The sequence below is a fragment of the Garra rufa genome, chromosome 20, assembly GCF_049309525.1.
Source record: "Garra rufa chromosome 20, GarRuf1.0, whole genome shotgun sequence".
Classification (NCBI taxonomy): domain Eukaryota; kingdom Metazoa; phylum Chordata; class Actinopteri; order Cypriniformes; family Cyprinidae; genus Garra; species Garra rufa.
Window position 1 is genome coordinate 11164612 of NC_133380.1, and position 144179 is coordinate 11308790.

General features: G+C 36.9%; 1 protein-coding gene across 1 annotated transcript; it reads right to left on the reverse strand.

The window, feature by feature from the left end:
- Positions 1-14288: 14288 nt before the first annotated feature.
- cntnap5l (contactin associated protein family member 5 like) lies at positions 14289-107274 on the reverse strand. The gene is made up of 24 exons (XM_073825334.1): positions 107056-107274; positions 80743-80853; positions 73026-73219; positions 55551-55698; positions 53677-53880; positions 53343-53527; positions 51984-52127; positions 48185-48455; positions 47519-47668; positions 46710-46881; positions 43973-44079; positions 42743-42862; positions 38171-38371; positions 37133-37289; positions 33940-34067; positions 33596-33766; positions 33207-33425; positions 28136-28372; positions 27031-27264; positions 19829-19959; positions 19463-19550; positions 15930-16142; positions 15758-15832; positions 14289-15458 (listed from the first exon to the last, which is right to left on the reverse strand). The coding sequence occupies exons 1-24, from the start codon at positions 107132-107134 to the stop codon at positions 15262-15264; spliced, it is 3936 nt and encodes a 1311-aa protein (XP_073681435.1). The 5' UTR covers positions 107135-107274; the 3' UTR covers positions 14289-15261.
- Between the last annotated feature and the right edge of the window lie 36905 nt (positions 107275-144179).

A 144179-nucleotide genomic window follows, 5' to 3' on the forward strand; every position in this document is an offset into this window, starting at 1 on the left:
TGCTGTGCAATAAAATAACGTTATTAACCGGTATTTTTTCTAGAAAACCGTTCTCGGAACGTATTGTTTAATGAGGAACGCAAGAACAGAAACGTTATAATATCGATTCTGCTCGGAGTGAACCGAATGGATTTTTTTTCCGTTTTTAAGCCCTGCTTCTAGGAAACATGTAATTATCTTCTGTAGCTTCTGAAGGGTAGTACTAAATAAAAAATATCTATAACATTTAGGCAAAAAAAAAAAAAAAAAAAAAAATGTAAGGATGTCCAATTCTGTTCAAACGTTTTCAACCCCCAGCTCCTAATGCATTTTTTTCCCATCTGGAGCATCAGTGAGCCTTTGAACCTTCTGTAATAGTTGCATATTAGTCCCTCAGTTGCCCTCAGTGTGAAAAGATGCATCTCAAAATCATGCAGTCATTGTTGGAAAGGGAAAACCAAAAATGCTGGAAAACCAAAAAAACTGTGGGACCTGAAGGATTTTTCCTGAATAACAGCATGCAGTTTAACTGTTCAGGACAAACAGGTGACTTGTGAACAACTATCACTAAACACACAAACAAATAAAAAAACAGATCATTCAGGTAAGAACACAGTATTAAGAATCAAAGGGATGTAAACTTTTGAACAGGGTAATTTTTTATAAATTCACCTATTGTCCCTTATGGATTATATGTAACCATCTTTTATGTGAAATACCTTTTTCAGGTCAGTAGGCCTACTAAATAAACAATAACATGCATTTTGTATGATCGCTCTTATTTTGGTAAAATAGTTAACATTTTGCAGATTCTGAAAGGGCGATGTAAACTTTTGCCCTCAACTGTATATATTTCTAATTATTAGATGCGGTCACTTTAAGAGCTGCCTGCATATACTGTTACACAAGTTTTCTTTCTCACCTGTTTGCTTTCACTTAAGACCTACTGTGTTTACCAGTATACTTTTTATAACCGTTTAAGGCCTATAAAGCGGCAAAAATAACTTGGTTCAATACTCCTGCGCTCAGAAACAGTCTCTCAGACAGTATGCGCATTAAGTGAAATGAGTTTTCTTTCACTGCTGATTGCATTTCAACGACTTAAAATCACTTGTTTTTAAACTGCAATGCTTAAAAAACACATGCAAATAATGTTTTACATTAGCGTGTAACTGCGACAGAGATGATAGTCCAAAAGCTCTACTGGTTAACAAATTTCTACTGGTTAATCGTGTCTACCGGTATATCACCCATCCCTAGTTTGAAATCTAATGACTGAGTTGATCAACTCTTATTTTGCTACTGTAAATTAAAATTTACAATACCCACAGTACAGCCACAAGACTTAAATATCATACATGTTAACATGGAGTGATACAATAGTTTACTAACCTTGTGTAGATTAAATCCAGTCTTTCAAAGTCATTGTCATGTCGTTGGTAACTTTCACACAGCTGAGAAAAATTGAAGACTGTTGTTTTGAAGCAGCAGAAGAACATATAATTCCCTTCTTTCAAGATCAGTTCATTTAAAGAGGTAAATGAAGTCAGGTGTTTCAATTGACTCTTCAGAGAGAGTTTGATTGACAGGCAATCTGACCAATCATAACGCAGAATCTGCCATTTAGTCCGACAAACAAACCAGACAGGAGAGTAGATTAACACCGGTGGACTTGAACTTGAAAAATAGTGTGTATTGACCTCTTTCTGCACTTGGAAACAAGATACCTTCTGATGTTAATTAATGTTATTTTGTGCTATAACTAGTAAAAAGGAAGAGATGTTTAGTTTACGTGCGGCTTGAAATGAGGTGCTACACTGATCAGTCACGACACATTAAAGAGCCACAAAATGGTATTTATTGTTTGAATTTCTTAAAAAATGACAAAATTGGAAAGCTGAAACTTTGTTTTATACCTGAAGTAACCTGCTCTTTCTTGTCTGTTGATGTGTTGTCAGTTTCCTTTTGCTCCGATGTATTTTATACTGCGTGAGAACATTGTGGCATGATAATGCTATGGCTTGTCAAATGTAGCAACAGTGCTGAAGTGGGCCGGGTCTTTGCGAAGGGTCCATTAATGAAATAAACGTAATTTGCAGTTTGCAAGAAATTTTTTTTTTTTTTAAATAAACTGAGATGGATTTTCAGCAGCCATTACTCCAGTCTTCACGGTTGCATAATCTTTTAGAAATCATTTTAATATGCTGATTTGGTGCTTAAAAAACATTTAATATTATCAGTGTTGAAAACAGTTGAGCAGCTTAATATTTTTGTGGAAACAGTGATAAATGTTTCAAGTAAATCAAAAGCAGAATTTATTTGAAATCTTTAAAAAACTTTATAAATGTCTTTACTGTCACTTTTGATAAATGTAATATGTCCTTGCTGAATAAAACTATTAATCTCTTTCAAAAAAAGAAGAAAAACATGAAAAAATCTTTGTGAACCCAAACGTTTGAACGGCAGTGTAGGTTAGCAGAAGTTTATCATGTTCTAGTCAAAAGAAATTTTGCTTTATACTGGAAGAATGCCAAGGTTCAGTCTGTGAACTACAACTCAACAGAAAGTCTAACACTGAATGTTTAAAGCAGAAGAAATGTAATGTTTGGAACAGCCAAACCAACAGATATGTCGAGGGACAACCTGAAAAGTTCATGTCACCGAGCTGAAGCACTGTTGTGGTCAAAATTCCTCTAAGCCAATGTGCTGTTTCACAGTTACTATAATGTTGGGTTGCATTACATCACTTGCTCACTCATTCGCATTCTCACGGCACCCATTCGCTCCAGAGAATCCACTGGTGAACAAGTGATTTAATGCTAAATTTCTCAAAATCTGTTCTGATGGCCTAAGGGTGAATAGGTCTACATTTTCAGCAAATTATAATTTTTTGGCTGAACTATTCTGTTAAAGAAGAAGTTCTCTTCCAGAATGAAGAATGAATAATTTACTCACCCCTATGTTATCCATGTCATGTTACCTCATGTTCATGTCTTTCTGTCTTCAAACAAAGAGAAATTAATGTTTTTTTTTTAGGAAAACATTCCAGGATTTGTCTCTATATAGTGGAGTTCAATGGTGGCCAACAGGTTGAAGGTCCAAACTGCAGTTTCAAAGGGCTCTATGATCCCAGCCAAGGAATAAGGGTCTTATCTAGTTATCAATTGGTCATTTTCTAAAAAATAAAAATGTATATACTTTTTAACCACTCTGCGATGCTTCAAGCATTACGTAATCATAATGGAAAAGTGGATTTTCTCCTCTAACTTCTCCTCTAACTGTTTTATTTTTTTTGTAAAGGGCGTTTGACTTTCTTCAGCCTGCTTAATTACAGTGAGGCAAATAAGTATCTGATACACTGCGATTTTCCCACTTACCAAGAATGGAGAGATCTGTAGCATTAGACAACTGCACCTGTTTCAACATGTTACCTGTATAAAAGACACCTGTCCACACACTCAATCAATCAGACTCCAACCCCTCCACTATGGGCAAGACCAAAGAGCTGTCTAAGGACACTAGGGACAAAATTGTAGACCTGCACAAGGCTGGGATGGGCTACAGGACAATAGGCAAACAGCTTGGTGAGAAGGCAACAACTGTTGGCGCAATTATTAGAAAATGGAAGAAATTTAAGATGACTGTCAATCTCCCTTGGACTGGGGCTCCATGCAAGATCTCGCCTTGTGGAGTGTCAATGATCCTGAGGAAGGTGAGGGATCAGCCTCAAACTACACAGGAGGACCTGGTCAATGACATGAGAGAGCTGGGACCACAGTCTCAACGGCTATCATTAGTAACACACTACACCGTCATGGATTAAAATCCTGCAGTGCGCGCAAGGTTCCCCTGCTCAAGACAGCACATGTCCAGGCCTAGCTGAAGTTTGGAAAAGACCATCTGGATGATCCAGAGGAGGCATGGGAGAAGGTCATGTTGTCAGATGAGACCAAAATAGAACTTTTTGGTGTAAACTCCACTCGCCATGTTTGGAGAAAGAAGAAGGATGAGTACAATCCCAAGAACACCATCCCAACCGTGAAGCATGGGGGTGGAAACATCATGCTTTGGGGGTGCTTTTCTGCAAAGGGGACAGGATGACTGCACCGTATTGAGGGGAGGATGGATGGGGCCATGTATCGCGAGATCGTGGCTGGATCTTCTAGCATGACAATGACACACACATTTGAAGAACGTCCTGGAGTGGCCTAGCCAGTCTCCAGACATGAACCCAATAGAAAATCTATGGAGGGAGCTGAAACTCTGTGTTGCCCAGCAACAGCCTCAAAACCTGAAAGATCTGGAGGAAACCTGTATGGAGGAGTGGGCCAAAATCCCTGCTGCAGTGTGTGCAAACCTGGTCAAGAACTACAGGAAAAGTCTGGCCTCTGTAATTGTAAACAAAATTTTTTTTGTACCAAATATTAAGTTCTATTTTTCTATTGTATCAAATATTTATCTCATGCAATAATGTAAAAAAATAAGTATTTAAAAATCATACAATGTGATTTTCTGGATTTTTTTTTTTTTTAGAATTTGTCTCTTATAGTTGAGGTGTACCTACAATGAAAATTACAGATCTCTCCATTCTTTGTAAGTGGGAAAACTTGAAAAATCGGCAGTGCAGATACTTATTTGCCCCACTGTATGTAAGAAGAGCATTCGTGGTTAAAAAGTATATAAATTTGTAATTTTCTTAGAAAATTATCAGTTGCTTTACTAGATATGACCTTTGATCCTTTGGCTAGGATTGTGAAGCCTTTAAAGCTGCATTGAAACTGAAATTTAGACCTTCAACCCGTGTCCACCATTGAAGTCCACTACATTGAGAAAAATCCTGGAATGTTTTCCTTAAAAAAAAAACCTTAATTTCTTTTCGAGTGAAGAAGGAAAGACATGGGGTGAGAAAATTATCAGGAATTTTTCATTCTGGAAGTTCTACTTTACAGAAAGTGCTTAAACAAAAATATGAAATGAGATTAGAGATGTTGACATTGACTGTTTACTTCCAATCTTATTAAAGACAAGCTTCCAAGCTTATTAAAAACAAAAGAACTCTTATTTTCTATGCTAATAGAAAATGTGCAACAAGCACTGTCGATTGAGCTTAACTTGAACCCTGAACGTTCCTCCCAATGCTGCTTGGCACAAACAACAGCGAACTCCACATCGAGCAGAATCCATTTGACCTCCCTGATGGTGCATTGCTCTCAGGCAACAGTCTGATATTGTAGATCATGAATATTTACACCCTAAACTCCAAGCTCTAACAAACGTGTATGATAAATATGCTTCCCCGCGCAGCAGAGGCCGGTGAAAACACATCGCGGATGGGTTCATCTGTGTACGCCTGCGGGGCCGATCAGCGGGAATGCCTGATGGGAAAAGATGTTGCCCGGCACATCCAGCCGTTTCAGAGACGTGCTGAGCACAGAGTCTGTAGCTTGTCAGCAACAACATAAAAAAAAAAAAAAAAGACATTCAAGCTCCAGTTACTCAACTGCACAGGCAGAGGCAATTTTGCAGTAAATTTACACAATTATCCTGCTTGAGTAATCAATGACTCTCGTAGCTGGCAGAAACAAGCGATGGCCGCCAGATGTAAAGTGTGTGTATGTGTGAGAACAGGTGTGACTGTACCCCTCCGCGCTACAGTGGAGCCTCATTTCCCATACCCTGCCAAGTTTGCAAATTGAAGTGTGTGGAGGCTCAGGTAATATTGCTGCAATTTGAGATTTACTAGCAGCCTTGAGTATACAAAACAGTGTCTTGTGTTCAGACGTCGGCACATGTGATTGTGTAACATGGGAAAGTGACTCATTGGCACGCATTCAATTCATTAATTGAAACACAAGTGTTTAGTCCCAATACACGTTTTGCTATAAATAAATAAAAATAATAAAATATATATAAATGTATAGGTCAAAATGTCTTTTGCCCATAAAGACTACATCAAAATGGTTTGGAAAAAACATTATTACAATATCAAATAACATTTTCTGATTTATTATGTTTAAAAATTTAATTTATTCCTGTGATGGCAAAGCTGAATTTTCTGAATTATTCCAGTCTTCAGTGTCACATGAACCTACAGAAATCATTCTGCTATGCTGATTTCATGCTTGAGAAACATTTTAAACATCGTAAACAATGTTTTTACTGTCATCTTTGATTTAATGTGAATTAAAAATTTAGCATTAAAAAATATAAAAACAAATGATTAATGAAATCAAATAATCTTACTAACTAAAGTCCAATTTGGCCTATATTACCTTCTTGGGGCTTATTGCTTTTATGAAACGGTTATTCCATATATGTAGTAAGGTTTCACAAAATAAAACTGTAATTATATAAATAAAAACAGTATTCTTCCACCAAACAATGTCGTTCCTCAGAAGCAGTTGTGGTTCCAACAAAATGGTTGCTGAGCAACACACAAACATAAACAAATGTGTAGTGTAATTCAACCAATCAGAATCAAGGACTGGAACTACCCATTTTTTCAACGGACAACATTTTGAACTATATAATAAATATATCATTATAATATATAGTTCAAAATGTTAGGTGTTATAAAGATTTTATTTATTTATTTATTTATTTATTATTATTATTATTTTAAAAAGTTTGTTGTCTACATGATTTTATTCTTTTTTTTTTTTTCAGAAATACAGAAATTAAGGATTAGAATTCTGCATTCCAATCAGCATTTTAAAAATAAATAAATAACTGACAAAAAAAAAAAAAACATTTTTAACTATATAATGAATATATATCATAGTAATATATATTTTAAAATGTTTGGTGTTAGTCATATTTTATTTTTTATTTATTATTATAATTTTTCCCCACCAGAAATTAAGAATTAAAACTCTCTATCCTGTATACTACTCCAATCAGAATAAAAAAAATAAATTAAATCTATTTGACAACAAATATTTTGAACTAGTATATTTTATTTATTTATTTGATACAACAAAATGTTTGTTGTCAGTAGGATTTTATTTATTAAAAATAATAATTTTATTATTATAAATGTCAAAATATTTAGAGTTGTGAACAGAAATTATCTTATAAGTATTTAAAAATAACTAATTAACCCCTTAACTGTCACTTCCATTTCTGAACAGAGACATGAAAATGAAGAATTCAAACCTAATTTTGTATTATTCATGAACAAAAATATTTTGTAATATGAATGTAATGTGCTTTTTCCATGTAAATTCATTGTCTGATTTTAAAATGGCTTTCAAAGGGTGAATTGTGATATTTTAAGTTTTCATCTGACATATCACTTCTTATGATTTCTAAAGTATGATCGAGAAAAAGGCAACAGGGAAGTCTGTTTGTGACAAAGGTCTGAACTCCTGTTATCAAGTAGATTTTCGAGGTGCACTCTTGTCATAAATGAATCTATTATTTTTCCTACATAATTTGTAACACACAAAAAATGTCAAATATCTATTTAGGAGCCTTAGACCTTTCCAACAATATATCGTTTGTCATGATTAGATTAGGATTGATTTGTAAAATGGTGAAGAAACTTAGGCATCCCACAGAGCGGACGGGTGACAGTTAAGGGGTTAACTAAACAAATCTTACTGAACTATATAATGAATATATATCATTATAATACAGTATATAGTTCAAAAATATTTGGAGTTAGTAAGGCTTTATTTATTTATTTAATACAACAAAATGTTTATTGTATATGATTTTATTTTCCCGCCAGAAATTCTGAATTTGAATTCTGTATCCTACTCCAATCAGAATAAATAAATAAATAAATAAATCTAACTGACAACAATCATTTTGAACTATATAATGAATATATATCATTATAATACAGTATATAGTTCAAAATGTTTGGTGTTAGTACGATTTTATTTATTTAATACAACAACATGTTTGTTGTCAGTATTTATTTTTTATCCCCCAGAAATAGAATTAGAATTCTGTATCCTGTATACTACTTCGATCAGTATTTAAAAACAAATAAATAAAAATCTAACCAATAAAAAGATTTCTATTGAATATGTCATTATAATTTATAGTTCAAAATGTTTGGTGTTTAAAGATTTTTTTTTTTTAAATATTATTGGTTTGTAAGATTGTATTAATTTATTTACTTTTTTTAATTTCAGTATTAAAAATTAATTAATTAATTAAACCAATCAATCAATCTTACTGACAGCAAACATTTTGATATTATATATTAGATATTATAGATAGATACTATTATTTTTCTGTCAATTTTCTCTTTATCCAATGTCTGCACTAGAATGTTTTAAACCTAAATGTTAGTGATATTTTCCTGCAACTCCATTAAACCTTCACTTGGACCACTCGTTCAAGCCAACGCAGATGAAGCTGCCAACTCCACCAATTAATCTAGCTAAAAACACACAAGTATGCTTAAACTTCCTGAGCTTCATGACCGCTGGCCAGAACTCACACCAGCCACCCCGAAGTCCACCGGTCCAGCTGACTTTTTCAAAATGCAGCCAGTTCCAAGAAAAATTAATTACGAGATTTATGCCAGCTTTCCCCCACGAGATCATGAGCAGATAACAGACGACACACTGGGTTAGAGTTCCCTCAGATCTCATCCCAAAGTAAATGGCAGGCAAGGTTAATTGGCTTCTCTGGCCTCCCCAGAGGCTGATCGACGGTATCAAAATTGTTTTGCTTTTGTTAAGTGCGGAGGGTGATGGGTTTAATCAAGGCATTAAGTAAAAGAGATTTAGTCACCAGCAGTGATTTAGTCTCTGCTCCTGGCGTTCCACTGTCCACTGTGCATCCAATTAAAATCAATGGGAACTATAATTGTATTTTATAGTAATTGGGTGGCTCAAACATATTCAATCAACAGACTGCCACTTAAATTGCGCTGCCCAAAGCTTTCATCCACCTTACTTATGACCGCAAATGTACTTCTGGCGCGATGCATCCGTGAATGCGTTAAAAATGAATATGACATGCAATTGAACTTTTATTGGTTATTTTTTTCAGCCTTTGTTCAAGCCAAATATCCATGCAGAGAAGAAAGAGCAATTTATTGCTTTTTATCTCCCTTTCACTATCTTTCTCTTCTTGCTTTAAGGGTTCAGGTGTTGATTAAAAACGTATTTGAAAACCCACTTTCAGGTTACTGCGGCTGCATTATTCTGCATGCTGCATTTTAGACTTTTCTCCAGATATCCACTCATATTTGGGGCGAATTGAATTTGGACTCATCGATAATTCAATCTTCACAGGTTTTTTTTCCCCCACACAAACTGTTTTTCTTTTATCTGGCTCAGAGAGAATAGCTGAACAAGTTAGTCTTGTGAAACACTAGCCTGTGTAGAAATGCTTCATCCATACATTTCTCATGGTTTTGTAGTCTTATCTTTTTTGTAATATTTTTTTCTACATATTGATGTCGTAAAAAATATGAAATCACATGGATGGAAGCTATGTGCTGACCACAAATGTTAAACAATAAAAACATTTTAATGTATTTTATGCTCACCAAGGCTACATTTTTTAGAATTTTTTTTTAATTAGTAGTATTTCACTGTATTTTATACCAGTCCGCAGTATCACAAACCTTCAGAAAATGTGTTTAGTTATTATTGGACCTTAATTATTACAACAATGTAGGTGTATTATTATTATCAGTGTTCGCTTAATTGTGTATAATGCATTTTTTTTTAAATAGAAAGATCATCAACAGCATTTATTTAAACAGCAATATTTTTAGTTGATATATATATATATATATATATATATATATATATATATTTATTTTTACATTATACACATTTTAATATATCCTTGTTGATTAAATTATGACCGTTATTTAAAAAAATACTAGAGTAATGATGCTAAAATTTAGCTTTGCATCATAAATAAATGACACTTAAAAGTATATTAAAATAGAAAACTTTTGAGACATTTTTAAAAAAATGTAAATTTAAATAATATCACAATATTACTGTTTGTGTTGTGACTTGCTGACTTGGTGAGAGTGAGACTTTTTTCCAAAATAAATACACAAATAAATAAATAAAATAAATAAACATAAAAATAAAAAAGCTAATAAATAAAAAATAATTTAAAATAAAAAATATTTAAAAACATCAAATATATTTGAATATATCCTTATACACCCTAAAAATATGATTATTATTTTTAAAAAATAATTATTTTTAAAAAGATTGGAGTAATGGTGCTAAAAATTCATAGGAATAAATGACATTTAAATATATATTAAAGTAGAACATTTAAAAAAAGGTTAACATTTTTTAATTTAAATGATATCACAATATTATTGTTTTTACTGTATTTGGTGAGTGTGAGAGTTCTTACCAAAAAAAAAAAAAAATCAATTAAATTACATTTATTTAAACAAACAAACAAACAAATAAATAAATAAATACATTAATAAGATAAGTAAGTAAATAAAAAATAGATTTTAAAACATTATACATATTTTAATACATCCTTGTTGAATGAAAATTATTATTATTATTTTTTTTAAGTGTCTGAAGACTGGAGTAATGACTGCTGAAAATTCAGCTTTGGGTCACAGAAATAAATTACATTTAAAAATATAAAAAAAAACATTAGAAAAATTCTAAAAAATATATAATTTACATAATATCACAATATTACTGTTTTTACTGTATAAATCAAAATAAATACAGCCTTAAAAATAAATAAATAAAATAAATAAATAAAATAAAAAATAAGTAAACAAATGCAAATAATAAAAATAAAATACATTTTAAAACATTATACACTATTAAATAAATTCTTGTTGAATAAAAACTTTTTTTTTTTTTTAAATGTCTGAAGACTGGAGTAATGACAGCTGAAAATTCAGCTTTGCATCACAGAAATAAATTACATTTAAAAATATATATTAAAATCGAAAAAAAAAAAATTATACTTTCTAATTCTAATATCACAATAATAGCTGTTGGGTTAACAGCTGTTTAACCCAGCCTTCTAGGTAGTTTTATTTAACTAACTATTGCTTAAAAAGTACTATATTTATTGCTTAAATAAATTAGCATTTATTAATATGTTTAATAAATGTAATAATTAACAGTTTTTAATGTTATGAATCACCTTTATTCATAATTATTGCTGAAGCCTCTAGTAATTGTGTCTGATTTTTAATTCACAACCTATTTTGGGTTCATTTTAAGTCAGCCATACAGTAATTTTTAAACAATATCTGAGTTTAATAAAACTACCCAGAACTGGCTTAAACCACCCCAAATTACAGGGTTTGTCCATATTTGTTTTAAAAAAAACAACAAAGAAAGAAAACCTTTTAGCCACCCTTTGCCTCGATAACATCCCTGTGTGCTCTTGACCTGCTCAACCAATTTTATGAGGTGCATCATGGGATACTTTTCCAACATTCCTGGTGTTTCAATGTATGTTGGGCTTTGGCTGCTTTTTCTTCACTGTCCTGAATTTTATCCATGAAAAGTACTTCTGTAAAGAAAATGCACAGTTTATATTTATCTAATTTCAAACATCCACACACACACACACACACAGCAATCCAGCAAATTCAATGTTTTTTAAGCACACAAGAAATCCAAACCCAGTAATGTCTGCCCACACTTTGACTTCTAGTCTAAATTCAGTCAAGTGTGTTCACATGTTGTGAAGCCGCCTATAACAGAGGGCTTGTTTTGAAGGTGCGATCATTGTGATTGTCAGACAATCAGGTGCATCCCGCTTTGAGAGGTGTTGTTTGGCTCTGTCTACAGCCTACCTGTTACGGCAGATGGCCAAGAGAAGTTGTTTCATTACCACTGTATCCTAAGGGTTCTCAATCGATTCGCTCTCTCTTCTTTCTTCTCCATCTTGGCTTATATTACTAGCAGTTTATTTGACACACAGGAAATAGAAGGTCAAACAGACTGCATTGTAGAATAGAGTAGCCAGCACAATGTGCTCTGTTGAATACCACACATTTCACCAGGTTGTGTTACATGGATACAGAAAAATAGCATACTAGGTACAGTAAACTGCACTGCAGAAATAACAAGAGAAGTATGGAAATACACTAGGGCTCAATATGGATAGTCTGCTGGCCAGGGGGTATTTACCAGTGCTATAATATGTAATATTTTTTGAACCTGGACTACCATTTAAAGGTTTAGAGTCTATTTTTTAAGAAGCTATTTTTGAAAGAAATTACTACTTTTACATTAAAGTGATCAATATTGACAGTTTCTTGACCATCAAATCAGAGAAATAAAAATTATACTGAAGGATCATGTGACACTGAAGTCCATAGTGGTAGCTGAAAGCTGAAAATCACAAAAATAAAGCACTTTTTAAAACACATTATAATAGAAAATAATTATTATTTGGAGTTTAAGCATGTGAAACCCTATTGTAATTGTTGGAATGGCTAAGGATCATTCTCCAGCTAAAACTGATTTGGCAGATCAGACCATAAGTCCCATAAGAGATAACCATAACCATAAGAGACTCAAAAATTGGAGGGATGGTAGCACTCACACCGTCTACAACGTCACCAAGGCTTGGCCCAATTGGCCTGATGGTGGCGCTACAGCGATCAAAAGTACGAAATCGCTCATAACTCCTAAACCATATTCAGCTCTCAGATTTGATCGACAATTTTCTGGAATTTTTGATTTTTTGACTTTTGTGAGTTAGTCCTAGTTTTTTTTTTCTTTTCTTTTTTTTTTTTTTTTTAACTAATCAGAGCCAAACCAGTGCAGAAAGTTTCTTTGGACAATAAATATTAATAATTATCCCCCCCAAAAAATTCTGACTCACCGTTGCGATGGGATGCCAAAACGTTCATAAAATGCCTATAACTCTTAAATGGAAAGATATATTTCCACCAAACTTGGAACACATTGGACCCTTGGACCCTGGACCACGAAACCTCAAGTAGTCTTAAGTAGCATGTGTATATTTTTAGCAATAGCCCAAAATACATTGTATGGGTCAAAATTTTTTATGCCAAAAATCATTAGGATATTAAGTAAAGATCAAGTTCCATGAAGATATTGTGCAAATTTCCTAATATAAATATATCAAAACTTAATTTTTGATAAGTAATATGCATTGCTAAGAACTTCATTTGGACAACTTTCAAGACAATTTTCTCAGTATTTTGATTTTTTTTTTTTTTGCACCTTCAGATTCCAGATTTTCAAATAGTTTCAAAAAATATCTCAACCAAATATTGTCCTATCCTAACAAACCATACATCAAAGATCTTAATTTTAAAAAATGACTGGTTTTGTGGTCCAGGGTCACATATGTAAGAGCTCAATCTGGGGTTACAGTAAAAAAAAAATAAAATGTATATATAAGTCTGATTGACTTAAAAATTGGTATGCAGTGTCTTTGTCCAAAGTGCCACAAGTGTCTATGAGGACATTGACGTATCTTGAAAAACATGGTCGCCATCGGCCAAGAATTTTGAATAAAAATTTCCCACTAGATGGTGCAAACAAGTTTTACGCTTCACATACAATCACATGGTGTTTCACACATTCACACAATATTCATATCCTTTGATAGATCTCCTCACACTGAGCAAATTTGCCTCAAGAATCACTGCTGCCATTCAAATCGTTGATTAAATATTCTCAATTAGGTAAAAAACCCTAGATTTTTTAGTCCTAGGTTTTTCACTCAAACTCAGTAAAACCACTGAAGTACAATTCTCTAGACTCACTAGATCAAAAATTATCAAAATAATGTTGAACTATACACTTTGGGTAGCTGTAACTGAGTCATTTAGAAAAGGGGCATGGTCAAGTGCATACAAAAGCCAATTTGAAAACTGTGAGCAAAAAACATGATTCCAAACAGGCATGCAAAGTTTTTATATATTTACAGTAGGAAATGTACTAAATATCTTCATGGAACATGATCTTTACTTAATATCCATGATTTTTGGCATAAAAGAAAAATCGATAATTTTGACACATATTTTATACCAGTGATACTTATGAGTGGTTTTGTGGTCCAAGGTCACATATGTAAAATATTTAAAATGTAAACTATGAATTTATTAAATTATATATATATTTTAAATTACAAAAAAAAAAAAAAAAATGTAAAAAATGCAACTTAAAATTCTCAATTTAAATGAATAAAAATGTGAAGTTAGCCAGTTGAGCCAGTAAAAACGGCCCATCTCAGCGGGCAGAAACTATCCTTATGGTTGAGCCATGAGAGCACATTGCCATACACACATTATTTCTGCATAAATATACCAAAATCATTTCAATTGGTCATCTGCACTCATAAGCTCTTAGAAAGCTCCATTTATTAAATATAATTATGAAATGTATGTACATCATTCATTTACAATAGTCATATAGAAAAAAAAAAAACAGCCATAGAATTCATTCTCAATAGAAAGCGTGTTTTTTCTTTTTTTTTTTTTTTGTATTGTTTTTTTTAGTCAGGAGATATAATGCACTTCAATAAGGACGAGATTTGGTTCCCGGGGAACGCTGGGTACGCTCAGTTGCGAGACCGGCTCGATTACGGTGGGAAAGAGAATTAAACTGCCTGAATCTGCCCGGCCCATGGGAATTGGGATACACACAAATGACTCATATTCCATCCCTCAGCCACCACTGATATATTCTTATAGTCCTTTGGTGGTTAATCCCAGCCTTTAACGGCTCCTCGCGCCAGTCAATAGTTTCAACATCAAATGCGGGCTTGTCGGATGCGGACGTCTTTAATCTTTTGTTTTTTTTGGACATGTTGAGCGATGATCGATCCTTTAAAAACAACGTCTGGGAAGGTCCGCCGCCCTGCCACAAAACCATTCTCTCAGAACCCTCTCCGCTGGGGTTTCAGTCCATTAGCTTAAGCCCACTCTATATGCGGGCTCTGAGACAGACAGGTTTGAGCAGGCACACTGGATAAAGACAATTCAGAGTGATGCTTCAGCCCTCCCTGCTGTGCTGTACGCTTGGAAAGTGTGTGTGCTGTGCATATATAACCTATTATTATGCCCGTAAAATAACAATATACAGCTCTGTCATCATCCAAGAGACCGGTGCACACTTACTTTCACGTAAGCTTTACTCTCCTCATAGAAAATAAGCAAACAAACAAAAACATCTCTTGTGCCACAGCCTGTCGAGTCGATGCTGGCCTCTGATTGGCTGCTCAGCTTGCAGTGTAGATAATACAGTGCGGTGGGGTTGCTAGCATGTACACTGGCGACAGGCTGTTCGATTAAAGGCCAGGCACGACACGGCGAGGTCAGATGTAGTATTCTTTGCTGTCGTGGTTGGGTTTGTGCAGGTCCAGCGCGGCCCGGTACGGCGGATGCTCCATGCTGGGTCGGTGCGTCTTCCCGGTGATTCCGGAGGGCGCCGGAGTCCGTCGGTGTCGATAAAGGAAGCGGATGATGACGGCCAGCGCACAGAGGGTGATGAACACCACTGCAGCCACCACTCCTGTTTTTTAGAAATACAAAGAATGCTAAGTAATGAATAATTTCATTGATTCACTACTTGAATATAACGATGTGGCTTTGGCTCTCATAAATGTATCTTGAGAATAAATGGAAGATGTATTAAAATTTTGATCGCTCTATAATGCAGTGCTGCAGCGGTACAAATGAGAACAGCATGAAATAACACTAAAGATGTATGAGGCTGTACGGTTTCATTTCTAAGGATGCTTTATTACTTGTCATTTCTGGGCATTATTTTGAAAAGTTTTTCCCAGAGCACAGTATCATGGGGATCTATACCTCCGATTAGTGCCAAGTCATTTTGATCAGCCTTTTTCAGTGGGTCTTCGCCTCGGCCTGTTTTTGCTGAGTCATCTGCGAGCAGACAACGAGAGCGAGAGGAAGACAAAGAACTGGATTTTGCTATTCCTTACAGAGAGCTGTGTGGAAACTATTAAAAAGGATCATTTACCTGATAGTGTGTGTGTGTTGCTCAGAGTGTTCGAGCTGGATATCGTCCCGCAACTTGATGCTTCCAGACGGCCGATAACAGTAACTAACGGGCTTTGGCTGTTTTGCAGGGCTGCCTTCAGAGGGGTTGCCTGATTAAACTGCATGGAGGACAAGCAGCCAATAAACCCTCTCAATCCAGCTTGAACCAGTTCCTTATCAGTAATGTCACCACCTGAAACATGAAAAAAGAATTGAGCAACTGAACATAAATGCGATTAATGTAATATTTACGTAATCAGACTTTTTTCAAGTAACTACAGTAGTAAAGTAACACATTACTTTTTAATTTAAAGAAATGCAATGGTGTGAAAAAGTGTTGGCCCCCTTAATGATTTTTTATTCTTTTGCATGTTGCACACATTAATGTTTCAGATCATCAAACAAATTCAAATATTAATCAAAGATAACACAAGTAAACATAACATGCAGTTTTTAAATGAAGGAGTTTTTTTATGAAGGGAAAAAAAAATCCAAACCCACGTGGCCTTGTGTGAAAAAGTGTTTAGCCATTTCTAAAGCTTTGGGACTCCAGCAAACCACAGTAAGAGCCATTGTCCACAAATGGCGAAAAACATGGAACAGTGGTGAACCTTCCCAGGAGTGGCCGGCTGACCAAAATTACCCCAAGAGCGCAGCGACGACTCATCCAAGAGGTCACAAAAGACCCCACAACAACATCTAAAGAACTGCAGGCCTCTCTTGCCTCAGTTTAGGTCAGTGTTCATCACTCCACCATAAGAAAAATACTGGGCAAAAATGGCCTGCATGGCAGAGTTCCAAGACGAAAACCTCTGCTGAGCAAAAAGAACATAAAGGCTTGTCTCAGTTTTGCCAGAACACATCTTGATGATCCCCAAGACTTTTGGGAAAATACTCTGTGGACTGACGTGACAACAGTTGAACTTTTTGGAAGGTGTGTGTCCCATTACATCTGGCATAAAAGTAACACAGCATTTCAGAAAAAGAACATCATACCAACAGTAAAATATGGTGGTGGTAGTGTGATGGTCAGGGGCTGTTTTGCTGCTTCTGGATCTGGAAGACTTGCTGTGATAAATGGAACCATGAATTCTGCTGTCTACCAAAAAATCCTGAAGGACAATGTCCGGCCATCTGTTTGTGACCTCAAGCTGAAGCGAACTTGGGTTCATCAGCAGGACAATGATCCAAAAACACACTAGCAAATCCACCTCTGAATGGCTGAAGAAAAACAAAATGAAGACTTTGGAGTGGCCTAGTCAAAGTCCTGACCTGAATCCTATTGAGATGCTGTGGCATGACCTTAAAAAGGTGGTCCATGCTCGAAAACCCTCCAATGTGGCTGAATTACAACAATTCTGCCAAGATGAGTGGGCCAAAATTCCTGCACAGCGCTGTAACAAACTCATTGCAAGTTATTGCAAATACTTTATTGCAGTTGTTGCTGCTAAGGGTGGTCCAACCAGTTATTACGTTTAGGAGGGAAAACACTTTTTCACACAGGGCCATGTGGGTTTGGAAATAATAATTATAATAATAACTTTTAATTTATAAAGCGCCTTTCCGTAGCTCAAGGACGCTTACAATGAACATGAAAAATGTGGGGTAACATCAAACGGTAACGCAAAATGTAGCATCAACAATAATTCATGAAATATTGAGAAAATCAGACATAGAAAAGTAATAAATAAGGCCAACTTAAGAGAAAGTAGCCCTCATGTTGCCATTGTTGCTTGTCGTGTATTGAAGTTGTAATCTGCTTTTGTTGAGTTTCTGTTCATGGTCAAGTCTGTTTCGAGTCAAGTCATTGTTTGGATTATTGTTTGATTGGATTTCACGTTTGTTCCAATAAACTGCACTTGGGTTCTAATTTAAACTTGCCTTCAGTGGACTGATGTTACATGGTTACTGTAGTTCTACACTTAAAGTGACCCTGGACCACAAAACCAGTCTTAAGTAGCATGGGTATATTTGTAGCAATAGCCAAAAATACATTGTATGGGTCAATATTATCGATTTTTCTTTTATTTTATTTTCTTTAGCATGAGGCTGAACTTTTTTGATATTAAAAACAAATAAGCAAGCCCAGCCCAGATTAAAAAGTAACACAAAATTAACGTAATGCATTACCTTTCATAAAAAGTAACTAAGTAACCTAATTAGTTCCTTTTTTGGGGAGTAGTGCAATATTGTAATGCATTACTTTTAAAAGTAACTTTCCCCAACACTGATATTCACCTAACATCACATTTACCTAAAAAAAAACCTTTGGTCACCATAAACTTGTTAGTCAGCTTCAAAAATGAACTTCAATTATATGCACCATATAACATATCCATTATAATTTGTACTGTTCTTCAATATTCTATACACCTTTATTTTCAACTTAACCTTCAATATTATAGTAATGTAGTACCAACTGTACCAAATTTGACATGTACTGTACTTGATATATATCCAAAAAAAAAAAAAAAAAAAAATCAATATCTAATCAAATCGAATCCGAAATTAAATCAAATTCCAAGCTTGTGAATCTGAATCCAGTCAAAATGTGAAATTTGTCAAAACCCAGCTCTAAAAAAAGTAAATGTAATTTAATTGACTTCTGTGTTGGCAAAGTTGAATTTTCAGCAGCCATTAGTCTTCAGTGTCACATGATCCCTCAGAAATGTAATGTTTATTTATTTATTTATTTATTTATTTGATGATTAGAAGTTCAAAAAGTTTATTTGAAATAGAAATCTTTTGTAACATTATACAAGTCTTTACTGCTCAGGTAATTCAGGTTATCTCCTGAAGACTAACCAAAACTCTGTAGGGGACACATGGCAACAAATGGCCTGAGTTCTGAGTAAAATCTGCTATTTGTCTGACTAATGGCAGATGAGGAGAGTAATTTGAAAGTAATTATGCATTTCACCTTTAAATAAATTCAAAGTCACTGTTTAACCACTCCACAGCTTTTATTTTAAAAGGAGCCGACTGCAGAAGCACACAAGTAACCTCTAATTTGCCTAATAACCTTTTTAACAAGCTTCATTATTATATTACTCAAGTCCCTTTTTTAGTCTACAAAGGCTTTCCAAAACAGAATAAATCAATACATTCAGTGCTGGTTCCTTTTCTATTTTTCGTCCGTAATGACTAATGAGTCTAAAAGGGGCTTGTTGTAGTTGCGAGTGTGCTTTATTGCTAATTTCTCTTAAATGTTTTCTCGCCTCTATCAAAGCGCCTGGGGTTCGTGCCATTTTCAGACCATCCTTATTGGCTATCTGGTAAAAAAGAAACAGTCTCCTAGGCAACACTGAGAAATTCCATTTGGCTTTGACTTGGCAACTCACCTGTGACGGCGCTGTCAAAAGTGTACCTCCCTATCCAGACAACCACCCACCCTGTCCTAACCTGCCTGGACTCAAACACCTGACGCCACATCAGTGAAATAGAAATGTGTGAAACGTCACACGAGGAACATGAAGAAATAGAGTCTTCTTCAACAGCCTGTCAGAAACTCACCTTGGATTCTCCCCAGAATCACCGACCTCGCCGGGCTGAGAGCAGAGCCAGGAGACAGGCTGTACTGTTGGGTTATTGTGTTGTCAATCTAAAAGAGAACAGATATAATGCCAAATAACTTGGAAAGATTGATACCAGTAAAAGATTTGAATTGGTCACCGGAGAAACCATCTTGGGTCACTATGACATGCTTTTGGAAATATAATTTATGTCACAAGACCTTTAAAATTTCAGATAAGCTATCAGACAAGCATAAAAGTCATCGGTTCTCATTCCTTTGGAGTACAGGAGGTCAAGTGAAACCCTTTTGGAAATCAGATATTGGCCATTGTGTTAACACTTGTTGCTATGGGGACAAAGACTCACCTGGACAAGGAGCTCCTGTCCCTTTCGATTGATTTTGACCCAGTGGAACCGGCCGTCTGCTAGACTGGATGACATTGGGCTGAACGCTTCTGGTCGTTTTTCTTTGTTCAAGTATCGTATTTGCAGGCTGCCTGGGAAATCAGAGGAAAAGCTATTGACTTAAAGTCACAGGGTATTTATTTGATACAACGAATGCAGGGTTGAAACATTACAAGATCGGGGTCATCGGATGCCCATTTTCCACAAGTTAGTATGATTCTTTAGGGTCTTCATGAAATGTCAGCAACATACTTTGGTTAAAATTCCTCAATGGTCATGTAAAACAACACCCTTTTTACTTCTATTCACTGTGAGCCGTTTTGGTGTATGTCTCTTTAAATTATAATGAGGTCCTGTTCACTCCACCCCTCACTTATCTGCTTACCCCCAGGGCATCCAAGATGTAGACTTTGTTTCTTTAGTAGAACACAAACAAAGTTTTTAACTCCAACCTTTGAAGTCTGTCAGTCATATAATGGTTGCAATGGGCTCCACGGCTTTGAGAGTTGAAAAAACATACACAGACGAAACAGACCAAATTAAACCCTGTGGCTCGTGACGATACATTGAGGTCTTAAGATACCAAACAATCAATCTGAGCAAGAAACTGAACAGTATTTATATAATTTTTTACCTCTGATACACCGCAATGTCCAACTGTCCTAAGTGTGTTCACAACAGCCAGCGCGTGACGAAGAGCAAGCAACCATAACTTCAGTCGATCAGGCTTAAAAGTTGGGAGCCGGTAAAAGTCAACACTTCCAGATGAGTTTGCGCAAGCAAATGTAATCTTTTAGTTTTTAATCGTTGCAACAATCCGGATAAGCACAAGTAATTACCATTTTGACGCGTCACGCGTTTAGGACAGTTGGAGATTGCGGTGGATCAGAGGTAAAAAATTATATAAATACTGTTCAGTTTCTTGCATAGATCGATTGTTTGGTATCTTAAGACCTCAATGTATCGAAACAAGCCGCAGGGTTTAATTTGGTTTTGTCTGTGTATGTTTTTTTGACTCTCAAAGCCTCTGAGCCCATTGACTGCCATTATATGACTGACTGCAACAGTTTGAGTTAAAAAAACGTTGTTTGTGTTCTACTAAAGAAACAAAGTCACCTACATCTTGGATGCCCTGGGAGTAAGCAGATAAACATCAAATTTTAATTTTTTTAACTGGCTGAGGGCAGAGATATGCTAATACAGGACAGTCCGTCAGTGGTCATGGGTGGGGCCTGAACAGTATGACATCATACTGCTCACAAAATCAAAACAGCTTGTTAATTGGCTGTTTAGTTTTTTAGGGATTAAAAAAAAAGAGAGAATGGATTTTTATCATTTATCATTGTAGACATTTAATGCAAACAAAATGCAAAAGTGAATTTTGCATTTGATGTCCCCTTTAAATTTGCAGAGATAAGTAATAGGTTGCAAAACAAACTCCCACAGGGAGTTCAAGAACCCAATGTAAAGTGTTTCCGTAACACCATGATGGGGTCTGTGATAATGACCATCTTGGCTGCTTACCAAAGAAATAAATTAATGAACACTGTGACTTTAGTATTAGAATAAAAATTGAACTGAATCGAGCTGGATAATGACACTGCTGTCTTCTGTGGAGCTGTTTTATTGCTGAATGGAATTTGTTTCATAATTGATGAACTTTGCAACATCTTCACTGCTGCTCAGCTGAATTGAATCAACTGTCTTGAACTGAATAATGACACTATTGCCTTCCGTAGAGCTGCTCACGGCTAAACTGAACTTAATTAATTTTGCAACATTAGCACATTTTCCTCTTTATTACTGTGAAAGTGCTTTGAAACAATCTGTACACAGCGTTGTATGAATTCATGTGACTTCACATTAAGTATTTCATTTTTTACGGTATTTTTATTAATAAGCACAATTATTTTTTTTACGTTAATAATAAGAAATGTTTCTTGAGTAGCAAATCAGTATATTTAAATGATTGCTGAAAGAACATGTGACACTGAAGACTGGAGTAATAATGCTGAAAATTCACCTTTGCCATTACAGGAATAAATTATAATTTGAAATATATTAAAAGAGAAAAGAGTATTACTGTTTTTACTATATTTTTGATCAAATAAATGCCAAATGAAGTCTTGATAAAAACAAGAGACCTATTTTACTTCTTTCTTTGTTGAAAACATGGAAAAATCTTATATATGACTTTTGATTAGTAGTGTTCATGAGATGAAGCCTCCAGGAATAGTTAAAGTCAAAAGTACACCTTGCAGAATCTGCAAAATGTTAATTATTTTACCAAAATAAGAGGGATCATGCAAAATGCATGCTATTTTTTATTTAGTACTGAACTGAATAAGATACTTCTCATGAAAGACATTTACATCTAGTCCACAAGAGCTTAATTACCCTGTTCAAAAGTTAACATACACTTGATTCTTAATACTGTGCTGTTACCTGAGTGATTCACAGCTGTTGTTGTTGTTGTTGTTTTTAGTGATAGTTGTGTGATAGATGAGTTCCTTGTTTGTCCTAAACAGTTAAACTGCTCGCTGTTTTTTCAGAAAAATCCTTCAGGTCCCACAGATTCTTTGGTTTTTCAGAATTTTTGTGTATTTGAACTCTTTCCAACAATGACTGTATGATCTTCAAACAAAGTCCAATAGTAAAGAGTGTGCCTCGGGGTCCAGGTGCTGTAAGGTCAAGGTGCTCTTTGGTCAATGGTTTATCACAATCCATCAAAGACAACTAGTTTTCTTTTTCTTTTTTTCTTTTTCTTGGATGTAGCCATCTGATAATACAGGCTTTTTAATTTACAAGAGTGCCATGCTCATTCTGAAGTTTTCTTTGAATGACTGTATGATTTTAAGATCCATCTTTTCACACTGAGGACAACTGAGGGACTCATATGCAACTATTACAGAAGGTTCAAATACTCACTGATGCTTCAGATGGAAAAACGATGCATTAAGAGCTGGGGGGTGAAAACTTTTTGAATTTAAAGATTAGGGTAAATTTAACTTATTTTGTCTTCTGGGGAACATGTAAGTATCTTATGTAGCTTCTGAAAGGCAGAACTAAATGAAAAAATAAATATGATATTTAGGCAAAATAAGAAAAATGTACACATCCTCATTCCATTCAAAAGTTTTCACCCCCGGCTCTTAATGCATCGTTTTTCCTTTTGAAGCATCAGTGAGTGTTTGAACCTTTGGTAATAGTTGCATATGAGTCCCTTAGTTGTCCTCAATGTGACAAGATGGATCTCAAACGTATACAGTAATTGTTGGGACAGGTTTAAATACACAAATTTTTATAAATTCAACTATTATTTTCTCTTGTGGACTATATGTAAATGTCTTTTATGTGAAATATCTTATTCAGGTCAGTACTAAATAAAAAATAACATTCATTTTGTCTTCAACTGTATCTGTGACACAATAAAGTATCTGAGTCACATAAACAAAGTGTACTGTACCTGCAATCTGTAGTTACTAAAATAGACAATAAAACAGACTGTTTGTACATTAATTAAGTTTTCTGTTTCACTGCAATTAATAATTTGTGAATAGAAATGCTTGAACATGTTTAACAGTCATTTGGGATAACAGGACCAAGCAAGTCCTCGCAATCAACCTCTGCACTTGAAAACTCTTGTGAATTATTATTTCCCTTGTAGGTGTAACATGACCGACTCCATCCACTAGCCCTCCCTTCTCTCAGTTGGGGTTTAAAGACAATTAATATTCAGTAATAATATTGATTTGACTGCACTGACACTATCAGATGAGAACAAAACTTGAAATTGAGCTAAATAAATTACTAGTTATTGATCAGGATTGAATCAACATTGAACTGACTTGAGCTGAATAATCTTAGTACTCTCTGTCAACAGATTTTTGTAATTAAGTATTTATTATAGTATTTGCTTGCTTCCTAGATTTTCCAAGCTCCTCTCTTTAGAAAAGACTCCTCACCACTTCTTTTTTTTTTACCACCTTTCTCCCTTTTTTATCCTTTCATGTCAAGATTAATGTGTATTGTTATCTGCTGTGCAAGACATGTCAGCCAGTCATGTGTGCACTTGATGAGATGGTGACAAATTCTTTTCCACTAACTGAAAAAAAAAACAGGCATGAAGAGGTGAAAGGCGTGAAAGAGTACTGTAAATGGTCATGAGAGACAATGGTTGCAAGAGCTTTCAATTTAGATGCCATGTGCTCCTTAGGTAAAGGATGTGGGTGTAACACAGAGAGAGAAAAAGAGCATATCTGCATATGATGCACTTTAATGGATATGTGTGAATTTCAAGCATATTGAGGCGCCAGGCTGAAAGAGTGAATGTCAAGAAGAAAGGTATAGGGTGTGAAATTGAAGGAAAAAAGCAAACCAAGAAAAACTTCTTTCCACATCTACTTTTAGGATTAATGGAAAAACTTAATCTGCATAGCTAAAATTTCATTTTCATACAGATATTGCATACATATATTATTGTTTAGAAGTTTGGGGTCAGAAATAGTTTTTTCCCCAGCATAAATGCATGACATTGATCAAAAGTGACAGCAAAGGCATTTATGTCAAAATATTGTGTTTCAAATATATGCTGTTTAATTCATTAAGGAATTCTGAAAAATGAATCAGTTTCTACAAAAAAAAAAAAAAAAAATATATATATATATATATATATATATACACACACAGTGGATATAAAAAGTCTACACACCCCTGTTAAAATGCAAGGCTTCTGTGTTGTAAAAAAATCAAACCACAATAAATCATTTCAGAACTTTTTCCACCTTTAATGAAAACTATAACCTGTACAATTTCATAAAAAACTAACTCACATATTTTAGGTGTGGGAAACTAAAAATAAAAAACAAAGATAATATTGTTCCATAAGTGTGCACACCCTCTTATAACTGGTAATATGGCTGTGTTCAGATTAAGCAATCGCATTGAAACTCATTTTAAATAGGAGTCAGTACACACCTGTCATCATTTAAAGCACATTTGATTAACCCAGAATAAAGTTTAGCTGTTCTAGTAGGCTTTTCCTGGCATTTTCTTAGTTGCAGCTTACAGCAAAAACCATGGTCCGCAGAGAGCTTCCAAAGCATCAGAGGGATCTCATTGTTAGAAGGTATCAGTCAGGAGGAGAAGGGTACAAAAGAATTTCCAAAGCATTGGATATATCACAGAAGTGAAGACCGTTATCATCAAGTGGAAAAAATATGGCGCAACAGTGACATTACCAAGAACTGGATGTCCCTCCAAAATTGATGAAAAGACGAAACGAAAACTGGTCAGGGAGGCTTCCAAGAGGCCTGCAGCAGCATTAAAAGAGCTGCAGGAATTTCTGGCAAGTACTGGCTGTGTTGTACATGTGACAACAATCCCCTGTATTCTTCATATGTCTGGGCTATGAGGTTTCTTACAAAGAAAAACATCCAGGCCCGGCTAAATTTAGCAAAAACACATTTGAAATCTCCCAAGAGCATGTGGGAAAAGGTGTTATGGTCTGATGAAACCAAGGTTGAACTTTTTGGTCATAATTTCAAAAGGTATGTTTGGCGCAAAAACAGCATTGCACGTCACCAAAGAAACACCATACCCACAGTGAAGCATGGTGGTGGCAGCATCATGCTTTGGGGTTGCTTTTCTTCAGCTGGAGCCTTAGTCAAGGTGGAGGGAATTATGAACAGTACTAAATACCAGTTAATACTGGAAGAAAACCTTCAGGCTTCTGCTAGGAAGCTGAAGATGAAGCTGAAGATTTTTCAACACGATAACGATCCAAAGCACACATCCAAATCAACAAAGGAATGGCTTCACCAGAAGAAAATTCAAGTTTTGGAATGGCCCAGACCTGAATCCGATTGAAAATCTGTGGGGTGATCTGAGGAGGGCTGTGCACATGAGAGGCCCTCGCAATCTGACAGATTTGGAGCGTTTTTGCAAAAAAAGAGAGGGCAAATATTGCCAAGTCAAGATATGCCATGCTGATAGACTCATACCCAAAAAGACCGAGTGCTGTTATAAAATCAAAAGGTGCATCAACAAAGTATTAGTTTAAAGTGTGCACACTTACGCAACCACATTATTTTAGCTTTTTTATTTTGCACAATTTTCCTGCACAACTGTTTTCAGTATTAATAGTAATTAGAAATGTTTGATTAGATCAACATATTACATATTAGAATTATTTCTAAAGAATCATGTGACACTGAAGACTGGAATAATAGCTAAAATATACTGTGTTTATTTGATTAAAAATACAGAAAAAAACAGTAATATTGTGAAATATTATTGCAATTTAAAATTGTGGTTTTCTATTTTAATATACTTTAAAATAAAATGTATTCTTGTGATGCAAAGCTGAATTTTTAGTGTCACACGATCCTTCAGAAATCATTCTAATATGCTGATTTATTAATGATGTTGGAAATAAAACGTTACAAAAAACAGCATTTATTTAAAATAGGAATCTTTTGTAACAATATACACTACCATTCAACGTTTAAAGTAAATCTTTTCTTTTCTTTCTTTCTTTGAAAAAAATAATACTTTTATTCAGCAAGGATGTGTGAAATTGATAAAATGTAATTGGAAAGTATATTGTTGAAAAATTTTTTTAATTTAAATAAATGCTGTTCTTTTTTAACTTTTTAATAATCAAAGAATCATGAATAAAGCATCACATGTTCCAAAAAATATTAAGCAGTGCAACTGTTGCCAACACTGATAATAAATCAGCATATTAAAATGATTTCTGAAGGATTGTGTGACACTGAAGACTCACTGAAAATTCAGCTTTGCATCACAGGAATAAATTCTATTTTAAAGCTTTTATTTTAAATAGCAATAATATTTCATAATACTTTTTTTTCTGTATTGTTGATCAAATAAATGGAACTTTGATGTGCATAAGATCACAAAATTTTGAATGTCAGTGTATATATAAAATATTAAAATATAAAACCTGTTTGACTTTCCAAAAAAACTTTTTTTATATTGACGCTGCTCTTTCTACTCAGTGAGGTAAGATAATGACTAAGCTGAAGAAAGGACCTAAATAAATAAATAAAAATACAATTTTAGAGCTTGATATAGGATTGAAACAGAGTGAGCAAATTATGACTATTCCCCAAGTTTTAGAGTAACGTATGACTTGGTACCGTTTGATGATAGCATGACAGCCATATAGTGCTGATCCAGAGCGTGAGCTGTCAGGATCAAGGCTGGCACATGACGCGTCAAGAACCCAAACGACACTTTCTCTTGAGATTTGGTAACTTCTGCGTCATGAAATCCTGCCGGTGATCTTCTGGCTTCCTCATTCAGTATTCCGGAAAACGGCTCCTGAAGAGTGTACAGAACTGAAGATCCACTTTCAAAGGAAGCTGCTAGAGCTGTGATGGACAGGGAGAGACAAAGCAGTCTCTGGTGAACTTCACCGAGAACATCATCATCTTCATCTCTATGCAAATGCAGATTGCGTGCAAAGGCAATGAACTCTACGTCTCATCTGTCATTATTAGAGCTATAAAAAACAACAACATTAGCATTGTTTCCTCCCCAACCACAGCTGAGACCGTGGCAGAGAGGTGTCCTACTGATTCTTTCTGTCTCTTCTCATTTTCTGGTCATCTATTCTAGTTAGCAGTAAACAGCCGTGGCTTGAGCGCACCCGTCGCGACATCGCATAGTAAAGAAACGAAGCCATTACATCACTAATCTGACTGACAGGCTGCTGGATGGGCATGAGGTAGACGAATGGACGCTGTAATTAAATTCCATTTGTCAGTTAAAGCTTTTCTGCCAAGGCCTGTCAGCCCAGCCTCAAGGAATTCAAGGTGAATACGCCATCAAGGGCATGTCGTCATCCACCTCCTGATCTAATAGAAAACGAAAAGTTGTCTAAAACAGAAGAAATTGAGAAATTTCCCTAGAATATATAGTGGGTTGACTTCCATTCCTGTTGTACACTTTTTTGGTACAAATGTCTCCTATCGTGAGACTCATGCCATATCCAACAGCTCACGGCAAGCCTTGGCTTAAACGGATATTAAATCAACTCCCATAGAGTGCTGATTTAATTTCTCTCTGTGGGCTTTGATCTAATTGTGTGATTTTACAGTGTAAATCCAATAAAAATACTTTCGCCGTCAGGAATGCCAACATTACGGCGTTTGAGAACTACAAGCGTCTGAGGCGTGATTTAGAGTCATTCAGCTCTTTTTGATTGAAAGCGAGTTCGCCCGGAGGCCATTGTAACCTCACCTGTTCTGCAGTGTGGCCCGTCGAAGGCTGTCTGTGTGCAGTCGCAGGTGTAACTGCTCCTCTCTTCGACACATCTCCCTCCATTATGGCAGACGCTGTCGCTTGTGCAGTGACCCGGACAGCCTGAATTCACCCCTGGGGTGGTCTTTGCACGTTCATACAGATCAAGGGTAACCCCGTTGATGGTGAGGGCACGTAAGCAGCCCAGAAAGCCCCTTTGCCTAGAAGCCGTTCCTCCTAATGGGGAGAGTACAATAATTAATTGGCAATTCATAAAGCCAAGGACTTTGAAGTTTATAATAGTGTCATTAAAAAAAAACAACGATGCCATTTTTGTCCCTTTAAAGGAGTAGTTCACTTTCAGAACAAAAATTTACAGATAATGCACTCACCCCCTTGTCATCCCAAGATGTTAATATCTTTCTTTCTTCAGTCGTAAAGAAATTATATTTTTTGAGGAAAACATTTCAGGATTTCTCTCCATATAATGGACTTCTATGGTGCCCCCGAGTTTGAACTTCCAAAATGCAGTTTGAATGCAGCTTCAAATGGCTCTACATGATCCCAGACGAGGAATAAGGGTCTTATCTAGCGAAATGATCGGTTATTTTCTAAAAACATTCACAATTTACATACTTTTTAATCTTAAATGCTCGTCTTGCCTAGCTCCGTGTGAACTCTGTGTATTCCAGTTCATGACAGTTAGGGTATGTCGAAAAATTCCCAACTTATCCCCCCCCCCCAACTTCAAAATCGCCCTACATCGCTGCAGAAGTACTGACCCAGTGTTTACAAAGGGAACGTGCAAATAAGATCAAACACCATTTACAAAAAATAGGGTAAAACAGCAATGTAGGATGATTTTGAAGTTGGAGGAGAAGATGGGAATTTTTCAACATACCCTAACTGTCATGAACTGGAATACACGGAGTACACACAGAGCTAGACAAGATGAGAATTTGAGGTTAAAAAGTATATAAATTGTATATATTTTTTAAGAAAATAACCAATCATTTTGCTAGATAAGACCCTTCTTTCCTCAGCTGAGATTGTTTAGAGCGCTTTGAAGATGCATTTTGGAAGTTCAAACTCGGGGGCACTATAGATGTCTATTATATGGAGAGAAATCCTGAAATGTTTTCTTCAAAAAACATAATTTCCTTATGACTGAAGAAAGAAAGACATGAGCATCTTGGATGAGAAGGGGATGAGTACATTATCTGTAAATTTTTGTTCTGAAAGTGAACTACTCCTTTAAATTATCATGCCTTCATATTCTTTATGCTTTCAGATTACTCAAAAATAAAAATTCTGTTGTTATTTACTCACCCTCATGTCGTTCCAGACCTGTAAGACCTTTGTTCATCTTTGGAACACAAATTAAGATATTTTTGATGAAATCCGAGACCTTTCTGACCAGTGTTGTCTTTTGGACTAAAATGGTTATTAGTTTTAGTCAAATTTTAGTCACTTCTATATGTGATAGTTTTAGTCCAATTTTAGTCGACGAAAAGTCAAGAAGGTTTTAGTCTAGTTTTAGTCGACGAAAAGTCAAAAAGGTTTTAGTCTAGTTTTAGTCAAAAAAAAAGGGGAAAAAGTAGTCTTTTAACAAATTAATGTAGGTCAGTAAGTATTTTGCTGTTGGGTAGTGTCACTTATAAGTTCTGAAAATAGCAGATCTATAGGCTAATTCAACACAATGTGAGCTTCCGGATCGACTATTTTTTTTTTTTTTTACCAATAATTACAATAATGAAGGAATGTTTTAAAACATAAAAGACAAACAAGGATGGAATGCTAATACGGCTTGCCATACTAGTATGGCAAAGAGCATTTAATGCTAAAACGGCTTGCCATAGCGGCAGGTACTTTTTTCGGTTTTAATTGGCATGCACAATAACCAGAAATGTCATGCATTTTAAACGTCTGACGGACCACCCACTAACATTTTCGTCTATTCTCGTCTCGTCAACGAAAACTCACACACGTCTCGTCATGTTTTAGTCATCAACGAGCCATTTTTATCTCGTCATCGTCTCGTTTTCGTCATGGAAAAAAGTGGCGTCAACGAAATGATTTCGTCATCGTCATCGTTGACGAAAACAACACTGTTTCTGACCCTGTATAGACAGCAACGCAATTACCACGTCAAGGCCCAGAAAGGTAGGATATCGATAAAATAGTCCATGATGTGACATTAGTGGTTCAACCGTAATGTTATGAAGCTAAGGGAAAAAATGACTTTATTCAACTATTTCTTTTTTTTTTCTCCATGTCAGTCTTCGGAGCACGTTCATGAGAGTCATGAGAGTAAGGAGATGTCCTTACTATCTCACTGGACCTTGAACGTGTTGCGTTGCCGTCGATGCAGGGTCAGAAAGCTCTTGTATTTCATCCGAAATATCTTAATTTGTGGTCTGAAGATGAATGAAGGTCTTACAGGTTTGGAACGACACGAGGGTGAGTAATTAATGACAGAATGGGAGTGACAGAATCATATTTTCTGACCATGTTTTTAACAGAGACAAGTTTACTGAAAAATGGTTCTTGGCATAAAACAAGAACACTCCCTGCAAGTAATGCGGTGTGGTCTGATGGCTTGACACAAAGAAAATGTATCAAATAATTAGTTATTCTTTAATTATGAGATATGAGAAGACATTTAAAAAGCCAAACTAATAATTTGAATATAAAAAGTACACTAGCTTTTCAATATTTTGGCTTCAAACTGTATTATTTAATAATTATGGAATTATTTGAATTTTAAATGTTAAACTAAATGCCAGATGCAGATTATTGCTCAAACGAGAGACTTTTAATTAAACACAAGACAAAAATATATCAGGACTTTTTGAAATGTATTTACTACTTCCAGCTGCTCACTCAAACAGATGAGAGAGATAAAATATGCATCTAACAAGTATCTACAAATATGCATCTTACAAGGATTTTTAATGTTTTTTCTTATGCTCATCAAGGCTTTTTTTTAAATCAAAAATTCAGAAAAAAACTGTAATATTGAGAAATATTATTTAAATGTAAAATAACTGTTTTCTATATGACTATATTTAAAAATGTAATTTATTCCTGTAATGCAAAGCTGAATTTTCAGCATCATTACTGACTTCAGTGTCACATGATCCGTCAGAAATCATTCCGACATACTAATTTATTATCAATGTTGAAAACAGCTGTACCACTTAATATTTTGTTGGAACCTGTAATAATTTTTTTTCAGGATTCTTTAATAAAGAAAAAAGAAAAAATAACAGCATTTATTGAAAATAGAAATATGAAAGTTTGTGATTAGTAATTTTTTCTTTTTTTTTAAAGAGGTTAATACTTTTATTCACTAAAAATTGATCAAATTCACTAAATTGATTTAAAGTGATAGCATAATCATGAATAATCATGTGACACTGAAGACTAGAGTACTGATGGAGAAAATTCAGCTTTGCATCACCGGAAAAAATTATATTTTAAAATACATTAAAATAGAAAACCATTATTTTAAACTCTAATAATATTTCACATTATTACTGTTTTTTCTGTACTTTTGATCAAGTAAATGCACCCTTGATGAGCATAAGAGAATTTGTAAAAAATCTTAACATCTTACTGATCCCAAACTTTTGAACTGCAGTGTATAAAACACCAAAGTTAAACTTTGTCATAATTCATAACAGCAATAGCTGGGCATAAATGTGCAGTATTCACTGACTGGAAACTCTTTTGAAACCGCAAGCCCAGAAGAACGCCCACAGAATATGCCACATTTTTGCTTTGAAATGTGCAGTACGCATTCATTTAATTAAATCAAAAACAAATGAAGTTTATTAAACTGTTTTTCCATCCCCAAATTTAACACATGTAATAATTATGATTGTTATACTGTTTAAGAAATGTATGACTTTTTATGACCCTTAAAGGATTAGTTCACTTTCAAAACAAAAATGTACAGATAATGTACTCACCCCCTTGTCATCCAAGATGTTCATGTCTTTCTTTCTTCAGTCATAAAGAAATAGTTTTCTGAGGAAAACATTTCAGGATTTCTCTCCAAATAATGAATATATATGGTGCCCTGAGTTTGAACTTCCAAAATGCAGTTTAAATGCGGCTTCAAAGGGCTCTAAATGATCCAAGCCAAGAAAGAAGGGTCCTATCTAGCAAAACGATCAGTTATTTTTTAAACAAACTGACAAATTATTTACTTTTTAACCTCAAATGCTCGTCTTGCCTCGTCTCTGCGATGCGCATGCGTAGTCTGTGTGATCTGGGTCAATACAGTTAGGGAATGTCGAAAAACTCCCATGTCGCTTTCTTCCCCAACTTCAAAATCATCCTACATTGCTGCAGAAGTACCGACCCAGTGTTTACAAAGTGAACATACAAAGAAGATCAAATGCCATTTACAAAAAAAGGTAAAACAGCGTTGTAGGATTATTTTGAAGTTGAAGACGAAAACGAGATGGGAGTTTTTCGACATACCCTAACTGTATTGACCTGGATCACACAGACTACGCATAACTGATCGTTTCGCTGAATAAGACCCTTCTTCCTCAGCTGGGATTATTTAGAGCCCTTTGAAGCTGAGTTTAAACTGCATTTTGGAAGTTCAAACTTGAGGGCACCATACATATCCATTATATGGAGAGAAATCCTGAAATCTTTCCTCAAAAAACAATTTCTTTACGACTGAAGAAAGAAAGACATGAACATCTTGGATGACAAGGGGGTGAGTGCATTATCTGTACATTTTTGTTCTGGAAGTGAACTAATTCTTTAAATTTGATAAACCTGAATTTAAGAACCTGTATCTATTTGTAGATGCAAAAATGTGAGTGAAATGCTTGCACTGTCAAGCCCTGGGTGTTATGATATTTTATGCACTGATCTGTAACATTTAGCAACGCCATGGTTCCTGACTTATAAATATGATCACAGATTCCTTCTAATAAAATGATCTCAATTTTCTCAGTTCCCTGAGGTATTCTTAGCTCCAGCTAAAGTACACTTAATGTTATTTCATCATTATTAGTGACATTTGCTCGATTACATGTTTGCGCACCCACAAAGAGTTGACTGCTGAGCTGAAGCCGGTAGGGTCTCTCAGATGGTGCTTCATTTAGCTTCAGTGGCAGAGAGTCAACCTGTAGTGAAGCTTCTTTCACATTTCGCTCAGCACGAATATAATGCCACTGACGATCATTCAAGACTACGGGTGACTGAACGGTAAGAATCACTGGTCCATCCCCTAGGTCAAAAGTGAAGTTCACTGTATAGGGAGCTGAGAAAGAAAGGAAAAAGGTGTGAAATAACTGAATGTATTTCTTGAAGGAACCTCTGAGCACTTTTTTAGAAGAAACAAGCTGAAACCCATAATTTATAATTTAAGTATTTTCTTGGAGAAAAAGAATAAGAAAAACAATTGCAAGTGATATTGAAACAAGCACTCACAACTAAGTTCCAGCCTTATGAAGTCTCTGATGCCCAGATTCTCCAAGAAGACTCCTGAGAGAGCACTAGTTTTGAAAAAGAGTGAAATATCGACACTCAGTTCAGCTTGCAGGGTTGGGAAATGCAGATAGGAGGACTCCTGGTAAAAAGATGCAGAGTTCCAGAAAAATCCTGCAGCAGAGGGACAGGCAAGAAAGCACACAGTGTGTTGAAAACCAAATTGTGCACTGAATTCGATAAAAAAGGGTCCATCTTTTCTGCATTTGAAAAATATGAAAATGTATTCAGTAGAGAGCCATATTACCCCCCATTCCCTTTTTAAATTTGGTAAACAAAACACCCACGGTTGCCATAGCAACGCAGCGGTCCAATTTGGAGCTCGGCCTGCGAGTTTGTCCGGTTTGTGTCTCCGATGGCGATCTCACTGAGGGGTAAATGGTCTTTGTAAGACAGCACACCAGTATCATTTGCCCTGAAGGAGGAGAAAGAGAATGAGAGAATGTGCAAGAGAAGATGTAATGAGCGAAAGGCTGGGAGAAAGTCTTTTTAATCTCTCTCTGAGGTAGAAGATTGCCCTCCAAGGAGCGTGCATGCTTCACTTGTTGCTTAAAAAATGGTAATACTTGCCCTATGGCGAGTATTAAGCTTTTTCTGCAGTGTCTCGGTCACTTTAACAGAAAAACTAATGAGGGGTTTTTAAGTGTGATTCCAATACAGTCATTTAATTGACTAAAACACTCTAATCTGCCCTAGATTTCTATAAAAAATAACAATCCCATTACCTCACAAAGCAGAAAAAAACCCTCATTGAGTGCCAAGTGTGCGGGAAATTGGGCTACTTTTGAAGGGATGATGCATATTAAATAAATTGTATTTGAAGAAAATGCTTGTATTGAAATAATATGTATTCTACCAACAGTGTGGAGGAGTAACTTGTTATATGTAACGGAATTATGTAATTTAATTATAAAATACAGTTGAGGTCAAAAGTTTACATACACCTTGGAGAATGTGCAAAATGTTAAATATTTTACCAAAATATAGGAGGGATCATACAAAATGCATTTTATGTTTGATTTAGTACTGACCTGAATAATATATTTTACATAAAAGATGCTCATATACAGTCCACAGAAGAAAATAATAGTTACATTTATAAAAATGACCCTGTTCAAACAGTTACATACACTTGATTAATACTGTGTTGTTGCCTGAATGATCCACAGATGTGTGTTTATTTTTATTTTTTCTGATAGTTGTTCATGAGTCCCTTGTTTGTCCTAAACAGTTAAACTGCCCGCTGATCTTCAGACAATCCCTCAGGTCCCACAAATTCTTTGGTTTTGACTGCATGATTTTGAGATCCATCTTTTCACAGTAAGGACAACCGAGGGACTCATATGCAACTATTACAGAAGGTTCAAAACTGATGCTGCAGAAGGAAATGCAATGCACTGAGAGCCAGGGGGTGAAAACTTTTTGAATTTGAAGATCAGGGTACATTTAACTTATTTTGCCTTCTTGGAAACATGCAAGTAGCTTCTGAAGGGCAGTATTCAATGAAAAAGTTTAAAACTCCCGGCCCTTAATGCATCGCTTTTCCTTCTGGAGCATCAGTGAGCGTTTGAACCTTCTGTAATAGTTGCATATGAGTCCATCAGTTGTCTTCAGTGTAAAAAGATGGATCTCAAAATCATACAGTCATTGTTGAAAAGGGTTCAAATACACGAAAATGCTGAAAAACCAAAGAATCTGTGGAACCTAAAGGATTTTTCTGATGAACACCAGGCAGTTTAACTGTTTAGGACAATCAAGGGAATCATGAACAACTATCACGAAACAAAACAAACAAACAAACAAACAAACAAACAAACAAACAAACAAACAAACAAACAAACAAACATCTGTGGATCATCCAGTTAACAATACAGTATTAAAAATCAAGCGTATGTAAAATTTTGAACACGGCCATTTTTTTTTATAAAATTAGCTATTATTTTCTCTTGTGGACTATATGTCACTTTTATGTGAAGCATTTAGGTCAGTACTAAATAAAAAATAACATGCATTTTGTATGATCCCTCTTATTTTGGCAAAATAATTAATATTGTAAACTTTTGACCACAACAGTAAATGTAACTGTTATTTGTTTCAGTTAACTTATGAAAATGTTAACGATTACAAAGGGGGTTACTGTATATGAATATTTTCACACACATACAGATTTAATTTATTTCTTTCCCAAATTGCATGGAGTGATCTAAAATATGAGACAGCATTGTTTCAAGAGTTTAGGACACAGAATTGGACACAGGCTTATTTGATATCTCTTTAATTTTCTATTTGGATTTGTGTACAGTACAGACCAAAAGTTTGGACACACCTTCTCATTCATTTGAATGAGAAGGTGTGTCCAAACTTTTGGTCTGTACTGTACATTTTTCTGTTTATTAAAGTTTTTACTCTATATTTGTGCAGTTTTCAGTGGGTTAGTGATATTTTTTAAATATATATAAATTAATAAATACATATTTTTTAAATGGGTTTTTATACAAAAACTGCTTTTTTATGTAAAATTCACTTTATAAAAGACCCACATTTCTAACTTTAATTCATAGTGATAACATGGATAATTGGTGGTTTAGTGTAGATTTTTGCCCATCTTTTGGAAAATCCAGTTTTAAAAGTAAAAAAAAATAACTTTTACCAGTAGGTGGCTGCAGAGCTCCACTATTTGCTATTTGACCACCTGAAAGATATTTTTTCACAAGTTTTTCTATTCATATCTACGGTACAGACCAAAAGAGACCACCTGAATGAGAAGGTGTGTCCAAACTTTTGGTCTGTACTGTATATGTGCTATCTTTTTCCAAAGCATGCTAGATGCCAGTATTTCATGTCATAACTATGCAAAGATTTGATTTCAAAAACAGTATCATAGCTATTAAACAATATCTTATCATTTTAAATTTGTATTTAACCTCAAAACAATCTCAAAGTAAAAAGAGGTGAGGTTGTATTTTAAAATGAAAAATTTCTAGGCTTCTAATCTGCTGTAAAGTTAACCCTGCCTGCTTTAAAAGTTTCAAAAGCATTAACAGTCGAAAACATTTAAAAGAAATTTAGAAAAGTAACCAAATGTAATCAGTTACATTAATAAAGTAATTGAAAGGTTACATTACTTGTTGCATTTTGATTGACTTGTTGCATAAGATAACTTGTATATCTGTAACCTTGTCAATACTGTCTACCAATGATAAAACTGTGCCAGATGTTACTTTTTTGTAAGATGGGTACTTGCATGAAGCCTTTGAGCTCCCCTGAGCTCCTTTGTGAAAACAAACTGTGTTTATGATTACTATTTTATAGTCATTTTAAAATTGAAACTGTGTAGAACGTATAAGAGTTACTGTAAAATATGTATTTTTTTCACCCCTGGTCTAGAGTCATTGGGGTACTTTTAAATTGGCCATTAGGCTAGCTTTGTTGCAACCGTTGCAACTAGCAACCGTGATTCACTCTGAAATTAAGATTTACCAGGTGTCTTGGTCCGCATCGCAGTTGCAGAAATAATTCATGTCCCTGCAGTTGCCATCCAAACTACAAGAGCACTGCTGGACCCCAGGCAGAAATCCTCCCCAATATGTTCGTTTCACTCCATCTCTATCCAGCCACCATGACAGAGGAGTTCCATCTGAAAATGGACAAAATGCCCCAAGGATAAGAATATTTGTACTTATCTGGCAGTAAATGGTTATGCAAATAATGACAACACTTTTCAGAGTCTAATGTAATTTAGTCATGCATGATGACATCTGGTGTCCTCCCCCTGCTGGTCAGTAATGGGCTCTGAGACTCCTGTCAGTCAAGTAGCCATTATAGTATTTGTACAATGTGCGTGACCAGACATCTGCTATCACAGCGGTGCAGAGATCTGGCCATGAGCTTAGCCAATGACAAATGGCAATCAGATATGCAAGATGTCTAGTGCTGGAGGTTCACCATTTGAGCAATGTTTCATCAAAGGTTCATCTTTTGCTCAAAGGCTTTTTCAGATCTCATTCCGTTCAATCGAAATGAACCCACAGAGCGAGGCAAGTGTTTGAGGATAACTTAACTCCAACTCAGTTAAAAGCCTAAGCATATCAACCCCAGCAAAGTCAAAAGTATTAAAGCAGTGCGAGAAAAAACACATGGAATAATTTCGTGTAATCTTTTTTAAGGCTTTACGCATGCCTTTGCATTTCAAATGCTCTCATCAGGTCCCGTAACCAACCCATGCATGACAAGAATTACATTCTAACCGCTTTTTAAGCGAACATCATCATTCACCGCACTTCGTCGTCATGTCACACTTGAGCCCCTTTAATATCTGTGGTAATAACCTGCTGTTGTGAATCATTTAGCTGTGAGGTAGTTTTTTGTTCCTTTGGAACATATTAGCCGAATTTAGGGGATTAGAATTCCTGAGGTAACATAAATCACACACTTCATAAGAAAGACAACATTTTTGCACTGCAGTACATGAAAAAACAATAAGATAATGTTAGACTAGAGTAATAAAGCAAGGCCGACCCCAGGTGTCAAAAAGCCGAGACTTCCTGCAACGATATATCACTTCCTGTTGGCAGTGTTCCGAGGAGGCCACGAGTGAGCGGAGATGGTACGGCGAGATGGTGTAGTTGAAAACGAGAACGAAAGGGCTGCGTGGAGTGGATCCTCGAACGTCAATGGGCCTCATGTGATCGTGTCCCACAACGGTCCAAACTTTATCTTCTGTGGAAGAAACACACACACACACACACACACACACACACACACACACACACACACACACACTGAAATCCCCATTGACTCGGATCGTGTATCAACCCTCTCAAGCCTGCACTCAATCGACCGCATGTGCTCGTGAATGAAAATGAGAGATTAACGGAGTGATGGAGTCGTATGCAAATACCTGATGAATATTAAGCAGAGAACAGAAGGTCATTCATTCAGGAGGGTGTGAAATGATGAGAGTACGGTAGTCTGCGCTAGCACCTTTCCCTATGCAAATTGAAATTGCTGTGTGTGATGTCCAAAGGTGCCGGTTTGCGGTGTCTTGCGGAATTAGCATGGCTAATAGCTCCTGTAATTGAGGTCAGTTTCAAACGATTTTCTCGCCAGCGCTTGTTGGCGTCGCCTCAGAGAAAAGGTCTATCGGTATTGGGACTCTGGATCTTTTAAAGCATTCACCGTGACAAAGCTAACTTTGCAATCTGACTAAAGCTCAACGAAAGCTAACTTTGTAAGATAAAGCCAGTTTAGCCGAGCCAACGTGCAGCAGGTGGCCACAGCGTACGTCAGTTTCCCGGTGCTTACTTTTCTCAGCTTGGCTTGCAGCTCCAATAACCTCGGAGCTGAAGCCCGCTGCCTATGAAACTAAGAAAAATGAAGCTATCAGTCTCAGCTAGTACGCGCTGCCAGTCTCCGCAGGCAGACATGCTCCTTGACTTTTTCTTCCTTCACCTGCGTTCCTCCCTGCTGCTGACATAATGGGGCTTGAATTTCCCTGCGTGATGATATAATGCACTACAGTCTTATCTCACAGACAAATCAGCCCAGCATCTGATGTGGCGGAGAGTAAAGTCAGAGGCCAAAAATCAAGGTCGGCGAAATTGGTGATGAAACCTGACAGACGTGAGAAAACACATTGTTCCCGGTGATGGAAGATGCATCTGCTTGCCCCCACATGTCTTGGTGAGGTGGTAAACTATTTTTTCCCATCTTGCTGTATCTTATGAAAGCCTCTTTCTGCCACTGAATGAAAAATAAAAAGACTTCTAACTTTATATCTAACAATTATGACTTTTTTATGATATAAATTCGCAGTTGTGACTTTTTTTCGTTGAATTGCATAATTTAAACTCACAATTATGAAAAATAAAGTTTCAATAAGTTAAGTTGGAATTGTGAGTTTATATCTCACAATTCTTAGAACATGTTCTCTTTTCCCCTGAGAATTTTGAGTTTATATTTCACAATTCTAAGAAAAAAGTCAGAGTTGAGTTTTTATCTTGCAATTCCTACTTTATTTCTCACAGTTGCAAGTTTATATCCCCAAATTCTGACTTTATAACTCTCAGTTGTGAGTTTATATTATGCAATTCAGAACTGTGAGTTGTTTAGCTGTAAATTACACAAATTATAACTTTATAATTCTGAAGAAAAAGTCTTGAATTGTGAGTGTATTTCACAATTCTGAGAAAAATTTTAGAATTGTGAAATATTAACTCACAATTGTGAGTTTATATCCCAAAATTCTGACTTTATAACTTGCATTTGTCCAAGTATAACGCAATTCTGAGAAAAAAAGTCAGAAAAGTCAGAATTGCAAGATGTAAACTTGCAGCTGAAAAAAAGTCGCAATTGTGAGATATAAACTCACCATTCTGGTAACATCTCATTTTTTTCCCCTCAGAATTGGATATTTTAACTTTATATATCACCATATCTTGAATTACAAGTTTATATCTCACAATTCTGAGAAATAAAATTCAGAATTGTGAGATATAAACTCGCAGTTCTGACTTTTTTTTCTTAGAATTGCATAATATAAACTCACAATTCTGAGAAATAAAGTCACAATCGTGAATTAAGTCTGAATTGTGAGATATAAACTCGGAATTCTGAGAACATGTCTTTTTCCCCCTTTGAACGGGATATTATAACATATCTCACAATTCTGAGAAAAAAAAGTCTTGAATTGTGAAATAAACTCGCTATTGCAAAAAAAGTAAAAGGAATAGTGAGTTATGTTGCAATTCTGACTGTATTTCTCACAAATGTGAGTTTATATCCCAAAATTCTGACTTTATAACTTGCATTTGTGAGTTTATATCATGCAATTCTGAGAAAAAAGTCATATTTGCATATTTATATCTCAAAATTCAGAGAAAACAAGTCAGAATTGCATGTTTGTAATACACAATTCTGAGAAAAAACAATCAGAAAAGTCAAAGTAAGAATTAAATGCTGTCATTAATTACTCACCTTCATGTCATTCCAAACGTTTAAGACCTTCATCTTTGGAGCTCAAATTAAAATATTTCTGATGAAATCCAAGAGCTTTCTGCAATCGAACTACCACATTCAAGGCCCAGAAAGGTAGTAAGGACATTGAAAATATGGTTCATGTGGAGATACAACCTTAATTTTATGATGCTACGAGAATACTTTTTGTGCACAAAGAAGTCTTCGACACACATTCAAGAGCACACCACGACGCATGCCAGCATTCTGATGTAGAACATCCATCTCTCTTAATTCATCATCTGTATTTTCTGGTTCAAATAAGTAAGCCTGGGCAAAAAATTGCAAGTCATCCTATCTGTTGAAATCTTCAGACATGTTTGATGTCGTTATTTTTGTATTATTTTTCATTCTTCATAACATTAAGGTTGAACCACTAATGTCACATGGACTATTTTATCAATCTCTATGCTACCTTTCAGGGCCTTGAACATGATAGCTGCATTGCTGTCTATGCAGAGTCAGAAAGCTCTTTATTTGTCTTCAGAAGATGAACAAAGGTCTTAGGGGATTGGAATGACATGAGGGTGAGTAATTACTGGCAGAATTTTAATTTGTGGGTGAACAATCTCTAAATGACTAATAATCCACTATATATATACATATATATATAAATAACGCTACTCGTAGGCCAAATTATTCTCTCACAGTCTAGGGATAATAGCCTAGAATCTAGACGCGCCCCTAGCGGCAGCAAATTACATTTGCTTCTAAGGTCAGTCTAGTTACTCTCAATTCACTTAAATTTCCGAAAAATCCAAGATGTACCGGGCCAATCACGAGTCGGTGGGCGGGCTTAACATGATGACGACTGACCTGCGACCATAAGTTCAGTCAGACATGAATTCCTGGTTCCGTGAATTAAGCGTGGAAAACTGAACAGTATTTATATATTTTTTTACTTTTGATACACAGCCACGTCCATGTGTCCTGAGCAGGAGCTCGTTACATCTGAACGCGCTGTGGTGTAGAATACGCAAACACCGGAAGCGATCTGTGGCGTGTATACGACACTCATTGTTTACACAGCACAAGAGATTGTGGATATAGCGGCTATTCAAAATGGTAATTACTTGCGCTTGTCCTGGTTGTTCAAACCCATTTAAAGCTGAAAAAGATTACGTTTGCTTGCGCAAACTCATCCTGGACTTTTTTTTACATATTTCCCCTTTCGGTGTTTGCGTATACTACATCAAAGCGCGTTCACATGTGACGAGTCGAATCATAGATATGCTAAACTCGTGCTCATGACAGATGGACGTGGATGTGTATCAAAGGTAAAAAGAAAATTATATAAATACTGTTCATTTTCTTGCAAAAACCGATCGTTTCGTGTCTTAGGACATCAATGTATCATCACGAGCCGCAGGGTGTAATTTGGATTTGTCTGTGCATGTTTTTGTTTACTTTTAAAGGTTTAGTGCCCATCTATGTCTATTATTTAGCTGACAGACTGCACAGTGCACTGATTTTTGTTAAAAATCTTCGTCGCTCTGACTACGTCACCTGACCGACTAAGTCTCTGATTGGTTGTAGCGCTATCCTATTGCGTGGAGAGGAGTTTGAAAGACAACCGTTTATCCCACCCCTCCGGTTGAGCCCTGTCTATGGAGAGTGCCCAGACCCTACATTTATGTGGGTCTGGCTTGCCAGGCTATAGGGATAACACAAAAACATCCAAACCACAGCAATTTCATGTCATCTAGATGTCTCAGTAACACTCATCATCTGCTTCATTGGATCCAGTCTAGCTGAATCAGGGATGTTTGTGTGGTGCCTGAGCAAAAAATCTGCCTCACCGGAGACTCCCCGAGAGGAAGGTTGGCCAACCCTGATCCAACCTGCTGAACTAGACAGCCGCATGAGATGCTGAACTCACTTAATGAGATGTGTGATTTCTCCAGGCAGTCCCCCACACATGCTGAGGTCACACCTGTCCATGCACCGAATCAGGTTTGTAAATGAGAAGTGCTGAGCTTTGAGCTTCATCATTCAATAATGTGAAAGATGATGAACATCAGTGTGTAATACGTCAAGAAATGTGCAAAGCTGAGTATGCATAATTGGGTCAGTCACCTGCCACGGTGCAGTTGACTTGAGTGTGCTCTAGAGGTCCGCTCCCATCAAGGTCGATTGTAAACACACTTGACTGGCTTCCTGTTTTCCTGAAGGCCTCACAGGATCGCTCATATATTGCTGAAAATGATGAATCATAGAAATGATGGAAATAAATCTGCTGCTGTTTTTTTTATGTTGTGTTTAATTACAGAATGCTTGCATTTTGGCGCATCAGCATGCTTGGCACAGGGAAACTGAGCCTGTAGGAGGTAAACACACAAGTGAGATCCAGAACACTGTTTTTGTTGCCTGAAAGTTTGAAGTGAAATCATATAAGATGAATGATGTCAATGTTTGCTATTCAGCAGTATCGTTCAGCCATTAATAGCAGATTTCTGTTAAATCAGTCACACATATTAAATGAATATTCCTAACAACAGTTCATTTAGCAAACAGAGGTAATTATTGTTTACATGGGACCTGTTCGTCATGACAGAGAAGTCCTCTGTGCGGTAGAGTGAGCTAATTTGCTGCACGTGTTGTTTTGCTGACGGTGACGCACACAGCAGGACTTGTAAAAAGGAAATATCATATTTCTCGCTCTTTTAATGCAATAAGTCTAACAGATGGCATTGTCGTGCCTCTCTCTCCCCCGAAAAACATGTACAGTCCTGAGCGTATGATAAAACGGTGCATGTGGTGGAAGATTAGAACATATTGATCCAACAAATTTGATTACAGCAAGGAACCGTAAAAATATATCTGCTGAAAATAATTACAGCTTACTCAAAATACTATCAGAGACACAGATGCCAAAATTAAATGGATAAATTGGTGAACGCAGATTCAAATCATCGTTTTACGACACGTAGGCTTGCAGCTGTCAAGCGATGCATTATGTATACTCTAATTAATCCTAATGATTTAAAGATAAAAAGTAAGCAGCATTGGACAAATCCAATAAGCATCATTTGAAATGATAAATACAGTTTATATGAATAATAAAAATGAAAATATAGGGAAAGACAGACCTCACCAACTTTACTGAAAACTAATAACAATTTAATTGAAGTCAAAGTTAATTTAACACCTGTAAAATTTAGTAGGCTTCTTTCTCCCACACAATGCTGGCATCTGAGAATGAGAACTGCTAGCCACTTTAACTTTGTCATCAAAAAACTGTGAAACCCAGCTCGCATCTGAGTAATCACACAGGCATAGGCTGTTTTGGGGCTTTGCATAACTCACAGTTGTGGCAGGTGGCTCCTGTGTATCCTGTTCCAGAACAGTCACAGGAAAACTGGTCCCATGACTGGATGCATTGACCACCATGTTCACACAGATTGGGCAAACACCTGTTGGGATGAATGCAGCGATCATTTTTAATGCAGTGATAATTCAGTAATGGTGATTGCCTAACTATTGCCTAATAATTAATATTATTGCTCACACTCATCCTAGCATTTACATGGTATCCACAGAATTGAAATGGTCATTATTCACCGAATTCTACTTGATCCTTGCATGTTTGATTATTAAATATTTCTACTAATTAAAAGTAAGACATTTCACTTGAGTTTAGAAAAGGGAAAGAAATTCTGCCAAATAAACACATTCTCACTTCCAACTGATCAAATATTGACGCTTGGTCAGGACCCACTGGCATCACTTTTTGACACATGCATGGTCCTCCATTCCTTTAAATAAGAACCTCTGATGTCAATATGATGCACACATTTTTGAGCATGTAAGCCAACTCCTACCCTTAAACCTAATGATTTTTTAGTATAAAAGAGAATATAAAACTATGGCCAAGATCTACAGTCTCAATCTTCATTATGTATGTTTTGATTATACTGTGTTGTAAATAAAATACAAATAATCAAAATCCACATTAATTTACTCTCTTCACATTCCTGACAGTCACAGTCACCGTGATGGTCCATTAGGACAGGGCCCTTTGTGTCTCAGGTGTGAATTACTAAATATTAATGGCGATTGTCACTCCCTCGCATACAACCTTTCTAACACAAATCATGTTTTACAAAAGTTAAATCAAAAGTGTTTTCTGTGAATGGGGTTGATTTCCACATCATTTTGTAGAAAAAACTCTAGCCTACCGCATTCGGTTTTCAAAAGCCTTGTGAATAAATGTTCTGTATGTCTTTCATGGCCTTATTTAAGTATCTTAAAACATGTAGTTTTTCATTAACCATGCATAAACATGGTTTGTGTTTTTGACAAAACATGTACATTCATGTTGCTTACATATTATTGTAGCCCAGTTCATGCTGATTACAGTGTAATCAGACTTTAGCCATTAATATGAAAAAAGCAAAAATGTCAGGGCAAAATGATCGATTTGTAAGAGGAATAGACACAATATCTAGCTCCTCCTGCCGTAAAGCTCAAATCCTGTGTGCAGTCTGTGCACAAATTCAAAAACTGCTGCCAGAAGAAGCATTATGTCAGCTATGGTTGTGAAATGCCATTGGCTTTTTTGTGTTTCATGACCGCTTCACTCATGCTAATGTTCAGGGGGTTTTCTGGATGAGATGTAAGAGTGTTAAGGGAGCGGGACCATTTTCATCAATTAAAACCTTTTGATTTACTCTGTTCTTTGCATAAATATATTGTATGGCTTCAGAAGATTTGGAATGCAACACAACTTGTTTGTAATATTTTTATACTGCTTTTCAATGGTCAGTTATTGAAATAAATACCTGTGATTGTACTTTTAATTGCATGTTACATTGTTGCGAAGTGTATAGGGGTGGGCTTAGGTGCTCGAAAATGTCAATGAAAGAATACATTTATATATATATATATATGTTGGGTTTACATGTTTTATGGGGACATTCCATAGGCGTAATGGTTTTTATACTGTACAAACCGTATTTTCTATCGCCCTACACCTACCCTACACCTAAACATAGCCCTAACAGGAGATTGTGCACACTTTTACTTCCTCAAAAAACTCATTGTGCATGATTTATAAGCCTGTTTCCTCATGGGGACATAAGAAATGTCCCCACAAGGTCAAAATCTACTGGTATTCCTATCCTTGTGGGGACATTTGGTCCCCATAACGTGATGAATACCAGGTACGTACACACACACACACACACACACACACACACACACACACACGTTGGGTTTACATGTTTTATGGGGACATTCCATAGGCGTAATGGTTTTTATACTGTACAAACCGTACTTTCTATCGCCCTACACCTACCCTACACCTAAACCTAGCCCTCACAGGAGATTGTGCAAACTTTTACTTCCTCAAAAAAACTCATTGTGCATGATTTATAAGCCTGTTTCCTCAAGGGGACCTGAGAAATGTCCCCACAAGGTCAAAATTTACTGGTATTCCTATCCTTGTGGGGACATTTGGTCCCCACAACGTGATGAATACCAGGTACACACACACACACACACACACACACACACACACACACACACACACACACACATACACACACACACACATGTTGGGTTTACATGTTTTATGGGGACATTCCATAGGCGTAATGGTTTTTATACTGTACAAACCGTACTTTCTATCGCCCTACACCTACCCTACACCTAAACCTAGCCCTCACAGGAGATTGTGCATACTTTTACTTTATCAAAAAAACTCATTGTGCATGATTTATAAGCCTGTTTCCTCATGGGGACCTGAGAAATGTCCCCACAAGGTCAAAATCTACTGGTATTCCTATCCTTGTGGGGACATTTGGTCCCCACAACGTGATGAATACCAGGTACACACACACACACACACACACACACACACACACACACACACACACACACACACACACACACACACACACACACACACACACACACACACACACACACACACACACACACACACACACACACACTCACACTCACACTCACACACACATACACACATACACACATACACAAAGAAAACTCTGTGAACACAAGAAAATCAATGGGGAAAATTGACCTGTCTTGTATGTTGCAAACATCAAAGCTAATCTGGCTATAGTTGCTCAGGCTTTCCTGCTGAACCTGAAGGAAGTTGACTGGATGGTTGTTGATGAAAAGGAGACGAAGGCAGCCCTGATATCCTCTGCTGGGGTTTTCACAGTTGAAATCGCTCTGGAATAAAGGGCAGCCTAAAATAATAGAAAATCCCAACTTACTGTCTTTTAAATCAAAAACAACATCCACAACTAATGCAAAGTCGCACAAAGAAAAATCTCTGTTCTGAGAAATTCATGCAAAGCAGCTTATAAAATATCAGCAGGACTCCATTGTCCCTGAAGTAAGCAAAATGAGAGATTTAGAAGTATTAGTTAAGACATTGGAAGTCTGAGTCAAAGATTTCAATAACAGCTTTAAAGAAAATGCATTTATCCTCTACAGTAATTGAATGTGGTTAGAGCTGCCTCAATGAACTAAACAGAACAAAAAAAATCCTTCAAGAAAAAGCAGGAGATTTGGGAATAACAGCTATGTGTGAAATGAATAGAAGAATGCGCTCAGCTTGCCAAGCCTGTATTTTATTCAGCAATATGAGGAACGTTCAGTTGATGGAGGTTAGAGTTAATAAGGTAGAAGAAAAAAATGTCCCTTGCATTCAGGAAAATGTTTTGGGTAATAATCACTTTTGCCTGCAGCTATCAGGCTAGTTTAGAACGGAGCTTTGGAGATGACAGATCAAAATAAGTTTCTATTCCTTCATTTGAATATAGCCAGAAACTCCTTCCAAGAATCAGGATAAACTAGCTATTTCAATTTCTAATGCCATACCTCCAATGAAAATGGTTGCTCTTTGCATGCTCTGAATAAGTCCACTGATTTCCATAGTGACGGACTTCTGGTTGTTGACTGATAAAGACACCTTCTGACCCTTGACCTCGACAGCTATGGAGTGCCACTGTCCATCACTCAAATTCTGACCTGAAACACAAACAGTAGAAGCATAACAAGACTAGACAAGTCCTTAGAAATGAAAGCTGGGGCGAATGAATCACCTAATCATGTGCATCTACTATCATTCAGTATTTAATATCAAAAAATGTATTCACAAGTGAACTATTACTTCTATACATAGGGCCCTATGAAATTCTGATTTTTTTTTCTTTCAAATTCCACTTTTCTGTAATTTTTCTGGACTTGTCACAATTTCTTTAAGTTAAACCAAACTTTGATTTTGGCAAGTTGCCATGAAAACCTTTAAGTTTTAACCTTCTGTGTATATCTGACAACTGTTTTCTCAAATTAAATGGTCAAATGCTGCTGAAGTGAGTTTCAGAGCAGCTCTGGGGACACAATTTGCGCGTTCATGTCCTCATAGTGAAACGGCAGATGCTGAAAGCATCACGAGAGACGTGTTTGAGTTTGTGTAGTGGATTCCACAATTCCGTCCATGTTTTCTACATTATTGAAAATCATAGGGACCTATATTCATCTTACCGCTGAACACTTGAGCAGAGTTTTGTGGCCCTCCAGAGAGCAAGAGGAGTACCCTAGCCTGGCTGAGCTGCAGAAGCAGGTTAATGGGGTCCGGATCACGAGAGAGTGGGACTGAGAACAGCAGCCCTTCCTGATTCCATGTGCGGAACTGCAGGCGTACTGAGAGACTCTCCATACTGTAATCTGCGGGGAGCATCAGGAAGCTGCCCGTGGAACTGAGGAATGTCACAGCGACTGAAGAAGACTCAGAGCATGAGAATGTCACATTGCCCTTAGTAGAGAAGAAAGAGGAAAAAGATGAAGGAAAGGATGAATATACAGTATGAAGAGGAGAATTAAACCTAAGGATAATCAAAAACTAGCTGTAGAGTAAGAATGGAAGAAGGAGGATTAAATAATATTGATGTTGAGCATGGGCACATGGTGCACAGTAGCTGAATTATTGAAGCAATAAATGTGTACTGGTAGATGGGTTTAAATCACAAAAAAGTAATTTTTCTTTTAGCTTAGCAAATAGTTTAACACTCTTTAGATCTGTGGACCCTAGGGGGTCTGTTTCAGATCAAGTCTGCGGTTTTGCTGAAAAACTAGTGAACAAAAATCTCATTGCAAACCAATGGCAAACAATATGACAGCTCTTCTTCCAGAGCCTCTGTAAACATATTTACCATTGGCTTGGCAAAAAAATCTTCAATAAAGAGTTTAAAGCCTTGGACAAAAAACTAATTGGCTTCTAAAAATCAAATTTAAGTTTTTTTAAATCAAATTTTAGACTTTAAAATTGAGACTATACAATACTGAATGTCCTTACAGAACAAACCCAAATGATCTCAAAATATAATAACAGATTCAATCTGAGATTCTCTTATTTAATTAAACAGGCTTGCATTTAACTGCAAATCAGGGTAACTGCAAAATTAAAATACTCAAGACATGTTTCATTCAATATATACATATGTATTAAAGTTTGTTTATATAGTAATATATCAATATATGTGACTTAAAGGTCAATCAATATTGTATTGAGCTCATATAACGATAATGTGTTTAAAATAGGCAATAAACAGATTATTGTGCCAATACTATCTACATATTGAATGTGATAAATAATGGTGTTAGTCTTTTCTTCCAGCCTAGAGAGAAGCCCCATTAGCTTACACTGAAAAAAAAGGTAGATACACTTAAAATTATAGCTGCAAGCAGCAATTACAGGGGTTGAAGTGCTTTAAGGCATTAAAGCACATATAAAAAATATTACATATTATTTAGCAAGCCTGTAACCACCTAAATCAATGATTTTAAAGGTTTTTTGGCAAATACAGGTAATTTGCCATAAATATACTTTTTTAATAATTATGACTGTTATAGCGCCGGCTGTGGTCGGATTTTCCTATAACTTAGAATCACCTGTCGCATGCGCTCACCAGGTTTTGTGAGTTTTCATTTAGGCTTTATGGGCTTTTGGCCATTTTTGGACCAGTCCCTTTTTTAAACGGCCCCGTTATAACTTCCAAAATAGTAAATTTCAACATTTTTTGATATTTATTGACCGAGAGAGTACAGAAAATTGCACTACAGTGGTTTTTCCCAGATTGAGCGAAAACCCTATAGGACTAGTTTGCTAAAGTAGATTTTCTCAATCATTTAACAAATGGTTTGATTGATAGCAGTGGTTCTAGAGGCAAAGTTGTTTGGAATGAGGAAGTCCATTATATGATACGAATATTGTGCATATGTGTAAAAAAAAATACGCAAAAGACAATTGTTTAAGCCAGTAATAGGCGGTTCTGGAGTGCCGCGGTCCTACAGAATTTAGCTCCAACCCTAATGAAACACACCTGAAAAGGCTAATCAAGTCTTCCAAATTACTAGAGCTACAGGCAGGTGAGTTTTTTTGCAGGGTTATAGCTAAACTCTGCAGGACATCGTCACTCCAGGACTGACATTGGCTATCCCTGGTTTATACCTTTAAATAAAGCGATATCACCAAACTAGTGGCTGATTTCTTTCAAATTTCTCAGACCGTGAGTTAAAGAAGCCCACCAAGTTTCGTTCCAATCTGCCTTCGTTAAGCTTGTCTAATAGCCATGTTTTTTTGAGATACGCCGAATTTCATGTCGATGGGACACGCGGGTGCATAGTTATGGCCATTTTTTGTTTTTTTCCTCTTATAGCGCCACCAAGTGGCCAAGCTCTGTGACTTTTTTCACATGATCTCAGATTCAGTTCTGATGCGTTGTGAGTTTGGCGAAGATATCTCATTCCGTTTAAACATTATAGCCATTTTCGTAAAAGCGGCCCTGCCACTTTTGAACGTTTTACCATCTTTTTGATAATCATTGATATTCACTCTTCAGAGAATCTTCCTGCACTGGTTTGGCTTTAGTTGGGTGAAAAACCTAGGACTAGTTTGCAAAAGAAGGTTCAAAAATGTTCATGTTAGCCTGGTGTAAGCAAAGAATTCCAACAACACAAGACCCTTGAGCCTACGACTATACGCTATAGCACCCCTGTCAAACCGATTATGGCAAGCCTTGGTGATGTTGTAAATGGGTTTGAGTACTACCATCCCTCCAAGTTTCAAGTCTCTACGACTTACGGTTTGGTCTGCCCGATCATTTTTACATGGAGATTGCTGATCCTTGGCCATTCTAACAATTACAATATGGTTTCAGCGCTACATGGTTAAACCCCTAAAGATTCATGCATAATGCAGCATAAAATATCGCCTTTTGAAGTTTAATAATCACACTAGGCTCCTAATTTAATACCATTTCAAAGGATAATTAAGACTTTTGTTCTACCATTTAAGATATTTAATACTTTTTATGCCCTTAAATTTGATCAAACTGACTTTAAGAGTTTCAGGACCCAATGGAACCTTGATTTTATAAAATCATAAAGCTTGATAAACCTATAGATCAATATCTCTTAATGGTAAAACATTTGGGTTACCTATTTACAGCATTAACATTAAAACCAATTATGTGTTATGTGTTTATAAATGCAGTGGTTTACCATTGTTTTGAGGATCTCTGTAAAGATGAAGTTGTCAGATCGCTTTGAAAAGTGTAAAAGAACATGGCATACAGTTGCTACAATTCTACAGCCTTCTAATCACAATTAATAAGCATAATTATAATATCTTGCAGCCTTAAATTATATGGTACCATGACAGTTTGTTGTATAAATAATAAATAGCTATAGCATGAACATTTAGTTAGTGACGTGTGGAGCATCTCAATCTATGCATGCACTTCAGCATGTACTGTAGTACAAAAAGCCAGTAAAATCTTTGTCTTAAAATGCCTCTGACAAGAGGGAGGGGAAGACAAAATGAAGATCACTATGTGACATTGCTCTTCTTTTCCTTTCTGTGATAAGTGTATTAGACCACCCGGAGAGAGCAAGAGCGAAATGGACAAGAGGAGAGCCTTCACAGCCTGTTAATTAGGGAAAGAGAGAGCTCTTTTATGGTGTGATGCACACAACTTCACACAACTGCAGAAACACATTTTAGTCACACACACAGAGCTACTGTAATTTGCCAAGTGACACTGCTTTAGATATAAAGGCCTGTTGTGTGAATAAAGTTACTAAAATGACACAATATAAAAATATCAATAAAGCTACGCTTTTGTGGTCTCACATTACTTTGTGAATAGCAAGATTGCAACTCACAACCTTGACAGAGAGTGAGATTTGATGGCCTTCACACTCACTAGGTGCCATTTGATTCTCACAATTGATAGGCATGATGAAAAGCGATACAAAAGCACTTGTAAAAGTTCATGCTTACCACTGTATAGATCTGTGGCTTTCGTCTTTTTGCCATGTCTATAACGTTGACGCCATTGTAGTTGAGGTTTTCTATGCAGCCGTGGAAATTTTCGTGGAGAAACGTCCCAGGCTTACCAGGCAAAGGGATTCCTCCGAAACTGAGCTTGAATAAGGACACACAAACACAGAAACACACACGCACACAAACACACAAAACAACCACATATCCCAGAGATCAGTAACAATACTGTTTTGATGCCAAAAAATAGTTTTGAGGGCTCTTTTTTGGGCCAGCTTTTAATAAAATCGATAAGTTGATTGCTGTGTTTTCAGAGCATATATCTAGTTGGGCTTTGATGGTGGTGTAGTAGGTGCACTTTTGCTTGTTATTTTGAGTGTTGCACCTTGATAGTAATGGTGCACAGTATCAAATAGGCACTCACAATCTCCAAATTATATACCCTGCTGCCCTTGTCAAGATTGGAAGCTCTTTTAAAAATCAAGAAAAATAAAGAAAAGAGAGAGAGGGAAGTGGTAAATATTTTAGCTGTTTGTAACGAGGTTAATCTATAATAAATGGTATCAATTTTCATTCAGTATTGAACCCATTAATCATTTAAGCGTGAATGAGTAAAAAAATACAAAAACAGGGGATGTGTGCTCTCATGTTTGAAATAATCACTTATACACACAAAAAGAATAAATGGAGGGATGGAAGATAGGGAGGAGGTTGAAGAAATGAAGAACTGAAGGTGAAAAGGACATGAAAATGGAAGAAAATGAGACTGATAGCGATACAAGTATCTACACTATCCAAAATAGTTTTTTAAAGAAATAATACTGCTTTAAATATCATGTGACACTAAATACTCAAATAACATCACAGGAAAAATTGCTTTTTAATATATTAAAACTGAAATAGTAATTTTAAATTGTAATATTTCACCATATTACTGTATTTTTGAATGTCAGTGACTTTCTAAAGTATTAAAAAGAAATCTCAACGATCCCAAACTTTTAAATGGTATTGTATTTCAAAGGATCTGTTTGGTTGTGCTGAAATTCCTGAAATCACCGACTCTGTTCTCTATGGTCTCTTTGTTTCAGGCTTTCATAAGCTTGCAGTGACAGTGATTGAATAAAATGTTTTGAAACATGGTTTCAGATAACAAGGGAGCGGGATATCTTTATGCATGTCACAGTAATAGATCTTATTCTTTTCTTCTTATTGTTTTTTCTGCTATGACAAAAAGTTATTTTAAAGTATTTTGTTGTGTCAGCATGTGTTAGGAAAAGCCTGTCATCATATTTTCAGTGTTGTATAAACAAATACCATGTATTATTTTCAGGTTTACACTAATTTACACTCAGATCTCACCTCATAGTCTATCTCCAGTGTGTCCTCTTGTCCCAGACTGCGGAAATGCTGCGTGTGTCCGTCCACGGTGAAGTTGACGTGTTTGTTAAAGCGTTCAATTTGAACAGAGTGCCAGTGGTGATCATCCAGCAGACTTCCTAGCATGACAGAAGATGAACGACCAGTAGACTGAGGCTTGGCATCATCTATACAGGGACAGCAAAAGAGAGAATAGGAACCTAGACTTGGGAACTTAAAAGCAAAGAATTCAGCCAGGCGTCTAAACTCGCTCAGGTACTTTTCTTTAATCTCTAAATTCACTCTTTGATCCATCAAGACACTTGCACACACTCACCCAAATTGAGATGCAAAATGAGTCTTCCTCGCTGAAGCTCCAGAGTGAGGAAATCTCCTCTCTGTCCCTCTCCGTGAACCAAAACCCCTTCTGCCTGATGGCTCCGGAACCTCAGGGAAATCACGTCCTTCACTGTGCTGGTGGACTTTTGGTTGAACCGGTAGAGTAAGGCACTGCGACCGTCGAAGTCAGCCACGTCGGACTCTGAGGAGGACAGCAAAAGGAGATCAAAGAGAATGTGAGAAGACCCTCTGCTCTCTGCACTTTCTCTGACCTTCCAGGATCTGTGTGCGCTGATACTTCCTGTTGATTTGAAAATGAAGCTGTGCTGACTTCTTCAGATCTTGAAATATGGTATAAAATATGCTAATAGAAAGACTATTTTTAATATGCTTCTTGACAGTGTATGCAAGTATCAATATGAAACCCATAAAAGAAAATTCTGTCATTAATTACTCACCCTCATGTCGTTCCAAATCTGTGAGACCTTCGCTCATTTTTGGAACGCAAATTAAGATATTTTCGATGAAATCTGAGAGCTTTCTGACACTGCATAGACAGCAACACAACTACCAGATTCAAGGCCTAGAAAGGTACTTAGGACATAGTTAAAATAGTCCATGTGACTATCAGTGGATCGACTGTAATTTTATGAAGCTACGAGAACACTTTCTTGCTCAAAGAAAACTAAAATAATGTTTTTATTTAATGACAACTTCTCTTCTGTGTCAGTTTTCGACACCTAAGTACCACGTTGCATGAGTAGCAGGAGCCGGCCTTCTGAAGTAGAATGTCTAATTCTCTTGGTTCATCATCTGTAAATTGTGGTTCAAATAAGTAAGGCTGAGCAAAGTCATTCTTGAATGAGCAGCCCAGACTGACTATTTTTTCAATGTCCTTACTACCTTTCTAGCCATAAAATGTTTTAGTTGTCTTGCTGTCTATGCAGGGTCTGAAAGCTCTCGGATTTCATCAAAAATATCTGAATTTGTGTTCCGAAGATGAACAAAGGTCTTAAGGTTGGGATCGACATGAGAGTAAGTTATTAATAAGAGTATTGTCAGTTTGGGTGAACTATACCTTTAAGGGGAGACACTGCAGGCAAAAACATTGTTTTTTCATACACCTATCAAGTTTAAGATTTTGGGCTTTTTGGTGTTTCATAAAGTGTTTTTTCATACTAATGGAAAGAAAACATTTGACTCTAATATGTCAAAAAAATAAAATAAAATAAACAAGAATTCCCTTGTCATCCAAGATGTCCGAGTTTGAACTTCCAAAATGCAGCTTCAAAGAAGTGTCTTATCTAGCAAAACGATTGGTTATATTCCAAAAAAAAAAAAAAAAAAGACAGTTTATATACTTTTTCACCTCAAATGCTTGTCTTGTCTAGCTCTGTGTGTACTCTGTTTAGAGATTAAAAAGAATATAAATTGTAAATGTTTTTAGAAAATAACCAATCGTTTCGCTAGATAAGACCCTTCTTCCTCGGCTGGGATCATTTCGACTTTGAAGCTGCATTTAAACTGCATTTTGGAAGTTCAAACTCAGGGGCACCATAGACGTCCATTATATGGAGAGAAATCCTGAAATGTATTCCTCAAAAAACATAATTTCTTTATGGCTGAAGAAAGAAAGAAATGAACATCTTGGCAAGGGGGTGAGTACATTATCTGTACATTTTTGTTCTGAAAGTGAACTAATCCTTTAAGTAAAAAACTCAAAATTAATGAAAATATAAACAAGCTGAAAGTTTTGTGTGATGGTGAGGTTTAGGAGTATGGGATAGAAAATACAATTAGTTCAGTAAAAAAAAAAGTAATAATATCTAATGGAGAATCAATAAAGATTAGTTCATAAAGGATATTACTTACTGTATGTGCAGCCATAGACCTCTAGCCGTAGACCCATTCCTCCTTTGGGGCTTCCCTCAAGGGGCAGAAGACGCATATATCGAGTTCTGATTGAGTGAGGGAGCTTGTGTTGGACTACTGTGTCTGTGTCACTGTTTCCTGTAAATGTCTGTAAATACGGGCACACAAAAACACACATTTACATCCACTTCTAAAATAAACCTTTCCTGATAAATTACTCACCCCAGTATCATCAAAGATGTCCATGTCTTTCTTTCTTCAGTCGCAAAGAAAGTTTTTTGAAGAAAACATTCTATATAGTGGACTTCAATGCTGCTCAACTGAATGAAGGTTAAAAATGCAATTTCAGTACAGCTTCAAAGGGCTCTACACAATCCCAGACAAGGAATAACGGTCTTATCCAACGAAACGATTGGTTATTTTGGAAAAAAGGCACAATTTATATACAGTAATTTTTAACCTCAAATGCTCGTACTGTCTATCTCTGGGATACGCTTGCAATATTCAGTGCACTCCAGTTCAATACAGTTAGGGTATGTCGAAAAATTCCTAATTTTCTCCTCCAATTTTAAAATTGTCCTACATTGTTGCGGAAGTACCGACCTGGTGTTTACAAAGTGAACGTGCAAAGACCCTTTACAAAAAAAAAAAAAAGGTAAAACAGCAATGTAGGACAATTTTGAAGAGAAAATAAGATAAGAGTTTTTCGACAAACTTAAACCAGAGTGCACAGAGCTAGACAAGATGAGCATTTGTGATCAAAAGTATAGAAATATTCACTTTTTTAAGAAAATGACCGTTAGTTTTGCTAGATAAGACTGTTATTTCTCGGCTGGGATCGTTTAGAGTCCTTTGAGGCTCCATTGAAACTGCATTTTTAACCTCTAATTCGTTGAACACCATTAAAGTCCACAAAATGGAGAAAAATCCTGGAATGTTTTCCTCAAAACACTTAATTTTTTTTTCTGAATTAAGAAAGTAAGCAGGAATATCTTGGATGACATGGGAGTGAGTAAATTATAAGGATTTTTCAATTTATTTTGGAAGTGGAGAATTACTATAATAGATACTACGTTAATATTGAAATCAAAGGTTTTACGTAAAATACTGTTGAAAAGTTTGGTTTTTGAAAGCTTTCATTAAAGCTGCTTAAGAAATGTGTTATCAATGTTGAAAACAGTTGCACTGCTTTATATTTTAGTGGAAGCAGTGATACATTTCTTTTCAGGATTCTTTGATGAATAGAAAATTGAACATTTATTTGAAGTAGAAATCCTAAATGTTTTAACTGTCATTTTTGATCAACTGAATGCCTTCTTGATGAATAAAAGTATTAATTATTTGACTCCAAATTAACCCTAAACCAGCAAAGCTGTTCCTTAAAATGCTGGTCAAACAGTACGGTGAAACAAATGTTTGTTTTCAACATTGTTCAGTGACAGTTTATTAAAGGCTCTTCAAGAAAACAGCTGCCATGCTAACCAGGCCCTGCAGACACCATTTAGCATACAGTGCTTTGTAAGACGCAAACATTATATTAGCACAAATTATCCACTCTGAGTTTGGTTCTTTGCTCCCCAGTGATGATGAAATGAGACTAAATGATTTTCTGATGAGTTCTGACCTTCTCAGTCTTTCATCTGTGTGCTGATTCATCTCTGCTGGGCTGTTTTGTTTTGTCATTTTTATTAAAGGATCCTTGAAAAATAAATCACTCTCCGAGCTTGTAGGGGGGAAGTTGCCAAATGATTTTTGGAAGACGGCGGCCAGTCTGTTTGTCTTTCATTGAGCTAACGCACGCCGACAGCATACAAACCAGAATAAACTCATTTCCTTCATCTTGTCTGCATCATTAAAGTTAATGAAAGATCAAGGGTGTGATGAAACAATGAGAAAGTATGAGAAAACTTACAGAGGGAGAAAGATCTCCCTCTTTTTTCTGAGCGAGAGAGTGACTGGAATGTTTGCTCGCTGCCAAGTGAATTTTAAGCCCTTGCTCACAGACTGTGAGCATGAATAAACCTCTGACTAACAGTTAACAAGCTTCCAGCATGACTGAGGTATGGTGTAAATGAGTGGAATATCATTAAAAATCATGTGAACTGGCTTATTCAATGATTTACTTTTAATTATTAAAATACAGAAATAAAAATCATGCCGTAATTTTCCTAGAAAGGTGAAAGGAGTCAGCGTAGCTGACTATAAATATATATTTCTTTTGCATTTCTTTTTAATACCTAATTAGAAGCTAGTACAATGTGACTGATGTTGATCTTTGTGGACTGTTGTCTTTAAGGCTGTTGAACTTGATATTAATAATTCATTCAGTGAGAACACAACTGTGTAAAAACAAAAATCACACTCGCAAAGAAAATGGAAAGGAAATGGAAAATAAGCTAGGATGATCAAATGATTTATATAATGTTCCCGGGCAACCATTCTCAGAATTATTACAGCCAGCAACCAGAATAAAATGTGTTCTCCTAGAGGTCATCAAATGAGAGAATTATTAGAATTCTGGCTAGTTTCTTTACACCTAACTGTGAGTTCCCGGCTTGTTTTTTTTCATCAAAGGATGAAAAAAATATCTTAGCAATCTCGGGAAAAAACAGTCTTATACTTCCTTACTTACTTACTAATATAGTTTTGGATGCTCTAAAATTGTGTCTGAATGAATGACCCTGGACAACAAAAACAGTTTTAAGTATCACAGGTATTTGTTGTAATAATCAAAAAGTAAGGGTCAAAATTATCGATTTTAATTTTATGCCAAAAATCATTAGGATATTAAGTAAAGATCATGCTCCATGAAGATATTGTGTACATTTTCTACTGTAAATATATCAAAACTTATTTTTTGATTAGTAATATGCATTGCTAAGAACTTAATTTGGACAACATTAAAGGCAATTTTCTCAATATTTAGATTTTCTTGAACCCTCCGGTTCATCTCGGCCAAATCCTAACAAACCATACATCAACGGAAAACGTATTTATCTCAATTAAAAAAATAAAATAAAAATAATATTAATAATTAATTCAGTAAGAACACAACTGTGTAAAAACAAAAAGCACACTCGCAAAGAAAATGGAAAATAGGCTAGGAAGATAAATTGATTTATATAATGTTCCCGCACAACCATTCTAAGAATTATTAAAGGCAGCAATCAGAATAAAATGTGTTTTCCTAGAGGTCATCAAATGAGGGAATTATTAGAATTCTGGTAAGTTTCTAACAGTGAATTCCTGAAAAAAATATCTTAGCAATCTCTGGAAAAGCCAGTTTTATACTTCCTTACTCACTTACTAATACAATTTTTGATGCTTGAAAATTGTGTCTGAATGAATGACCCTGGACCACAAAACAAATCTTATGTTTCACAGGTATTTGTAGAAATAGCCAAAAAGTATGTCAAAGTCATTAGAATATTAAGTAAAGATCATGTTCCATGAAGATATTTTGTAAATTTCCTACCGTGAATATATCAAAACTTATTTTTTGATTAGGAATATGCATTGCTAAGAACTTCATTCACTGCAAAAAAAAACTTTTCTTACTTAGATTATGTTTCCAGCCAAAATATCTAAAAAATCTTAAATCAAGAAGGATTTTCTAGACAAGTAAAAATTATTTTCTTGTTTTCAGAAAAAAAAGTCAAAATTTGAGTTTTTGCTTAGAACAAGCAAAATAATTTGCCAATGGGGTAAGCTTTAAAGGGGTTATTTTAAACTGAAAACAAAATTATTTTTCTTACCCCATTGGCAGATTATTTTGCTTGTTTCAAGCACAAATGCACTTAATTTGGACTTTTTTCCAGTTTTTTTCTCATCTAGAAAATCCTCCCTGATTTAAGAAATTGTAGATATTTTGGCTGGAAACAAGACAAAAAAAATCTAAGAAAAGCATTTTTGCAGTGTTTGGACAACTTTAAAGGCAATTTTCCTCAATATTTAGATTTTTTTTGCACCCTCAGATTCCTGATTGCCAAATACATCAATAGAAAGCTTATTTATTCAGCTATCAGATGATGTATAAATCTTAACTTAAAACAAATTGTCCCTTATGACTGGTTTTGTGGTCCCAGGTGGATGGCCAATTTTGATATACCCTCAGATATTTCTGCCACAACATCCATAATATCATCTCCTTTGCACTTAAAAAATTACACAGGAGACTAAGGATGAAAAATAGTGCGACATTCTATCTAATTCAACAATGCTCTATGTATGTTTTATTTAGAGAAGAAGGGAATAATACAATGCTTTTTGAACTCTCCTCCAACATCCCAGTGCACGACGACAGGAAAACTTAATTTACAAGTGATTCACCTTCTCAACTCAAGGATGAAGGGCCAGGTGTTTAATCCGTGTACCGAACAATAGGCTTAGCTTTTATGTGTTCATTTAGCGTAGGTAGAGATAGGGTGAAAGAGAGAGACGGAGAAAGGTACAATAGCTTCTCATTAGTGAGATACACAAAGCGGAGAGAACTGTAAATATCACTTATTGAAACTTAAATTAAATCCTTAAGCCTTGAATTAAGCTATATTAAAAAAAGGAGATGGTACTTTGTTTGACATGCAAACAAAGTTGGTGAACTGTAAAGTGCCTTTATATAAAAACTGCTTTAACATTTAACTTTAAATTAATCAGACCTTGTGTGTTATACGAAGTCATACAAAACTAAACTCAAATAAACCCTTTAAATTGTGTGTTACATAAGCTGTTCCACAAATTGTTCTCAATCTATCATAAAACGTGAAATCTGCAAAATATAGGCCAACTACAGTACACATCCCAGATCTTACGGATATCAGCATCCCCCAAAGTGGTTCATATTCACCTGAAAATGCAAGGTATGCAAAGAATCTATGAGCCTAACAATCTCCATTTAGTATGAAGTTAAACTTAGAAATTGCAAACTGTTGTCTAGCAGCTTCCTTGTTTTTTATTTGCCAATCCCTTACCAAATAGAAGTATACTTCAAGTATATTTCATTAACTATACTTAAGTAAAGTTCAAGTATATTCTTAAGTATACTTTATATAGTAAGTATACAAATGGCAGTGTACTAGTAGGACTATTTCAATACTCCTTGGGACTAAATTGGCCCACTTTCTAGTATATAAATGTATACTTCAAGTGTAACAGTAGTAAACTTTAAGTACACAACTAGTTTATATAGGTTTTAGTTTGTACTGCAACTATACTAAAACTTATAGGTACACTGATAGTTTACTAATTGTAATTAAATTGTACACTTTGATGTATAGTCTCATATAGGTATTAATTTGTATATATTTTCAGAAGAAAGAACAGGGTATCTGCTTCTATTCTAGCTCATTTTATTCTAGCTTCATGCATTTGTTTTATAAACTCATGTGAGTAAGTTTCATAAATAATAATAATAATAATAAAACAACATTTTGAACAAAAAGCTGAAAAAAAGACTTTGAATTGGATTCAAAGTGATAATCAAAACGTAGATGGAGTCAATCAACACCCCAAAGCTTAACAGTCATTATTACCTCTTCACGGGTTACAATTTATTTCATAACATTACAGTTTTGATGCTGTTTCATGACTAATTATCTTATTAAAAACTTGTGGAAGCATCTGTTGTTTCGGTTTCTTCTTCACTTGTGTTTTGGAAACTCTGTGCAGTAGATATGTGACAGCGCCCCTTACCATATAACAATGAAAACATGGATTCTCACAGAACAAAATGGCTCAACATTTAGACTCGTTCTAAGTATAAGTCAAGTATATGACTATATGTCATTTTAAGTATATTTCTGAGAAGTACATAAAGCACATTTCTGAGAAGTGCATAAAAAGTAGACTGAAAGTATACTTTCCTTTTTTAGGTTTAAAAGATGTATACTAATAGCACACTTGAATAAACTTTTTTTTTTTTTTGTAAGGGATGTGATGGTATTTGAATGCCCTGAGCTAAAGTGAGGGAAGCTAATCAATATGGTACAACACTGCAACGCTCTTTCATCCCGATACAGAGTCAATACACAGACGGCAGGTATTGATTTTTAAATTATAATCATTATTATTCTGCATTTTAAAGGTACAGCTGACATTTTGTGTCGTTTCTGAAGTTCAAGAGGGAGGTCAATTAACTTTGAGCTATCGACCCTTTGAAAGTGGAGGTATGAAAGTTAGGAAGACGATGCATTTGGCTTATGGGTTTACGCTGTTATAGTCATACTTCTTCATCTAGCATTTGAAAAAATCTAGCCCTCGTAATATAAAAAGAGAAGAATATATAAAAGAAACAAGCCCTTCTCAACAGTATGATCTGATTAAGCCTTTAGCGGCTTTAGCCCAACATAATCAATACGTTCCATGGTCACCTCCAGCTCTGTGGAAATACAAAGACATGTTGGACCACACCTAAAGAGTAGCCAAACAACTTTAGAGCCTGACAGAGACAGATCAGCATACGAGAATGGCCGGGAGAAAATATCTATAAACACGTTTCTGAACTGATTGACCTTTTTAGAGTGGTTTAATAGAATCTGTCACAACATGATGAATCCTCCTTGCCACATTAGCTGCTGTTAGCGGCTTACGCTAAAGCTCCTCCCAGTCATTGCCATTGATTTTAAATGGACACCAAAATCTTATTATGTGGGATAAAAAGTGGGCGGTTTGCAGAGCAAAGGCATCAAAGCTCTTAATGAAAAAAGGAACATTATGAAAAGCCTTGGAGATCAGTGTTAAAGCACAAAATACAACACAGCGGCTCTGACCTTTTCATGTTGCTAAAGATTAAATTCGCAATCAAACCTCGAAATGCTGGCTTTAATTCTGAGAGAGAGAAAAATCAGTTCACAACAGGAAAATATCAATAATTACATGAATATTTTAATATCACAACCACCATGGATTCTACTTACATTATGGATTTGGAAAACACAGACCAAACCATATTTATTCAAGTAAATGTTATCTCACCCTGGATGTCAAGTATTGCTTTTACAGGAAGCTGACAGCCGGTCTTTATGGTATGAGATAAGAGACTTTCATATTTTGGAACAGTATTATTTTAGTGAAAAAGTATAGGTTAATCTGCTTTACCAATCCAAGCACAGAGGAACAGATAAGAGAGAGTTCTGAAATGAAATATATTGATTTTGTGTGAATGCGTACACATGTGTGGGTTTGTGCAAGTCTGCGGCTTTACACCTGGTGGACCACGTGAAGACAAACCAGAGGTGACGCAGAGGAAATCGATTTCAGAGATGTCGCAATAAGCCCAAACTAAAGAAAAGACAACTAGAGTCAATGGGGAGGCACTACAGTAATCCAAACAATAAGATTCTGTCCATCTCGAGAACTGGATTTGCCACCATTAGGTCTTTGGGATCTGAAAACACCAATTTCAAAACCTGACATTAAAAGAATTCAAGAGTGTTAAATTATAAAGATCTTTGGAGTTTGAGCAATTCTCAGTTGTAATTTTCTACTCGTTTGATATTTTCAAAATTACTGGTTTTGCATTTTATACAAAACGACAACAAGGTGACCTCTGTATTCCTCTTGGGGGGAAAATCAGTTTTGCATAGAGCATTTCTTCTAATAATGAACTAGCAAATCTTTTTCATTTGATGTATTTCTAAATAATGCACAACCCCAAGGAGTAGGAGCCACATCAACTGGTCATAAATCAACACGCAATCATTCAGCAGGAAATAAATAGCTTCTTTTATGCCTCCCTGCTTTAACTTTCTCCAGTATGCTTTATGATTAGCCTGCAATTTAGTCTAAATAACTCTAATATAAACCATTAAGACTACAGTTAAAATCCTTTCTGGTGGAACCATTTTCTGGTATAATGAAATCATTTAAAAATAAGGTCTGAGGAGAAGGACGTAATAAGAACTGTATAAAGTAGTACGTGTGAGATCCTGGTTAGTTTGTCTGAGAATGTTTGTAAACTAAAACTTGTGAGTATATGACCTTTAATATAAAGTATTTTTCTAAAGACATCATGAATATTGGTATCAGTGATACATTCAGTCTTAAAATGATATAGCATTGGCATTTGCAAATGGCATTTAACAAATATTAAAATATACTGTCTTTATGCAGTTTCTACATTAATTTGAAGCATGTATGTGAAATTATTGCATATATTTTAAAGTATATTTAAAAGATTTAATTTTAACTTTTAATTTAAATAACTGTCTGAACACTGTTTTTTTCTGGTTCAAGACAGTTTTGGTATGTTCTATTCAACTTCAAAATTGTCCTACATCGCTGTTTTACCTTTTTTATTAAAGGAGTAATTCACTTCCAGAACAAAAATTCATGTCTTTCTTTCTTCAGTCGTAAAGCAATTCTGTTTTTTGAGGAAAACATTTCAGGACTTCTCTCTATTATGGACTTTTATGATGCCCCTGAGTTTGAACTTCCAGAATGCAGTTTAAATGCAGCTTCAAAGGGCTGTAAACGATTGGTTATTTTATATGAAAAATTACAATCTATATACTTTTTAACCTCAAACACTCATCTTGTCCAGCTCTGCGTGAACTCTGTGTATTCCGATTCATGACAGTTAGGGAACGTTGAAAAATTCCCATCTCATTTTCTCCTCCAACTTTAAAATCATCCTATACTGTTTTACCTTTTTTTGTAAAGGGCGTTTGACCTTCTTTGAATGTTTACTTCGTAAACACTGGGTCGGTATTTTTGCTGCAATGTAATACAATTTTGAAGTTGGAGGTGAAAATGAGAGTTTTTCAACTGCCTTGAACCGGAATACACAGAGTTTAGCAGAGCTAGACAAGTGTTTGTGGTTAAAAAGTATATAAATTATACATTTTTTAGAGAATAACCAATCGTTTCACTAGATAAGACCCTTCTACCTCGGCTGGGATTGTTTAGAGGCCCGTGAAGCTGCATTTAAACTTCATTTTGAAAGTTCAAATTTTGGGGCACCATAGAAGTCCATTGTATGGAAGGAAATCCAGAAATGTTTTCCTCAAAAAACATAATTTCTTTATGACTGAAGAAAGAAAGACATGAACATCTTGGATGAAAGGGGTGAGTACAGTATCTGTCATTTTTTTCTCTAGAAGTGAACTACTCTATTAAGGGTGTTTGATCTTCTTTGCATGTTCACTTTGCAAACACTGGGTCGATACTTTTGCAGCGATGTAGGATGAGCGTTTAAGGTTAAAAAGTACATAAAAAGTAATTGTAATAATAATAATAATAAGATCATTTCGCTAGATAAGACCCTACATCCTCGGCTGGGATCACATTTGTGATTGTTTGAAGCTGCAATTTAACTGCATTATGGAAGTTCAATCTCAGGGCACCATAGAAGTCCACTATGGAGAAAATTCCTGAAATGTTTTCCTCAAAAAACAATTTCTTTACGACTGAAAAAAGAAAGAAATCTTGGATGACAAGGAGGTTTATCACTACCTGCTTTAAAAAAAAAATGTATCTGAGCGAATGTGAGTTTGAGCTTGTAGCTTCAAGGTAATTTTAAAGAAACTGGACCCTTCACTGCTGCTTTGTTCTTTCACATTTGGTTTGTTTTCTAGAGAGTCTGCTTAAATAAAACATCTACCTGTATATCTCCGTCAGTGGGTAATCCAATGCAAACATTTTACTGCTATTCCTTATTGAGCAGCCAATCCATTACAAGCATTTCATCCCTGTACCTCACAGAGAAGCTGATTCAAACTAAACATTTTCCATTTAGACTAGTGAAAATACTGCCAGCAGTAATATTTATCACAGTCGCACTGTTTAAAGGAACATTGATGGAAAATACAAAGCAATATGCCAAAAATCAAATATTTTTCTTGTTTTCATACAGAAAGACACAACTGCATGTTCTTGAGATGTACCTACATTTTTAGTGACTATCCATTAGAACTATCGTATCATCATTCATTGCATTGCCTGTGATTAAAGTTGCTGTCTGCTGACATGAATCTTAATTTGTCTTGCTGCTTTTCTCTTGTTGCTCCTCTGTAGCTAACAATCAGATAGTGGTTAATTTGTCCTAGATTAATAGCATATGCTTGTATTATTCTCATTTGCAAGTCACTTTGAATAAATGTCTGCTGTTAACAGGCTAAAAAAGAAAATCACATAAAATATCCACCTTTTTCTTCAATGCAGAAGTAGAGCAGTAAATGGTAAAACTGTTTGCACTACAAACTAGTTTTCATAATTAAGATAATACATTAAAATAAAAAGGTATCAAGCAGCAAAACCAGTTGTTTTGTACAGCTAAAAATAGCTGGATGTGAATGAGGCTGGAAGCCAAACCCATAAAATTTACAACCAATCTTATGAGAAGAAAAAGGTGGATATCTGGCATAAGTTCCTCTTATATTTGTGCGCTGCTTTTGCACAGAAAACAAAGAAAGTAAGCCAAAATGCACACATTTGATAGCATTTACTGTATGAGACAAAGGGCTGCAGTTGTATCTGAAGCTGTTCATATCAGCCTGCAAACATATGTAGTGTCACCTTGCCAGAAAAAAACATCCAAACTCGGTCTGCATGCTCCGGGACAATGAGGCGGTAAATTGTGTTCAACAATATTGGACTGGAACATATCAGGTATTGCCTCTGCATTGGACTGAAACATTTTATCTTGTGTGCCCAAACATACAGTGCGCCAGGCAGAGTGGTGTTTACTTCTCCTGGATGCTACTGTGCACAGGATATGGCCATCAAATAATCACTTCAGTCTCTCTTGCCTGAACATGACCATTAGTGCTGGGAGAAGCTAGAGTGTAATATCTCGGCCCTTGTCTCATGTAGTGCGTATGTCTTTGTTTGTGCACTTAAGCACTGAGGAGGATACTGAATATAGATATGGAGTGAACGTGGCTTCCTGTATTGTCATGCCGCTTCATGCCATGCCTCATTACACTGACACTACAGCAGTGGCAAAGGTATCAGCAGTGTGTTCTAAAACACACACACACACACACACACACACACACACACACACACACACACACACACACGTTGGGTTTACATGTTTTATGGGGACATTCCATAGGCGTAATGGTTTTTATACTGTACAAACCGTACTTTTTATCACCCTACACCTACCCTACACCTAAACCTAGCCCTCACTGGAGATTGTGCAAACTTTTACTTCATCAAAAAAACTAATTGTGCATAATTTATAAGCCTGTTTCCTCATGGGGACCTGAGAAATGTCCCCACAAGGTCAAAATCTACTGGTATTCCTATCCTTGTGGGGACATTTGGTCCCCACAACGTGATGAATACCAGGTACACACACACACACACACACACACACACACACACACACACACACACACATGTCCTTGGGAGTTTTTCACATTGTGTCATTAGGAACATATACAATGGGTCTTGTTCACCAACTGTGTGTATGTATTTGCACACTAACATTTCAATGCTGAAATAATGCTTTAGGAATAAGTATTCACCTAAATGTATTCTAAATATAGCCACATGTATGCAAGACTCCTGTTGGCCTTGGAATCTTGGATTTATAAGTAGATCTATAAGTAGAATTTAAATTTATTTTGTGACCCTGCACCACAAAACCAGTCATTAGGGTATTTTTTTTAATTAAGATGTATACATCATTTGAAAGCTAAATAGCTGAATAAATAAGCTTTCCATTGATGTATAGTTTGTTAGGATAAGACAATATTTGAAATGGAATCTAAGAAAATCGCCTTTAAATTTGTACTAATGAAGTTTTTAGAAATGCATTTTACTAATCAAAAATTAAGTTTTGATATATTCACGGTAGAAAATTGACAAAATATCTTCATGGAACATGATCTCTACTTAATATCCTAATGATTTTTGGCATAAAAGAAAAATCTGTGATTTTGACCTATACATGTATTTTTGGCTATTGCAACAAATATACCCATGCTACTTAAGACTGGTTTTAAGACTGACTTTATAATTTTGCTATCAGTTTAAAGGATTAGTTCACTTCCAGAATAAAAATTTGTTGAAAAAAAAAATTAAGGGTTTTGAGGAAAACATTCCATGATTTTTCATTATATAGTGGAATTCAATAGGAGCAAAAGGGTTGAAGGTTCAAACTGCAGTTTCAATGCAACTTCAAAGGGCTCTATGTGATCTCAGGTGAGAAATAAGGGTCTTATCTAGTGAAATGACTGACCATTTTCTAAAAAAAAAAAAAAATATACAAATTTATATAGTTTTTAACCACAAATGCTCATCTTGCACTAGCTCTGCTAACTTTACACATTATGTAATCACGTTGGAAAGGTCGCACGTAGTTAGTTCTTCATCTGTGTAGGGTAGGGTAAAAAAAACTCATCTCTTTTTCTCCTTCAAACTTACTTCAAAATCGTCCAACATTGTTGTTTGACCTTTTTTGTAAAGGGCATTTGACTTTCTTTGCGCGGTTGCTTTTTACTGGTTCGGTACTAGCTTTGACCTTTCAAGCTAGTGCAAAATAAGTATTTGTGGTTATATATATATATATATATATATATATATATATATATATTTATACTTTTTTTTTTTTTTTAGAAAATGACCAATCGTTTCCCTTGACAAGACCCTTGTCCCTCGGCTGGGATCATGTAGAACCCTTCGAAGCTGCATTGAAACTGCAATTTGGACCTTTAACCCGTTGGCTCCCATTGAAGTCCACTTACTAGAGAAAAATCCAAGAAAGTTTTCCTCAAAATCCTTAATTTCTTTTCAACTAAGGAAAGAAAGACATGAACATCTTGGATGACATGGTGATGAGTAAATTTCAAGGAAATTTTTATTCTGGAAGTGAACTAATCATTTAATGTATCATTTCTGAGAAAAAGTACTAATTTGTTTTTTTTTGTTTCTTACTGATTGTGTGTCTGTGTGTGTTTGTTTATGTGGAAAGCCCTTACATGGTTTGGCTTGTATTATGGTAATTACTAATCACAGATATGCACTTCCCCACTCAGAATAAACCAGATTAATTAACATTAGAGCGACGGTAAGAATAATACTATGTGCACGCATCTGTTCTGGCAGAAAATCAGCTTGAGCATCTTTTCTGTGCACGTAACTGAGCAAGTAATAAAATGATTAGTGAATGAAACTCACTGTCGCTAGTTCTTTGCTCGGATAATGGTTCTCAATTTCTTTCTTCTCCCTCCCAGGCGCACAGAAGGTAAACGTCAAGGCAAAGGTATAGATTAAAGCAAAGGAAAGGTGTGAAAGGTACTGTACAGACATTGAAAAAAAAGGGGGGAGGCAGATGGAAGGGGATTGTGGCTAATGTAGGATTTAATTGTCAAAGCGCACCACCTTCATGCTGTGGTGAGAATAAAGCGCTTTGTGCCAGCAGGAATAAAACCTCAGCTGTACTCCAGACCCCAGAAAGCTCTCACACAGATGGTGGGAAAGAGAGAGAGAGGGTTATCTGTTCCACAAAACCTCCATGATTAAAAAAAACTGGTGATGGAAATGGAAAAGTTCAAGCCTTTCTGAAAGGCTGACTGAATCATGACAAATTCACCTCTTTGCAGAATCACCAGTGTATTTTTCTCTTCTCTTCTGTCCATTAGCCTAAACCCTACAGTGCCTATTGATTTTTTGCACTTCCTGTCTATCCATATAGATCTGTAGACATACACACACACACACAATTACCGACATATATCCAATCCAAAAACAATAAAGGGATAGTTCACCCAAAAATGAAAATTTTATGTTTATCTGCTTACCCCCAGGGCATCCAAGATGTAGGTGACTTTGTTTCTTCAGTAGAACACAAAGCTTTCTAACTCTAACTGTTGTAGTCTGTCAGTCATTTAATAGCAGTCAATGGGGTCCACGGCTTTGAAAGTAAAAAAAAAAAAAAAAACACATAGACAAAACCAAATTAAACCCTTCGGCTCTTGGCAATACACTGAGGTCTTAAGACACCAAACTGAACAGTATTTATATATTTCTAACTTTTGAGCCTGATCGACTAAAGTTATGGTTGCTTGCTCTTCATCACGTGCTGGCTGTTGTGAACGTGTTCAAGACAGCTGGATGTTGTGGTGGATCAAAGGTAAAAAAAAACGATATGACTACTGTTTAGTTTTTTTTAACAGACCGATTGTTTGGTGTCTTAAGATCGCAATGTATCGTCACGAGCCGCAGGGTTTTATTTAGTTTTGTCTGTGATTTTTTTTTCACTCTCAAAGCTGTGGAGCCCTTTGACTGCCATTATATGAATGACAGACTGCAACGGGTTGAGTTAAAAATCTTTGTTTGTGCTCTTTTGAGACACAAAGTCACCTACATCTTGGATGCCCTGGGGGTAAGCAGATAAACATTAAATTTTCATTTTTGGGTGAACTATCCTTTTAATACACAAATGCACAGCCAGAATGGTTTCATAAACATCTTTTAAGTACCAGAATCACACCATTTAGATGTAAACTGACTCATATGTTTACCACAATTAGCTGGTGGGCAGCAGCGATGAGAAGACCCTTATCTAATGGGCAGTGTGTTTCGGTTTAGGCAAAGTGTGTGACTGTATTCTGGCGTTAAACAGATGGCATCGGATTCTGTCTGTCTGGCTGTCTGACTCACTGGCATCTGCTCCAGCTGGCATGGCAACTCACCTTGGCACAGACTGGCACCTCTGTGAGATAGTTTCCTCCTCTGAATGGGTAAACAAGCTAAATTCAAGGTCCTACTGCCAGTGTGTGCCCAACAGCAAGGAGAAGCTCAGCATCTCCTTTTGCTTGTATCCTTTTTGCCACACCAAAGCTCACACCATCTCTGTTGGTGACAGACTTGATATTTCAAGGTGAAAAGAAACCTGCTTGTTAGACTGGAGGCTGAACAGATTGATACTTTTTGTATTTCTATGATGAAACTTGGTTTACCAATCTCTCATTTATCTGGGAAGTCACTGACATAAGTATCACACATGTCGTGCATGCATCTCTATAGGGATTGCTTGCTGCAAAATAGGGTTTCTTCCTGCTCGAATTACTATTAAGTCATCCCAGTGGGCAATATTCATCTTATTAATTAATAATCTAAAATAATGAAGCAAATTAGCAAGATGTCCCTCAGGATAATTAATGCTCAAGTCACTGTGTCACCGGTATTGTCACAGTGGACTCTGGATGCTTAAAAATTCATACATAATTAATACTCCCTCACAGCAGCTTATTAGGATTTGATGGTTTTTACACAACTTTAAACAGGAAAGACCTTACAAAGCACCCGGGAATAAACAAGAACACAAGACTGATTGACATTCCTGGGACATGTAACACTACCCTTCGCATTTTAGTCTTAAAGACAATTAAATGTACTCAAAACAAGATGACAGAACGCTTTGCAAGACAGAGATCAGGTCGATTTAAATTTCTTCTCTATGTTGAAGAGACGAAAATCACTTCACCGAAACAAGCCACTAGAGAGCCGCAGGATTAATTAACATAGTCTAATGAATCATTTGTATGTGCCGCATGCACTGACAGGTCTTAAGTGACCTGAAGTGTGTTTTATTGATCTCAGACAGGGAGAATAATTTATCAACATATTCCAAACAAAATTCCATCACCGAACGCAGTTCATCATAATGCCTCGTGCTTCACTGCATCTTGTATCAATGCCACATGCGCCATTCAGATCCTTGTCATTTGAATAAAAAAAATAGGCTTGATTACTTGACAGTCAAATAGAGTAAAAGAATCCAGCAAAAAATGATGTTGCAGGTGACCTATGAAATGCTTAGCAGCAAAGATCACAGTGTTGCATCATGATGTCCATAAGCAAAACCTACGAGAGTCAATAAACTAAAACTATTAAAAAAAAAAATTCGGTAAATTGAAATGAAGCTGGAATAAAGTATGAATAGATGAAAAGCTTATTAGAAATGGAACCTTTTCATAATTCCTAGAACTACTGGTGGAACTTCCCCCTTTTTAGCATGTTCGAACCGCAGTAACTAGGAACGTATTTAGTTCTAGGAGCTCTGTTTGGGGGAAATGAATTACTTCTAACTTTAGAGTAGGTTCTAAAACAGTTCTAAAGGAACTACCAGCAATGTAAGTGCACGCTAATTTTAAAAAGCCAAGTAAAAATATTTAACCCATAAACATGGAAAACAGATAATGGCATTTACCTGTTATCTGCAGTGTTGTGTTTTTTTATCAGCCTCGATGATATTTAATACTGCAAGTTGTCAAATTTCAGTCACATAAATTGTGTGTTTACATTCCACCTCTATTATCACCTCTATATGAAAATTCAAATAGTCGTGAATGTTAGGGTATTTCATGTTGAGCCATTCGGTTGGATAATTTCTCCAGCAAAAGGAAGGTAAGGAAAAGGAGCACCGACACAGACCAATAAAATTTAGTTCCTCAATATATCTCCTTTACCATAGGGTGGTGAAATAATCCTTAGACATGGTTAAAAATAATGATTATTTCCCGTCACGATTAACTTTCTCTCCAGTGGGTGTAGTTCTCAGAGTAATATGAACATTGCACTCTAGTTTTGTCCTTAAACGCTTGTTTTTTTGGGTCGACAGCTTATAAAAACGTAGTTCTGTTTTTTTAAGCTTGTTTACTGTACACCTTGTCCCATAGCAGCTTTTAGACATTGTTCTGTTTTTTGTTATAAGTCAGAAATTGCAAGGAGGCAGGTTCCTGCAATTCAAAATAAATGGAGAGCATTGGATTGTCTCTATGCAACGCTTGCCCCGCCTTCAGGGTCTTCTGATTGGTCCACAATTTTGGAACAGTAGACCAATCAGAAAACCCTGATTAATCCACTGTTTGAGATTTTGTATGGTTTGTTAGGATAGGACACTATTTGGCTGAGATACAATTATTTGAATCTATCTGAGGGTGCAAAAAATAAATAAATAAATAAATTAACAAAAATACTGAGAAAATCGCCTTTAAAGTTTTCATATGGTAGGAAAGTTTTCATATGGTAGGAAATTTACAAAATATCTTCATGGAACAAGATCTTTATTTAATATCCTAATCATTTTTGGCATAACAGAAAAAAATCATAAAAATTCTACTTGAGACTGGTTTTGTGGTCCAGGGTCACATATGCTAAATACGGTCTCTTCTGAGAATTCAGTATTTTGTTGTTTCTTCCTAATCTGTAACATTACTGTACAACCATAAAAAGGACCTGACTCAGTCTCAAGAGTGACTCTTGATGCCCTGAAGAATGGAACTGAGTGTACTAAAACTGTTTTCAGTTTTTATATATAAAATGAAAACATTAAAAGCATTCTCCGAAGTGCCATTTGACATTTTAGAGTTGTTGCAGGACCTTATCTCTTCAGGTTTTATCTCTTCTATTTAGTTATGGTTGCTATGGTTTTATTTCCCACTTGTCCTTTAATTCAAACAATGCCTAATAATGTCTAGGCAAACATTTTAAGATGCATATGTTCCAGAAATCAGCTAGACTCACCCATATCACATCCTCTTGTCTGTACGGTCTCCAAGTTCGTCCAGAGTCACTGTATTGTAGCTGGTAGCGAGTCACCCAGTCAGAGCTGCCCCAACGACCCTGGGTAGCAATGGATGTGACCTTCAACCTATCCCGTAGGTCCAGCTGTAGCCAAGGTTGTTGGTCGTCTCCATTCGGAGACCATCCCCCACCACCTACGGGGACAGATCAAGAGCCAGAGCCTTAAAAAAGTACAGAGGAATGAAACAGAATTGGGACGTAATTCTCCCTACAATTCAAGTACTCGCTAAGATTTCATACTCTTGTTCATCATGCTGACAGGACTGAAGCTTAGTGGTCAGAAGGAAAAATGAATTAAATTTGTTCCAGCAGTTTTGTGGCTCAGCCTCTCTCTTTTTGAGATAGAAATCGCCAATCCATTCTCTAGAGGACAGCCAACAGACCTCAGCGCAGTATAATATTACAGCAGTTAAAAAAAGGCAATTTGGAAATTACACAGCATATTTCTACACTTGTATGTCTTATTGTAGTTTTTCCCTGCATCTCTTGTTCTTTTTCAAGACTCACGAGCACAACAACTTCACAGAATTCTTGGAAATGTTTGTCCACCCACGCAGACCTACTGAGTACCCACCTCATTTTCTTTTTATTTCGCCAGAATTCAGCAAACGGTACCTGCAGGAAGGATTATGCTGGCAGACAGGACAATCTATAAATCGAGCGAGTGGTACATTAAAGGAGCTGTGTTTGATTCCTGCAAGTGGCATGATAGCAAAGAAATGACATATACCTTGGAACAAGGATAAAGAACACTGCCCACGTTTTCAAATGCAGAAATTTGCCTTTGGTTTCTAAAATAATTTCTGGAGCAAATGCAGAACATCGTAGGAAAATGCAGCCTGAGATGATTTGAATCTGCTAAAGAAATAGGCTCAAGTTAGGGCTTTGCAATATATATCGCCCTTTCTGATTCTGATCTATAAACATTTTATAATTATTGTTTTAACGATGTGCAAGCTTTGTGACATAACCTATTTTAGTACTCAGGGGAAAAATGATATATATCTAAATTATGACGGTTTCTGATGGAGGGGTTTGCGATATACACTATATTGCCAAAAGTATTGTGACATCCCATTCTAATGAACAGGTTTGACTACTGTAGTAATGTGTACAAATCCTAATGTTTAAGCATATAATAATAATCTAGGGGATTGTGTTCTTCTAATTTGATAGCAACAGCTTTGACAAGACCCTTTTCTATTCTAACATGACAATCTCTGTGTATAAGGCAATGTTCAGATTCAGTCAGTGTGGAAGAACTTGACTGGTCTGCAGAAAGCAAGTCCAAGCAAGTCCTAATCCCAGCTGAACACCTCTGGAGTGACTTTAAATGCAGACTTCGAGCCAAAAACTCATTACCAAACACCAATGATTTGTAACTATGGGTACAATCATCTTTGACATTTCAAAATGGTTGCAACAGAGATGGAAATAATGTTTCCAGTTTCTAAATGCATGAATTGTTTCCATTTTTGTTTCCACAGTTTTGGAAGTGCCTTTTTCTGTTCTAAATAAGGGGTGTCCCGATACTTTTGTCCACATAGTGTATGTACAAGTCATTGGTGTTTGGTGATGAGTTTTTGGCTCAAGGTCTGCATTTAAAGTCACACCAGAGGTGGTTAGCTGATATTAGGACTTTGCCTATAAAAATGTGCCAAGGTCTCGTATTGAATGAGTGTTCTATCACCACTCTGGACATTTCACTTTGAAACTGCCACAAAATGTGCAGTAAGGTACGTACTTGCAGTGTTGCAGAAATGTTAAGTAGAGGCACGTATTTCAAATGAGCCTGGGTTGGTTCAACACACAAGAGTATATTGTTACTGAATCAATCAGCCATTTGAACGAATCAGTTGAATGAATGACTCAATGACTCATTCATGTAGTGATTAGCCACCATCTACTAGCGATTTTAGGTTTATATTTGAAGTATATTTTTCCTTTTTATCCCACAATCATATATCAGTATTAAACTTTTTTTTTTAAACACCAAAACATTTATGCATTTGTAATTGTCCTGCATTAAACAGTCTACGTAAATGCATCTAAATGCCACTGCAGATGCAGATTCTGTGCCACCTCGCTTTGCACCACAAATTTTGTTGACACTGATTTAATTTAATTGGTAACAGCCCTATAGCATCTTACAATTTGAACTCATTGATTCAATTTAAGAATTTGACACAAAAATGAAGAATATATTCTGAGATTATAATTGCACCTAGGAAAACATAAAATAATTTTTTACTTATTCAATTGTAATATTTAGGATTTTGACTTTCAAAATTCATAAATCTAAGTAAGTTTACAAAAATCAGCATTATAAAGGTAAATATATTGCCTCATGATGGAAAAGTTCATTTCTATCATTAATGTGAACTGTTCATGACAGACCTAAACCAGTTGAAGTACCAGCCTTATATCATCTAGCTAGTGTTATTGACAAAATCCCAAGAAATATAGAGAGAGATCTTTTTTTGTCAATATCGCACAGTCCTAGCTCAAGTTAAAACTGTTTCTCGAGAGGACATCAAGCTGGAGTGGAATAAGGAAACCCTCAAGGTCAGGTGTGATAGGGTTGCCTCAGGGCAAATCAGAACAAGATGGTCAGATAATAAATGCTTCATCAGTGCTGTTCAGTGACTGGGTACATATCATCTGTGAAGATTTTCGCAAAAGGTCAGGGTGAACACTCTGAGCTCATTACATTCCAGTGCAGGCTCCACGAGGAGGCAGATAACACATTCGTATACGGCATGTGCATACAGAAAATGTGTTTTTAGCATGAGCAATTTATTTAATTTATCAAATCATTTCCAAACTGACACAAATAATAAGCAGAGACATAAATTACAACTTACAGATCTTGAATTCTAATGACCATCAGAGACAGATCATGCAATAGATAGATGGAGCTAACATTTGGTGTCTGTACACGTTTGGATCAGGCTGGCAGTGACTGGGAACGAGCTGCCTGTCTGTGTCTCACAGCAAAAGGAAACCTCCTGCTGTTACTAAGCAAGAGGCATGACGAGAAAAAGAAACGCCTTGGGGTGACAAGGACGAGCCGACATATCGTAGCCCCTCTTATTACCGCTGGAAGACACCGCTGATCCAAAAAGTTACGAATCCGCTACAGAGTTTGGTAGTGTGATCATTTATGAGTGCCATGGAGCATCATAAGGAGGTTTTTGGAGTGTATTTGGGCCATGAGGTCAGATATCTTACAATGCACAAAACAAACCTCTCAAAGCAAGGCCTCAGCATAAACTGGTATTTATGGCATGTCTATGCTTAACTGCTTAATTGGCTGGGGAGTTTTCTCAAGTGCTTCTACAGACTGTAATCAGCTGCTGATTGTAAGGTTGCATTAATCAAACTGCTCTCCATCCCCCCGAAGTAAAAACCACAACACGTTTGCTTAGTCATAATTTATACAGCCCTCTTGTTATACCCTGTGCTTTGCCAAAGCTCAGTCTGGCACAATAGTTCTTCTGTGAGTGTTTTAGAATCATTACGCAAATCAAGAGCAGCCATTATACTCCTTCAGGATTTGATTCCTGATCGTTTCTGTGGCTGCTGTTGTTCAGGAAACATGCATCCACTGAGGTTTCTGCTTTAAACTATTAACAATAAAAAAGTCATCATTTGCTCACCTTTCAAATTTGTTTTGCTTTCTTTCTTCTGTGAAAAGCAAATTATATTTTCAACATTGGTAACCAAAAAGTTTAGGTGATGATTGACTTTCAAAACATTTGACATTTTTCAAAACATCTTTTATAGATTGTCAGGATTCCTTGATTCACTTTGAGTACTCGATTATAATAAAAATCCTTGATTGAGTTCTATTGTTTATAATACATTATGTATTTTCAGTTTTGTTTAATAAAACCATATAATTACTTGTTTTAGATACTTTATTTGAACCAATTATTACTGCCTCATTGCTATCATGTATGTATTTAAGTCATAAAAGCTATTGTTTGCTTAAGGCCAATTTTTATTACCTCAGAAAATATAATTATCCAATTACTCGATTAATCGTCATAATCACTCAATTACCAAAATAATTGTTTGTGACAGCTCTAATCTTTTGTTTCACAGTAGAAAAAGGGATAGATAGCCAAAAAGGTTAAGTGATGATTGACTTCCATTGTATGGATTAAAAAAAAGCACATTTTTCAAAACATCTTATATAGGGCTGTCACATTCCTTGATTCAACTTGAGTACTCCATTATAGAAAATCCTTGACTGAGTTCTATTTTTTATAATACATTATGTCACAGTTTTTTTTTTTCCAATAAAACCATATGTGACCCTGGACCACAAAACCAGTCTTAAGTCGCTGGGGTATATTTGTAGCAATAGCCAAAAATACATTGCATGGGTCAAAATTTTTGATTTTTCTTTTATGCCAAAAATCATTAGGAAATTAAGTAAAGATCATGTTCCATGAAGATTTTTTGTAAAATTCCTACTGTAAATATATCAAAATGTAATTTTTGATTTGTAAAATGCATTGTTAAGAACCTAATTTGGACAACTTTAAAGGTGATTTTCTCAGCATTTTGATTTTTTGCACTCTCAGATTCCTGATTTTCAAATAGATGTATCTCAATCAAACATTGTTCTATCCTAACAAACTATGCATCAATAGAAAGCTTATTTATTGAGCTTTGTTCATATGATGTATAAATCTCAGTTATGTAAAATTTTACCTTATGACTGGTTTTGTGGTCCAGGGTCACATATGAGTATTTGCTTTTGATACTTTATTTGAACCTATTATTATTGCCTTATTGCTATTATATATGTATTTTAAGTAATTTAAAGAGCTATTGTTTGCTTAGGTCTATTTTTATTACCTCATAAAATATTTTAGTTATCCAGTTACTCAAAATAGTAGACCAAATTACTCGTTTACCAAAAAAATTGTTTGCGACAGCCCTAATATTTTATGTTTTACAGGAGAAAAAAGGAAACCAAAAAGTTTAAGTGGTGATTGACTTCCATTGTACGGATAAAAAAATCCTTGATATTATTTCTATTGTTTATAATAAATTATGCCAGTTTTTTTTGTTGATGAAACCATATGAGTTTGACTTGCTTTTGATACTTTACTTGAACCAATTATTATTGCCTCATTGCTATTATATATGTATTTGAAGTAATTTTAAGAGCTATTGTTTGATTAGGCCTATTTTTATTACCTCAGAAAATATCATATTTTTCCAATTAATCGTCAGAATAATCGACCGATTACTTGATTACCAAAATAATTGTTCGTGACAGCCCTAATCTTTTATGTTTCATAGAAAAAAATGATAGATAGCCAAAAAGTTTAAGTGATGATTGACTTCCATTGTTTGGATTAAAAAAAGGCTTTTTTTTTCTTATATAGGGCTGTCATGATTCCTCGATTCAATTCAAGTACTCAATTATGAAATAAGAAGCGTTGATTAAGTTCTATTGTTTATAATACAATATGTCACAGTTTCGTTAAAAAAAGCATATGATTACATGCTTTTGATACTTTATTTGAACAAATTATTATTGCCTTATTGCTATTGTATATGTATTTTGAGTCATTTTAAAGGCTATTGTTTGGTTAGGTCTATTTCGGTTACCTCAGAAAATATAATTATCCAATGACTCGATTAATCGTCAGAATAATCAACCAATTACTCGATTACCAAAATAATTGTTTGTGACAGCCATCTTTTATGTTTCACAGTAGAAAAAATTATAGATAGCCAAAAAGTTTAAGTGATGATTGACTTCCAAAACATTTTTTTAAACATCTTATATAGGGCTGTCATGATTCCTTGATTCAATTCAAGTACTCAATTATAAAATAAGAAGTGATGATTAAGTTATTTTGTTTATAATACATTGTCACATTTTTTTTAATAAAACCATATGAGTACTTGCTTTTGATACTTTATTTGAACCAATTATTATTGCCTTATTGTTCTATTGTTCATAATATATTATGTTTTTTCAGTATTGTTCAACAGCCATATGATTACTTGCTTTTGATACTTTACTTGCACCAATTATTATATATGTATTTTAAGTAATTTTAAGAGCTTTTGTTTGCTTAGGTCTATTTTTATTACCACAGAAAATATAATAACTATCTAATTACTCGATTAATTGTCAGAATAATCTGCAGAATACTTAATGACCAAAATAATTGTTCGTTACAGCTTAATCTTATGTTTTACAGTAGAAAAAACGGATAGATAGCCAGAAAGTTTAAGTGATAATTGATTTCCATTGTACAGATAAAAAAAGATAGATTTTTTAGTTTTTTAATTATTTTAATTATTATTGGCTCATTGCTATTATATATGTATTTAGGTCATTTTAAAGGATATTGTTTGCTTACGTCTATTTTTATGATCCGATTACTTGATTAATCACCAGAATAATCAACCGATTATTAAATTACCAAAATAATCATTAGTGGCAACTCTGATCTTTTATGTTTCAAAGTAGAAAAAAGGTCATACAGGTTTGGAACAACATTATAGTTCATTTTAGGACAATATCTTAGAGTAAACCTTCTAATTAAAAAAACTGACCAGGGCTGCGTTTCCCAAAAGCATCGTAAAACACAAGTGAACTGAAGAGGACATTTTATGATTTTTATGATCTACTTATGCTTACAATGCTGTTACAATACCAGCCCTGGAAAATGCAATACTTCAAGGCAATATTTTATTTAAATCAATAAACATGGTCTCATTGCTATTATACATGTGTTTTAAGCAATTTTAAAGGCTATTGTTTGCTTGGGTCTATTTTAATTACCTCAAATTATCTGAATACTCGATTTATCATCAGAATAATCGACTGATTACATGATTAGCAATATAATGGTTAATGACAGTCCTAATCTTGTATGTTTCACAGTTGGAAACAAAGAGGATAGATAATGAGATATTGATGAGGCAAAAATTATAATTCTTAGGACTATTTCAAAAAACTGACCAGGGCTGAATTCCCAAAAGCATTGTAAGTAGACTGAAGGTCATTGGCGCCAGTGATTTTTATGATCTCCTTAGGCTTTCAATGCTTTTTCACTGTTGGATGAAAATGTGCAAGACACTTAATAAAAATTATAATTTGTTAACATGCATTTGAATATTAACTGACACCGAGTATCAAGGGAGAAAAAACACCCTTGACAAATTACATCTGATTACTAAAACTTCTAGACCTTTTTAGATTCAGTTATCTTCCTTTGAGTCTGTATTTACATTTTGAGTGGTTGCTTCGTAGTGTCATTAGAGATTTATGTTTGTCTCTGTCTTGTCACACTTGAGAAATGACTTTTAAAATCTTAAAATGTTGCTTCAGGCACAGCTAATCACCAGAGCCTTTCACATCAGTACTGCTCATGGACACCAGCAGACTGTTACATTCCCTCCAATGAAAGTCTAAAGTTTTCTAATACTTTTTTGCAGTGTTTGTGGAAGCCAAATCGCATTACGTTAGGTATTCATAAAAAAGGCTTTACGTCGACACTTTCTTCTGACAAGGACAAATTTCCCTTCTGCTTAATTCTCTAGTCACATAAACACAGACAACTGTGGATGTTATTTGGTACAAAGAGGGCAGGAGAACAACAAGACAGGAGAAACATACCATCTCTTCTGTTGAGCTTAGCATAGTGTGGTGACCTTCTGTCAGAGAATCTTGATGAGTTCTGGAAGGAAGCTGGGGGTAGTGATGTCACCAGGGGCTCTTCGCAGTAATCTGGAGAAAAATACAATGAAAAGTTGCATTAAAACCAAAAACCTTGCATTCTTCATTTGAAATGCAAAAGAGATAAGGGCTTCTATTACATGATTTTTAATTTTACATATGATTATATAATTTCATTGCATGCACTAATTATTCGGGGCTGACAGATATGTGTTTTTCAGGATCAATGCGATACCGATTATTATCGATAATGTAGACGATAACCAATATTTTGAACTGATATATACAGTAAAATTAAAAATTATTCAGACACCAGATATAATTTTTGACTTTTTTTTTTACTAGAGGGTGCAGGACACTATACTGCCCTCCAAAGGAAAAGCGCAGTAACTACACATTTGGTCAAAATTGAGTTAAGGTTTAAAATAGACTTTGTGACAACTGTTTTGTCTTTTGGCAAAGTCTCCTGGTTCAATTTTTGTCCTGTTTCAGAGTAACGAGAGTGTCAACATGTTTGACTGGTGTAAAAACTGAAGGCATTTTTCTCAGTTTCAGTGTTGGCGTAGTTACTGCACTTTGCCTTTGGAGGGCAGTATAGTTCATTTATGTAAGTAAGGATAGCACAATAAAGTAAACTGTGACATATTATACCCAAAAATTCTTCATACAGTGGACTACCAGTAAAAACATTTCAGACCAAAAACTTGATTTGACACTTTGACCTGACCATGTTTTACCATTCTATCAAAGTTATCTGATATAATCAAGATAAATTTGTTCTGAAACAGTTTAACTCTTGAGTTCTTGTCATATTTTATGACCATTTTCTAAACTATAGCAAATAAACTAATAGCGTGATAATGTGAGAAATGTTAAAGGTGTCTGAATACATTTTGGTCTGACTGTGGGTCTGGTGTAAAAATGAAAATTAATGACAAAAATGTAAATGATTTTAACTGCAAATCTGTTTTGAAAATGGCCGATGACCATTAAAATTCCTAATATCGGCACCGATAATCGGCCACACCGATAATTGAGCCCCTTACTAAATATTAATTAAATATTATGTTTTTGTTTGTTTGTTTCACCGGATACAATTTACTAAAAGGCAATTTCAGCTCACTTAATGGGGTTCAAATCTGAAATGAAACAACCTGTCTCTCTTTTAATTGTAGTGGCAGAGTCTCATATTGCAGGGTATGATGTAAAGACATCTGCTCTCTGCAAAGACGGCCAGTTTGTGAGAGTTAATTAAAGTCTTGAGTCTAGCAAGCTGTCACATGTAATCTGCCTTTCATCCGCCTGCATTGACAGTGCCAGTCAGTGATTGACCCCAGTCTGTTTTTAAAGAATTCACTTCAACATGTTTTATGTCTGGATTGTCAGGAATTTTACACTCCAAGATCTTGAGTTTCATAATAGGATTCAAAACCAAAGCTGGGAATTGGTTCAGATGTGAGAAATGTTGAAACCGGGGGTACATTATGTGACAGCACCAGCTGAATCAGACAGTTCATTCAAATCTTGTCAGTTTATTACAGCAGTGGTAATTTTATTCTTTTGATGTTTTGCTCAGTGTGTTGGCAAGAATACCCATTTGCTAAAGGTCAAGGCTCTTTTTGGTTTGGATGAAAGGGATGGAAAAAAAAAATTCTATGGGCTTCAGTTGTAAAGCAAGGAATGTACAGCCAATTACAAACTGCTTTTCATGCATCACCCATGTATAGGCATTATGCAGCTAACCATGCAACCAACCATCAAGCACCCAAAATGCTGCTTTCTAAATGTCAGGAAGGTCACGGGAGACAACACTAGACGTATTGTACCTATTGTACCTTAAAGGTAAATAACATGCCGTCATTTGCTTTTCTTGCATCCTTCAATGGCCTTTTCCATGGAAACCCACAGATCAAAGGAACTCTAATGAACCGCAGCTCGACAGCCCAAACACATTAGTCTCGGGCCTCCGAAATATGCATGTATCGTCAGAATAACAAAACAATGAACAGCAGGTTAGGGAGCCATTAGCTGTGTCCAGGGAGCATTTTAAAGCTCTCTCCTGTTTCAGCTGCGTAAGCACTTTGCAGCACTCTCCATGGACCAGGGTAAAAATATATCCTTATTTAGAGGGCCTTTGCATTTGTGGCAGCATTTTGCCTGACAATCAGTCATTTGACATTGAATTGTCTACTCCCGGTTTTGACGCTCCCTATGGTCGTTTCTCCATCTCTTTGTTCTCTCCTCCTCAATCTCGCCCATCTTTCTGTTCACCCACTCTTCAATTTCTGTTTTTCCTCCTCCTCTCTCGCCATCTCGCACATCCACACTCCCACCTTCTCTTCAACTTAATGAGAAAAGAGAGAAGTCTCGCCATTGTGAGGGGGCTCACATGCGTTATTGTCACCATAAGGGAGCTATAATCTGAGTCAGCAGTGCTCTCCGCTGCATCAGAGAGAACAGCTGCGGCATCGTCCTTTCACTTTCAGCAAAGCAAATGACACCCAGCACCCCCTCTGATTTACTCCTACAGTAATAAGTAGCATTTTAAGAAAGTTCACGGAAGAAAGTGATGAAGTGTCCCACTAAATGTTCCGCAAAGTTCATCTGAGGTTGATTTGTTTGCGCTGAAAATACAACCTCACAGATTACAAATGATACACCTGCCGTTTATGTGACACCCTCAAGGGTATGACATCATTTGATGGGTACAACCAAATATTTCACGTCTGAATTCACAAGAAGGACCTTGTAAATTTCACTGAAGCGCACATTTTTGAACTTCTGCATGTCCTGAAAGTAATCAAGCACTTTCTGCGTGGGAAAATTAATAAATAGCCAATGTCAGGATTATAAACACACTGGGGGTCTTGTTAATTCCAGCGATATTTCTAACGGGATGTTTTTATTAAATAAAGTTAATTTCCCAATGGAGTGTCTAGACCTGAAGATGTTACGGATGATAAGGGCACACAAAATTGGACTAATGTTTAATTACCATAAACACAGACTAGGGATGGACATATTCACACTAATAACCCCACTCAAGATTTAGAAACACGACATGTGAAGGCAACAAACGAACAAGGGCTAAGAATAGGACATGGTACACTGCGAAAACTGATCCCGCTGGCTTACTTCAGTTGCTTGTTGACCCATTTTGAAAGAAGCTGACAATCACAACAAAAGCTAAGAGACTGATTTTTTTTTTTTTAATTCTATACATATTGTACAAATCCTGTCATATATGTGACCCTGGACCACAAAACCAGTCTTGAGTAGCACGGGTATATTTGTAGAAATAGCCAAAAATACACTGTATGGGTCAAAATCATTAGGATATTAGGTAAAGATCATGTTCCATTAAGATATTTGGTCAATTTTTCTACTGTAAATATATCAAAACTTGATTTTTTTTATTAGTAATATGCATTGCTAAAAACTTGGACAACTTTAAAGGCGATTTTCTTAATATTTAGATTTTTTCGCACCCTTACATTCCAGATTTTCTCAGCCAAATATTGTCTTATCCTAACAAACCATACATTAAAGGAGTAGTTCACTTTTAGAACAAAAAGTTGCAGATACTGTACTCACCCACTTTGTCATCTAAGATGTTCATGTCTTTCTTTCTTCAGTCGTAAGGAAATTAATGTTTTTTGAGTAAAACATTTCAGGATTTCTCTCCATATAATGGACTTCTATGGTGCCCCCGAGTTTGAACTTCCAAAATGCAGCTTCAAAGGGCTCTAAATGATCCCAGCCGAGGAAAAAAAGGTTTTATCTAGCAAAACGATGGGTTATTTTCTAAAAAAAAAAAAAAAAAAAAAAAAAAAAAATGTATATACTTTTTAACCTCAAATGCTTGTCTTGTCTAGCTCGGCAAGACGAGCGTTTGAGATTAAAAAGTATGTAAGTTGTAAATGTTTTTATAAAATAACCGATCGATTCGCTAGATAAGACCCTTTTTCCTCGGCTGGGATCATTTAGAGCCCTTTGAAGCTGAATTTAAACTGCATTTTGGAAGTTTAAACTCTGGGGCACCATAGAAGTCCATTATATGGAGAGAAATCCTGAAATGTTTTCCTCAAAAAACACCATTTCTTTACGACTGAAGAAAGAAAGTCATGAACATCTTGGATGACAAGGGGGTAAGTACATTATCTGTAAATTTTTGTTCTGAAAGTGAACTACTCCTTTAAGGGAAAGCTTATCTGAGATTATGTATAAATTATATATATATATATACATATATTTAAATTGACACTCAGGACTGGTTTTGAGTACTATTTAATCACAGACTACTCCTGTCAATACTTTTCTTCAGAATTCTTCAAAATATGTTGCCTTTCTTCAAAAAGGCAACACATCGACTATTAGAACACCTAGAAGAAAACCTTTTTAGCCATTTTTTTAGCCATTTTATCAACAATTTATTCAGTATTGACTTCAAAGCAAATGTGGGAAGGGTCTGCCAATGGTTGGCGTAAGTTGTTTCAAGAACTATTTTCTAAGTGAATGTTATTGATCTTATTCAGATCGATTCTTTCTAAGCATATGTTTAATTTTTAAAAAGTGTGACCTTGTAATTCTTAATCAAAATGTAGTAACTTGATCTTTAAAGGAGAAGTTCACTTCCAGAACAAAAATTTACATACAGATACTCACTCCCTTGCCATCCAAGATGTTCATGCCTTTCTTTCTTCAGTCGTAAAGAAATTATGTTTTTTGAGGAAAATGTTTCAGAAATGTTTTCCATATAGTGGACTTCTATGGTGCCCCCGAATTTGAACTTCCAAAATGCAGTTTAAAGCAGCTTCAAAAGGCTGTAAACGATCCCAGCCGAGGAAGAAGAGTCTCATCTAGTGAAACAATCAAAAAGATAATTTTTGTTCCTTTTGAACTCAAATGCTCGTCTTGTCTAGATAAGACTTCTTCCTCAGCTGGGTTTCGTTTAGAGCCATTTGAAGCGACATTTAAACTGCATTTTGGAAGTTCAAACTTGTGAGCACCGTAGAAGTCCAATATATGGAGAGAAATTCGGAAATGTTTTCCTCAAAAAAACTATTTCTTTACAACTGAAGAAAGAAAGACATGGACATCTTGGATGATAAGTGGGTGACTAAATCATCTGCAAATTTTTGTTCTGGAAGTGAATGTCGCCTTTAAGGTGAAACAACAGGCTTCTCTCTGATAAATACAAAAGAAAATATCTGTTGCTACTTCAGTTTCATCACAACTTTAAGAAGTTTAAGAAGTCAGTTCTATCTCAGAGTTATCTCAGAGGTGCCCAATCCTGTAGAGCAGGGGTTCTCAACTCTGGCCCTTGAGGTCCACTTTCCAGCAGAGTTTAGATCAAACTCACCTGCTTTTAACCTTCTAGTGATCCTGAAGACCCTGACGAGCTTGTTCAAGTGTGTTTGATTGGGTTTGGAGCTAAACTCTGCACGAAAGTGAACCTGGAGGGCCAGAGTTGAGAAACCCCGCTGTAGAATTCAGTTCACACACCTGGCTGTAATTAAGTGTTTTTGAAGATCTTATTTAGCTGATTTAAGTGTTTTCGATCTTTGTGGGATTGTAATTGGAATTGGAAACCTCTTATTTAGTTCAAGAACAAATGATGATCCCATCTCACTTATAAATATCCTCAACAGGCATTACAGACAATTTGATAACTAAGCATTCAATGGGTCAATTAGTTTATGTGACATCAATCCACGCATTTAACTACTTGCGCTTAAAAGAACAATGAAATATTATTCTTCAAAAAAAAAAAAAAAGTTGCAACTACCGGTGGTTTCATAAGTACCCTCAGCTGGACCCCTTTTCACCTCATCAGCCAATCAAAATGTGTGCTTTTATCTTTCATAAAAAAAAAAAAAATGGTTTATGGCCCTTCATGGTTAAAACAACAAAAGCAGCTCTCTTCAAGCCTCTTCATCCACAGCAGAATCTCATTGACCTTTCAACATTTTTTAAAAAATCACCACATCTACAATTTCACATGCACTCTCACTCCCTTTTTGCCATACACACATACATGTACACACATACATACACACTCACATCCCAACATAACGATGACAGAGACCACAGAGCCAGTAGAGTAAAGTGTTTGCCTAGCAACAGGGACATAATTATATTTTTCCAACATGAAATAACCCCTGAGCAGCAGCATTTTGAAGTAGCTGAATAACAGACATTATGTGAAATTTTCGGCCTAAGAAAGGTGGGCCTGATTCAGTGACGTTTGAGGCAGGTCCGTGTCTCTGAAGAACTCTTCCTGACCTGCCTGAGAGTGCATTCACATGGTCATTGTTCAAAAGGTCAGATATTATTACTGTGCTGCCTCAGGAGCGCTTTAATCATGTGGTCATGGGGGCATAGAAAAGAGAGGAAGAGAGTGGGAATGGCACAGAGAAATGAGGGGAAGAATTTGAGGGAATGCTGGTAATAAGGCTGTGAAGAAAGAGTATGAAGGTAAGGAGCTGCCATTGGAATACGGAGGTGTAATCACTGGGATGCAGGCAATAAGAGTGGAGCGAGTGGAATATTATGCATATAATTTTATTTAGTTGTTTACTTTAGAAAATGCTGAAGTCAATCATATCCGCATGAATCCTTCAGAAACCCTTCTTTGTAATCACACAGGCTGTTTTATTGAATTACAAAGCTGTTCGGGAAGCCAAACGCTCCAAAAGTGGGACGAAAGTGCACTATTCAGGTAAATCGCGCAGTGCGAATCACTGGAGAGCGGATTTGTTTACTTGCGCAGCCCACTGAACAGCGCAGAGATCCATTCTATTTACTTGCGCAACCTACAGACAGCGCAGAAAATGATCTGCACTGTGCTAAAACCGGAATGCTCTACAAAACCAATCTGTTGTCCTGAGGGTCGCACAGTCCTACAGCAGCGCTGCGCCAATGACGCATTTCGGTCTGCTGTGTAGTTGTTGGGTTTTCTTTATACATAAAAAATACCTTGGAAAGTAACAGGATATTACTTCAATGCGCATCTAAATTGAGCTACAGGTGAAAAATGTAGATCTTGGTCAAATTTGAGTTCCTCACAAGAATGAGCCCTCGTCTAGTAATCTCAATGCTCCAAAAAGTAATTAAACATCTAAAATGATCTTTATTTGTACGTTTTCTGAGAGGAGTTTCTTTTTTTCTGCTCGTTTCTCACACTGCCATGGTCTGACATACAGTATGAATCACACACATAAAGGTGCTTTCACCAACACGCGATCCTGATAAATACACAGTATTTAAGTTGGCTATTCAAGCAAACATCATGTGTTATGCCAGGCTGACGAAAGGACCAACACTACTGAAGCGTATTATTTACTCACCCTCCATGCATTCTAGGTGTATATGACTTCCTTCTTCCGGGTGAATGCAATCGGAGTTATATTACAAATAATTCTGACACTCCCAAGCTTCAGAACAGCATAGACTGAATGCCATAGAAAAGTGTTTCTCTCCATCAGTCCAAAACAAGTCGATCCATAATAAAAAGTGCCTCACATGGCTCCGGAGGGTGAATAAAAGCTTGCTTTAGTGATCCAATGTGTTTTTGTGAAAAAAAAAAAAATCCATATTTAAAACAAGAATCACTTTAATCTAGCTTGCGCAGTTGTACACGGAACTTGCTGCTTTGGGAAGGGGCATGGCAGGACTGAAACCGCGTATAAGCTGTTCGCTAATTGCAATGTAGTAGGACTGCTAACCAATCACAACACATTTCGTTTTTCAGAAGGCAGACCTTCATCAAACCCGGAACTAATCGAGCCATTTGTGCCAGGCTGGGGACATTACATAATGTAAATTATGCAAAAAAATAATGCGTTTTTCAAACTACCAAGCATGAGAGCATGTTCTAGTGCACCCCCAAAACAAAATATATAGGCTGTCTGTCTCATTAATGTTAATCTAACAATAAAAGAAAAGATTGCTGCTCTTGATTGAACTGCTTTTGTAGTTTTAATAATCAATTTATTTGTAATGAACCCACTGAAATGATTTTTACATTTGATTATTTGTTTTCTTACTTGAATGCCTTTGTTTATATTAAAGAAATTAAATAAGTAATGCACTATTTGTTTACTTTTTATATTTGTTCTACAGTTTCTTTGTGCATCTGTTCTTATTTGAAATAGCTATCTTGTGATTATTCATATAGATATCGATTATTAATATTAAGAAAGGAAGTGGAGGAAACAATGCAACGTTGCTAGTGAATAAAATAAATAAAAATAACTCATTTTTAAAAATCATTGTGACACATTTTGTCAGCACAGGTCACATACGGTTTATGGCTTAATTTTTTTTTTAATTTTTTTTTTCCCAGTTAAATTTTTTTAGATTCTGTTTTTATTTTTCTGGACACAATTTAATGGTTAAATTAAAGTGTATTAATCAAAAAGCGTGTCTTTAAATCATGACACTTACACACTTTAACAGCAGCGTATTAAAAGTTTAACAAAAAATAAATACATTTTAGGCCTCTAAGAAATTTATGAAGGCATAAAACATGAATTAAATTTTCAATGAAAATTAAACACTTTCAAAGTGCTGCATAACAGATGTTCTGTTAAAACATGAAAAAAAAAAACTGTAATTAGTCCTTCAAAAATAAAGCTTTAACAATTTATTATTAATATCAGTAGTAGTAGACAAAGACATTCTACTGTAAAAAAGGGATATATTTCTGTCACAATTTCTTCAAGTTGAACAGGACTTTTGTTATGACGGTTTGCTGTGAAGAGTTTTGTTTGTGTGTATATAAAATGACAGTAGTTTTTCAAATCAAACTGTGAAATACTACTAAAGTGACTCAGAGCACATCCTAACCCTCATTTAGATAGACCGCAGATGTTGAAAACACCACGAGCATCACACATATTTTAGTATGTGCAGTAAACATGAATGCCATTCTTTCACACAGAGATAAGCAGAACATGCAAGATTTGTATTTAAATAGTATTTTTGCTTAATATTCACAGACACTAGTCCATGTCGAGATAGGATTTAAATGAATGAATCTATTTTGATTTATTAGTTCTAAAATTTGGCAAATTCCACGTTATACAGTATAAATTATATAGCGCTAAACGTTATAAATTCAATTTTTATGACTGGATTCCGCAATTCCAGCTGGAATCTTTAGGGATATAAAGTTTTTAGATGGTTTTTGGTTGTCAAAATATGGTGGAACATATTCATAGTTGATTTTATGCAGCCATTAAAAATCACCTTGGAACCAGACAGTCAAAATAAACACCAAAAATGCCTCAGAGATGTTTCTAAAAAGCTTTTACACATCAAACGCTTGAATATTAAGTTGTCATTATATGCAAATGTATACATTTCTTGTTATAAGCACACAACTACTTTTTTGGGTTCATTGTATTATAGTTTATATTATATACAGTACAGTTAATTCAGAGGTTGACAAGGCACTTGATGTCAAATAAGCTGCCAACCTCTGTATGGAGGAATCACAGGCCAGTTATAAACAGCTGTAAACAATGCAGGATAGCGTAAAAGATTAAAAAGAGAGGAAATGATTATGATCATCACTGAGAGGACAGGATGTGCTAAACACCCCAAGCAACCAGGTCTAATGAACGTACATCACATCAGAGAGTTGTTTAGCCCACACCGCTCTGAGCTATTTATAGCTTGCGGGATCGATCACCCATCAGATGGGCCGCCACGATAGCGCTGATTAAGGTGGGAGATTAATGGCAGATTAACGGGTTTCCTCAGTGTTTCCGCCAGGCATTGTTTAAATCATCTCCCAGCAGAATGACAGCAGTGGTTGCAGTGTAAATAGGAGCTTTGATAAGATTGCCTGACAAATAACTCTGTTTGGCCCTTTAGCTTTAGCGATCTGATATATGATAGCATTTTTGAGATTCCAACCACAGAAAAGGAATCTGAGATCTCTTTCCAAAAACGTCTAGAGGGTGGTGGGCAAAGAGCCATGAACGATTTTTAACCATCATGATTTTAAGACATTAAAATGTCTCGCTAGTTCAATCTAATGGTCCTTCAGTGAGACTGAAAGAGCATTTTTCAAATTTTATAATTTTTAAAATTCAATTTAAAAAGTTTTACTTTACAAATTTAGCAAGTCACATCACCCAAACAGTCTTTTTATGACAACAGATCTTAATGATATAACGAAGCTAAAAAACATATTACTGGCATGTGCATTTTTTTTTCTGGCATATGTCATTTGGCAGGCGCTCTGTTTGTTTGTATGCATCCGATGCTGAGCCGTGGCCTTAATTTCCCCTCATTAAAACTCGGGAGGATTTTGTTTGTCCTTCACTTGCTTTAATCTCTGTAAATCCCTGCCTGCCTTCTTTGATCTTCATTTGTGTGTGAGTGGGAGGGTCCTCTCGATATGTGTGTGTGACTGGGAGGGCCCTTTCGCCAAACTCCCTCACCCGACCGGATCCTTAGAATAACTCATCTATCATGTTTCTCAAAGATCAGTACAGAGATAGACAGAAAGCAGAAAGAGACAGGAAGATCTGAACCTCATGTAGCTCTGCAGGACTCGACACTGCAAGCATTTGCGCCCAAAAATAGATGTGTGTGAACTGTAAGATGTATTTCGGAGCATGGGTGTGAAATAGTCAATGTGGGTCCCTAAACAGTCTAAAAAAATCAAGTAAGGTATGGCTCATTCTAAGAGCTTGCAGTTTCAGAGCAATCAATAAATACTTGAATACTATGCCTTTATGCTAACAGATTGCTTATGATCTGTTGATGAATTATGTCAAGGTTTATTTCATGGTGTTTATATTGTAATACGTTGTAGATGGTTGTGAGAGAACATTCCTCATCTTTTTTAAATAAGCAGCCAGCAATAGTAAAACAGAGACATCAAAATAAGAGTCTTTCTGTATTCTAGGCTCGTTTGTATGTATGAATAAAGCTTTTGTTTTCCTGGTTATTATTGGTATTTTGGTGTGAATTTAGTGAAGAAAGAATTCAGAAATTGCTAGTAAATGTCACAAACAATTACAAAGAATTAGGGTGTGTCTGAATCTACTTATGCCAGTTTAATGAAAAAAAAAAAAAAAAAAAACATTTGACGCACCAGGCACATGGTCCAAAAGTAGGATTTTTAACCGGTGTGGTACCGGTATTGGTACCTGAAATTCGGTGCCGGTAACCAATGGTACCTTTTTTCAGTAATAACCATAGACTGTAGGTTTCTGAAGAGCATTTTTGAAGCTCATAGTGGGCTGTAATCGGCCATCACCAACTTGGAATCGCATCATCATGTGTCACTCCCGGATAATCGGAAATGAGCAAAGAGGTGGGACATGGGTGGAGTTGGTTGCTGAAACCATGCCTACCTAGCGCGACAGTGGTGACAGCAGCAACAATACACCTGTCACTCAAGTGGCCACGCCCTTAATTATGCAGAACTTTAAGGCCTAATATAACTTAAACGGATGAATTATATATATATATATAAAAAAATCATCCAACTCACAGTTGACCTGAAGGGAAAAATTAGCTATATAGAACAAAACCACTTTGTGTACCAGGCTGTAAACATTTTTTTTCTGATGTAAAGTTAGGCATTTTAACATGGGGAGTCTATGTGATTGGCTCCTTTTCATCCAAAAACTGACGAAATCCGTGGCATTCAGTGCAATAGAGTAATTCCATTTTTATGAATGAACACACTGTGGTATTAAATACATAAGAAACAAATGTTTAAAAACTACTTCCAAAAACACCTTAGATAAATGGCAAAAGACAACAGGCTTTTCCAAATCCAAAATATTGCCAGATTTTTGCCATCGTCTTGTCTTTCTTAACGCACTCTTCTTGTCAGTCTGCTCAACTCTCCTCGCTTTATAAATTAAAATCGGACAAGCAGGACATGTAGGATTCATATTTAAAGAAGTATTTTTGCGTTTGAATATTCACAGACATAACGTGATTCAAATGAAGTGACAGACCTACTTCAGATTAATTAATCCAAAATCTGACGAAATTCGCGGAATAGAGTAATTCCGTTTTTATAAATGAACTCGTTCTCTTCTGCATTTCTGCATTCTGCAAAACTATATTATGGCCGTAGAAATGTAACCACATTTCGGAACATTTCAGTTTGTCCTGTTTGTGTTTGTGGCTCCTGCTCTTTCTATTGAAACCAACATGGAAGTGACTTAAACTGCAATGGTGGTGGTTTTGGTCTATATACCAAATTTTGCCCTTCATGTCAACTCTGAGGGCAGAGACTTTTTTTATAACTCATTAGTTTAAATTATATTAAGCCTTAAAGTTCTGCATAATTAAGGGCGTGGCCACTCGAGTGACAGGTGGATTGCCGCTGCTGTCACCACTGTTGCGTTAGGTGGGCGTGGTTTCAGCAACAGGCTCCACCTACATCCCACCCCTTTGCCCATTTCCGGTTATCCAGGAGTGATGCACGGTGACGCGATTCCAAAATGGTAATGACCGAAATTTGTTACAGATTGATTTAATGTGAATTGATACAAAAAAAAAAAACTTTCTTTTCTTTCCATCCTTTCATTTTTTTTTTTAAATTTGACTTGTTTGTGTGCTTCTGTGCGTCTCTCTGTGTGTAATAAGTAGGGTGTATGATAGGGTCCATTAAATTAAAAGTGAAATTTTGAAGTACAAAAACTTAAATAGGATTTTCTTGTAAAACATACTCTATTAATCCTTATTTAAAACTTTGAAAAACATTCAGCTGTTTACACAATTTATTAAAGTAGGTGTATAAATAATTACATAAATATTAAACAGTTTAATATTTGAAAACCTAGTGTTTTATGTTGTATTCTAATAAATGAAATGATTCTGCTTGTAAATGTCCCTTTGTATGCTTTATTTTTTTTTTTTAAGTGCTCCTAACTTTTTCATTTTTGGAGCACATATGCCCCTTGGGAATAAAAGTAAGTGTCAAACACTGATAAGTGGTCTAGGGCAGTGATATTTCAAGAACCAAATTTCAGAAGACTTAAAACGTTTTTGTACTAAGGTTAAACAAAATGTCTTTAACTCCTTCGCCAGAAGTTTGACAGCCACTGCCAGCATTTTTGATCATTTTCACAAAATTTTTATGGCTCCCACAATATTTTATTGTATGAATATAGGCACATGAAATATTTCAAAAGAAAGAACAGAACCTCTGCTTATAAACAAAAACAATTTTTCTTCTAGCTTCCTTTTTTTTTAAATCAACCTTTGAATGTGGGTAAGTTTCATTAAGAAAAGCAACATATTGAACAAAAAGCTGAGAAAATTGCATTTTTAAAAGACTACTTGTAAATCAGATTCAGATCATTGATCAAAGCATAGATGGAGTCGATTACTTCCATCAACACCCTAAAGCTTGCACAGTTCTAAACTAATTCCTGGATCATCATTACATTCTGTAACCTGTAATATATTTTGATTTATACCACCTGATCCCATGCTGAAAACATACCTGTGGGAACTTTTTCACAAGACGTGAAATGCAGTTTCTAACAGAAATTAACACTAAGGACTTAGGATGTGGAATCTTTGGGTACCAATCCTGTGAAAAACATGGCTGAAAGATGAGAGAAAACAAGCTAAAACAGCATGCTTGTGATTGCGTTTTACATCACATTCACTTTTTTTCAAACTTTTGGTTAGGTTTAGGTGTAGTGCAGATGGATTGTCATGGAGCATATGAGCATGAAGTTACAGCGCTACTCAACAGACATTTCAAGTTAGAACTGCGGTGATGTGTTCAAAACCACATCACATAAAACGCACCATATGTACGTTAATCTGCTCCAGAAAAAAAAAAAAAAAAAAACACGTTTAGCGGCAATCAGTGGGCATTTCACATTGAAAACGTCAGGAAACATACATGGCGGTATGTATTTCGCATCTTGCGGAAACGTTCCCACAGGTACGTTTTAGTCATGAGATCAGGTTGGATTTATATAATGATTAATGGCTGTTAATCAAATCATTTTACATATGCATCTGTTAACATAATGATTTCTTGTTTCTGTGTCTTTTCTGGCATGTTTTGATCCAGATCCTATCATACACCAGTGAAAACATAGAAAGCTGGAAATTCTGTCAAAGGCAGGAAAGTGTTGTCTCATAATTTATGTAAATTTCTGCCAAAAGCAGGGACAGAGTTAAAAATTAAACACTGAAGTAATTTTAACTGAAACAGGAAGACAGGGCAGGATATATCAAGCAACCCCGCCCTCTTTTTAATTAACCAATAGCATTTCATTTAATTCATAGCTTGGGCCAGTGCCATTGAGCTTGGTAAAGCCGCATTTGACAATGTATGACAGCCACAGACTAAGATTATCCCTTTTTATTAGGACAACACAGACTATTTATATGCAACACTGATGTTATTGACAGTGAAGAGCAATTTAAGGGTGCTTTCACATCTGTGGTTCGGTTCATTTGGTCCAGACCAAGAGCAACAAATGATACATTGTAGCATTTTTCTGCCGTTTTGGGTCCTTTTCACACCACACTGATTGCTCTGGTCCGAACCAGTTGAAACGAACCAAAATGCAGTCATGTGACAACGTCCACCTCACTCGTTGGCCAGATCGTGTCACTGATCTATAATAGAGAATTATATAGATCAGTGTGTTGAACGTATTTTCTAAACTGTTAGGGGCCATTCACATGTCCCGTCTTTTGCACGCTCAAGCTCGTTATTTCAAATGTAGACGCGCGGTATGCGCGCTCAGAATGGAAGCGACGTGGTCGCGACGCGCACGTTTTTTCCATTCGCGAACGCGCCGCATCGAGAAAAACATCGCAACTTTTCAGAATGCTGCAAGCGCACCGCAGGTCATGTGACATAAACCAACCAATCAGCTTCATCCTTTCCCTTAATAACATTGAAAGCATTGACAAGTTGGAGAAACAGCTTATCATAGCTGTACAGGCGTTTTCCATGCGTTTTTAGGCGCGACATGTGAACGGCCCCTTAAACAATGAGAAAGATTGTGATGTTCTTGTGAGTTTTCGAAAGTTGGGACCTATATGATCATCAGACCAAATTTATGAGGCTCCGCACCTCCTCACAACTCCAAGTTTGTCCGGGAGCTGTCATGGGGCTATGTTGCTAAAGCGCTAACTGTCAACAAATACTTGTCCTCATCCCATAATGAACAGCGCAGCGGACTACGGCAGCTGGCGCAGTACTTTTTGCGGTTGGGTGTGTTCTAGTTCGGTTCATGTTCTCACCACAAACGAACCGCTCCAGTGTTCGTTTGAAAGCGTACCGAGACCACCTCTTCAAGGAGGTCTCGGTACGCTTTTTTGGTCCGCTTTTGGTGCGCACTCGAGTGCGATTGCTACATTCACACCTGCCCAAACGAACCGCACCAAGAGGGAAAACGAACTCTAGTGCGATTCAACCGAACTAAATAAGGCAGGTGTGAAAGCACCCTAAGTGACTGTGAAGGTAATAGAGTTTATTTAGAAAACGAAGATTCTTCTACTTTTCTCAGATGTTTGAAGAAAATAAATAACCTTTAATATGTAAACGCTGCCAACTTATAACGAGCAAATAGCAAGGAGTTTACATTGACTCTATTCATGTAATGTAGAACACAAAATGCATGCACTCACAAATTGTTTTCTTCACATGCAAAGCAAATTTTCAGCCGTCCTCTCTATCAATTAGTGCATTATTAGGCGTCAAAGTTTTAGAAAATTTAGTGAAAAGCCGCATTTGACAGTGTATGACAGCCACAGTCTAATAGATAACCCGTTTAGATTCAATACGAAACTGTTACTAAAGCAAAAACATGCTCAGGATTTGTCGTTTAAAAAGTGTGTTATCTCTTTTACTCGTCAGTGCTGTTTGTCTAACCATTTCTCCTCATTATTTCATCCATATAGCTATAAAATAGCAGAGAATTCAAATGGGTCCTATACTCTATGACTCAGAGATATCATATCTCTGGATAGGAGAACAGACTATGTTCACGCTGCTGTGGTTCGCGTAATACAACACACAACTAGACTTCTTTTGCCCTAATGGAAAGCATATTTACACTGTCTGATTCTTTTCCGAATCTAAGCCATATGCCGTACAGAAAATACAAACTGTGAACAAGTGACTGATTTTAGCCGCAGCTTCGACCGTCTATTTATAGTGAAGGGGGCGGGACACTTTGAATGCTAGAGAGCATTTGACTGGACAGAAAGTTTAACGAGAAGCTGAAGTGCAGAGCGATGCCATCGAAATCCATATTGGCAGACATCAGAGACTGGACGTTTTAAATGCTTATATCTTGTAAATGCAAATTTTGTCATTGTTTTGAAGCACACTAGCTTATAGATAACCTTAAGGCTAACATATTCATGCTAAAAAACGTCCATTTTGATTTCATGGGGACTTTACATTTGCATAATACAACTAAGAACGGCATAGGCCCAGCAATATGCTAAATAATAAAAAAGAGATATTATAAGAATCTCTGAGATGCGGCAAAACAGTGAACATTTCCCCCCCCCCCCCCAAAAAAAAACAGTGCTGTAACCTTTTTTTTTTAAAGACACCAGACGCATCTCTTTATGCAGTCAGTAAGCCCACCTTGCTTCAGTGATCCCCTGAAAGTTCACAAACACTCTGTGGCTATTAGGACAACACAGACTATATATATGCGGCTCTGACGTTAGTGACAGTGAAGAGCAATTTAAGCGACTGTGAAGGTAGAGTTTATTTAGAAAACCAAGATTCTTGTACCCGTCTCGGATGTTTGGAGAAAATAAATAACCTGTAATATGTAAACACTGCCAACTTATAATGAGCAAATAGCGGGCAGTTTACCCTGACTCTATTCATGTAATGTAGGCCACAAAATGCATGCACGCACAAATCGTTTTCACCTTCGCATGCATGTTTACCTGATGATCTAATTATACAAAGTTCATTTTCAGCCGTGCTTTTATCATTAGTGCATTATTAGGCGTCAAAGTTTTAGAAAATTTGCTGACACAATTTTGAGTAATCCTGACATTTTAACAGAATGAGGCAAGCCTGTCAGCTGCAGTTTGTGGGCTGAGCTACTTCCTCTAAAATCAAGAGCTAATCCAGCCATCAAGCGGGAGGGAGCCCTACTTAGCATGCCTGCCTTACATACTGCGTGATGCATGCTTAACTCTTAATATCCGGAAGCTGAGCTCTACACATTTTAAATGACGCACACTGTTGAAACATGAGATGAGTTTGCACTAGTGATGAAAACTAGTGGAGTTTGCAATCTCAAGATTCAAGACTCAAGTTCTAAATTAAACAATGCAATTGAAGTCTTTCTACTTTTCAAACTTCATGTTTAATATAATGCGTTACTTGCAGTCTAGCAAATTTTAACCAATTTTAAAACAATGCACACAAAATAATTAATAATACTAATATAATTTGCAGTCAAATCAAAGTCATTGCATTGCATTTTTTTTTGCATCCTGAGATTTAGTAATTTCTTGTGGATTTGAACAACGTCTGGGCCGTCCTGCAGACAACGCTGATTGAACCCACAGCTTTAGGGTCAGCAGAAAACAATCACACTGATCTCTTGGCAAGCTGAATTTTGATTATTTTAGACATCAGTGTCACTCCCAAACGAATGAATTCGTACACAGGGCATTTTGTGATTATTTATAGCCATCTGCTGCTGCCATTTCAAACCTTCAGTGCTTTGTATATTCATTTAATTTACATTTAACATAAAAGTCCACAGAGATTACGTCTTTCCTAATTTGACAGCTCTGTTCTGATTTGAATCAAATGCCTGTTCTTGAGCTTTTCTTATATAGGCACTCCTGCACATAGAGCTGGATCTGTTGGAGGATAAAACATAGGCCTTGGAATTAAGGGTGAAAGCCATTTTTTAATTGAATACCTTATGGGGGATTAGGAGAGTATCACCTCTGTCCTGTCTCTAAGGATTCATTGCTGGCTTTGTCTGTTGTCTTCATCACTTTATAACATATGCTCGTATATTTTATGCTGAAGTTTTACTAAGTGAGAAACCACTCCAGATGATTCAGTGTGTGAGTACACTCTCTTGACTCACACTGAAACACAGACCAATTTTCCTGAGCGATTCTATGAAAAGACCTGACTCAAAAGAGTGATTCATGAACCAGGCATCAGCAGGACTGGATTCACAAATATTCTTATGAACAAAAGTCTATGTAACTGTTTTTTTTTCCTTTTCTTCTTATTTTTTAACTTAATAAAATAAGTTAAGAATAATGTGTATCCCACCCAGAAAAGAAATTCCTAAGAAAAAAGGAATGTTCTTAAAACTTCTCAAATTATTCAAAGAATTCAAATTCTTAAAAATAATCTTAAATAACTGGATAACCTCAAGCTTGCCTTTAAGCCACAAAAGAAAGATGTAATTAATTTATTGGGTTAATTTTGCATTACAACATAATACTATCTACATATTTAGCATAAGTCAGTGCAAAAAAGATGGCCTTGATGTGTTTTTATAATTTATAAAATATAAATGATCAGTCAAAATATTAAAAAAAGCTCTTCTGCTCACCAAGCCTGCATTTATTTGTTGCAAAGTACAGCAAAAACAGTAAAACAGTGAAATAGTTTTACTATTTAAAATAACTGTTTTCTATTTGAATATATTTTAAAATATAATGTATTCCTGTGATCTAAGCTAAATTCTAAGCATCATTACGCCAGTCTTCAGTGTTGCATGATCCTTCAGAAATCATTCTAATATGCTGATTTGCTGTTTAAGAAACATATTATTTATTACTATTATTTTTAATATTTAAAACATGTTTTTTTTAGAATTCTTTGATGAATAAGACGATCCAAAGATTAGCATTTATCTTAAATAAAAAGCTTTTTAACATTAAACACTACAGCATTCAAAAGCTTGAAGTCAGTATAACTTTTTAAAATAAAATTATTAAACACTTTTGTTTAGCAAGAATGCTTTAAATTGATCAAAAATGATGATTTATAATGTTACAAAAGATTTCAATTTCAGATAAATGCTGTTCTTCTGAACTTTCTATTCATCAAAGAAACCCGAAAAAAAAAAATCTACCCAGCTGTTTTCAACATAATAAAAATAAATGTTTTTTTGAGCAGCAAAACAAAATATTAGAATGATTTCTGAAGGATCATGTGACTGAAGTAATGATGCTGAAAAATCAGCTTTGAAATCACAGAAATAAATTAAATTTTAAAATATATTTAAATAGAAAACAGTTATTTTAAATAATACAAATATTTCAGAATTTTACTGTTTTGCTGAACTTTAGATCAAATAAATGCAGGCTTGGTGAGCAGAAGAGACTTAAAAAAAACAATAAAAAATCTCACTGTTTAGTTCAGTTTTTGACTGGTAGTAGTGTATATATGCTCTTAAGAAAATATTCTAAAGATTATTTCAAGAACTGCACATCTGAACAGTATAATGAACTTAGAATTTATCTAAAGAAATTAATTGAATATATTTTAAAAAGTAATTTATTCCTGTGATCCAAGCTAAATTTTATTTTAAGCATCATTACTCAAGTCTTCAGCGTCACATGATCCTTCAGAAATCATTTTAATATGCTGATTTGCTGTTCAAGAAACATATTATTTATTACTATTATTTTTTTAATATTTAAAACGGTTGAGTATTTTTTTTTAATCCAAAGATTAGCATTTACCTCAAATAAAAAGCTTTTTAACATTAAACACTATAGCATTCAAAATCTTGAAGTCAATATAATTTTTTTTTTTAATTTTTAAAATTATATAAATTAACACTTTTATTTAGCAAGGATGCTTTAAATTGATCAAAAGTGAAGATTAAAGACATTTATAATGTTACAAAATATTTCATTTTCAGATAAATGCTGTTCTTCTGAACTTTCTAAAACAATTCTACCCAGCTGTTTTCAACATAATAAAAATAAATGTTTTTTGAGCAGCAAAACGATCACGTGACTGGAGTAATGATGCTAAAAATTCAGCTTTGAAATCAAAGGAATAAATTACATTTTTAAATATATTTAAATAGAAAACAGTTATTTAAAATAGTAAAAATATTTCAGAATTTTACTGTTTTTCTGAACCTTGGACAAAAAAGCATGAAGGCTTGGTGAGCAAAAAAAATCTTACTGTTCAAAACCTTTTGACTGGTAGCACTGTATATATGCTCTTAAGAAAATATTCTAAGAAATATTCGAAAGATTATTTCAAGAACTGCACTTTTGAACAGTCCTATCTAAAGAAATTCCAAAGAATTTCATCCTTAAGAAGATGTTCATGAATCAGGCCTGATTCTAAGCAGCCCACAGAAAAACAAGACTTGATCGCCTAAATACTGTCAGAAAAATGTAATGCTGTAAAGTTTGTCAGCTCTGCCTCGCTACTAATCAATAAAATAGCTTCACCGCTGAAAAGCTACATGATTTAAAATCTAGCTTCGCTATTTGGAGTGACGCCCAAAACTGATTATAAATATCGCAAGACGTCCCTCCAGCATTTCATGAATGTAGAGAAAACCAACAGAAAAACAGCATCATAAATAAACACCCACAAGACCCACGTAACACTCGGTAGAAAAGATTGTAAACACATGACTCAGAAGCACACAGACAGAGCATAATTCAGGCTGACTTGGCTGCCTAAATTCTCTAATCTACATCAACCGCTGTAAGCCTATGTAAGCATGTTTTCTGTTTCTTAAAGAAATTGGTATGTGCACAATATGGAAGAACATTCTGTGCAGGGAAATAAACAACTCGACCAGTGTAACGATAACATACATGTACACCAAATGCCTCACTGAAAAGAAACCTCACTGCAATTTGCTTTTCTGTAGTATGATGCAAAAAACACGTCACATTACAAAGCGAAAGCGCTGCTTATAATAATTGCGGCTTCATTTACGAGTATAAAAATGACTAAAACCCATTTCTGCCTGCCATTTCGAGTCTAAAGTTTTGTTAAAAGCATTCTCCCTGTATAATCATCTGCTTTTACTCCAGGGGTTTGTCTGATTCTTCATATAGCCATGATCTCACAGTTGCTGTCTATTTCAGAGTGCTTTTTCCAAAGCGTAACTTATTTAAAGGAAAGTTATTTTCTCCTGGCAAGGGTCCACGAGTTCAATCATTCACACACCTGTTCGTGGGCGCTGAAGTCTGTGAGAGACAGATTGAAAACCGCAGAGGGCTTTTGTTCTCAGCGGGGAGTGAGTTAAACGCCACTTCTCTGTCTTACAGAAGCTGCAGCACCTCTGCCTGACATGGGCGGTGCTGATTGCTCGTCGACAGCAGCCTTCCACTTTCCTCCAACAAAACACTCGCAAACTTTGTCACACTCATGCACTACTCCAAACATCACACTCATACGCTCGACTCAACCCAAAAACACTCTCCAGTCTGACTAATTCATGTAATGCACCCCAACACACTTGCACAGTTAATTTCAGAGGTTCTGGAACTTAGGTCCTCCAGAGCCCAGGGAAACATTTCAGAAAAATATGCTGTAAATACAATACCAGTCAAAACTTTTTGAACTGTAAGATTTTGAATGTTTTTTAAAGTCTCTTCTGCTCACCAAGCCTGCATTTATTTGTTTTAAAGTACAGCAAAAACAGTACAATTTTGAAATATTTTTACTATTTAAAATAACTGTTTTTTCATTTGAATATATTTTAAAAATGTAATTTATTCCTGTGATTTCAAAGCAACATTACTCTAGTTTTTAGTGTTACATTATCCTTCAGAAATCATTTTAATATGTGACCCTGGACCACAAAACCAGTCATAAGGTTAAATTTTACAAAACTGGGGTGTATGCATCATATGAAAGCTCAATAAATAAGCTTTCTATTGATGTATGGTTTGTTAGGATAGGACAATATTTGGCCGAGATACATCTATTTGAAAATCTGGAATCTGAGGGTGCAAAAAAATCAAAATACTGAAAAATCACCTTTAAAGTTGTCCAAATTAAGTTCTTAACAATGCATATTACTAATCAAAAATTACATTTTGATATATTTACAGTAGGTATTTTACAAAAAAATCTTCATGGAACATGATCTTTACATAATTTCCTAATGATTTTTGGCATAAAAGAAAAATCAATAATTTTGACCCATACAAAGTATTTTTGGCTATTACTACAAATATACGCCAGCGACTTAAGACTGGTTTTGTGGTCCAGGGTCACATATTATAATTTAATTATTATTATTATTACCATCAATATTTAAAACAGTTGAGTACATTATTTTAGAATTCTTTGACAAAGAAAAATCCAAAATTCATCATTTATCTGAAATAAAAAGCTATTTTACTTAGTTATTATAGTTTTTTTGGAAAGGAAGTTATAGAAAGTAATACTTTTATTTAACAAGGATGCTTAATCATAAGTGATAAAAATGTTACAAAAAGATTTCCATTTCAGATAAACGCTGTTTTTCTTAACTTTCTATTCATCAAAGAAACCTACCAAAACTCTACTCAGTTGTTTTCAACGTAATAATAATAATAAATGTTTTTGAGCAGCAAATCTGAATATTAGAATGATTTCTGAAGTAAATGTGACTGTTGTAATGACGCTAAAAATTCAGCTTTGAAATCACAGGAATAAATTACATTTTAAAATATATTCAAATAGAAAATGGTTATTTTAAATAGTAAAAATATTTCAAAGTTTTACTGTTTTTGCGTCACTTGACTTGACTTGATAAACATGACAACTCTTTAAGTGTAATTCAATAAATGTAAAATTTTACCAAAGCTTTAAAAGTTTTATTCTGCTTTCTAAAGAATGGTGGGAAATCATTATTTTATTCTATTTCATTAAACCCATTTAAGACCACGGGCAACTATAGCTGCTGCAGTTTATTGTTGTAATTTTCCTTTTGTAAGTATTTTTCTAGATGTCATCCATGTTTTATGTCTCAATGACATGCAAGGTGGGGGGCATCAACTTCCTTCCTTTCACATGAGGCTGTCAACTTCCTACACCTACTTCCAGGAAGCATGGACATTTCAGAAAATATACTGTAAATACAATACCAGTCAAAAGTTTTTGAACAGTAATATTTTTTAAAGAAGTCTCATCTGCTCACCAAGCCTGCATTTATTTGATCCAAAGTACAGCAAAACCAGTACAATTTTGAAATATTTGTACTTTTCAAAATAACCGTTTTCTATTTGAATATATTTCAGAATGTAGTTTATTCCTGTGATCAAAGCTACATTTCCAGCAGCATTATTCCAGTCTTCAATTTCACATGATCCTTCAGAAATCATTCTAATATTATGATTTGCTGTTCAAGAAACATTTTTATTATTACTATTATCAATATTTTATCAAAGCTTTTGTAACATTACACACTATACCATTTAAAAGTATGGAGTCAGGATTTATTTATTTTTTGCAAATGAAATTATAGAAATTAATACTTTAATATTGTGGTTTGCTGTCTGTTATTTGTCAGTTCCTTTGTTTGGACAGAATTCTTTTCCTTACAGAATCCTTCTTGACTCCTATCACTCACTTTCAGTTTTCATCCACTATTATTCTTAACTGATGAAGTCCTGCCAAGCTTTGTCTACACATAATCGTAAAGACTGTTGTTCTTTAAACACCAAACAATTGGGCTGTTAAGGTAACAGATGCTCCTGCTAAATGGGCTTTCATGATTTGCCCTTTTTGGAAGTCTGACAAGTCACCCATTTCACCTAGGGCTTGCACTAAACACTGCTAAAAACAGCTTTTACTACACTTACATACTGTACAACCTGCACTCTAGAAATTGCTGGGTAAAATACAACCCAGCGCTGGGTGAAATATGGACAAACCCAGAAACCATTGTTAAAAAATTACTATATAGCTGGCTTAAAATGAACCAAAAATAAATTACAAATTTTAAATCAGACATACAATTACTAGAGGCGTCAGCAAAAATCCAAAGGTGAACATTTATTACTAAGTAATTAAATAATATATGTATATAGTTGTGCGAAAACAGATAATGTTATCACATTTTCATTCTGTTTTATTGTGTTAGCTGTATTTTTTTTTTAGTTATTTTTAACACAAAAATAACCCAACTGCAGTTTGATTAAATGGAGATTAACTGGGATGCACAATGAAAAAACATGATTTAAAAAAAAAAAAAAAAAAAAAAAAAAAATCTGTTTTTGCAAAAGAACTCTTCATATATTTATTATTTATTTACCTTATTAATAAATGCTTATTTATTTGAAAAAATATATGAATAAATGCTCATTTCCACCCTTTTTGTGTTCATTTTAAGCAAGAAATATAGTATTTTAAGCAATAGCTGAGTTAAATAAAACTACCCTGAAGGATGGTCAAACCACCCAGTTGCTGGATTTATGCATATTTTACCTAGTGCTGGGTTGTTTTTAACTGAGAGAATATAGCCAATAAAGACATAAATAAAAGAAAATCACAAATATTAATATTAATCCCTATAAAAATGGATGTTAACATCATTTAGTCCAACCCATGCACATCTAACAGTTCACTATGGTATCTTTGAGATATTTTCTTTTTCTTTCTTTTTCATCTTTCTTTTTAAGTGACTCATTTAATTTTGCTAACAATATCTTGCCTTACTCACACAGTCTAAATGGGTCTGTACATAAAAATATTTCCAGTAGCTTTTATACTTTAAGCAGACAGTCCCACACAAGGGAATCAAAATAATTGGTGGTAGTTTGAATGTAGAAAGTTAAAAAATCTCTACTTTAGTGCACTCCAAAACTCTCACTCACCAAAACCAAATCATATTCCCAGACTACAGCAACCTTCAAAACACTCACACACTAATCAAACACACCTCTCTTAAAAATAAAGGTGCTTTAAAAGGTTCTTCACAGCGATGCCATAGAAGAACCATTTTTGGTTCCACAAAGAACCATTCAGTCAAAGGTTCTTTAGAGAACCATCTCTTTCTTACCTTTTTATAATCTGAAGAACCTTCTTTCGCCACAAATCCGTGAAACAAGGCTCTTCAGATGTTGAAGGTTCTATATGGAACCATTCAGACAATGGCATTGTGAAGCGCCTTTAATTTTAAGAGTGTACTGCCCTACAGCACCTTCAATATTCCTTCAACGTACCCAGAAACACACGTTGGTTTCACTCTATTACTGAGGACTTCTCATAAACTCAATAGCTGAAGACATTTGCTAAACATAAACACTAAGTCTAAACCTTAAACTTAAACCTGTGGATATTAGTAAGTTTAAAACAAAAGATGTCTAGCAAATTTATTAGTCTTTCCAAGTGAGGACAATCTCAAAAAATACAAATTAGGGTTTTGACAGCTTTATATTAGTGAGTGGATTTAAATACACAAGGGTAGCAAAACCTGTACACATCTTGTAATATAGTTTTCACCACATACTGAGCTGATAACATTTTCTGTCCCTACTTCTAAACCTCACATACACATTTCCCTGCATTTGAACATTATATTATGACTTTGTTTGCACGTTTACAAGCGATTTTCCTAGTATGCACCAGTTTGCTCACCAGTGTAGGTGAAATCAGGTTTAACTACTGTATTCTCGGAGGATGTAGACAACATCTGACCCACACACTGCATCCTTTCGTACGAGTATCTGAGGCTGTTTGATCGCGGCAGATCTTTGCAAGGATCGCCTGCATGTATTTTTTTTTTTTTACTGTAGTACTCCTCCCATCTCTCACGCTTGCTTCCAAACAGATGAAATGCAATGCAAAAGAGTAGTTTCTTTTTTATTCTTTTAACGTGATAGGCTAATTTATGTATCTTTATTAAAGAACCTACTCTTGTCTGTCTAATTTTGATCACAACATTTCTGTGTGAGCTTAGACCAGCTGTGATAACATTTAGTATAACTAATATGGCCTTAGTCACACTCTACATTTAAAGTTAGCATATTTTAAAAGCGAAGAGGGAACTTTAACGTCAAAACTAGAGTCAAAATGGCACAATGAAGTTATCTACTGCTATAGAAGACATATAGCAGATACAAAGAATGATAATTCATTAATACTTAATAAATAAAGATATTGCAGTTTTCGTATTGCCTGGCTTTTCTAATCTATTCCGTTAACAGCCTGATTTGATTTCCTCAAAGCTCTTGTTTGAATGAGGTTTGAGTCAACAGCATATTATTTAACAGTTGTATTTCACAGAATAAACGAATATAACTTACAGTTACTCGCCGATAAAACCGAAGTTAACGCGCTCAACGTCGTGAGAAGGAACATTCCGATGCTGTTGTGGAATCTCATGTTTGGAAAAGTACTCCGCTGCACACTTCCCGAGGTACCTCCGCCCGTTAAAACCGTTAGAGGAAAAGCGTTAAGTCTCGTCAAGGTAGCGCGTTGACTCCCACCACAATGAGGTGCAGCTGCGAATGAGCGCGCGCCTCCCGCCGTTTCCTCAGATCCCTCTGAAGGACTGATCCAACACTTGAGCGCGCACTCTCTTTCTGATGCTCGCTCACTCTCTCTCTCTTTCGGTCAGTGCTGATCTCACTCACTCGCTCTCTGGATACTATGCGCTTGAGGATACAAGTGGCGCGCTCTCGACTTCAGGACCACGGAGAGCTCCAAAAAAAAAAAAAAAAAAAATTGTCTAGCTGAGCATTTTTTTTCTTGTTAAGTTAGAAAACCTAAAAGAGTTTTTCAAACCAAGGAGCCTCAAGGGAGGGCTTTAGGAAGTTCGTTTTAAAGTTTAGAAAAAAAAAGCGGTGTAGAAATGTTAATAAAAAATAAATAAAATACTTTATACAGACTGATTAATTACAATTATTTTATTCAAAACGTTATTTTTTGCCTCTTTTTTGCCTCAAAAGTTTTTGAACAGTAAGATTTTTAATGTTTTTTTTAAGAAGTTTGTTGCTCACCAAGCCTGCATTTATTTGATCCAAAGTACAGCAAAAACAATACAATTTTAAAATATTTTTTACTATTAAAAACAACTGTTTTCTATTTGAATATATTTTAAAATGTTATTTGTTCGTGTTGATTTCAAAGCTGCATTATTAACAACATTACTCCAGTCACATGACTCTTCAGAACCCGTTCTAATATTCTGATTTGTAGCTCAAAAAACTTTTATTAATATTTTATTATGTTGAAAACAGTTGAGTGGAATTTTTTCAGGTTTTTTTTTTAAATAAAAAGTTCAGAACGGCATTCACCTGAAATAGAAATCTTTTGTAACATTATAAATGTCTTTACCATCCCTTTTGATGAATTTAAAGCATCCTTGCTAAATAAAAGTCATAATTTCTTTCCCAAAATAAAAATATATATATATATTGACTCAAAAGTTTTGAATGGTATAGTGAGTGTATGATGTTACAAAACCCTTATATTTTTAGATAAATGCTAATGTTTAGATATTTCTATTCGTCAAAGAATCCTGAAAAAAAAAAAATACTTTAATATTTTAAGTATTTTAAATATTGATAATGATAATACAAATGTTTCTTCAACAGCAAATCATATTAGAATGATTTCTGAAGGATCGTGTGACACTGAAGTCTGGAGTAATGATGCTGAACATTTTGCTTTGATCACAGGAATAAATTACATTTTACATTATATTCAAATAGAAAACAGTTATTTTAAATAGTAAAAATACTTCAGATTCATTCTTTTTTTTTTTACTGTTTTTGCAGTACTTTGGATCAAATAAATGCAGGCTTGGTGAGCAGAAGAGACTTCTTTAAAAAAAAAAATTACTGTTCAAAAACGTTTGCTGGTAGTGTATGCATTTTATATTTAGGAAGATGAACCCTTATAAAGAGGAGATTGTTATATTTGATGTCGTGACATCAAAAATAACGTGCCTAATTTGAATTTAGGTAACATGCCTCAGATTCGTTATCTTCTTTCACAGTGTCCGAGAATACGCATAGCTCCTCACTATTTAAATGGAAAAAGAACAACTTCGAAGTAGGCTACTAATGTCTAAAAATGCAAAATTGATAAAACAGCAATACCTCTATCAATGGCGATACCTGTATGACATGCGTTAATGTATCCACTGAGGCCTTGGAAGCGGAAGCGCCTTTAGATACCAAGTTGAATATGGCGGTGAAATACGGTGTCCGGGAAGCAACGGGTTCGGTTCACTTAGGTTTGCTAAACTTGAGAGAAACGTCGTGGTATTCTGAAACAACCAGAGCATTTTGGCGATCCTAACTCGTCGAGTCTCATCTTGTAGCCACATTTTTTAAGCAAAAAACATAAAAATTCATTCAGGGTATGATTAATACAACTGTGTATGCGATTTATATTATTTATGGCCTGTGTCTAAAAAGAGCGTTGTCATTTACCAGTGAATTTTCCTTGTGTTTGCTGAGATCAGTTGTTTAAGTGAAGCTGGATCACATTCACGAGGATGTCAGGCAAGTCAAAGCATTTTCATAGTGGCAAAGACCCTTGTGACAATTATAAATGACTGTTAGCCTACATTTGATTGTCTCCTAATATTTAAAGGGCAATCAATCATAAAACATATTTGTCAGACTTTTAATAACACCCTAAATAAACTGATTTAATACATCTATATGTCATCACAAGAAGAATAAATGAAATGCAACAAAACTGAACACTGAACAGAACAAAACTTGCATATTTTGCTGATTATTGCTGCTGAAAATGATCAATTATTGTCATGTTTGGGCTGTAGTAATCAGTCAGACCAGAAAAAAACAAAAACAAAAACATTTGGAGTACTGTAGACTGCCAAAAGTTACAACAAATCAAGGAGAAGAGTGTAAAAAACTGTCTGAGGAGCCAAGTGCATTTGTGGTTGGCCAAACTGAACCAGGATTGCCAGGGAAAGAATCTTAACAACAATTGTATTTGTTCTTATCATCTCCAGTTAGGTAGGTGAAATATTAGGCTAATATTTTAATTAATACTGCTCGTATGTATCTTTACCAACTATTAACTTTAGTTTGTCAAATATTGTGCCCTTTCCTGCTTGCTAAGTCCTTCTCTATATAATTTAGCAGCTTCAGCACGTTTTTTTCATGGTTTAGGCAGCGTAAATTAGCAGAACAATGTATTCAGTAGTATATTAACCAGTCAGTTCTGTTGTTTACATGGCTGCGCATGCGAGTAAATGAGCAAATCTTGACATAAGTGCAAACCCGTTATTTCTGTTTTAGAGCATAAGAACTTTTTCCTGGTTCAGATCACGATGGTCCACTTTGTTTGGCTGGTGTCGAAAAGGTGCTGACAGATCTTTGGGGTGATATTGAGAGTTCCTTCATGCCAAGAGTGAATTGAAATCACCATGACATATTGATGCACCAGGGGAGTACTCGGCGTGTTTGTGTGATGAGAATACATGAGCTTCAGACTGAGTAAATATCTGAAGGACATGTTTGTTTGATCCTTCCAGAGTAAAGAGCGGCAAGGATGTGAACACGACTTTCTAATACACTGTCGCTGTCTTTCTTTTTCTCACGCATGCTGTCTGTGTGTCTCATTAAAACAGGTCTGACCTACTGATCTCCCGCTGTGGAGCTTGAGTAGAGGGCGATTTCTCTGTGTGGGAGAAATGCCATGAGACATCCACTCCATGCTGGAGTTCAATTCACTTCAATATTACAGAAACAGAAGTGAGGAAATGAAGTAGATAACATCTGATGACACATGAAAGGCCCGTTTCATGCCTTTATTATATGTCTATCTTTTGTTTATATTGCTTTTTAAACTGCCCACTTTTCACCAGTTGGATATAGTTACACCCACAGACCGCTCTCTTTCACTAATCGTCTGACGCATATTGTATACAAAAACTGCTCATAGAACTGCATCGGTACTGATTTTCAAGTGTGAACTGATTCAAGATTAGATGTACAGATGGAGAACGCAGTAGGATCTGCTAATGAAGAAGCTTGGTTTGGCTGACAGCTTGCGGTGACAGTATCTTTAGAAGAGGCTATGAATAAGTAAGCATTGAATTACAATGATTGAGACTATAAATATGCAACTGTCTGACCTTTCAATCCATATACACTCTTGATAAAACTCGTGTATTGCGTCTAATCAAAAGTGAATATCCTACAATTCAAAGAAGAAAGCAGAGAGGAGATCAAAGGCACATCACATCAAAGAGATGCATTTAAGATGTCACACAGTTGATGGCAGCACTTCTGACTTAGAAAAAAAAGATATACGAGTTCTGTAAATAAGCCACCAGGAAGTTATACATTTTAGATAAATATTAGAACCGGCTTTAACAATATTCAAGGAGAATTTAGTTTAAAAAGTGCAATTATATCCCAGGTTATGAAACATTAATATATGCAGTTTACAATGATTGCCAGTTCAAATAATACATATTTGAACCACCATATTCACCCTCACAATCCCTCTATTATCTTCCACAGGTTAACAGCCGTTGTGGAGATGAAATTCGTTTAACTTTATATAACCTCTACCCGTAGCGGGTCTTCGGTTTCCTATAAGGTAAAGTAAGTGTGAACTTCTCAAGGCTCTGTAGAATGAACTGAAGGGCACTGGGCAAGACAAGCCTCCCGAGGGACTCCAGGGTAATTCAGAGTAAATGAAGAGAAATGAAGCGTACCCTTTAAGCTGCAAACAATCTCTCCTCTCCTTTATTTTTTAGCATAATCTGCCTTCTCATCTCCACTGCCCTTCACTCAATGGCGGACATGGGAATCGTTTCCACTGATGAGGAAAAGCAAGAACTCTGCTGCCCTCCACCTCTTCGGTTAATTTTCTAACGGCTCGATGTGATAAGGCAAGTGATGATTTACACAATCTACATTCTGTCATCTTATTCATGGGTAAATTTATGCATGTGCATGCGTAGTTTTTCAAAATGGGAAGTGTATATAAATTAATACTTTTATTCAGCAAGGATGCATAAAGTGAGAGTAAAGATATTTCTTTGTATAACTGCATTTCAAATAGATTGTTATTTTGACCTTGTCAAGAATCCTGAAAACTAGGGCTGGGAAAATAAACCGGTGCATTGCAAATTCGAGAAATGATTCTGCATTGATTCTGAGCTTTTCCGAATACATTGTCATTAACAGTCATTAACACGCAAAACTTATTTTAACCTCTAGGGTTGACAAACGCGGCAGCATTTTGTGGCAATTTTCTTGATAACCCCTAAAGAAACTTAAATTACTCCGTCATTTTTAGTTTTTTCATTTTAGATTTTCACTTACCACGCATAACCGTTGTTTTCTCAAAAACACAATCATGTATATACATACAGTATGTCACAAAAGTGAGTACACCCCTCACATTTCAGCAACCATTTTAGTGTATCTTCTCAAGGGACAATACTATAGAAATGAAACTTGAATACAGTATATTTTAGAGTAGTCAATGTGCAGCTTGTATAGCAATTTAGATGTATTGTCCCCTGAACATTACTCAACATACAGCCAGTATTGTCAAAATAGCTGGCAATAAAAGTGAGTACACCCTAAGTGAACTTGTCCAAAGTGTCAGTATATTGTGTTAGCACCATTGTTATCTGGCAGTGCCTTAATCACCCTGGGCATGGAATTGACCAGAGCTGCACATGTTGTTGGTGGGATTCTCTTCCACTCCTCACAGAGCTGCTGGATGTTAGACACACGTTTGAGGATGCCCCACAGATGCTTAATAGGGTTCAGGTCTGAAGACATACTTGCATACAGTACATACAGACCACCCCATCACCTTAACCTTCAGCTTCCTCAGCAAGGCAGTTGTCATCTTGGTAGTGCTTTAGGATTCGTTATCATGTTAGAAAACTGTCGTTCGGACTAGTTTCTAGAGGAAAAGCACCATGTTCTGCTTCCGAATGTATAGTACATAATGAAATCCATGTTTCCCTCAATGAACTGCAGCTCCCTAGTACCATGATGCTACCACCACCATGCTTAACTGTAGGCAAGACACAATTTTTTTTGGTACTCCTCACCAGGGCATCGCCACACATGCTGGACACCATCTGAGCCAAACAAGTTTATCTTATAGTCTCATCAGACCTGGTTCTAGTAATTCATACTCTTAGACAGGTTGTCTTCAGCAAACCGTTTGTGGGCTTTCTTGTGAGCCAGTTTCAGACGAGGCTTCCTTCTGGGATGACGCCTATGCAAACCAACTTGTTGCAGTGTGTGGTGTAGTGTGTGGTGTATGGTCTGAGCACTGACATGCTGACCTTCTACTTCTGCAACCTTTAAAGCAATGCTGGCAACACTCGTGCATCTGTTTTTTGAAGCCAGGTTCCACACCTGATGCACAGAACGAGTGCTCAACTTCGTTGATTGACCTTTTTCCGAATGGAACCTCTCTTTAGGGTGTTACTGAACCTCTAATAGCCTTGGCCATCTTTGTGGGGAGCAATAATTCTAATTCTCAATGTGGGAGTTTAATTAAAGGGATAGTTACGGTGGCCGAGCAGTGCAAAACACAACAACAAATCGCAACACAAAAAACAAATCTGCTAACCAAATAACAAATCCAGAATCAAAATTACAAATTAGAAAACGCAATGTCAAATCTAAAAACAAAACGGAAAACCATAAAACACAATAACAACTCCGGAAGCAAAATAGCAAGTCGGAAACCACAACGACAAACAAGAAAACAAAACAACAAGTCAGAAAACACAATGACAAATCAGTCAAACCGGAAAAGGTAGGTATTTTGTGTGACCGGCTTAGTCGCTGCTGATTGGACGGAACTCCTGTCAATCAAGACATACAGGAAGTTAGATTTGTATACGGCTCTGGATTTGTGTATATTTACGTAGGAGGAAAATGGAGTGTGTTCGGTAGTTATGTGACGTTTGACACCGAAGCTTTGAAGCTTGTATAAAAAAAACCAAAAAAAAAAACCAAACATCTCACAGTGAAGCACTGTACCGGAGCTTGATTCGTTTTGCCATAACCACATGACCTGTGACGTCCAAAGCTTCGTTTTCGCACGCAACCATGTGACTGCTTCATATTCTGATTCAAATAACGCGAACCCCTTGCGCAGATATCAAGTGCCATTCACTTTTTGTTAAGAATAAATCATAATACGAATAAATATGTACATGTGTAGTTTTGTACATGTTCATTTTGTAGTCATCCTTGCTTCACAAGCTCTTCTATTTAATAATAATATTAGTCAACAGTACTCTTAATTTACTTTGAACATATATGCATACATGAACCATGCTTATACTTGTATAATTTTATAAAAAAGTTTATTTACAGATTAATTCAAGTAAAATGACATTTATTTTTTATTATTTTTTTTTTTCTGACGGCTTCGTAGCACAAATTGATGTAGTTGATGAAACTGTCCAACATCGCTTTGAGATCTGGGACTCGAAAGCAACTTTTTCCACCTTTGACCACAAGATGTCTATATAATGTTCTCTATTATAGATCAGTGTGTTCGGCACTACATTCAAGAAGAACATTCATATGGCGTGATTCTAGAACTGTACTTCCTGTATGTCTTGATTGACAGGAGTTCCGTCCAATCAGCAGCAACTACGCCGGTCACACAAAATACCTACCTTTTCCGGTTTGACTGATTTGTCGTTGTGTTTTCTGACTTGTCGTTTTGTTTTCTTGTTTGTCGTTGTGGTTTCCGACTTGCTATTTTGTTTCCGGAGTTGTTGAGTTTTATCGTTTGCCGTTTTGTTTTTAGATTTGATATTGCGTTTTCTAATTTGTAATTTTGATTCTGGATTTGTTATTTGGTTTTCAGATTTGTTTTTTGTGTTGCGATTTGTTGTTGTGTTTTGCACTTCTTGGCCACCGTAGATAGTGGACCCAAAAATGAAAATTCTGTCATTAATTACTCGCTCATTAAGAAATTGTGTTTTTTTTTTTATCTCTTTGTGCACAAAAAGTATTCTTGTAGCTTCATAACATTACGGTTGAACCACTGATGTCACATGGACTATTCCTTACTACCTTTCTGAGCCTTAGACGTGTCAGTTGCATTGCTGTATATCCATGGTCAGAAAGCTGTTGGATTTCATCAAAGATATCTTAATTTGAGTTTTGAAGATGAACAAAGGTCTTACGGATTTGGAACGACATGATGGAGAATAATTAATGACAGAGTTTGCATTTTTTGTGTAAACTATCCCTTTAATTGAATGAAACAATCGTGATGCTTTAGTGTTCAGTTAATCGTTTACACCAACCAGACTTTTTAATAACATTGAGACACTATAAGTACAATAAGTTTAAAGAACTGCAATATTGCTACAGCAATAATACACTTAGAAGTTAAGGATAAAGTATTGTATATTGAATAAGGTACAAAAATATATTTTTAGATATGGTGGGGTGAGAAAAATAGGGCAGAAAATATCACATCTATATATATTCATATAAATACACATCTGTTACTGATAGTGCGTGATGGCAAGCAATAGATTATGTTACACACTGTCTCTTAAGCTATGGCATTGATACATTGCTGGCTGCTATAAAAGAAAAAGGTCAAGGTTTGGCTGGTTAACCTGATGCACTTGAACGCCTCCTAGTAGATGTTGAAACTATACTATATGGTTGTGAATTGATGGCTTTTTAAAAGTATCTGTGTATAAATAGCTGTGATTCCATTGTATTATAGCAGATGTTTTACCACTATCTGATTGATTTGAACATCTGTACCTTGTAGTCTGCAACACGGTGCTTTTTGCGGCAATGCTCAATGGTATAACTTAATGTGCTTTTGTAATATTCTGGCAAGATCTTATAAATAATTGAGACTGACTTAGACATTTTTGACATTTTTCGGTTTTCTTTGACCTCACAGCTCAGGATAGCATCGGCTGAAAGACTTGGGACTGTGTGTATGCTCTTGGAGTGTCAGAGCTATGTAGTGTGATGTAAATGTTCTGCTGCTCTAGAGATTAGTAACATGACAACTCATGATGAGGAAGAGATGGCACATTTCATGAACAGATCATGAACTTCCATTGAAGTATAGCTTTCCCTGGGTATTTTAGACTTCGTTTTATTGAAGCAGTGTGAAGCTTTTCCAAACTCACCTTTATTTTTTTCCCACTTTCAGTCAGTTTGAAGAACTTTGTAATTGATTATGAGCATATATTGTATTTGGAGGGATGTTGCAATGTTATGAAGTGTCTTGTGTGAGCTTAACTTTAAAGGTGGAACTAAGTACTGTCTTTATGATATTAATTATGAGTTGGTATCTGCTTTATTCCACATTATTTATTTAACCCCCGACCCCCCCCCGCAATGTGTAGGATGTTTCTGCATACATTTAAATTCTGTAGAATACTAAATTCTCTCTCTCTGGGAGTTTTCAGCTGTTACTCTGTTTGATGTAAAGGTTATCTTGACGGAGCAGCAGACATTTTCAACGCCTCCGTGCAAGTCTCAACGTGTCTCCTTCGCACCTTTGTGCAGAGCATCGTCTGGTCTGCATATTATTAAACCCCCTTAGCGTTTGAAACTAAGCTCCAGCTAATGAAAGCCTGCGAAACAGGTGCATTCTAATGACATATTTCCTATGCTGTTCCCATGGAGATCTAAAAGCAAACATTTATAGTATAATGATGAGCTCTGATTTCTGAAGTATTTTGTTTGTATCTAATACAAGCATCTGTAGAACTAGACTCAAGTAAATCAGCAAGCCTTGCACAAACCATTAAACTACCTCTGCAAAATGTCTCAGCCATAACTAGACAATACAAAATGCTTGCTAGCTTAGAAATGCACTTATAATTGCTAAAGAGTGCACTGAAATACTAAACTCAAGCTCAATTTAAAAGAGTAGCTCACCCAAAAATGAAAATTCTTCATTCTGAAGAGTGCTCCAAACTTACACTTCCTGCTGAAAATAAAGAGACTGTAATGGTGCCTTTTGATTGGTTTTGATTTTAATTGGTTTTAATGGTTAAAAGTTGATGGTTTGTAATAGTATATGCAGTGGAAACTATTAGAATATTTGGAATGGTTTCTATTGTTATTTTTCAGCAGGACTATCAGAAATAAAGGTGCTTTGTTGGCATCTACAGTTTCGTGAAGAATCTTTACCATTCACAGAATCTTTCCATTCCATAAAAGATCTTAATGGTGAAAAGGTTAAAACTAAGAAAAAAATATTTCTTTTAAGAACTGTTAACTGAAAGGTTCTTTGGGAAACCGAAAATGGCCCTTCTCTGGCATTGCTGCAAACAATTCCTTTCTGAAACATTTATTTTTTTAGAGTGTATCTAAAATATTGAGTCCGAAAACCTAGAAACAAGCTAGCATTTTTAAACTCCCCAAAGATGATGGATTTTTTAAATTGGATTTTGGTTAAATGCCTGAAATAAGGACTGCGGTTAAAGGAAGTTTTTTTTTTTCTATTTTTTCTTCTATGTGTCTTGAAAAAGATGACAAGTGGCTATCACCATAGCCACCAGATCCAGTCCGTATCCAGATCAGATGGTCACTGCAGTCCCCCGGATCCAGTCCAAACCAAGAGCAGATGGTGGATCAACACCTACAGCCGAATGTCAGCGGTTTAGTGATAGTTGTTCATAAATCCCTTGCTTGTCCTGAACAGTAAAACTGCCTGCTGTTCTTCAGAAAATTCCTTCAGGTCCAACAGTTTCTTGGTTTTTCCAGTGTATTTGAACCCTTTCCAACAATGACTGTATGATTTTGAGATCCATCTTTTCATAATGAGGACAACAATAGGAACTCATATGCAACTATTGCATATTGCCACAGCCATATCACCCTGCAGCCCAAGATCGGTTGCTCACTGAAGCTAAGCAGGGCCGAGCCTGGTCAGTACCTGGATGGGAGACCTCCTGGGAAAACTAGGTTGCTGTTGGAAGAGGTGTTAGTGAGGCCAGCAGGGGGTGCTCACCCTGTGGTCTATGTGGGTCCTAATGCCCCAGTATAGTGATGGGGACACTATACTGTAAAAAGCACCGTCCTTCTGATGAGACTTCAAACCAAGGTCCTGACTCTCTGTGGTCACAAAAAATCCTATGGCACTTCTCGTAAAGAGTAGGGGTGTAACCCCAGTGTCCTGGCCAAATTCCCTCCACTGGCCCTAGTCAATCATGGCCTCCTAATAATCCCCTTCCATTAAATTGGCTATATCACTCTCTCCTCTCCACCTGTAGCTGGTGTGTGGTGAGCGCACTGGCGCCGTTGTACTGTGGCTGCCGATGCATCATCCAAGTGGATGCTGCACACTGGTGGTGGTTGAGGAGAGATCCCCCATATGTTTGGCTTTGGGTGTACGGAAATACACAATGAAAGCGCTATACAAATGCATCATTCATTCATTCAACTATTACAGAAGGTTCAAACACTCACTGATGCTTCAGAAGGAAAAACGATCAATTAAGAGCCAGGGGGTGAAAACTTTTGAACAGAATGAAGATGTGTACATTTTTCTTATTTTGCCTAAATATACTGTGACGAGTCGGCTGCCTCCCCCCTAAATATCATCACCACCCCATCCCTTATTCGCCGCCCTTCTCCAGGCTCCCGACGGGAGTGGGTGTGTAGGGGAGAGGAGGGGCGCGAAAACATCCCGGGCTGGCGGCGTGTGATGGGGAGCACCTGAATGGAATGAAGCCTCATCACCGCCGCTGTTTAAATGCCGAGTGCGCCTCTCCTCAGGAGACCGGTCTCTCCCCCGTGCACGCATGCTGGTGTCCTCGTGGGTCCAGGAAGGGGTGAAGAGGAAGCCAGCGCCGCCAGAGGACGAGCAGCCGGACCCCGTGTGTCCGGACGAACGCCGCACCCTTTAGTCGGCTGACGGGCCAGGTTGCCGGGCCGTCGAATCCCCCGAGAGTGCCGCAGAGCAGCAGAAGGAGGACTCCGGACCTAAGCGGGGAGCGCGTGCGGCCGCCGGACTCCGCCCCTTACCTGGACCCTTCCCATTTGAACACTGCCTCTCCTTCACGGAACCCCCTTCAGAACGAGGACACCAGATCCCTTTTTATTTGGACACTTTATTTCCCTTTTGGACACTTCCCTTCATTTTCTGTTTAATAAAAGCCTCTCCGAGGCCTGACGCCACACCCACTGTGTCTGTCGTTCGTCCCTCCCGCCACAATACTTACATGTTTCCCAGAAGACAAAATAGGTTAAATATGCTCTGATCTTCAAATTCAAAATGTTTTCACCCCCCGGCTTTAATGCATCGTGTTTCCTTCTGAAGCATCAGTGAGCGTTTGAACCTTCTGTAATAGTCCCTTAGTTGTCCTCAGTGTGAAAAGATGGATCTCGAAATTATACAGTCATTGTTGAAAAAGGTTCAAATACACAAAAATGCTGAAAAACCAAAGAATTTGTGAGACCTGAAGAATTTTTCTAAAGAACAGCAGGCAGTTTAATTGTTTAGGACAAACAAGGAACTCATGAGCAACTACCACTAAACAAAACCATTCAGGAACATTCAGGTAACAAGACTTCAATTGTATTGAATTGTAAATTCAAGTGTATATAAACTTTTGAACAGGGTAATTTTTATAAATTCAACTGAACTATATGTAATTGTCTTTTATGTAAAATATCTTATTCAGGTCAGTACTAAACAAAATTTTTTGTATGATCCCTCATATTTTGGTAAAATGATCAACATTTTGCAGATTCTGCAAGGTGTATGTAAACTTTTGACTTCAACTGTTGGAATGACATTTTTGTGTGAGCTATCCCTTTAAGACTGTTGACAGCCTGCATTGCAAAGATAAAACATAATGCATGATGCAGAGCTCTGACCTTCAGACCATTGTTTTAGGTTTTAGCCTTTAAAAAAAGAGTTGAAGACGATGAAAAATAAATAAGACAAATCAATGAGAATACTCATTCAATTATTTATCCGGTATACTATTTCTACATTTGCGTCTTTTGGGTCTTTTTGCATCCATGGGCTTTCTTCTCATCAAAAATTGATGGCCAAGAATATATTTTTTTCCCATATTTTCATTATCTGCAATCTTTAACAAGTGTATCGATCCGTTCCGCTTCCTCTCCTACCTGCCCTGCCAAGCTGCGTGTGGTATCGGGTGTCTGGACATGGAGCCCAGGTAGCGCCAAATTAGACGGTCAAACCTCACAGACACGTCACGTTTTTGCATTCAGACACAGAAAATGATCCTACGGTGTAAATCCTCCCTCCTGTTGGTCTCTTCAGGGTGTGTGTTTTCTTAATGACGGTGGAGACGTGGATTTAGCTCACCTGCGACGCTCGCTGTGAAACAGATGTTTAGAGGAGGCTTGTCTTTCAAACGAAGGACAATAAGTCAGCTTGAATGTGTTGGAATATAAGGAGGTAGAAAGAAAGAAAGAACGAGAGCTGCGTCAGTCAGCAGTGATAAGCTGATAAACCGCTAGTCTCCAGAGAGCACGGACTTACTCATTTTTGTGTGATCATACACACGTGTATAATTGAGTGTGTGCGTGAGAGAGAAAGAGGCGGTGTTGAGTGGGTGAGGGAACATGTGCTTGGCTGAATGCTTTAGACACTTTCAGACTATAAGAAACATGACAGCATTTTCTCGTCCTGTCATAGGCGTTTCTGTGTGTGCGTATGTCTTGTACCTTCAGCTGGCACGAGTTTCTCTCTCTCTTCTTGAGCAGGGAGCCTTAGGGTCAGTCTGTAATCTACAGCTATAGAGTTTCCTCCAGAAGATGAAAGAAAGTCAATATGGAGTCAAAGATATACAGCCATCGCTAATGGAGTCAGGCAAAGAAATGGCAGATATATACACGGATGCTAATGTGGCGGATGATCGAGAGTGAACACTGCCTTGTTGAAAAGACTTGGATATGAGTTTTGGCGGATGCATGTTAGTAGGTGCCACTTCAAAGGTTTCTAACAAGCTTAACCAATGAACTTTCCAACAAAATGCTTGAGTTTTTATCAACAACGTGGTTATGATTATTGACGATCTAGACCAGCACTAATAAGCCAAAACGTGTGCATCAATTGAGTTATTTTTAATAATTTGAGTATTTTTAATTAAGTGAAATACTGAATTTTTTTTTTTTTTTTTAGTTTATTGATCAAGATTTCTCATGGTAAATCAATTACAATTTTCCCCTCACCAATACCTTGCATGGATATTGTTACATATGAGATATGAAATCGCATTTTTTTTTTTTTTTTTTTTGTTGCATCCGATTTGGACCGTTTTCAGACATGGTTCTAAATCCAATATGTATCTGATATCTTGGCATTTGACCTGCTAGGTCTAAACACTCCTATCTGATTCTTCTCTTATTTATGAATGTTTTTTGTCATTGTTACATGACTACTCGTTCTTGTATTTACTGTATTTTTAAACTGAGAAAAAAACTCACTATGCCTGCTGCTGCAATGTTTCATTGACCTCTTAGCCTGTTTCTAAGAACAAGGACATTTAATGACATTAAATGTCAATTTAGGTTCACCCAAACATTTTAATTCTGTCATTAATTACTCACCATCAAGTTGTTCCAAAGCCAAAAGACCTTTGTTTCTCTTTGGAAGACAAATTAAGATTTTTGATGAAATCCAAGAGCCTTCTGACCCTGCATAGACAGCAATTTCACATTCATGAGAGTACACTCCTAAAAATAAAGGTGCTTCACAATGCCATAGAAGATCCTTTTTTGTCTAAATGGTTCCATAAAGAACTTTTAACATCTGAAGAACCTTTCTGTTTTACAAAAGGTTCTTTGTGGTGTAAGAAGGTTCTTCAGATTATGAAAAGGTAAGAAAGAGATGGTTCTTTAAAGAACCTTTGACTGAATGGTTCTTTGTGAAACCACAAATGGTTCTTCTATAGCATCGCTGTGTAGAACCTTTTAAAGCAACTTAATTTTTAAGAACGTACGATGACGCATGAAGACTTGCATTGTGGAGAAATTGTGGAATACGGTTGTTGTTGTTTTTTTGTCTAAAATTACAGTTGAACCACTGACATCATGGACTATTTTAATGATGTTCTTATTATCATTTCTAGGCCTGTCATTTGCATTGCTGTCTATGCAGGGTCAAGAAGCTCTGGGATTTCATCAAAAATTTATCTTTGGAGATGAATGAAGGTCTTACAGGTTTGGAATGACATGATGGTGAGTAATTAGTCATCTATCTATTGATTAGATACTAATAGATACACATACAGTTTACTGTAGGATAAGGGTTAAAGCTGAAGGAAAAAAGAATAAAAGCATGAAGTACTGGCAATGTTTGATATTTAGCAGATCTACAGCCTGAAGGTAACATAATTTTCTTATTTTCTTAGTTCAAACACACTGTTGTAAAAAGGGATTGATGATATTTAATGTTTGAATTATTGAGACTACGTTTGAAACCTACACATCTCGCCCATTTGAAAGATTCGTAAGGCAGTTGTTTTAGACTCCAGTTGATTTTTCCACAAGTTCTGTTGATGATAGAGAACGGGTTTGGTGGAGAAGGTCTTTGATAAATGAAGGTCTAGTGCAAACTTAAGGGTCCTTTGAAGCCTTTTAGCAAAAGAATATTCAGGAAATTAATAAATGAATATTCAGGAAATTAAAATTGCAGCTCATAGATACTAAACTTTTTTTAAATATATAGTTCACCCCAAAAGCCGTTGCCTTCTTTCTTCCTTCCATTGCAAACAAAAGGGCACATACAGTCCTGCCCTACTATTTTTTGTTTTCATTTAAGAAGTGATTTTATTTGGATTTGTCACAATACACAAAATAAAGGTGCTTCATGATGCCATAGAAGAACCTTTTTTGTAAGAATGGTTCCATCAAAGAACTTTTTAACATCTGAAGAAATTTTCTGTTTCACAAAAGGTTCTTTGTGGTGAATGAAGGTTCTTCAGATTATAAAAAGGTAAGAGAGGATGGCTCTGTAAAGAACTAATGACTGAATGGTTCTTTGTGGAACCAAAAATGGTTCTTCTATGGCATCGCTGTGAAGAACCTTCTGAAGCACCTTTATTTTTAAGAGTGTAAGAAAGAAAAGATGTGAAAAATTTAATATAAGTATAAAATAAGCAATCTGAGAATTATACTTTACAACATAAATGCAGTCTTGGTTGATCTTTTCAGCCAGGTAAACAACTCAGAACATCTAAACCCAGAGTTTAAATTTTAAGCCATTGTTTCATAGGGTGATCCACCACCTAAACTTGACTCATAAGTCTATATCAATACCCAAGATTCAATCCAATAGATATTTAGGTTTTTATGCAGTTTGTACTCCAACAGGAATCATTTTTCTCACTCTGTCTCTCTCTCTTCCTCTCTTCCTTTCCACCACTCACAGATCATCAGCTTCCTGAAAGTAACACCTTTGGAATCAGCCAGGAGCAAAACAAGCAGCACACTGACAAATCCCCCCGCTCTCCCCACATCCCATAATGCCATCTGTTAGACAGCGTCTCCACGGTGATTAGGTCAGCCCCTGCTGCCTCTTATGCCTTAGGAGTGCTCACTGGATTTGTGCCAGGCAGTTTGGAGTTTTTGAGAGACAGGTAAGAGATAAAACTTTATTTACTTCATCCAGAGGAGCCAGAGGACATGCTGCCCTCTCTCTCCCAAGGGTTTTGGCCCTGATTTGGAGACCCGGAGCAGAACAAGAGAGTCTATGTTCTCTCTAACCAGCAGTATTAGCCTAGTTCTTTCCAGTGATGCAGTTCTGCAGCAATTGCAAGTTAGTACAGTACATCAAACTCTTCATGTCAGTACCAAAACTCGGTGGCTTTGATGTTGAGATTAATTAGGCAGAATAGTTTTATAAATTCATTAGAGCATCGAATAAGCATGTTTTAATAAGTACAGGCAAACAACATTCCAAGAAATCTCTACATATGCACTGCCATTCAAAAGTTTGTGATCAGTAAGACTTGCAATGTTTTTTTAAAGAAGATTCTCATCAAGGCTGCATTTATTTGATCAAAAATACAGAACAAATATGTCTTAATAATCCCCTTCTTAATATACTGTCTTTCTGTCTTAATATACTTTAAAATATAAAGTATATTAAGACAGAAGTTTCTGTCTTAATATACTTTAAAATATAATTTATTCCTGTGATGCAAAGCTGAATTTCATCAGCCATTACTCCAGTCTTTCAGAAACAGAAATCATTCTAATATGCTGATTGATTAATTATTTGAATTATCTAATATTTTTATAAATATTTTTTTCAGGATTCTTTAAATAAAAAGTTAAAAAAGAACAGAATTTATTCAAAATATAAATCTTTTCTAACAATATAAGTCTTACCTATCACATTTTATAAATTTAACACATGCTTTCTACTGACCCCAAACTTTTGAACAGTAGTGTGTATTGTTAGAAAATATGTCTATTTTAAATAAATGCTGTTCTTTTTTTTTTTTTTTACTTTTTATTCATCAAAGAATCCTGAAAAAAGTATCATAGGTTCCAAAAAAATATTAAACCCTTTATTAAACTGTTTCCAACATAGATATTAAATCAGCGTAATGATTTCGGAAGGATCCTGTGACACTGAAGACTAGAGTAATGATGCTGAAAATTCAGCTTTGATCACTGGAATAAATTATATTTTAATGTTTTACATTTTACATCTTAATAATACATATTTTACATCTTAATAATATTTCACAATATTACATTTTTCTGTATTATTGATGAGCATAAGAAACTTCTATAAAAGACATTAAAAATCTTACTGATCCCAAACTTTTGAACGTCAGTATATTTGTATGGAAAGTTAAAAACACTGCTGCTTGATATTTTTGTGATGCATTTTTTCAGGATTCTTTAATGAATATAACATTAAAAAAATCTTTACTGTTATGTTATCAATTAAAAAAAAAAAAAAACATGCCACATTTTTATAGTGTGAATACAGCATTGTCATGACATTTATTTTTCTACAACTCTAGAGTCACGTGATATTTTTATAGCTCAGCTGATCAGCTCAAAAAAAATCTCATTTGGACCCAGTTGTGATGAACATGTCAGAAATGTGTTAGAAGTATTTTTATTGGTTCATCAATACTAATAAATGTAACTGTTGATACTTGCCTCTTTCTCCAGGCACTTAACACTCTCTGTGAAGTGAGGCAGCATGATTGATCTGTTTTGGTAGTGTGATGCATCTAGGCTTCATTTTATCCATTATTTAAACAGGTTAAAGCATTTGTGTTGCAGTTTGAACATGTAGTTCTTGGAGTAATGCAGAAAAGCGTGTTGCAGTGGCATGAACACACACATTAGGATCTGTGCTTTCATGAATACTTTAGAGCTACAGTACAGTCCATGGTTGTGTTTGTGTGGCTGCTTTGGGAATCTTTCCATACATCTGTTCCTTTGTGGCTTTTGAGCTTTTTTGATCAATATTAAACAGTGCTGTATCAATGACAAATGCAGTGAGGCCAACCACAAAACTTCGACAGAAAGAGAAACAAAAGATGATAAAAATGAAAGAGCAAAGAAAATTGGAGAAATAAAGAGGGCTATAATGGAACAGTGTTTTAAAACTTTGATGTAATGTTGATGATAACTTTAATTGTCATGTGTGTTGTCAGTGTGAATTGCACAGTGTCGTCTCACATACAGTATTTGGCACATTTTATGCTGTCTGTTGGTGAAATGTGGATGTTTAAAAGAGGGAAATGGTTTATATCTCACACTGACTAACTTTTCACCCAAAAACCTAAAACTGTGATCAGTTGCTCCATACAGTATGTGCAGTTCTAAACCGGTATGAGCCGTTACTTTCTTCAGTAATAATCATTTTGGAACTTTACAGTCGTGTGCTGGTTGAAAGTTTGTGAACCCTTTAGAGTTGTCTGTTTCTGGATAAATATGATCAAAAACAAAGTCCTAAAAATTGTCATTTATTTATTGAGATAAATGATCTTATGTTACAAATCTTTGAGTTGCAAAAGTATCTGAATACTTTTAGTATCTGGTGTGACCCCCGTACGCAACAATAACTACAGGTAACGTTTCTTGTAACTGCTGTCAGTCCTACACAATGAGTCAATGTTTAGCCCATTAGTACAGAACCACTTCAACTCTGTGATTTTAGTGGGTTTCATCCTGTGAACTGCTTGCTTCAGGTCCTTCCACAACATTTCAGTTGAATTAAGGTCTGGACTTTGACTTTACCATTCCAAAACATTAACTTTGTCCTTCTTTAACCATTCTTTGGTAGAACGACTTGTGTGCTTTGGGTCGTTGTCTTGCTGCATGACCCACTATCTCTGAAGATTCAGTTCTCAGACAGATGTCCTGACATTTTCCTTTTAGAATATGCTGGTATAATTCAGAATGGTTGCATCAGCGACGGAAGGCCATCCTGGTCCAGATGCAGCAAAACAGCTCCAGACTATGATATTACTGATATTACCACCACCATGGTTGTCCAGTGTTCTCCTGATGGTGGACTAACATTAGCCAGTGTGAGGAAGGCCTTTAGTTGCTAAGTTACCCTGAGTTCCTTTGCAATTTAACAGATTATAACACATCTTGCTTTTAGAGTGATCTTTGTTGTTGGACCACTCCTGGGGAGTTAACAGTGGTCTTGAATTTCCTCCATTTGTATACACAATCTGAACTTGGATTTGTGGAGTCCAAACACTTAAGATATGGTTTTGGAATGCAGTGTGTTCTTTTCTCCACATATAACGTACCTGTAACAAACGGGCTCGACAACAGCGAGACAGATCGTGGTCAACAGGCAGGGTCCGATACCAGCAAACGGGAATATCCAGGGTAAACAAAAGCGTAATCCGATAAAACAGGTGAGGGTCAAAATCCAGGAGGGCAGTCCAAACAATACTTCGCAGTTTGTTTGGCATGGTCAGCCTTTATGGCTGACAGACAGGAAATAACCAACGAAGCAGCAGATGGAGCAGCAACTGTCTGACTGGGTGAGGGCTCCCTCTGCTGGGCTGGCGTTACAGTACCTCATTTAAACTAAAAAGTTCTATTGGTCTCATCCAGCCACAAAACATTTCTTCAGTAGTCCTCTGGATTGTCAATATGATGTTGGTGGACCACTCCTTGGAGAACAGTGGTCTTGAATTTCCTCCATTTGTACACAATCTTTCTGACTGTGGATATGTGGAGTCCAAACTCTTTAGAGATGGTTATGGAATGCAGAGGAATGCAGTATGTTCTTTTATTCATAATGCACCTCATTTAAACCAAAAAGTTCAATTTTGTTCTCATCCAGCCACAAAACATTTCTTCAATAGTCCTCTGGGTTGTCCGCATGGTCTTTAGCAAACTGCAGATGGGCAACAATGTTCTTTTTGGAGAGCAGTAGCTTTCTTCTTGCAACCTTGCCATTCACACCATGGTTGTCCAGTGTTCTCCTGGCAGTGGATTTATAAACATTAACATTAGCCAATGTGAGCAAGGCCTTTACTTGCTTAGATGTTACCCTGGGTTCCTGTGCAACCTCACAGATTTTTACACTTCTTTGTTGATAAACCACTCCTGGGGAGTTAACAGTGGTCTTGAATTTCCTCCATTTGTACACAATCTGACTGAGGATTTGTGGAGTTCAAATTCTTTAGAGATGGTTTTGTAAACTTTTCTAGCAATTTTCTTTTCTTCCTTCTTTTCTACAAATCTGAGGTCCTTAGAGATCTTCTTTGATCATGCCATGATTCGCTTCCACAAACATGATCAGACTTTGATAGATCCCTTTAAATAAACATGGCATGCACTGACACCTGATGGTCAACCCACTGACTGAAAACACCTCTGAACAGATGGTGAACTTCACCTTCAACAGCTAATCCTAGAGATTCACATACTTTTGCCACTCACAGATATGTAATATTGGATAATTTTCCCCAATAAATCAATTACAAAGAGCATATTTTGTCTCATTTGTTTGATTGGGTTATCTTTGCTTTCAGGACTTCTGATGAAAATCTAATGATGTTTTGGGAAGAAATGATCATGTTTGTTAAAAAATATAGAAAATTCTAAGTTTCAAGCATATATTTAGTTTATCTGTTTCACTCCATAGAAGTAAAAAGGTCATAACGGTTTGGAACGAGTAAATGGTGACAGAAATTTCTTTTTTGAGTGACCAGTCTCTTTAGTGGAGAGATGAAAAGAAAATGAGCATACAGGATCTAGTAGTTCTAGTTTTGTTTGATTCAGGGAGTAAAACAGAACAATCAACACTTGTAGAAAATGTAACCATGGTTACAACGGCAGGGACAATGGATGAGAATCTATGAGCCTAATCAGACCTCAGTGAGACGGTTGTGCGAGTGTGTTCATGAAAACAGCACTCTACAGGCTACTACTTCTCGTATCTGAAAGTGGGTATGTGTATTAGATAGTGATAGGTCATATAACAAGTTAGGGGTCCTTTGACAGTGGAGCGAGCTTCACATACCTTACCGCAGAGATAAAACCCCATTAGTTCCTAAGGGAGGACGCTTTTCCTCACTAATCTGATCTCAGAACAAATGTCAGACGAGAAGCCAATACTGCGGTGGTCGACCACAACTGACCGGGGATCAGCTTTCACACAAACCCCAATCTGGGTTAGAACCAACTGGAAAGAGAAACATATTCAGACTGGAGACTCATGTTTTGGTGACCGTTGATCCTCTAGCACGTTTTATGCCTAAAGTTACAGATAAACTTATTTTTTATTGACTGATACCTTCTGTTCCCCCTCTTTTTTAGTTTACTTCCAGAACAAAAATTTACATATGATTTACTCACTCCCTTGTCATCCAAGATGGTTGTGTCTTTTTTTCCTCAGTCGTAAAGAAATTACGTTTTTTGAGGAAAACATTTCAGGATTTCTCTCCATATTCATTCTTAAAAATAAAGGTGCTTCACGATGCCATAGAAGAACCCTTTTTGTCTAAATGGTTCCATAAAGAACCTTTCTGTTTCACAAAAGGTCCTGTGGAGAAAGAAGGTTCTTCAGATTCTAAAAAGGTAAGAAAGAGATGGTTCTTTAAAGAACCTTTGACTGAATGGTTCTCTGTGGAACCAAAAATGGTTCTTCTATGGCATCGCTGTGAATTTATTTTTAAGAATGTAATGGACTTCTATGGTGCCCCCAAGTTTGAACTTTCAAAATATAGTTTAAATGCAGCTTTTTAAACGATCCCAGCCAAGGAAGAAGGGTGTTATCTAGCAAAACAATTGGTTATTATATTTTAAAAAATTACAATTTATATACTTTTAACCTCAAATGCTTGTCTTGTCTAGCTCTGCATGAACTCTGTGTATTCCAGTTCAAGACAGTTAGGGTATGTCAAAAAACTCCCATCTCATTTTCTCCTCAAACTCCTCAGACAAAATTGTCCTACATTGCTGTTTTACCTTCTTTCGTAAATGCCGTTTGATCTTTCTCACACATTGACTTTGTAAACACTTGTACAGCAATGCAGGATGCTTTTAAAGTTGTGGGGAAAATGAGATTCGAGTTTTTTTTTTTCGACCTACCCTAACTGCCTTGAACCAGAATACATGACAAGCATTTGAGGTTAAAAAGTATATAAATTGTCAATTTCTTTAGAAAATAACAGATCGTTTCACTAGATAAGGCACTTATTCCTTATCTGTCATCGTTTAGAGCCCTTTGAAGCTGCATTTAAACTGCATTTTGAAAGTTCAAACTCGTGGGCACCTTAAATGTTTTCTTCAAAAACCATTTCTTTACGATTGAAAAAAGAAAGACATGCATCTTGGATGACAAAGGGGTGAGTAAATCATCTGTACATTTTTGTTCTGGAAGTCAACTTCTACTTAAAGCATGTCAGCATAGCAGCAGCTTGTTTGTTTGTTTTGTTCAGCATTTGATCTCCTGTTAAGGTTTATGCATTAAGGTTGCACATATTGACTACATCTCCATTCATGCACCGACCGATGCGAGAAAAAATCAAAGAAAATAACTTCACATCTATGCTGTTGCAAGACACAAATTACCCATCTGCCTGTCTGAGCTTTCAGCAGAGGCAAACCTCGTCCTCATACAGACGTCCTTCTCCCTTTGTTTTTTAAGAAACACCTGTTTGCACATCAAACAGGTGAAAACAGCTTGAAAAGAAAGTTGTCTTCAAGGACAAACCAGAATATCGCCCAAAATGTCCATTACCTCTCCAGCCGTAACATAATGAAAGGTAGGAAGCGCAATGAAAACACCTGTCACGTTAAGTGCTTTTTAAAGGAATGGAAACATTTGCATCCATTCAGGATGCATTTTAGGTACTTTGACTTTATTTTTAAAGGGAGTTTTCCAAACGTATAGAAAATAATATTCAGTTTGCTCCAGCCAAATGGAGACTTTCAGACTCGCCGCCAGATGAAAGATGGAGAGAGATATCTGCCATTTTCTTTGAACATACAGAGTCTGGAACACGCTGATGAAATGATTAGCATTTCCCGTCTTAATATACATATTTCTTCTGTCACTTTTATTAGATTTTCATCTGCCAATGATGGTTTGAAGTTCTCGTAAATGGGGTTTTCAAAGTCTACCAACAGTTTTGAATATCTCCGATGAGATTTACAGATTAGGACGACGCTGAGTAGAAGCTCCATCAGAGAGGAAAAAGAAAGAAAAAAAAACGTTGATCGACAGCCAGCGATAGCAGGATAAAGTGATAGAGGCGGTGGTGGATGTGCTGAAAGGTGGGAGCGAGTGCTGAGTGGTTTTGAGAGATGGTTTGAATAATTTGAATTATAGCCGAACACACCTCTTCCTGCAAAACCCTCATAAGCTCCGATAAATGGTTCGCTGATGTTCTCACACAGCTGGGCTCATTAGCGCGGCGTCTAGAGAGATGAGCTGGGCAGAGAACAGAGGCAGCGAGTGAGACTGAGAGACTGAGAAACCGAGGCAGATAAACATACCTGAAGCAAACAAGGACAGAATGTTAAAAAAAGAGAGAAAAGCAGCGCTTTTGACATCAAAGAGAAGCATGAAAGAACAGACAGGCTTTTTTGCAGTCGTCTATGTCATAAAAGTTGAGCTAAAGGCCCAAGACCTTTCACATACCACTGCTGTCTCGTGCATGATATACTACGCCGGACACATGCTCTCTTCTGCAGGTCAGGTAATGTACTTGAGAACCTCGGGAATGAAATCCCCTTGAGGTTTTCCAGCAAGGTGAGAATCACTTTTAAAAATTCCCGTGCCATGCCACTATCCTTATTTGGCCTTGAGCGAGTCACTTAGCCAGTATATGCCTCTAGGAAATCCAGGAGACAAATAATCAGAGATTTATAAGATCTCTTGTAGCGTTTATTCACATGGCTGCATCTTTTGTAGGTGCGATGGAGGACAGGAGAAAGCATTGAAGTCATCTCTGAATGGTATTTTGACATTGCTTGGCACTTGGCAGCCACTTACAATAGCGTTCTTTCATCTCTACTCGGGCAGTTCTGTTCCAGTTCGCAATTTGCAATTCACACCATCAGGGATGAGGCTCACAGAATGATCAGAGAGCCTCGTGATATCACAGTATGTCATGCATTCAAGTCCTCTGAAGCTATATGGTAGCTTTGAGTGAGGAGAAGGAAGGAACTTTAGTAATTATTCGCAGAAAATGTTCCACATGCATTCAGATATGATTGATTTGACTGAATAACATTAACTGCCAGTTAACCAAGAGACTTAACCAATGACATTTGACTTGTCTTTAATAATTCAGTAATATAAAATATAGTGAAATGCATTTGACTTACCATTTTTGAATGTACGCTACTGTTCAAAAATTTAAGGTTAGTATTTTGTTTTAATAGAAAGTAATACTTTTATTCTGCAAGGATGCATTACATTTATCAAAAGTAACATTAAAGACAAACTAGTTTTGCTACTTGATATTTTTGTGGGAACTGTGATACATTTTTTTGAAATTTATTTAAATAATATTATTCTTATATAATTTATATCTTACCTTATTGTTTAAAAAAATTGTATAATATATTGGTAGAAAAAAGGGTATATATACACTACCAGTCAAAAGATTTTGAGCAGTATTTTTTTTTAGCAGTCTTTTCTGCTCACCAAAGCTGAATTTATTTGATCCAAAGTACAGTGAATACTATTTAAAATAACTGTTTTCTATTTGAATATATTTTAAAATACATTTTTACTCCAGTCAAATGATCCTTCAGAAATCATTCTAATATTCTGATTTGCTGTAAAAAAAAAAAAAATATTATTATTATTATGTTGAAAACAGCTGAGTAGAATTTTTTTAATTTAATTTCTTTGATTTAATAAAAAGTTTATAAGAACAGCATTTTCTGAATTTGTTTTGTAAAATTATAAATGTCTTTATTATCACTTGATCAATTTACTGACACTGAAGACAGGAATAATGATGCTGAAAATGTAGCTTTGATCACTTAAATAAATTACATTTTAAAATATATTCAAATAGAAAACAGTTATTTTAAACAGTAAAAATATTTCACAATATTACTGATTTTGCTGTATTTTGAATCAAATAAATGCAGGCTTGGTGAGCAGAAGAGAACTCTTTAAAAACATTTAAAATCTTACTGTTCAAAAACTTTTGACTGATGATGAAATTTCATGCCACATTTGGTTGGATATGGTGGAGAATTTCTTTTTAAAGACAAAATCTTCATTTTTAGGTGAAATTTTGCTATAAGAATTTGTAGTGCAGCTGTCGTGTCAATTCGACAAAATGGTCCAGCGTGCCCATTTTTGCACTATGTGTGACACGTCTTAATATCTAATATCGGCAGCTGGTAGTACATTAAAATATCAGCACCCTCATACTGCGAATGTTTAATGTGATTCCACCCACATGTGATTAAACAGCACTAATTGCTGGGATCAGCATTTCCAGATTGTCTCTTTAAGCCTCAGCGATTGATAGAAGGGATTTAAACACCTACTTCCTACCGAAATGCAGAGTTCCTCATCATTTCCTCTACACTCTCCTCTGTTAGATCGCATCCCGAGGGGTTCAGTGAGGGAGAGAGGAGCATTATTTACATTATGTTACAGCATCTTCCTGGAATGGCTTATGAATAATGAAGTCTCTAAACACCCTGATCATTTGTCATACCCGCTGCTTGCTGATATGCATTTAATAGGCAGTCAATACAAGAGCATGTGTTCCTTTAATAATGCTTAATCAATGGAGCCTGGGCCTGTTCGGGCAAAACCTGATGAGGTTCTGCGTCTTTGACAAGGCTTCCTAACAAGTGATTCATCAGTAGCTTAATCGATCACACTTTTACTTGATATTTTAATCAATTACTTTTCCAGACATCCTCAGTTTCTTCAATTTCATTAAGAACGAGTCTTTAGCTTTGTTATTTAGTTTAATTGTAAGTTCGAATCACAAGGCACCTGAAGTCAGTGCAGTGGGCATTTTGCTGGCTCATCATTTGAAAATAGACTGAACTTCTGGGAAGTCCTCGTTACAGTATGTTTGTCATTTTATAAAACCATCTGATACACAATATCGGCTTTTAACTGTAAAAGCAGAACCAAAACCAATAATGAGTGTCATTCTGGGTTGCCAGAGCCAAACACAAAACATTCGATCAAAGTGTTTAGCCCATGACTATCTGTAAGCAAATTCTTCTCTTTCCATTTTTAGTGGAATCTTCCGTACAGCTCTTGCTGCACTGCTAGGTTTTAGGATGATGATAAAACAGAATAAGAAGGGGGGAAAAGTCTGCCTCGGGCTTTGCTATGAGTATGAGATTTATATTTATTTTTAAATAAATAAATATAAATTTATATTTATTTATTTATTTATTGCCTTTTGGAGCTATAGAGACTTCACAGTATTGTTTATTCTATCTTCTTATCAAGAACATTTTCTGCTCATTACTCATTTCCTCTGACAATACGTTACTTCATACACCACCATCATTTCTCTACTAAAAAAAGTAATCAAACATGAAAATAATTTTTCATTTGTACTAAATGGAGACAATGTTTTGTGGCCTGTTCAAGGATCAATCCACTTTTGAAAGATTTTTTTTTTTTTTTTTTGCTGTTTATACAGTTTGCTTCATTAAAAAAAGTCACTGGATTCTTTAACATTTGTGACATCTTTTTATTTATTTATTGCAATGTGACCATATTGCCACTTTTTTGCCTGTTGGGTCATTTTATTGGATTTTTTAAATTTTTACCCAGGTGCTGGGTAGTTTTTCTTCACTCAAAAAATGCTGGGTTATTATTTTAAACCAAATGCTGGGTTTAGCCTGTTGGGTCATTTTGTTGGGTGGTTTTTAATATTTTACCCATGTGCTGGGTAGATTTTCTTCACTCAAAAAATGCTGGGTTATTATTTTAACCCAAATGCTGGGTTTAGCCTGTTGGGTCATTTTGTTGGGTGGTTTTTTAATATTTTACCCAGGTGCTGGGTACTTTTTCTACGCTCAAAAAAATGCTGGGTTATTATTTTAACCCAAATGCTGGGTTTAGCCTGTTGGGTCATTTTGTTGGGTGGTTTTTAATATTTTACCCATGTGCTGGGTAGTTTTTCTTCACTCAAAAAATGCTGGGTTATCATTTTAACCCAAATGCTGGGTTCAGCCTGTTGGGTCACTTTATTGGGTTGTTTTTAATTTTTTACCCAGGTGCTGGGTATTTTTTCTTCACTCAAAAAATGCTGGGTTTTTCTGCATTCAAAAAAATACTGGGTTATTTTTTTTAACCAAAATGCTGGGTTCAGCCTGTTGGCTCATTTTATTGGGTTGCTTTTAATATTTTACCCAGGTGCTGGGTAGTTTTTCTGCACTCAAAAAATATGCTGGGTTATTTTTTTTTAACGAAAATGCTGGATTCAGCCTGTTGGGTCATTTTATTGGGTTGTTTTTAATTTAATTTAATTTTTTTATTTAATTTTTTATCAATAGTTAACTTAAATAAAACAACCCAGCATGTTGGGTAAAAACATTTAACCCAATCAGCTTGGTCAAAATAAAGCATGTGTTCTGTCCAATATTTACCCAGCACTTGGTTGCCAAATAACCCAAGTTGGGTTGTTCCCTTCCGGGAACTCGAGCCGCGTCATGGAACGCTATGGGGAACGCCATTGGCGGGCCGCACTCTGAATCATGTCTACAACCAATGAATGATGGGGGTGACGTCACAGGCGCGGTGACGTCACCGACCAGGAAGTATAAAGCACGTGCGTTTGAAGCCGGCGGCAGCTTTTGTCATTCAGCGAGAGCGCTCTATGTTTGTGTCTGTCGAAGCCATTCTGCTGTTTTTCGTGCCCAGTTTGGTACACTTTTATTTGAGTAGCAATGGCTTCAAAACAACCTTTATCTAAAAAGAGTTTGGTGGCGGTTAAGCGCCCGCACAAGCAGTGTGTCCCTCCCTGCCAACGTTACATTGTTGGTGGCGATACACACAGCTTGTGCGTGGTCTGCTTGGGAGCGGAGCACGCTCAGTCAGCCCTCGAAAAGGCTGGCTGTGAGCACTGCGATGGATTGCCGGTGCGCGTGCTTCGCTCCCGGAAAGCCCTCTTTGAGGAGGGGGCTTTCACCAGCGTTCCCCGCGGGAGTGGCCCCGCTTCCGTCGAGGCGGAGCGGCAGCTGCACTCGTGGGGATCGCAGCTCGATCTGCTGGAGGGTATGGAGACGGGTGAACCCCTATCTCCGCCCTCACTCAGCGGAACGAGCGATCTCCTCCTGGATGTGGAAGCCCGCACTGCGGCTTCTTCCCCCCGGGAGGGGATCCCCGAGCTCCTCTTGTCTTCCTCCGAGGAGGTTGACATTGAAAGCACTGTTGAGGAGCCACAACCGCCACCCCGTTCGCCTCACTATGAGGAGCTGATGGAGGTGCTGACAAACGCGGTCGCCAAGCTTCACATTTCTTGGCCCGCGGAGCAACAACACACATATGAGCCGCAGCGAAGCCGACTAGATGATCGCTTCCTGCGGACAAAGTCAGCACCCCCTAAGCGGAGCCTTCCTTTCTTCCCCGACTTGCATAAAGAGCTTTCTAAGGCGTGGGTTAAGCCGTACTCTTTCCGCCTTTTTCACCCCTCTGAAAACTACGGAAACGTGGGGGGTGCGGAAGAACACGGCTATAGGACGATGCCACGGGTCGAACAGACGCTTGCGGGCTATCTGTCACCCGGCTCGGCGTCGTCCTTGAAGGCTCCGCCCTTGCCCACAAAACCACTAAAGCTTACATCTAGATTAATGGGCAAGGCGTACACGGCAGCAGGTCAGGCTGGTACATGCTTGCACACGATGGCTATTCTCCAAGCGTACCAAGCCGACCTGCTTAAGGAGTTTAACGATGGCGAGGAAGTAAACATCACAGAGATGCGACGTACCGCAGATCTCGCTCTCCGCGCCACCAGAGAGACCGCCCGCGCTGTGGGGCGGTCTATGGCAGCCCTGGTGGCCGCGGAGAGGCATCTCTGGCTGACCCTGTCCGAAGTCAGAGAAAAGGACAGGGTCACGCTCCTGGACGCCCCCCTGGACCCAGCCGGCCTCTTTGGTGCTTCGGTCGACACAGTTGTCGCCAGGCACCAGGAGGCCCGCAAGCAGGCAGCGGCGTTCAGGACATTTCTTCCTCGCCGAGTTTACTCCTCCGAGGCTGCTAGACGGGAGCAGCCTCAGCCGTGTACCAGCTCCTCATACCGTGAGGCACAAAAGCAGAGCGTTGCCGCCCGTGCTCCTCCGGTTAGGCCTAGAGGGCGGGGCCAGCAACGCTCGAAGTCGAAGGCCTCGAAGAAGAAGCCCGACCTGAGGGTCGTCCTTCAATCTAAGAGGTCTTCGGCTAAACGGCCCTGACGGTTGTGGCTCAGGGCCGTTGAGGGCAGCCCCTCACGAGCAGGTCTGCACCGTACCCTCGGGTGCGGGTTCCAGGCCCCCTCGTGGCCCTCAGGAGATATGTCAGCTAACCCTGCCAGTGTTACAGGGCGCGGCGATCTCCCGCGAACATCCTCTAGCTGTTCCGCCCGGAAACGTAGCGGCCCTGGAGAGTTTGCAGCCCCCACGGGGGTCTACAGAGGAGCTAGTTCAGGAACTCCCTGCCAGTTCTCTGTTACAGGCTTCCGAATTAGTTCCTCAGAGAAATCCAGACACCAGTCTCGAGAGGCTGGTACCCTTAGTAAACTTTCTGGCAGCGTGGAAGCTACTGCCAAATGTTACAACGTGGGTCCTGCGTACTGTAGAGAAGGGTTACGCTATTCAGTTCGGCGGCAAGCCACCGCCCTTCAGCGGGATATTTCCAACTTTAGTAAGCCCCGAGCAGGGTCTGGTAATGGAACAAGAGGTAGATACTCTTCTGAGGAAGGAGGCCATCGAGGTGGTCCCTCCTCAAGACAGGGAATCCGGGTTCTACAGCCGTTACTTCATTGTTCCGAAGAAGGATGGGGGGCTTCGGCCCATCTTAGATCTCAGGCTGCTAAATCGCTCAGTCAGAAAACTGAAGTTCAAAATGCTCACTGTCAGGCAGGTCGTGTCACAAATCCAGTCCGAGGACTGGTTTGTCACGATAGATCTAAAAGACGCTTACTTTCACGTCTCCATCCTTCTTCAACACAGGAAGTTTCTCAGGTTCGCTTTCAGGGGCAAAGCGTACCAATACAGAGTACTTCCTTTCGGCCTAGCTCTCTCACCCCGGACTTTCACGAAGTGTGTGGATGCTGCGCTGGCTCCACTGCGACTCCAGGGCATCCGCATACTCAACTACATAGACGACTGGCTTATTCTGGCCAGTTCGGAACAGTTAGCGGTTCAGCATCGAGGTGCTGTTCTCGCTCACATGCGTCCTCTCTCCATTACAGAGGACTACTTATCTAGGCGTGGTGTGGGATTCATCCACGATGCGGGCACAATTGTCACCTGCTCGGATCGATTCCATACTTACTGCAGTAAATGCGGTCAAGCTAGGCCAGTCACTCAATGTCAAACAGTTCCAAGTACTGTTAGGTCTTATGGCAGCCGCGTCCAACGTGATACCTTTTGGACTGCTGCATATGAGACCACTGCAGTGGTGGCTCAAAACCAAGGGGTTTTCCCCGAGGGGAAACCCATTCCGCAAGATCAAGGTCACGCGGCGCTGCCTACGTGCCTTGGCCATGTGGAAGAAACCTTGGTTTCTCTCTCAGGGTCCGGTTCTGGGGGCACCTTGCCGCCGCGTCACGCTAGCGACAGATGCGTCCCTTACCGGATGGGGAGCGGTCATGAGTGGCCGCTCAGCCCAAGGCCTGTGGAGCCCTCACCACCTCTCATGGCACATAAATTGCCTAGAGATGTTGGCTGTGTTCCAGGCCCTCAGGAGTTTTCTACCAGACCTAAGAAACCGTCACGTGCTGGTCCGTACAGACAGCACCGCGGTAGTTTATTACATAAACCATCAAGGAGGTGTCCGCTCACGCCCCTTATTCAAGCTGGCGTACCGGATGCTCCTGTGGTCTCAAGGAAAACTCCTCTCCCTGAGAGCAGTCCACATTCCTGGACGTTTGAATGTGGGAGCAGACGTCCTGTCGAGGCAGGGGCCGAGGCCCGGGGAATGGATGCTTCACCCAGAGGCGGTGAAGCAGATCTGGAGAGTGTTTGGCCAGGCACAGGTGGACCTTTTCGCGACTCGAGAGACATCGCAATGTCCCCTCTGGTACTCTCTAGTTCCTCCAGCTCCACTGGGGCTGGATGCCATGGTACAGAGGTGACAGAGGCTACGTCTGTACGCCTTTCCCCCGATCGCTCTGCTCCCGGGAGTTCTGGAACGGGTCCGCCGGTTTCAAGTACGGCTGTTACTAGTAGCCCCGTACTGGCCGGCCCGAGTGTGGTTCTCGGACCTGATATCTCTCCTCGACGGATCTCCATGGGAGATTCCCGTCAGGAGGGACCTCCTGTCTCAGGCTGGGGGCGCAATATGCCACCCCCACCCAGAGAAATGGAGGTTATGGGTGTGGCCCCTGAGGGGGCACAGCTCATAGGAGCGGGTCTCTCAACCGAGGTTGTTGAGACCCTTCTCCAATCCAGAGCTCCCTCTACGAGGAAACTGTATGGCCTTAAGTGGAACTTATTCGCGAGATGGTGCCGCGAGCGCCACCTAGACCCAGTCAACTGCCCGGTTGGTACAGTTCTGGAGTTCCTACAGTCTCGCCTATCCGCAGGGCTAGCTCATTCCACCTTGAAGGTTTACGTGGCGGCTATAAGTGCCTACCACGCCCCTCTAGGTGGCCTCTCAGTAGGCAGAGAGCCCCTGGTCATACGATTCCTCCGCGGTGCGCTCAGGTTGAGGCCTCGAGTGACACCCAGGGTCCCCACGTGGGACCTGGCTGTGGTCCTAGAAGCCCTATGTGCGCCTCCATTCGAGCCCATAGAAGAAACTACAGATCGCATACTTACCCTTAAGACAGCGCTTCTGATAGCCCTCACCTCTCTTAAGAGAGTTGGGGACCTGCAGGCCCTTTCAGTGGCCCCGTCTCATTTAGAGTTTGCCCCAGGGATGGCCAAGGCCTTTCTGTATCCCAGGGTCGGGTACGTCCCGAAGGTCCCCTCCCTAGCACCACAGCCCGTAACGCTGCAGGCGTTTTATCCTCCTCCATACGTGGAGCAAAATCACAGGAAGTTGAACTGCATGTGCCCAGTCAGAGCCTTAGACGCATACGTCCACAGAGCTGCCACGTGGCGTAAAACAGAGCAACTGTTTGTCTGTTATGGCCCCCCTAAGAGGGGGAGCCCGGCTTCAAAGCCTACTATTAGTAGATGGATCATCGATGCCATATCTACTGCTTATGACTCCTCTGATCTCCCCTCTCCCTTGGGACTCAAGGCTCACTCTACTCGAGGTCTGAGTGCCTCGAGAGCTCTGACGGCAGGTGTCCCCATCCAGGACATCTGCAATGCTGCGGGTTGGTCCACGCCCCTGACATTTGTCAGGTATTACGAACTTGACCTCAGAGCCGCTCCAGGCTCAGCTGTGCTCTCGGCCTAGTGCGCTAGCCAGGAGGAGACTTCGCAAGGCGCCTTCTTTCTGCGGAGAGAAGAGAAGTCACTTCGCCACTAAAGAGATCTGCAATGTTACCTTTTGTCCGCGGAAAGCTAGACAAAAGCCCTTACTCTCATGCCCTGATGCTGCCATCAGACCCAGTCTTACTCCCTCTCGTTCTGGGCGTACTCCCAGACAGAGGACTAAGATTCCTCGTGTGCCTGCGGGCCGAGGACTGCCTTCAACAGCTGTCCGCTGAGTGCTAGACAGTGGCATCCGGTCCCTCTTGTTCTGGCTAAACCCCAGACAAAGGACTAAGACTCCTCGTGTGCCTGAGGGCCGAGGGGTGCCTCTTGCACTGGCTGGCGAACCAGGCAAGAGGTCCACGGTTCTCTTGCGTGCCTGGAGGCCGAGAACTATACAGCCCTCTTGTCCGCGGAATGCTAGACAATGGCTTAATTTTCCTCGTGTTCTGACGCAGGGTGCTATCAGACCGAGTGTAGTTCGGTCCCTCTGGTATTCTGGCCTCATCCCAGACCAAGGACTAAGACTCCTCGTCTGCCTTAGAATAAGGCCGAGGAGTGCCTCACGCGCTGGTTGGCTACCACGCAGAGGCCCCTACTGTCTTCCCCGTGTGCCCGAGGGCCGGGGATTGCAGTGCCCTCTTGTCCGCGGAATGCTAGACAATGGCCTATTCCCTCGCGTCCTGGCGGAGCTCCAGGCCGAGCCTTGGATCCCTCTTGTTCTGGCTGAACCCCCAGACAAAGGATCACCCTCTCCTCGTGTGCCTGCGGGCCGAGGAGCCTCTTGAGGTCGAGTTCACTGTCCTCGTGAGTCTACGGACCGAGGACTACCTAACACCATCTGTCCGCGGAATGCTAGACAGTGGTCATTCGGTCCCTCTTGTTCTGGCTAACTCCCAGACAAAGGACTAAGACTCTGCGTGTGCCTGAGGGCCGCAGAGTACCTCTCGTTCTGGCTGGCGACCACACAGAGGAAGACCTCCATTCCTCGTGTGCCTGCGGGCCGAGGAGCACTCTTGGGGTCGAGTGCACTGTCCTCGTGGGTCTGCGGACCGAGGACTACCTAACACCATCTGTCCGCCGAGTGCTAGACAGTGGTCGTTGCAGTCCCTCTTGCTCTGGCTACGCCCAGACAAAGGACCTAGACTCCTCGTGTGAGCCGAGGAGCACCTCTCGCTCTGGCCAGAGACCAGACAGAGGTAGAACCCCATTCCCCGGGTGCCCGGGGAGCACTCTTGAGGTCGAGTGCGTTGTCCTCTTGGACCGAGGACTACCGTATACCATCTGTCCGCCGAGTGCTAGACAGTGGTCATTCGGTCCCTCTTGTTCTGGCTAAACCCCAGACAAAGGACTTAGACTACCTTTCCTCGTGTGCCCGAGGGCCGAGGACTACAGGGCCTCCTTGTCCGCGTAATGCTAGACAAAGGCTCTTTTTACCCTGGTTGCACAGACACTACGCAGGGTTTGGTAATCATGGGAGCGTTGGTAGTCTCGTTCCCCATAGCGTTCCATGACGCGGCTCGAGTTCCCGGAAGGGAACGTCTCGGGTTACTAATGTAACCTTAGTTCCCTGAGGGAACGAGACGCCGCGTCTCGGACCATAATTCCCGCACCCTGCGGCGCTCGCTTCATTCCTTAGAGCTGCCGCCGGCTTCAAACGCACGTGCTTTATACTTCCTGGTCGGTGACGTCACCGCGCCTGTGACGTCACCCCCGTCGTTCATTGGTTGTAGACATGATTCAGAGTGCGGCCCGCCAATGGCGTTCCCCATAGCGTTCCATGACGCGGCGTCTCGTTCCCTCAGGGAACTAAGGTTACATTAGTAACCCGAGACGTTTTCAACCCAGCATTTTTAGTGTACACAAGTCATTTTTGTTTGAAAACTAAAACTAGCTGATTTTTGGTTGATTGATTTGTGTGTGTGTGTGTGTGTGTGTGTGTGTGTGTGTGTGTGTTTTTTTTTTTTTTTTTTTTTTTTTTTTTTTTTTTTTTTAAGTTTTAGGGTTCAGTTTTTTGGAAATTTATTTAGAAGACTTTATTTTTTGCCTTTTTTGGTTTCCAATGTGTTGAATAGTGGAGCTTGCGCTTAGGTTGAGGGTTACTATTACTTTCTTTCTTTCTTTCTTTCTTTCTTTCTTTCTTTCTTTCTTTCTTTCTTTCTTTCTTTCGTGTGCGCATGCGTGGCGTTTTGCTGCATGAGTGTGTGGAGAGCGTGTGCGGTGAGTCTGAGCGTCTTTTGCGAGTTTATGGTCGCTGAACCATAAGCAAGCGCTTTATTTATTTATTTTTTCTCCAATTATATTTTCTTTTCTCCTTTCTTTTCTTTCTTGAGTATTTTTTGTTAGTTTAAAGTTAGTTTTGGCAGGATTGCGCTCCGGGCCGTGTGCTACCTGTTTAGGCAGCATGACGGCTCCGGATTCGCGGGTGCTTAGTGCACTCACCCGGCGTCATGCCGTGAAGGTGGCGTCTGTATCTAGTATAGAGGAATGTTGTATGGCTATAGGAGAGGTTGTGGGCCATGACTGTATTGTGTCGGCATCAAGAATGAACAATGCAACTGTCATATTTCTAAACACTGTAGACAAAGCAAATGAGCTTGTTGAGCACGGGATTACTATTGATGGTTCATTTACGTCTGTTCTCCCTTTATCGATGCCATCTAAGAAAGTAATATTGTCTAATGTTCCTCCGTTTATTAGTGACGAGTTACTAGCACAGTCCCTTTCCCGTCATGGTAAACTGGTTTCTTCGATCAAGAAAATCCCGATTGGAACGGTCTCTCCTTTGCTGAAGCATGTCCTTTCATTTAGACGATATGTGTATATGGTTGTAAAAGATGATGCTGAACTGGATCTTACTTTCAAATTCCGTATAGACGACTTTGATTACGTTGTGTTTGCAACAACAGGAAAGATTAAATGTTTCGGTTGCGGGGAGATGGGACATCTCATCCGTGCTTGTCCCAGAAAAGAGCAGACGATAGAAGATCAACAAATTTTGAATGATGTTGATGTTTTACCGGCGACTGATCAATCTACGGTAGTCCGTGTAGAGACGGCTGCTAACATTCGGACTGAGAATGAACAGACTATAGCGGAGCGCACTGAGCCTGAGTTAGTTCTATCAGATTTGCTAGCGGTTAATCAGATTCATTCTGAAACGGTGTCTATAAATGAGAGAAAAGACGTTGATGGTTCTGCGTGTTCTTTTGATGTTGACATAAGTGAGTCTAGTGGCATTGACATAGAGGCAGAACAGATACTGTTTAAAGCACCTCTAAAACGAAAGAAAAGTGATAATACTGGTGACTTGAGACTTGCAAAGAAAACAGACATTGCTGAATGTGAAGACCAGGGTGTCTCTGAGAGTGACAGTGAGTCAGATTCTAGCGTCTCTCTTTCGCAGAGCGAATGTGTGAGTCGCAGTTATGAAGTAGACGATATTAAAATGTTTCTGAAATCAACTAAAAATAGAAGAGGAATAAAAGTAGATGAGTATTTTCCTGATCTTAGACAATTCATTGATAAGACAAAGTGCTGGATGGCTGATGGTTTTTTTACCAATAAAGAAGTATACCGGTTAAAGAAACTGGTGAATAAACTCAATGTTGAGCTAAGTAACGACAATGGTGAAAAGACCTAATTTGATGTTTTTTTGTGGTTTACTTTTACAGTTTTTTTTCTTATTTCTCATGCGTGAGGTTAATGTTGCATCAGTGAATGTAAATGGAGCTAGAGATATAAGGAAAAGAGTATTATTGCATGATTTTTTCAAGCAGAAGAAGTTAGATGTAATTTTTCTCCAAGAAACTCATAGTGATTTCAAGAACGCTGTAGATTGGTATAGGGATTGGGATGGTCTCTCCATATTAAGCCATAATACTGCTGTCAGTGGCGGAGTTGCTGTCCTGTTTTCCAAAAATTTTAAGCCTGTTTCTCATGATGTGGAAGAAATCGTAAGGGGCAGACTTTTAAAAGTTAGAGCTCGCTTTGAAAATTATGTATTTTTATTTCTTTGTATCTATGCTCCAACTTCAGCGGCTGAAAGAATGTGTTTTTTAGACACCTTAAATTCAACTCTGCAAAACTGTAATAGTGAGGAGTTTTTGATTTTGGGAGGTGATTTTAATTGCACAGAGAAAAGTCTAGATCGTAATCACTTTGAACCCCATAGCCCCTCTCGTAAGAGACTTATTCAAGTCGTTAATACTCATGAGTTGTGTGATCTATGGAGATGCTTTAATAATAATTTAAGACAATACACATGGTCTCATTCCCGTGATAATATTGTATCGCTAGCCAGGTTGGATAGACTTTATACTTTCAAGCATCAATATAGTATTTTTAGTAAGTGTTTTATTGTCCCTGTTGCTTTCTCTGATCATAGTATG

Coding starts and splice junctions, on each gene's coding strand:
- cntnap5l (XM_073825334.1), bottom strand. CDS start 107,134: ATGAGATTCCACAACAGCATCGGAATGTTCCTTCTCACGACGTTGAGC. Junction 34,068..37,132: donor GATGCGGACCAAGACACCTG/GTAAATCTTAAT, acceptor CTCCTCCTTCAG/GGCAAATGATACTGGTGTGC. Junction 28,373..33,206: donor CAGCAGTCAACTCTTTGTGG/GTGCGCAAACAT, acceptor TCTCCCCATTAG/GAGGAACGGCTTCTAGGCAA.